The sequence below is a fragment of the Rhamphochromis sp. 'chilingali' genome (assembly GCF_963969265.1).
Source record: "Rhamphochromis sp. 'chilingali' genome assembly, chromosome: 3".
Lineage (NCBI taxonomy): Eukaryota > Metazoa > Chordata > Actinopteri > Cichliformes > Cichlidae > Rhamphochromis > Rhamphochromis sp. 'chilingali'.
This window is the reverse complement of record NC_137931.1, coordinates 13,984,849-14,118,515: the sequence shown is the minus strand read 5'-3', so window position 1 is coordinate 14,118,515 and position 133,667 is coordinate 13,984,849. Positions and strand designations below refer to the sequence as shown.

At 41.7% G+C, this 133,667-nt stretch overlaps 2 protein-coding genes and 1 long non-coding RNA gene across 5 annotated transcripts; 2 read left to right on the top strand and 1 right to left on the bottom strand.

Annotated features, from left to right (window-relative positions):
- Nucleotides 1-29,477: 29,477 nt before the first annotated feature.
- Nucleotides 29,478-38,392, top strand: lig4 (ligase IV, DNA, ATP-dependent). Of its 2 annotated transcripts, none has more exons than XM_080876843.1 (3): nt 29,478-29,582; nt 31,382-33,452; nt 34,550-38,392. In XM_080876843.1, exons 2-3 carry the CDS (start codon nt 31,390-31,392, stop codon nt 35,217-35,219), a joined length of 2,733 nt encoding a protein of 910 aa, XP_080732969.1. In that variant the 5' UTR covers nt 29,478-29,582; nt 31,382-31,389; the 3' UTR covers nt 35,220-38,392. The 2 variants fall into 2 exon arrangements, with proteins under 2 accessions (XP_080732969.1, XP_080732970.1); XM_080876844.1 differs by lacking the exon at nt 29,478-29,582 and adding an exon at nt 29,763-29,850.
- Nucleotides 38,393-47,298: 8,906 nt separating this feature from the next.
- LOC308394562 (NALCN channel auxiliary factor 1-like) lies at nt 47,299-97,461 on the top strand. Its single transcript, XM_080878936.1, has 3 exons — nt 47,299-48,494; nt 92,291-92,462; nt 96,778-97,461. Exons 1-3 carry the CDS (start codon nt 47,808-47,810, stop codon nt 97,074-97,076), a joined length of 1,158 nt encoding a protein of 385 aa, XP_080735062.1. The 5' UTR covers nt 47,299-47,807; the 3' UTR covers nt 97,077-97,461.
- Nucleotides 97,462-106,617: 9,156 nt separating this feature from the next.
- LOC308393835 lies at nt 106,618-124,998 on the bottom strand. 2 transcript variants are annotated; one of them, XR_013971035.1, is made up of 4 exons: nt 124,818-124,998; nt 123,115-123,190; nt 106,815-106,981; nt 106,618-106,736 (listed from the first exon to the last, which is right to left on the bottom strand). It is a non-coding gene; the product is annotated as an uncharacterized lncRNA (long non-coding RNA). The 2 variants fall into 2 exon arrangements; XR_013971036.1 differs by lacking the exon at nt 124,818-124,998 and adding an exon at nt 123,314-123,393.
- Nucleotides 124,999-133,667: the final 8,669 nt, after the last annotated feature.

The window sequence follows — 133,667 nt, the reverse complement described above, 5'->3', positions numbered from 1 at the left end:
GAAAGGCCAAAATGGAGAGTAAAAATAACTATGTAGGTATGGACAATGCCAAAGAATGTTTTTTGCTGCTATTTTACACAGTGCATTATTTATCTAAGTTAAGTTCAAATGTGCAAAACTATGTTAAATATATCTGCAAATATGTGTCATTAAAGTGACCGAATTCATATAATAACTATGCTTTTATTAGATATTTTATTTTAAGGGAAAAGGAAGGAAGGTTTATAGATCCTAAGAAACATCTTTAACAGCTCTAAATGAAAGCGTAACTTTAAATGAAGAAATTAATGAGATAAAAGAAGAAGAAAGAAACACTGGGGATATCATCGTATATTTGGCACTTTGTCAAACAGCTCCCTGACTGTGTGTGAAGAGAGGAGGATATCCTTTCTCTGTCCTGTGGAGAGTGAAGAGCTGGAGTCTCCAGCCAGAACTTTCTCTCTGTGTTTTTATTTCAGGCTGAGGCAGAAGCAGGAAGCTCATACTGAGCCAATGACTTCCTGCCAAGCCAACTGGATCCAGAAAAGACTGTGTAGTCAGAGCTGGAAGGTCAGGAGATTCAACACGAGAGTGGTGTCAATTTGCATTCTTGCTCTCCACATGATAAGAAATAATTTCCTGAAATGTCTATTCTTTCAAACTTGAATCCATTTATTTTTAAAGATTTCGTTCAAAAGAAATTGCCCCAGTGGAGTTGCTACACTAAAATATATTAGCAATAGTGTATTTGTATAGCTTTCCTGTAGCCACAACAATACATTTAGTGGGTGTGCTGAGGGTGATCTCATTAGTCCACCACTGAAAATGCCTTTCATTAAAACTGATTACATCTGGACTACACTGATATTCCAATAAGAATCTAGTTTCAGACAGGCACCTTAGGTCTCACAGTGTAATTAAAATGCATCTGTGACCCTTTAATAATCAATCAGCATTGCTTTCTAAGTCTCCCATGTAGACACAAAAATGAGCACACACACAAGCAGCCACTGAGGACTCACCTCTAGCTGGTGTGTATTAATTAGCAGTATGACACTGTCATCGGGGGCTCTGCACTGCTGCCAGAAAGAAACCAGCCTTACATAAGACCCCTCTAGCAAGCCACCAGCAGGAACACAGTGTTCCTCACCCCTCTCCACACTGACTGTCTGAAACTGAATTTTTATTTTTTTTTAAATCAGCATCATTCCTTTCCCTTTTCTTTAAAAATCTTTCTATGGGCATTTCTGATCCAAAGGCAAACCACAGGAGAAGGAAAGAAAAGCAGCAGGTTTTTGCTCTGCAGCGCTTCTGTCATTGTGCTCCTCAACAAAGGGGACTAAACAGTTTCCTAAACAGAGTGGATTTCTCAAGCCTGTGCTACAACAGCTAAGGCTTCCTAAATACAGTTTACAGGATGCTGCTCTCAAAAAGTGTGTGTGTGTGTGTGTGTGTGTGTGTGTGTGTGTGTGTGTGTGTGTGTGTGTGTGTGTGTGTGTGTGTGTGTGTGTGTGTGACACACACACCGTGTTTTCATATCTTTGTAGGGACATCTAATTGACATAAGGCTTTCCCTAGCCGCGTATCCCTAACCATCAAAAATGAATGTGTAATACCAACTCTTAATCTAAACCTAACCTGACACTAAAACCACATTTTGAGTCTGACCTATAAGGTTGTTGGTCCCCACAAAGATATGTAAACACACACACACACGCACACGCACACGCACACACGGACAAGCAGCAAAGAATTCAGCCTGGCTGTTGAAGCTGAACATCATTTTTCTCTTTGATTTAGTAGCCTGGCAACCTCAACTGTGTGTAGATATCTTTGAAGATGGTAGAAGAGGAAGAAGCTACTTTCAGCTGCCCCCTTTTTCACAAAGGGTTGCCCCAGTGGCTAGCTCCACATGTTCAATTTTGCAGATTCTTTTGAATATGGCAAAAATTCTGACTTCAACAGACATGGCTGACATTACTTTCCAAAAGGAGTCATGTAGAGACAGCAGCATGTTAGCTGAATTAGCAACAGAAAGTACTGTACAAACATGTACATGTGACATGATCCTTTGTGATGTATTGTATTTATAGACAAGCTACTGATTATCAGTTTTGGGATCTTTGACTGTAGAATATTGCAACAAAAATGATAATTAATTTTCAGCCTACAAATAGTACTATAAGTTTAAGGGGCATGTATGTCCACCTCCATCTGGGATCTACAGGAAACTGGAAGGAAAGCATGAGTGAAATAAAACTCATATCTGAGGCCTGACTAGTAAGTGCCTTGATGTGCAGAATGCAGCCAAATAGGACGTAATCATATCAGGTAGTACTTTCAAAGGCATTTCTGCTTAATTACAGTATAGACCTGCTGCACTGTAAATCAAAACGGCCTCTGTGACATACACTGTAGATTACAAACATGTGAGAGGGTCTTAGTGAGCCAGTAGCTGCTCCTTTGAAACCCTCCTCCACCCTGTGCTCCACTGGGCCTCCCTGCCAGCTTGCTGCCGTGCTTTGCCATGGCTCTTGAGGGGATTGGGAGTCGTTGGCCCCATTATTTCTCCCTGAATCAGCCTAAGGAGGGTTTCAGCCGGGCTCACTGAGCTCCACCGCACAGCAGCAGCAGGGTGGAGCTGTGACCCACTTACAGTGGCCAGCCCTGGCTCTTCGTAGAGGAGGCAATAAAGGCACATAGTACTGCAGATACGCATGAAAACATAACATACTGACATATATTTTAGAAATACCACACGAAAAAAACAACTCTTTTTGCATTAAAACACACAAGAAATGTTTTGAAAATTAAAAACATGTAGAAAGCTTGTTGAAGATTAAAAAAAAAAGTCCATATTGTTTATTTTATTATTTTGAAGCCAGTGAATACTGTTTATTAGTGCTAATCATATAAACAGTAGATGACTCATTGAAAAATGCCACCACCACAAACAGGGAAGAAAAGGGGCACTTTATCCATAAAGCCCAAACATTTTTTTGCACCTGGCACTAAATGTTTTTACATAACTGTCTAAAACGAATTTTAATATGCTGACTCACTTTTTGGACAAGCCTCAAGTGGCCATTAGAGAAGCTGCAATTTTTTTTCATGCTTCTGTGTTAGCTTAATTTTTAGTCCTGGTCTTTTAATGTTTCACTCTGCCCAAAACAATTTCTTCTTGCTCTCATTTTTGACTGAGTGCAAACTGGACACTGGGGTGGCCATCTCTATCAGGTCTTTAAGTCTGATGTCATTAGCTGTTTCTAGGTCCAAACTCTGCTTCAGGTCCCAAAATCAAACAAACACTGTGGCATCACTGAGAGTTACAAACTGTCTAAATTCTTTCATCTTTAATAAAATGATCAGTGTTCTGCTCTACCAGGTGTAACAATTAAGTTTAACATCCAGGCATCCATGAAAACAGCATTTATGAAGTTTAACGGAGTTAGAAGTTAGCAGGAAGTTAGCTCACTAGTTTCCATCTAAACTTTGGTTGTAAGCTTCAGACTGAAAGATTTCTGAAAAATTAAATTAAATTAAATTAAACGTACAGCTCTGCTATCACTTCCAACATAAATGAAGACAGAAAACTAGACAGTAGTGACGTTTGTAGGGTTACTGAAGTTGGGCTATCTTAGGGTGACCATATTTTGATTTCCAAAAAGGAGGACACTTAGCTCAGTCTTGAAGAACTTGCTTAAAGAAACATATTTAACATATTTAAATGATGCCTTCTCTGTGTGTTTAATTAATTGTGAAATAAAATATGTCATATAGGCTTTTACAAGTCAACAAGTGCAAAAAAATAACTTAAAAACCTCTGGAATTAAATAATGGTACAGAAATAATGCCTCATCTGCATAAAAAAAAAATACCAGTACTGGGTCGGTATGAGGGCTGGACTGGAACAAAAAATTGACCAGGGAATTTTGACTAGAGACCGGCCCACCAGGTATTATAGGAAAAGCCATAAAGCCTTTGAATGAAAACAAACGCTGTGGTGACAGTGATGTACAGTCTTGTTGGTATATGTATGATTTCTGTACATTTTACATCAGATAAAAACTTTGGTTGTAAGCTTCAGATAATTAATTAATAACAGCCAGACATTTTAAATGAGAATAAGGAAGTATTTATTTTTGCCCCCCTTTCCCTGTTAATGCCCTACCTGGCCCCTCTGGCAAAACTTTGCTAGACCCGCCCCTGCACAGTTACCAGCTGTCAGCTACTTAGAAAAGGATCCTGGTGTTATTTGTCTCTCAGAAACAGTTTATAACTTCCCTTCAACTCATTCATGTCACCTAAAAGGTAAACCTGTTTCTCCATCACCTGTTCAGCTCTGATGATTCAGTAAGGACATCTCCTGGTTTCATCTTCAAGTTTCTCTCTCACCAGATATCCAAACCGACATCATATCACTATCAGTAACATCATAGCATCCGCCCAGCTGTATATAAACTCCGTCATGCTAGCTAGTACGCAGTACGAGTTATTGTAACTGACTGTAAAATGTCAGCACAACGAAAATAAACTCCACCTAAACTTGGGTTATATCTGACCCAGATAGACTGCAGGTCATAACTTCTTACCTGAAGTTCAGTTCACCTGACACTCATCCACCTGCTGGCCTCTGTGGAAGCGCCGCCACAGACACCACCAAATAACTGAGTTATTGTTACACACCGGCCAGCATCTGGCCAATCCACCACCTTTCATTGTTTATAGCATTACAAAACAACAACAACAAAACCATTGGCCGTAAAAACGAAAAATCACCGTCGGCCCACTGGGCAGATGCCCGGTATGCCCGATGGCCAATCCAGCTATGGTTGGTACAAGGGAAATTTCTTTTGCAGTTTGTCTGAAAAGATGCACTTGCGCTTTGGGATCTTTTAAACATCATTAGGCGCGTTGCTGCACGCTGTCTCTCCCGTCTGTGAGCGCAGAACAAGCGCTCACAAAGCAGCAGTTCGGGGATGACTTCACACACATGGGTCCTCTGTCGGAATATAGGAAAACCCAGACATTTTTATCAATCTCGAAAATCCCCCCAGACAGAACGTGAAAAGTGGACATGTCCGGGGAAAAGAGGACGGTTGGTCACCCTAGGCTATTTGGTATATAATGATGTGCTGCATGGTGGCTAGCGAAACAGCTATGTTAGCATAATATAAACAGTGAAGCTAATCAAGGTCAATCATTAATATAGTGCTGCATGGGCTGGGCTGTAGTTACATCGTAAGGTTTTAAAAACTGAGCTTTAAAATGAACAGTGGTAATAAAAACCAAGAGAGTTCCACAGTGGTCACTGACTTTTTTAGGGCCATGTTCAGATTAAATAGAACAATAGAACTATCATGTTTTGGCAAAAAGCCGACCCGAGGAGCAGACTCAAAGAACAGTTGGAAAGTTTACTGTGTTTATTGTCAGAGGGCAACTAATTTTCTAATAGTGGGGTTGGAGGGGGACAGCATATAATCAGTAGATGATTCATTGAAACATTGGACAGCACTACCTGTTCACAGTAGGGCAGGTTTCCTGTTTAAAGGGTTTTTTTCCTTCTCACTGTCGCCAAATGCTTGCTCATAGGAGGTCGTCTGGTTGTTAGGGGTTTCTCTGTATTATTGTAGGGCCTCTACCTTAGAATATAAAGCACCTTAAGGTGATGGTTGTGATTTGGCGCTGTATAAATAAAACTAAATACTGTTTGCAGGATGAAACATGATAATTTGAGACAATGTTACTTGCGTTGTCAAGGAATGGAGACTCGGTGGGAGTATATAAACAGCTGGCAGTAATTCAAGAACTGGAAAAGGTGACAAGTGGAGAGTGGGCAGGCAGATAAGCAGAAAAGTCCTGACATGTTGCAGAGAGTGGGTAACAGAGTAGGTGAGTTAGTTAGTTTTCAACAGGAGCATCAAGCTGACAACTAGGAGAGGTGAGGAGAGGCTGGATTAATGCAGGCAAACAAAGATAAGCAATGGGTAAGAGAGGGAGCTGAAGGTTCACCATAATGGCAATGATGCTCTGGCAGAGAAACATTCCAACACCAAACACTTGATTACCTGATGCACAGCAGGTGTAAGAAAGCAGCAACGGAGAAACTCCTGAGACTAAAACCAAGAAGGGTTAGAGAAACAGGAAAATAAGGATTTTGAGCCCAGCCAGCCGCACCATGACAACAGCTTTCACCATTATTGTTTATCCAACACAAAGCACAATAAAGAGGAGTGGCTGTTGGGAATAAATCATATTGGACATATGTGGACATCATCCACTGAACAAACTGAGATCTTCGTTTGGTAATCGCACAGAAAGAAAAGCTGGAGAAGCAAAAACTTGATGCAGTAGGTATTAAATTGTTAAAGGCTGATTCACGGAAAAAAGTGGTGAGAGGTCATGTGATCAGGTCATCTGAGTCTGTTTTTAGCTAGTCTTGTGATCTCAATGGGAGGTCAGCAGGTCAGTTGGCTTTATTTATCTCTTAATAGTTAATTCCCAGGTAGGAAACTCTGGATTCTGTGCTTAGTCATTTATGTCTAAAACCTTTGGATTTCTCTTAGAATTTATAAGAGTAAGACATCTCTGTCTTACTCTTATAAATAGGAGCACATGTCTGTGAAGAAGCCTGTGCATACATGTGTTTGTGTGTGTGCGTGTGGGTGGAGGGAGGGAGGGATGGTCCACAGCTCTGTGTTTCTTGCTCCACGGCATTCAGAATCCACGTGTTTGAACAGCATGTGGAGTCCAGGTCCTGCCCACTGCTCACAAACACTCCCACTGGTGTTTGCCATGCTGGCAGCAGAGTGGAAGACTCCAGCCTGCTTGTCCACATGCTGTCTTATCAGCCGACACACTCTCACAGCTTGTAAACATGTTTTGCAGAGGGAATTCTCAGGGAAAACAGTTGTAAAAAAGCCAAACATAACTAGGCTTATATATTTTTATATCTCTGGTGACCTTCAGTGGCTGACATGCTGAATGGGAGCGATATGTCTGCAGCATTACGATGTTATTAATTTTGGATTCAGCTAAAACAGAATACGTTGTGGTTGACCTTGCTAGCCTCCAGGCTGGTTTTCTTCCCCTCTTGTCTTCCAACACATAACCTGTACCCAGTTACCTCATGCTTGAAACTTGTTTAAGGCTGGAATGTTAGTCTCACAGAAGCAAAACGGATGTGTATGAAGTGTTAGTCCCGTTTGGGAAAAGGGAATTCAGATGACAAGGAAGTGAAGACAAATTTCTGGCAAGCTGAAAGATTTGCTGATAAAGCCTCGATCAGCTAACATGCAACCCAGAAGATCAACATCCAACATCATTCTGCTGTGAATACGAGCTATAAAATATTAAAAAGTGACAAGGTTACACTCCTCATTTCAGTTTGAATGAATGTTTCCTAATTCTATCTGTTAGAGAAAGTCGAAGAAATAATTTTTTAAATGTATTTAAAGCAATGAGACTTCAAGACATGTTAATCACCCTTTTTCCTCCATATCATCATGTATTGTTACATGTATGTCATTGACCTCTATAGTTAAACTATAAGGAATATGCAAACATAATGAAAGCTGAGTTATGAAATCCTCTTTTTTTCTATAAGAGAATTAAAAAACATCTTAACTGAGGAAGATCTTGTGTACTAGTATTTTATTATAGACTTCAGGAGTGTCAACAGTGTCTGGCTGGTGAGTGTAGGGCTGAGAAAGCACAGCCAATGCAGTCCCATAATTTTACATAAATGTATTTTGCAAAGGGCAGCACAGTGGTTAGAACTGTTGCCTCACTGAGTTCAACTGGACAATCAGGCCGTGTTTCTCTGAGTGGAATTTGAACGTTCTCTCCGTGTTTGCGTGAGTTCTCTGTCGAGGTCCAGTGCGTACCCTGCCTCTTGCCCTAAGAGAGGATAGGCTCCAGACCAACCCTGAAAAGGATAAGCGGAAGAGAATGGATGGATGGTATTTTGCTGTATAAAAACAAACAACGAGTCCCATATTTATCTTCTAGTTATTTATATAAGCAACATCCATTATTTTGACTGTTCTGAGTGTGGTTAAGTTCATCATTTTGCCAACAGCATGAACAGACATAATAATATTATTATAAGAAAATTAGAAATAGTCATATTTCTAACTTGTGAACATTAGCCAATGTTAACTATGATTGGATCACAGCAGCACCTACATCAGTGGAAATGTTGCAGACAAACAGTAAGTTTAGAAAAGTTAGAAATTTTGGTTTTTATTCTTTTTACTGAACATTTTTTGGAGGTTTTTTTTTGGAGTTCAAGAGGAGGGCAACTGCAGATGTGCTAGGCAAGTTCTCAGTTAAATACATATAAGTCTCTTCAGTCAAAAAAAATCTTCTGCCCAAAACACCAATTATTGTGCTAACAGCATTTAACAGAAAGTAACAAGCATCTTTACAATTCTGTAGCAGCACTGTTAGCACCGCACATGTACTGAAGCTGAAATTGAATGGCAACACACATTCCCATTATGTTGTATAAATATCTCTAAGTCAGTTTTCTGTTTGCCTGTTTATATATGTATTAAATATACATTTTATACTTCTGGAATTTTAAACCTCAGATCTTAAAAAAAGAAAAAAAAAGCCCATTGGAAAGAATTTACCTGAAATTTGACCTCAGTCAAGTTCACGTCTTTGCAAGTTCTTCATATGGGAAAAACAAGCCTGGAAAAGCTTGGAATTCTCTGACTGACGCACACGGGCCTGCACTGTCCACTTCCTGCTGTGACAAAACAAATTTCCCACGTGTGGGACTAATAAAGGTTATCTTATCTTATCTTATGAGTCACTGCAGGCCTTAGGCTGAACAGGTGAACACGTATTTATCTTGCAAATTCTTGCTAATAGGTAACATGCAAATAACAAAAGTTTCATCTTTACTCAAGCTGTTTAAAAATAGTTAGATGGCTTTTTGTTTTGGAGATCTTTAGTTACAGTCTGTACTTTCTCAGTTTTTCCAGCTGTTGCATCATGATTCAGTGTGATTGGAGACAAAATGAACACGTTTGATATATTCTTTTCAATTTTTAAATAATTAAACAAAAGCACAAATGTTATTATTCATAATGAATATATTTATATATATAAGTAATTACACTTCTCATTATAGCATTTTAAACTCTCAGTGGGACCTTGAACCTTCTTTGCTTTTTGGATACTGAATGTGTGTGTGTGTGTGTGTGTGTGTGTGTGTGTGTGTGTGTGTGTGTGTGTGTGTGTGTGTGTGTGTGTTGCAGTGACTATTTACATCAGCCTTAGTGTGAAGTTCAGTACTTCCACTCTCATTTCAGGTATTATCTTCAACCATTATTCATTCATTTCACTCCTGTTTTAATCAGTTTAAGAGATCAACACCATCTGATCAGGGTTAGATAACAGTTATGTTTTCTATTAATGCTCCATTTCAAGACTTCCAGAGTGGCAATGTTGTTACCAGTGACAACATTTAATATGTTTTCAGGTTCCTTTTTGGAATTTTGTAATGTTTCTGACTGTGCCAATTTAAGTGTATACAGCAACAGTAGGGGATCTTTGAAACTGTGCGCAAGAACACCAACATGCAAGCGTAGTAATGCTAGGATGTAGATGCTTAGCCATGAACCATATAGCCTGTAAAACATAGACAAAGGCACCACAGTGTTACTCATTAGTCATGTCTCAGTTTGAAGCCTCAAGCTGAACACTTTTGCCATAGTCATTTTAATTCATATATTTTGAAACCAGACTAAGTGAAGGCAGAAAACAGCATAAGCTCATTGGCTTGAGCAAGTGAACATAGAATGGTTTAGCCTCCTATTTTGCAATTAGCAAGATGGTACAATACATACCTGGATCATCAAGTTACAGACCCCTGCATACAGATGTTTGGTGTGCCCATCATTTATTTTGATTATCTTTTTTTGAGCAGATATAGAGAAATGTGTACATGGAATCGCAAGTTGGAAACAGAGAGCACTGTACCTTACTGAAGAAAATGAAAACTAACAATCACAATACAGCATCACTAAAAGCTCTAAAGTGCCTTATATATTATTGAAAGATTAAGCAGCAAGTGCTTTTTCATGTTTCATATAATGATAATACTGTCAGTGAGTGAAATGAGCCATGTGGAAATAATAAAGGAGGATCCAATCGCAGGCAGTGGTGAAGGTGGTTTATTGAACACAAAAATAAGAATAGACAAACGGCAAACGGAGAACTAAACTATACTGGGACAACTAAACTACTGAGCCTGAACAAGAACACGAACCTGAACACGAAGGAAGACGGAAGATGGTACATGACAGTGACAGCAGGGCGAACACACGAAAGGAACATGGTAGATACACAGACGGACCAGCAACTACAAAGACAGAAGACACGACTTAAATACACACAGAGAAACACAGGGAGATTACACACAGGTGGGGGACACAGCCGGGAGTAATTAACGAGACGAGACAAGAGGTAAAACTGAACACACTCACATGAGACGCAGACCTTCACAATAAAACAGGAACAAGAAATCATCACACAAAGACGCAGACTCAACACTGAGAGACAGACAGAAAATGACACATGGAACTAGACCTATACTAAGCAGACACGACCGAAGAACAAATCCTTAAACAAGAACAAACAGACACAAAGAATTCTAATAACAATAATAATAATAGCACCCGAAAACACAACAATCATTCAAAAATAAACCAAAACATCAGAACTCAAACTACTGGGTCGAACCGACCCAGAACCGTGACAAATACAGTCCAGCTGCAGTTTCAGGTCATATATTCACTGCAACAGTGAGCTGCCGCTAGAGCTAACCTCTGGATTAGATAGCATGTCATCTTACTGGCTGTTAACAATTTTAAAGTTAGCCACAATGTTTTCATTCTTATATATTATTGAAAAATAAAGCAGCAAGTGCTTTTTCATGTTTCATATAATGATAATATAGTCCAGCTAAAGTTTCAGGTTATAAATTCCCTGCAATAGTGAGCTGCTGCTGCAGCTAACCTCTGGATTAGCATGCCATCTTAGTGAATGTCAACAATTTTAAAGTTAGCATCAATGTTTTCATCCTGAATTGGTTGGAAAAAAGTATTTGCGCTATTAAAGTCAAGGCCAAAAAATGTCAACGTGGTGGCATGACAATTCAAATCTGATCACACACGAAAGTCATCAGAAGTCATCTTCAGTACAATGAATAAATATATGTCCAAAATACAATTGCACTCTATCGGAGATGATTTGAGATCCATGTATTTGAGTCTAGGCTGACAGAAGTCACTGTAGCATCCCTAGAGTAATGTCACTAGCTAAGCTAAAAAGGTCAAAGACTACATTTGTTTTATCCCATTTAATCCTTTATTTATCATGAAAGCAAGCTTCTTCTTCCTTCTTCCTTCACTGTAATTATGCAATTGTCTTTAAAGTCACGGAACACAACATAGAGTAAAAGCACAGCTTCCATGCACAGTTTACTTAATCCACTCATGTCAGGAAACACAGCGTGTGCATGACATGAGTGGATTTTTAAGTGTGGAGTTCTCTGCCGCTATCAGAAACCATAACACACAAGGCAAGATTAGGAGAAATGGTGACTTTGGTGCACACATACAGTCGGGCACATAAATCCTGTCGGCTTATCCACGTTTTCCATCTGTGTTTCCGACCTTTACTGGCCCAAGGGCAAACAACTTTAAAGACCCATGCTGCTGTACGCAGAGCATCATAAAGAGTTTTCTCTATCACTATTACTGAAGATGCCTAATCTGTTGGTCTTTTTTATCGCTGCTTAATCCTTTAGCTATGGCGTCTTTGCAGAATGTTTCACTACCAAGCTACAGTGTTCAAGTGGGAAGTCATTTGGTGGCATATGTTTTCATGCACATGAGGTAAATGCTCAGGAATTTGAACACACCTAAGGAGCTTTATAATGTGGAGAATGCCGTAGAGGTTTGTCCATGTGTGATACTGTTCTTTCTTTATTGCTAATGCACTCTGCATCTTTGTCCCGTTTCTTTAGCCTCGTATGTTTCTGTAATGGAGGACAATGCAATTCAAGTTAGTTTGTTGTCTTTACTACATATAGCTACTTTTACATGAAGCCCACTTCTTGTGGATTGAATAGTTGATTACTTTCTGGGTGCAGTTTTTTGTTCTGAACACACTCTTCATCTTGGCATCAATGTGTTGATACATTTCTTGTCTTCCCAAAAATGCATTTTTAAATTTTTTTAAATATAATTGTAAACAACAGTCTACAATAACTACTGGACTGCAATGATTGCGAACTTTTAGGAAGTTGATCAAAGAAAGATAAGCAGGAGACAAATGCACACAAACATTAGAATCATCATAATCACTTTCCATGTAAAATTTGACCTGAAATTTTCAATCAAAAAATGTGTGCATGTAACCCATCCACTGAGACGCTGTTGCTAATGAGCATTAGCTTAAGCCTATAATGCAGAGCATGGCAGTTTAACATTGAGGGCAGCCTTAGCACACAACCAATCTGACTCGCTGGATTTGGGATGATACTGTTGGTGACCTAAAATCGGCAAACACGCATGTACAACACAACACAGGTCTCGCTGTTTACCTCAAGCATTACTTGGACCATTTTCTTTGGTTTTTAGCTGCACCTATTTACATTAGAAAATAATAAAAGACATTAAATGTAAGCAAATAAATCTTGGAAATAGTAAAGTGACCTTCCTGACAGATTGCACTTGTGTGTGGTTGTGCGCCATTTGACTCAAACTGATAACATGAGGGTAAGGGGGTTTACACATTTATCCAACAACTTTGGTTGGTGGACTGAATTTATTATGTGGTATTTAACAAAGGACGTTCAGCTGTTCAGCTTCTGTCTTTTATTGAAGTGGATCGTTCTCTTTACAATGCAGTCTAAGGCTCATGACAAAAAGTGAAGACTGTTTAATTGCTACCTTAATGGTTTTAGTTACCTATCAAAAAAGGTTCTATACATTAAACTTAAATGACAGCACCGAGTTGTCCATGGTAATCCTGCAGTGCTTAAAGTTCTTGAACTCGTGCCCGATGAATGTTGCCAGAAATTTACGAAGCCAAGAAGGTCAGAAAGTCAGATTTATGTTGAATTTGTTCATTTGTCGAGCTGTCAGTTTAATTCCTGGATTTCTCCAAACAGCTTGAAAAATAACTGTATAGTGAGCATTGAAAATTACCCATCAAGCCTGTGAGTTTCCTAAGGTGAGAGTAAAATATCTGATAGTCTGAGGAGTCAGGTACATCTGGTAAGGATCAGAGTAGAGGCTATTGCCAAAAAGTGTCCATGAGCTAATTAAATTTCAGTGCTACTATACCACTGGGATACTTTATTTTGTGCTCATATGCACAGATAAACACCAATCACACAATGTTTATTTAAGCATTGTATAAATGGTCATAAAAGCTCTACACGCAGACATATATACAGCTAACACTGGGACAATAAACGTACATCACAGAACAACCATTTATAAATGAATTTATATATTTAGAAGATTGGACTTGAATGTTTTGGTCAGTGATGCAAATTCAGTTGTCAATTCCAATGCAAATGCAGTTTGATCCTGTTACAAATCATGTTAAAACCTCCCTCCCTGCAAATACTTTCCTCTAATTCCATCTCCGTGAATCTATTAGCAAGGCTCGTGCATGTGAATCCAGGGTCATGCCTGCCTCTTAGCCTTGTGCATTAAAGTCGTCCACACGTAAGCATAATGTGTACATGTTGGGAAAGACTGTGTCCTCTCTGATGAGCTGGAAGAGGTGGCCAGGGTCAGGGAAGTCTGGGATTCTCTGCTCAGAGTGCTGCAGTCACTACCCAAACCTGGAGAAGATTAGATAACCTAAAGTGAAGACACACAGCAAAGAGCCTCATGTGAAAAGTGTCCCTGGGCAAGATGCTGAACCCTGATGCATTCACTGATATTTCAGTGATAGACTAAAAGTGCTGAAGTATGAATGTGTGTGTAGGTGAAGTGTAAAATGTGCTTTCTACTCAAGAAAAGTAGAAGCACAGTTTATAAACTTCAGTCTACCTGCATGTTTTCAGTCATTATGCTAAGCTAACTGCTCTCCGGGTTCCAGTTTTATAAATAAAGAGACATGTGAGCGGTGTCAGCCCTTTCATGTGACTTTTGGCTAACAAGTTAGTTTAGGATCATCACCAATCGTGACTTAGACCTCACAGCGTTAGTTCAATTGTGATCTCACTTTTCTTGCACGTAGACTCTGTTAAATTCGAAGCCAAGATTTACTAACTATGAATTTCTTCTATAGCAACTCTCTTTCTATCTATTCCCAATGTAACAAGTTGCCGTACGTTTCCTAGCTTGAGTGTGTCAGTGTAAATAAAGGCTTTTTCTGTATGTCCAAACATTCTTCCAAGCACTCCTCGACCTCTGCTGGAGACTGTCACTGCACTACAGTGGCAATTAAGTGACTACGCAAATGGATGCTTACAGTTCCTGTTGATTACTGAGCTTTCTAAGCCATACAGATTTTAATGACAGCTTGGGTTTGTGAGCATGTGGGTCACTGAGGCTGGGATGTGCTTCAGGCTCCAGCGTCTGGCTCCACAGTTGAGCTGGTACCTCACTGTTTTTGACCTTAGTCCTGGTGCTTGTTTACCTGCTGAGTGGAATGCGGAGTTATGTAAGGCTTAATCTATCAGAAAGTACACTTTCCCCTGTTACCTGGCTCACAGGGCAGCACACACAGACACTGACCCACACACAAACAAACAGCTTTAATGATATGGCCTTTCTGGTGTCACGCACAGCATATCTAAACAGTGATCAAATAAAGAAACCCTGTGTACACACTGCTAAGCTTTCCAACACACACACATACTGCACACACTGGTGCTGAGGCCTTACACTCTGTCTGCGCACAGTGTCCTGACGCGTGCGCTTTTATGACCAATAACCGGGCTTTTAAGGTCACACAACAAAGATAAAGGCCCACTTAGCTTACGCATTCTGAACACACACATACACACACACACACAGCACACACAGTGGAAACACATGCACCTCGGGCAGTTGTTGACCAGTTCCAGTGTGTGTGTTGCCATTATACTCTGACCAATCTATGGAAATTTCCTCTCATGTTTGCTGAAAACACTCCACTGACGTGTTTGTTATATGTTAGGGAGCTATTGATGAGCACAGCAAGTCGATATTTCTTTCCAAAGGCTCTTGGATGCCCCCACCCCCCTGCAAAGAATTTAGTATTGGGTCAGATTGAACAGAAAACCCTTTTAAATGTCACTTTTAGAATCAATGCACTGTACTTCATGAGGTTTACAGATGAAAATAAATGCATAAATAGCGCAGAACCCATGTATATGTATATATATAGGACTCTGTTCTTCTGGATGAAGATCTCGGTTGTTGTCCTGGGATCTGCTGGAGCCACCTGCCTAGCTTGGGGTTCACAGCACCAAGTGCTTTATACAGCCTGCACCTGGGGTCTTACCTGGTGTGATAGACCCCAGCCTCTATGGAGCTTGTACTTAGAGCTTGTTCCTGTGCTGTCATAACTAGTGTCTCTGTGCTGTCTTTCAGTCCAGCTTTGTCCAGCTGTTAGGATTCAGCCACTTCTTCTCTCTGCCGGTGGTACACACCCTGCAGAGGCCTGTCCTTCTATGATGGTTCTTCTTCTTGCTCCTCTTCTTTCTTGGGTTTCTGTTGCCTGAAGTATTCACTAAGCACATGGTCAGTTGTGTCCAAGTCTTCAAACTGGAGACTCATTCTTGCATATCTGCCACTGTGAAGATTACTGGCCCCTGTTCAGAGAGGTTACTGTGGTCTGCTCTTAGCTTTACTAGCCACTGAGCATTGCTGTTATGTGTTGCGTCCTTTTCCCAGATGCTCTCCCAGTCTTAGTGGGGCTTCACCGTGATGCTATCTTTCAGGTCAGCTCTTGCACTCAACGCTCCTTCTGTTGGACTTGGGGCTTGGTGCCTAATCTCAGGTGGGGGTGATGATATCTACCCCCTGACCTGACATCCAGGCTTCCTTTTGCCTTAGCATTTGTGTTGTACCTCATTTGTGATAACAGTTACTTCTTCCAAATGTTGGAACATTGTGCTACTAGTTGTTTCACTATTAATGTCCATACAGTAGCTACAAACATGAACATACATAAAACCTGAAATATGAGTTCTCTATATACAGATATGTTTATATGTGTAAGAGAACTCTGTGGTGAAAGTGCTTCCCATATTCCCCATATGATCTTTCTACACATGGCTGTCTGCCACAATTTGAAACAATCCCATTACTCTGAATGGGTTAGTGCCTATAGAAAGCCTAGTCAGTGACACGACAACACCCAACCGAGGTAACATCGGGGGCATGTTTGCCTGCATGGCAGCCAAGTAAATCATCTGTCAAACATCCCAGCCACACGGCTAAAGCTTACAGAGACAGGGCCGAGTAAGACGGAGACACACATTCAGAGGGGCTTAATGGAGGTCGGCAGCACGCAAAGAAGCTGCACACGCAACCTGCTGACCTGCACACGCAACCTGCTGATCAAATCCAGTAAACAACTCTATGCCCCATCGCTCTGACATCACCAGCAGGTGCGAAACAGTTGAAGCCAGCTTGTAGAAACAACATAAAGTAGGGTGGAGGTGGGGTGGAATCTGTGATAAGCTTCAACAAGGAGTTCAACGAACATCATAAACGTGACAATTTTTGTATTAATGTAAGATGGTTGTAAACAGAGCATGACCTTTTATTTCCTGTCATAATGCTTACTAAATAAGACACGCCTGCAGGTGTGAGTGGGGCTGTAAGCGGGCTATTGTGCTTCCAGTTATGTTATTTTCTACCTAAACATGGACCTGACTCTTAAAAGGCTTTTCACACTGTTGCAATGCTCTGAAGCTGAAGATAGTCATAGGTCAAAACTTTATGAATTTTTACAAAACAACTTAATGACTAAATAATTATTTTACACATGACAATAGGGTGAATAGGACTGACTTTTGTCACATCAAAATTGTTATTTTTCATGACCTCACATATAAGTTTGCATTCATAAAATACTTAAATGCCTGAAATATTTAAAATAAAACACCATTAAGGAAACAAATGCAGAAATGGAACGGAAAGCACTCCCCCCTCTTACCTAATTATGGAAACTTCTGGCTCTCCATAAGGAATTTTGAGTATAAGCCATAATCTTGTAGCCATCCAAAGCAGATTTAGTGGGAGGTGTGACATTGTGAAATGATGATCTGTGCTCCCGTAGAAACACAAGTCTGCATGATAGCAACCTTGTTTTAACAAAAGAGCGTTCGATTCACTTTGTCATGAAAAAGAGCTACAGCAGAGTTGAAACAGCGATGTCACTGACTGGTGGAGGTCACTGTTACCATGGAAATGTCCAAACCCGTGAACAGCAGTTTGCTTAGTGAATCAGGAAGTCAGAATTTACGCACTGTGCTGTGATCGATAACTGGGTTGTTTTTTTACAACACATGCAACACAAACTATGAAAATATTTTCAGAACTATACATTAAGAGAAAGAAAAATGATTTAACTCAAGAATGCTGGACCCTGTTCACCTCCAAATCTGGGATTTGCTGCATTGTTGGAGTATTTCCCTCATTGTAATAAATAAATATAAATAAATAAATATATATATATATATACTTCCAGATACAGACGGACAAAATGGTGGTGGCTAACCAACCGGACATAGTGGTGGTAGACAAACAGAAGAAGACGGCCGTAGTGATCGATGTAGCGGTTCCGAATGACAGCAATATCAGGAAGAAGGAACACGAGAAGCTGGAGAAATACCAAGGGCTCAGAGAAGAGCTCGAGAGGATGTGGAGGGTGAAGGTAACGGTGGTCCCCGTGGTAATCGGAGCACTAGGTGCGGTGACTCCCAAGCTAGGCGAGTGGCTCCAGCAGATCCCGGGAACAACATCGGAGATCTCTGTCCAGAAGAGCGCAGTCCTGGGAACAGCTAAGATACTGCGCAGGACCCTCAAGCTCCCAGGCCTCTGGTAGAGGACCCGAGCTTGAAGGATAAACCGCCCGCAGGGGCGTGCTGGGTGTTTTTTATATATATGTATATATATATATATATATATATATATATATATATATATATATATACAGTCTTTGCGTTTTTTTTCCCATTTTCCTTTACATGTTTGAATCAAATCAATCTTTGCACAGTCAAAAATATCCTAATGGGTTGTTCTTTATCAGTTTCAGTGGAAAAAAGGAATGAGAAATCATTTCAGGAAGTGGACTTACTGTGTTTCAAAATGCTACATTAACAGCATGCTTAGGCAGATGCTGTTAAGGTAAGAAGTTAAGTAAGTTTCAATTAATATGGAGGAGAAACAACAATGGGTTTTTATAGATAAGTCTACAAAGCATTAGTAATTGATAGAAATCACTTCATTAAACACAAACTAAAAATCATTTAGCAGGTAATGTCGCATAGGATCTGTGAATCTGACTTGCTCTTAATGGGCTGTTTGAGGGTTTGCTCACATGTTAATATGATTAAAGTCTTTAACTCTATAATATTGCTTGACTTTAACAGTATCACAGACCTGGACATGCATAGTCTGGCATTTTCAAAATACAAATGAGTGTAAACATTGAGACAGTGCTGCTCTGGGCCACCCAGACAGGCAAATGTTTGTTTACAAATGACCAGATTGTAGTCGCTCCAATTGCTCATTGGATTACAGCCACTGCCAAGTGTCCCAGACTGGTATCACACACGCAGGGCCAGAGTGCCGGCCTGAGGAAAACAAAAACATGTCAATAACACAGAGCGACGTATATGCAATTTATATATAATTATTATATAAATTAATCCTGAGCTGATCGTAACATTTCACAGGAGCGTAAATATCTAGGTTCATGTTTTTATGATGGAACTGTAGTTTAAACACAATAAATTGTTATAAAAGTAAACAACACAGCAGTGAAGTAGCCAACAGTATGTTAGTAAGTTCAAAGTGTACAGCCTACTGTCTTGGAACAACCCCTTGCGTTCGCATCAGAGCTTTTCCCCCTCACCAAACAAGATGCCTTGTCCCTCAGAAATGTCATTAATTTGAATGTTACGTAAGGACTTGTTTGTGCAGAGCTTCGTACTTTAGAGAAGGACCAGTGATAGTATAAGGTTACATAAGATGTATTAAAGGGTAATGTCTTGACTTCTTTGTGGTGGCTGATACTGTGCGTATTATCAGCGAGTGAAGGTTAGCGCGTCATGTTTAGGCTGAAGGTCAGGATGGGAGCAGCTCTTCCTGACGACAAAGCTCTTTAAGTGACTGAGTTCATAGAAAACATTCAGATAGTAAGACTGCAGCAGATAACAATTACAGCAGCGTCAGTGAGATCAACAACATCACCTTATGGGAGGAGAAGCCTGGCATTATAAATGACAACAGTGCAAATGTATGTTGCAGAGAGCCTTGGTTGAGAATACAGGGAACTCCGTACAGTGTTGCTTTTACATTAGAAATGGACAGAATAACAATGCAAATACTAGAGGTGGGACCCACCAGACACCCCATGATACAACATTGTCACAACACTTCACTAGCAATACAATATCATTGTGATTTTTACATTCTTCTGATATTCTTGGTTTTGCAGGAAGATATATCACAATCTATAACATTTCGAATATGTCCTCAAAGTTCAACTTTGTCAGTATCTGTTTTATACAATAAGATAAAGTTATCTCACTGTAGTTGTTCATTTTGCTGCAAAATGAGATTATTAACCTGCCATAAATATTACCATAAGAAATAGTGTGTCTGCAGTTGAATGGGGTCATGCTGAAAAGTACATGCAATCTGTTACTGATAATGCAGCAATTAACTATGATAAATCACTGAAAATCAAACATTTGTTCCTCTCTACATAGACAGAAACACTTAACTATCAGATTTCTGCTAAGCAACGTTCATGTTCTATAGGAAAATAACCAGAATACAACCAGCTGGCAGCCAGCTGAGTTGAGTCCCCTCGTGAAAGAAATGTGGTGAAGTGCATACATTTTTGGAGTTTTAACTGTGTTTTTGTTAGTTTTACAACTTTTCCTATTGACAAAGACTTCCTTCATGGTCATTTACTGAAATAGTAAAAAAATAAATGCAAGGTTGTAAACAGTGAGGGCCCAGGCTGAAAACAAATAGGATACAAACATAACATACACAAACATAATAGGCCCCAGAATCGAGCCCTGAGGCACATTCAAGTGATGCTTTTGGGCTGAAAGGTATCACTTGAATGTGATACCTTTCACAGATACCTTGTTAGATTCAAGTGAGCTAACAAAAGCTCACTTGAATCTAAAAGAAGCCTAAAAGGTTTAAAACAGTACTTTTTCCAGAGTCGGCAGTTAAAAACACATCTTTGAGCACCTTCAATACTCAGTTCTACGGAAGTCTCTGAAACTAGACTGATATACAGCGCGGTACAAAAAAATGGTTTGGGCTTTTATAATTAGTTTCCCCTTTATGACAACCTCTGAGAACCATAATATGGTTTGCTCTGTGGAATAAACTTTACAGGAAGTTTGTACTTTTGTTTTCAAGAAAATTTTTTATTTCCATTCATTCAAAGTTGATGTGTTTTGTGTGCTTTTGCAGCATTTTCTTTTGGGGGTGGGATTTGTTGGTATTTTTTTAAGTTGCAATGCGTTTGACCTTTCAGGGCCACTGTACTATAGACACACCACTTCTCGCTTGAAGACTAGTTCCATAGTTCCACACCACTAGCTGGAAAACAAAAACTTAACATAATATTTTGAAAGTTAGCAAAGCAGAATCTCCCTGTCCTCGTCTTTCCTGACACTGTTGCTCTGAATGCGATCGTACCTCGAAGCACTGATGAGTCAATATCAGCTTTGGCGTGGGCGTGCGGTTATGTTTTTCTCATTTTGTTTATAAACACTAGAGACTGCAAATTTCCGGTAGAACAGACAGAGGAGAGAAGCTATCTAATTTCGATCCTGATGTGTGAAATCTGGAATTTTATTAATAAATTCGGATAATGTATTTGGCGGCACCAAAAGCAGCAGCACAATGAGAAAGCACTAGTCTGAATGGGCTTAAGTTTAAGGCATAAAAGGCATCAGTGAGAGTTTGGCATTAACCCGTCACCTCCCTTTAATGTACTCACACAAGTCTACTGTGCTGATAGTGGACCTGACGAGTGTTGTTGAATGACTTCTATGACTTAATTAGCTCCTAAAAACAAGTCTCACAGTCTCACATTCTAATAATCTAACCCTGGCTACCAGGGGTGCATCTGCCTTGTTTTATGGCTGAACTAGCTGTTGTCTCTTGGTTTGTGCTGCTGTGTTGACCCCTTGAACCCTATGCTATTATGCTACATGACATAATCACAGGTTACAGGTTAGCCTGCTGTCCAGTCAGGGATTTCACAGGAATGGCATTTCATAACAACTGAGAGAGGGAGAGGGGAGGTGCTGTTATGACACAGCATGTTATGAAGGGGAGTAAACAGGGAAGACAGACAGATATCAAAGAGTTCCAGAATCACAGTGATGTCTAATGTATCCTAATATCTCTTGGTTCTGTCTGGCTCGCCTTGCCAGCTGAAAAAAAAGAGAGAAAAAAGGCCTCGCACAAAATTCTGTGCTCTGCAATTTTGACAAACAGGATCGCACTGTCCTCATCTCTCCTGACATTTATGTAAGATTATGTGGTGAGGAGTTCATTTGTGTCTCGAGGCGGCGGCACAACATCAAACGTGGCTTTGGCAAGCGTGGATTATTTTTTGCTCACTCTGTATAGACAGCCACTGCTGGGAACACAAATTAGGCACTTGTACGTGTTGGTACATACTGTACGGAAAAACACGTACGCTTGTAAGCCCTGTGATGTATATCAGACCGAGCCCTTGGGCTGCTGCTTACAGCGGGTGCACTAGACGCGGGGGTTTCAAGAACATGCTTCATTTAACGGTGCAAACAACAGTGTAAACAACAGTGAATTTGAGGAATTTCAGGTGATGCAGCAGCACCAAAAACATGAAGTAAGCACAGATAATGGACTAGAACGTGACTTTTGGATATCTATTCCTGCCGTATATAAAATATAACAGCACAGAAATTCGTAAGAATTTTGAGGTAAGACTAAAGAGTAACAATCTATCAGCCTTTGGAAACCTACCCACTTTATCTTATTTTCACTTTTATCTTTGAAACTGAGCTTGTGCAACCACATTACTGTGGCTGTAATAGAAAAAAAAAGAGCAGTCAGGTAAAGGCATTGTGGTTAAGCTGCAATGAAGTCACATGCTTAAATGTAATTAATTACAGGAGAATGTTTGTGGAATGTTTCCCCTGAGCACTCGAGATGGATCAACAGTAAGGTTTGACAATGTAGGTTTAAAAGACACCTATTATGCTCATTTCCTGGACTCTACTATAGTAGCTTTGCCTGATTCGCAATTCAAAATAAGCCTAGTTTATGTTATATTGGGTATTTTGACTGCTTTTACACTGGCTATGTTTAGTACACTATCAGTACCAGGATAGTATGCTGAAAACTACCAAAAAGTGTGTGGAACTTATACTTGTACACTTGTTACCCTCAGGGGTTGGCATCTAGTGGAAGAAGGGAAGGAACCATCAGGACGAGAATACTCTTCAGATCTATAACGAGCATTTCTGTTTAATATGTTCGGTCAGGACCACTACAGCCAAAAAGGAGACTGTTATATCCATAGGCAATATAAATACTAGTCTAAGTCAGATACAGCACAAAGATGCTGGGGTTGAAATTGGTTCCAAAGTGGCTTGCAGATGTAGGTCAAAGCAGCTTAAATAGCATGGCCTGTATGATATTTGCTAATTGAATATATAGAAGGCTTCCATGCCAGAGGTAAGGGATTTTAAGCTCAAGCTCTAAGCAAAGAATCAGGATTTAACAGCAGTTTAGTCGTGAGGTTCTTTTGACTCCTTTTGTATCTTATAAGTTTCAATATGTGGACTCAGAGAGTCCAGTTCACAACAGGTGCTTTATTGTACAGACAACAGTAGAATGAAATTAGAGCAGGGACAGGTTAAATCAGCCAACATATTTGCCAAACAGATGCACACAAGCATATCAGCTGATGTCAGCTGGCATTTAGATGTGCTGATCTGACAGGTTAAGCGGCCACGCTTGAATTTATGGTCTTCTAAGATGGATTTCAGGTGTTGCGTTCCACCGTGCTTGAGTGTGGAAGATTTTTGCATCGTGTGCTCCGAGTTCAGAGATTTAAATGTTAGTTTAAAGAAAAGCCACAGCTAGCAGGAGAATCAATTCCAAATGCTGCAAACACATCGCTTCCTTGAATTGAACAGCTTGTACTGGATTTTCATACTACACAAACAAGTACATGGTGTACACAGAGTGAGTGTTACCAACAGGGATATTGGAATTTAAGCACAGCATTTACTCTAAACTCTAATGACTTCACTCTGACATCATTAGGGTTAGTTTCCCAGCCCATAAAAAGCTCCCTCCGGGCTGACAGAAAATGTTATACAACTGCTTTCACGGCTGAGCAGCACTCCTCTTGACTAGTTAGCAGATTGTCACATGTAAAATTAGCAGCTCTTTTAAAACTGCCTCTCTGTTTCTTGCCATTTCTGTCTCCATCCTTTACCTGGATCCCCTCCACCCCTTCATACCTGAGCAGAGTGTAAAAAAAGTGGGTGAAGCTTTTTGGCAAACCCATTTCTCAGTGTGTCAGCCCCCTGCCTCCCCCTTGCATGGGCCAGGAAGTGTTTACCACTGTCTCTGAAGCCACACTCCTCCAACAGCTCACTCTGAAAGTGGAAGCACCATTTAATCACAAACAGCGTGATTTCTCTGCAGCCCCCCTCTCTCTCCTCCTCTTGTGCCTCCATGCCAGGATACCGAGTCCCACCAGCACGCTATAAACACAAGCCCCCCTCCTCGTTTTTCTCACCCCCTCTCTCTCTCTTCAGTGCGAGCTGACGCATGCCACGGAAGCAGTGACGTCAGTTGTTTACTGTCTTGTAGGTCGCCTCTCGTTGCAGTGCAGCAGCACATCCAGCAGGGCTTATGTAACCCCCTTGCCTGCTTCATGTCAGCATGACGGACGCTTTACTGCAGAGTGTGTGTGCTGCGGGAGGGTCGGTGGGGGTCTCATGCTGCAGCCTGCACGATACATCATCCCCACGCACATAAGCTCAGGTGCATGCACATACTGTATGCAGACATACAGTAAACACACACACACACACACTTTTCCCTCCATTGCCTGCATTGTGTACGGATTGAAAACACAGAGGTTTCACTCCTGGAGCACATAATAACTCCAAGAGGACCCCCTCTACACACACACACACACACACACACACACACACACACACACACACACACACACACACACACACACACACACACACACGCCACAGTCCTCCATTGCTGCTGCAGCATCAGCAGAGAGGTAAACAACTCTGGCTCACAGCTGCCTGCCTTTTCGAGAGTGGACACACTTCGCCCCCTGCTGGCAACAGGAAGCAATGACCAAAACCAAATTTGGGTTGCTGAGGAAGTGAAAGTGGAGCCGGGGTCTTTTTTATTTATCAGGTCAAAATTAAGTCCTCCTGCTAGACAGGTGGTCCACTCCTACTGAGCTGATGTCAGTGCTTAAATTAGAGGAAACACCAGACAAATAACAGATTAAGCTGCATTTTCTCTGCACTCATTTGAGTGTTTCATAACATGCAAGATTTGGACTGTGCTTGAAATGTTTTGTTTGGCATTTTTCCTTAAAGTGGTTTGTGGCCCAATTTGTATTTTATTGTTTTCATGGTCTTTTTAAATGTATCATGTATAGCTTATAATAGATAAACTTGCCGAACCTTCTTGAACAGGACGTCTACTGATCTTTAAAAAAGTTAAACATAATGTTATCGCCAGAGAGTTCATGTAAAAAGTGAGACACCTCTGATGTCCACAGTTTGTTTTTGTCCTGTCTCCCTCCCCTCACCACCAGTTGGTCTCAGAAGAAGGTCGTCCCTCCCTGAGCCTGGCTCTGCTGGAGGTTCCTTCCTGTTAAAAGGTAGTTTTTCCTTCCCACTGTCACCAAGCGCGCTTGCTTGCAGAGGATAGTTGTAGGGGATTGTTGGGATTTTCTCTGAATCATTGCAGAGTCTTTACATATAAAACAGATATTTACAATATAGGCGACTGTTGTTGTCATTTGGCACTATATAAATAAAGCAGAATTGAATTCATCTTTCCCAATAGATCAGATATTCTGTCTTTTTAAAAAAATGCTGCTGTCATCTCTGGTAATGATCACAGTGACAGCTCACTTGTGATATTCCTGAATGCTTTTATCGTTGGTGACCTTTTGCTTCATGGCAATTTATTTAAGCTGATCTAATAAATACTTTATAACAGCTGTAAACAGCTTCAATGTCACTGTTTAAGTGTTAATGGAGCATGTGTCTCACGTCTATGAATACGTTTTCTCTATTAAGATTCATAGTATGACAGAATCTCACCTATACATTATCAGTACTTGTCATTTTTCTTTGTGCTGATTTGTGCTCTTTAAAGTAAAGCTTGGGAGACACACACACACACACACACACACACACACACACACACACACACACACACACACACACACACACACACACACACACACACACACAGATCAGAAGTTAGAGTCATTGACTGAACAGCACCTCTGAAGCTGGAGGAGAGCTGCCATTCTAATAACAGATCAAACTGCACAAAAAGCCTTCAGCCGCTCCATCCAATAGGGACGCCCAACAGACTCAGATCCCAGGTTTCGGAGAAATGAGCATCTGTGTTTATTTTCAAAGAATGTGCCCTGCCTGGACGGGCGTGGAATGTGACCTGTGTTTTTTTGGATTCCACATCAGCACATGCCTCAAATAGTTTTGATTTGAAGCCAGATGCCACTGGAACGATTTCGCGTTACTTTAAAAGAAACAGGCGTGTACTTGGAAACACACCAGCTACCAGCTAATGAAGTGTCAAAACAAGTTTGTAATGGAAACAAAGCCGATGGCTAAAAAGCAGTCGAGCTGTCCCTTTGCATCCCTCACACATGGACATGGCAGAACTGTCAAATGTTGAATTTGTAAATCATATTATATGCACTGAAGCTGGAGTATGCAACATACTGGATGGAAAATCTTTAATAGTAATCTTTAATGGTTTCAGCACATTGTAGTTCAAGTGGTTAAGAGGGGACGCTGATTCCTGCACCTTCACTGGGTTTTATGTTAGTTCATTTTTCAAAATCATGATCAGGTCTGTGACATACAAAGAACAGAGAAGAGAATACACGAATCTCGTATATACAGGGGTTACGGTGGGCTGGAATGATCCAGAACAGGGCTGTACCTTTCATTTATGAGTAATTAAATCTAGCAGGCTGTTTAATAATCATAACATCTGGTCATTTTTTATGTGCTGGATCCCAGCATCCCTTCAGACTGGTGCCATGGAAATACAGACTCACATACACCTTCTTGTTTCTCTCTTGTGTTCACGTGAGCAGATGTCAATAAAGCTGCAGTGGCACAATTTCATCATCTAGCTGATGCTCTTTATTAATAATCAGTGGTCGCTAATATCATGTCAAATGCAACTTTTCAGAGAGTTGATTTCTAATCTGACTGACTATATTTTTGTATGTCCCGGGGACAATGGGTAAATTAAACAAAATGTTTACGTGTGACAGAATTTACAGATGGAGAAAGATGTGAGAAAGGCAGGAAAATCAGAGCACTCAAGTTTAGGCTTTTTAATCAGACAGTGAATCTGTGTATGATAACCAGGGAGGTTATGACAATTCATTAAAACTTCCCTTGCATCCATCAAGGTCCTCAAGGTCAATTTAATGATTTCTTAGTTGAAAATTGACAAAAGGTCTTACAAGTTTGGTGTGTATAGTTGACATATAGAAACTACCACATAACGATTTTAAATATCACATCACATTTGATCAATGACCTCATTTTTACAGCTGTAAAAATCCTTTGAAGTAAAAACAACAACAACAACAACAACAAGGAAAACAAAATGAATATATAGAAAATACAATTGGAGGTGGAGGTTTGTATTCTCAGAGTGCTTCTTGTTATATTATACTGTGAAATGTCATTTACAGCTAAATGAATCATAATAAATAAAACTGGGTTTGGAGTATTGTAATAAAGTTCACAGTGCTGGAGGGCAACTACCTGGTGCAGGGCAAATTGTGGTATTCGGGGATTGGTTATGGGTTAGGTTGAATTTAAGATCATGAAGCTCTTTAGTATCATCTTTTCTTGCTTTACACTGGATAGGGGTTGTGAAGCAGCCATTCTGGCTAATGTTATATCTTCTTATTTACTGCAGAATGCTGTTGGGAAAATCCACAAAGAGCAGTAAATCTCAGAGCAGCAGCAGAAGTGCAGGTCACCTGATCACAGCGTGTACACAAAGAAAACTAATCTTAGTTTACTAAGTTTACAGCTCAAATTGTTCTGCGAGTCGTTTCCACATGCATGCTGCACCGCTACATGGTTCTCCCGGTGTTCTTAGAGCCAGCCCAGTCATAATTTAACCCCTATATTCTGTATGTGTTAGGAGGTGCTTAGAATAAAGAGGAGGCAAGGCTTTCAGTTTTTGCAGAATTCTGCAGAACACGGCCTCAACACGGCAGATTACTGATCAACAACTTGTTGTTGTTGTTAATACCTGGCAAAGTTTTGCAGTAGGGCTAAAAGTGCTTCCTTGTTCTGATATTGTTTGCTCTACAACCATCAAAGTACAATGAATCACACTTCTCCCACTTACATGTGCTGCACGTGACACCTGACATGCCAGGTAAAGATAAGACCATACAGATTCCGCACAGTGGAAAAAGACAATAACACCATTTATCTTGGAAAGCTTCCAGGGGCTTTTATTTATTTTCTATTTATATAGCTGGGACTCTGGAAAGTACTGCACTCTCTGAGTAAACACTGGTAAATCCCAAATACTGTAAACTGAAACTTGAGAACACTGCACGTAGTTACAATCTATGAAATTATCAGAAAACATAAACATTCCTCCTTCCGGTGGACTCTGGTCAGTGATTACACAAACTCTTTAGTGAGGAGAATGGCCTCATGGTTACCAGTAAGTATGAATGCATAATTACCTTTTACTTTTGCTTCGGACTCAGCTGCCCCAAGATCAGAGTAGTAAACAACCTCCACCTGTACCTCCATCAGCACTGCAGCGTTTCATTTCTGCCCTCTGCTGGTGGATACAGGAAAAAGAAAATGATATCGAGGGAAATTTAAAGGAGAAGATGTTTATGTCAAATAAAAATAAGAACATGTCCACAGTTTGATAATCACATTAACTAAGATAGCAACAAATGTTATAAGCAGTCCTGTAGTTATGAAAAAAGCATTCCTAATACTGAAACATGTGTTTAAGGTTTAAACCAACCTCTTGATCAAATGAGTCACACAAAGATCCTTTAATTTATTTTAATCTTTAATTGCAATGGAGGAAGGGTTATCCTGTGTGGTATATATGGTGCATTCACTGGATTTAACCAAAACCTGCTGTTCAAATATAGAAAAATGATTTTGGCTTTATTTTATTTTATTTTTACAATACAACATCATATGCTACTATATCCTTTGTCTCTTTTGCCAAATTTGTTGAGCATTAAAAGAAAGGACAAAAACCATATTTTTTGCTTGTGTTTTTAAAGCAGACGTTAATCTGCAATCACAAACAAGAAACAAATCACCGCTGAGCCCAATATAAAAAAATAAAACTGAACTGAGGAAGAGTTATCGGTGAAGAAAAACCACAAACCAGGTCAAATAATAATAATAATAATAATAATAATAATAATAATAATAATAATAATAATAAAACAAATAAATACATACATACATTAGATAACAAAGCACAATAAAGAATCAAAACAAAGATAAAGAGTAGAAATGATTACCAATCCAAATAAAAGCCAGGAGGACTACCCCTTCTGTTCTGACCTCTGTTTTTCACGCGTTGTTAGATTCGTCACGTATGCACAAACACAGCTTTTCACCCAATAACTTACCCCATGAATACAGTGTCTGAACAGCAGTGACTTTAAATACAGGACGGAGACACTTTTCGACAAAAGCCGGTTTGATGAATGAATACGTCTTATTAATGACATGGCGTTTCACGTTTTCAGAAATAATTCACGTCTCTCAGTTGCTTGCACTACCAAGAGAACAAACCTTTGATGCGCTTCCTGTCCTGTTTGAATGCTAAACCTGTGGGTTTTTAGCAAATTTGTAATTATTTTTCATAATTCTTTCAAAGAAAGGAAACATTGTCTCTAGGAACCAAGTTTCCATTTCGGTTTCTATGGGAAGGGTTTCCTTGAAGCTCCCCACCTAAAGTTTGAGGAAGCGTAAACATGTATTTGTGGTGAGAAAAATCAGTCTTTTACTGCCGTTTTTGAGGATATAAGCAAACACGGTAAATCTTTAACCTTTTATTTTTCACTATTTTTGCTAATATGTGTCATTACTCTCTCAAACGGAACCGGCATTACTTTAGCAGAGTGTTTGATGCGCTTAGTTCACGTTTAGCTTTTTGTCAACGGAATATTTCACTCAGATAATTAAAACACAAAATGACTCGTATCTGTTTTAGCTTTTGTCACTAAGGGTCTTGAACTCATTGTGAGCAGACATGCCCCGACGAACACAAATGTGAAACGACAACAGTACTTTTATTTTGAAACGTAAGCGGAATTGCTTCTTTTTTCAAACACTTTAAAAGGCTTTTCTTTATTGTACCAGACATCAAGTTCTCAGTATATATAGCTATTATTAACTAAATACTTACAAGGTAGGTAGGTAAAGACAGTTTTCCGGTTCTGTAGGAGTGTCTGCTGCTTAACGAGTTTATAGTCAGTGTGAGACATGTCAGAGCATGTTTGATCTGTGTGGAACAATAATCAGCGATTGTGCAGCTGTAAACTTACAGTAGCAGTTAAGTCATTTTAAAATTTATTTTTACCCACAAGTATTTAGCAGTGGTTTAAGTTGATTGCTTATTTCTGAATTAAGTTTTATTTTGTAGTTGAGCTAAAAAAAAAAAAAAAAAAAAACTACAAAAAACAAGTTGTTAAAAACAAGTTGTTAAAAACAAGTTGTTCTATTGAAAGTGAGAGAGAACAAATTGTTATTATTATTAGCAGTAATATTATTATCATTATTATTACAAATGTGTTGCTTTTATTTCAGCAATGTATTGCGTTTTTATAGTCATGCTTTATTCCAACTTATACCTTGGCTTTATATATTTGCTGATTTCAAGTACCAGTTAATACCGCTATCACATTAACATACTATTTCTCACTGTGATGAGAAGATGTGCAATCATTTTTTTATCACATGGTAGCAAGTGCATTTAGGCATGCACGCATGGTCAAGGTGACCTGCTGGAATTGAAACCAAGCATGGTAGGGTTAGAATTTGGTGAGGCCATGAATTCATCCTGCCTTGTACCAGTGGTTCAAGCTGGTGCTGATGGTGTAATAATGTAGGGGATATTTTCATGGCCCACTTTAGGCCCCATTGTTTAAACTCCACAGCTTATCTGAGTGTTATCACTGACCATGTCCATCCCTTAATGACCACAATGTATCAATCTTCTGAATGCTGAATGCATCATCTCCAACTACTCAAATTGCCTTCATAGTCATCAGTCCCATCATGGATGTGCAGCCAAGAATTCTGTGATGCTATCAAGTCTAAACATGTTATCATAGCAAGTGCAAAAGATCTTTTAACTTTTGATCTTTTACTTTAATGACGAGTGGTGTAGTAAACATGGAATACCACAGGATGAAATGGAACAGTTTGGCTCATTATCACTGACATTCAGTGTTTTTTTTTGTTTTTTGTTTTTTTTGTGTGTGTGTGTGTGTGTGTGTGTGTGTTGGACTTGTCAACATCTAGTCTAGATACTGGATTGTTGCGCTCCTGAGCATGTCAAGTCTTGGCTTCATCTTGTTTTGTCTGAATGTCTAAAAATATATATTCAGCTTCACACAAAATGGGGAAAGCATTAAGTCCTCACATGTGGTACCAGATTTAATTCCCTCTTTTAAAGTTGTATTATTAAAAGAATCTGTTTCTTTTTGTTGTTGTTGTTGAATAACTAATTTCTCAAATGACTCATTTAATTTGTTAAATGCTGGTAAATAGAGGAATTCAAGGAAGGGCTAAACTGAGCAGACTTTTTCTTTCTTTTAACTGGTCTTACAGATTTCACCATGGACAGCACTTCCAAAACTGATGCTTCCAGTCAGTTATCTGTTGCTTCTCAGGTTCCTTTCCTTCACTTGTGTACCACATTAGAAAAAATTCAAAAGTCCAAACTCCGTCCAGAGAAATCCAAGATCCTTGGGTACTTCGTTGAGAAATGGCGGGAATTTCATTCTGCCCTCCACAAAGACAACTCCAAAACTACAGACTCTTTCTATCCTGCCATGCGCCTCATAGTCCCGCCTTTTGAACGAGAGCGAGTGGCATATGGCATCAAAGAGAGCATGCTGGCTAAACTCTACATTGATGTATTAGGCCTCCCAAAGAATGGCCCTGAGGCTAATAAGCTGTTGAATTACCGTGCACCGACCATGTCCCAAGGAGAAGCTGGAGACTTTGCTGGCATGGCGTATTTTGTGCTGAAGAAACGATGCACCAGCCAAGGAAATCTCAGTATTAAAGAGGTCAACGACTTCCTGGATTCAGTAGCCACCAGCAATGCCACCAAGCAGAAAGATCTTGTCAAAAAGAGTCTGCTGCACCTCATCACCCAGAGCTCAGCTCTTGAGCAAAAGTGGCTCATTAGAATGATTCTGAAGGACATGAAGCTCGGGATCAGCAAAGAAACCGTTCTCCAAGTTTTCCACCCAGATGCTGCTGAGCTCTACAACGTCAACACAGACTTGAACAAGGTGTGCCAGCAGTTACACAATCCAGCCGTGTCCTTAAGTGAAGTCTCTATTGGACTTTTTTCTGCTTTCAAACCTATGCTGGCAGCTGTGGCTAACATCCGCAACGTGGAGAAACAGATGGGAAACAGCACTTTTTACATTGAGACAAAGCTGGATGGAGAGCGCATTCAGCTGCACAAAGATGGGGATGTGTACAAGTACTTCAGCCGAAATGCTTTTGAGTACACGCAGCAGTTTGGAGGATCCCCGTTGGAAGGATCACTGACGCCTTATATCCACAATGTTTTTAAAAGCAATGTGGTGAACTGCATTCTTGATGGTGAGATGATGGCATACAACCCGGCAGCAGACACCTTCATGCAGAAAGGGAGCAAATTTGACATCAAGAGGCTGATGGATGACTCAGAGTTGCAGACATGCTTCTGTGTGTTTGACGTGCTTTTAATAAATGATCAGAAGTTAGGCAAAGAAACTCTCAAGAAGCGACATGAGATTCTTCAGACAGTTTTCACTCCAGCCAAGGGAAGGCTGCATCTGGTGCCAAAGGCTGAAGCCAGAACCATGCAGGAGGTGGTGAATGCTCTTAACGATGCTATTGACAGCAGAGAAGAGGGGATCATGGTGAAGGATCCTTTATCCATCTACAAACCTGACAAGCGAGGGGAAGGCTGGCTGAAGATAAAACCAGAATATGTGGATGGCTTGATGGATGAGCTTGACCTGCTGATTGTTGGTGGCTACTGGGGAAAAGGGAGAAGGGGTGGCATGATGTCCCATTTCTTATGTGCTGTGGCCGAAGCTCCAGAGCCTGGCGAGAAACCTTCAGTTTTCCATACCCTTTGCCGCATTGGCTCCGGCTACACCATGAAAGAATTGTATGACCTTGGTTTAAAGCTCACCAAACACTGGAAGGTCTACCGGAAAAACAACCCACCAGCATCCATCCTGTGTGGAACAGAGAAACCGGAAGTCTACATTGAACCCTGCAACTCCGTTATCATCCAGGTTAAAGCGGCTGAGATAGTCGGAAGCGACATGTATAAAACCAACTGTACTCTGCGCTTCCCCAGGATTGAGAAGATTCGAGATGACAAAGAATGGTACCAGTGCATGACACTGGCAGAGCTGGATCAGTTCCGCAGCAAGGCGTCTGGGAAACTTGCCTCTCGGCACCTTCACATTGACAACGATGAACCGCAAAAGAAGAAGCGCAAGCTCCCAGTCAAACCCAAGAAAGTGATCGGCGTCATTGACCAATTTAAGCCCCAGGACCTTTCCGGGGTGACCAAGGAAACAGATATGTTTGAGGACGTGGAGTTCTGCATCCTGAATGGCACCGAAGATCATCCCAAGTCTGAACTGGAAAAGGGTGTGGCCAGGTAACAGAAGTTATTTTTTTCTAGTAAAGTTAATGTTAGTTTGGTATTTTAGTTAAAGAAAAAAATATGACTGAATTAGAAATTTTGGGCAGACAACATTTTTTTTACGTATTTAGTATTTTAATGAAATTTTTATGATTAAGTCAATTCTATCTTAAAGTAAAGCGCTGATATCGTGGCTGAGTTCTCACTTTAATAAAGTTGTTAATAAATACATTTTATAATGTGTCTACAGGATGAAGACACATTGTAAGAAAATGTAAATGGATAAACTTTTAATAAATGTAAACATGTGACAGCCCTGGCAGAGATACAGCTTTACTGCTTTAGCTAACAGTAGGGACTTTAATGGTGTGTTAGCCAAGCCCTGTGAAGAAACAGGGAACATCTGTTTCAACTTTTGTTATTATGATCACTTTTTCTGTGTTTATGTTTGAGTAAACAACATCTGGATAAGTAGAACTGTGGCGGTGCAAGTGGCACTGGCATTCAGGAGGCACTTCCTCGCTTTCTTAAATGAATTGTAATTCCAAAAGGTTCTCAACCAGTTAGATGACTCCAATTCGACTATCTTGGACTATAGCTGGAAACAATATCATTTGTTCTGCTCTACAGCCATGGTAAGCTATAGCATAGCAGCACTAGCTTTCCATGTGTTTTAAGTTTGGTTAGAGAGGCAACAACAGGACAAGGACTTTCATTATCCACTGGATTCCAAGAGTTGGAGTCTATCCAGCTGTTGGAGGAAAGTCTCAAATGTTCTCTTTATATAGCGCTATATCACAACAATAATCACCTCAAGGCACTTTAACCCTTTCACGCATAGGGGTCACTCTTTTTTTCATGCCTAAAGATGAATAAAAATACTCAAGAAAAAAATCCTGATTGAGGTTGTCATAATTCATGCATGAAAGGATTCATTTGGAAGCCAAAGACCCTAAAATACAGAGAATAGTGAGAACCCCGACGACCCCTTGTGAGCAAGCGATTGGTAAAACTGGTAAGGAAAAACTCCTTTTTAACAGGAAGAAACTTCAGGTGGTGGTTATGACTGAGTGTCTAATAATTAATAATTTTTTATGTAATTCCCACTTTAGGTGTGGAGGTTTTGTAGTTCAGAACCCTGGACGGGACACCTACTGCGTGGTTGCCGGTGTGGAGAACATGCGCGTGAAGAACCTGATTTCATCCAACCAGCATGACATAGTTTGGGCCACCTGGCTGCTGGAGTGCCTGGACCAGAAGGAGGTGGTTCCATGGCAACCCCGCCACATGATCCACATGTCGCCTTCCACCAGGGAGCACTTTGCCAAGGAGTACGACAACTATGGTGACAGCTACTTTGTTGACACAGACGAGCAGCAGCTGCGGGAAGTGTTCAACAGGATCAGCAGCGCAGACGCAGCAAACGAGGTGAATGTCACGCAGGTGGAGGGACGCTACGGCTGGGATGACCTTCCAACCAGCATGTTCAGACCGTTCACAGCATATATGGACAGATTTGCTGACATAGGAGACCCTAAAAGTGCCATACCTGCCACCTGCCTGGACACCAGGGCATTGGAGTTTCGTTACCATGGAGGAAAAGTGGTGGAAGAGCTGGAGGAAGGCGTTTCACATGTTATTATTGCAGAGGCAACAAGACTTCTGGATTTGAGAACTCTGAGGCGCTGCTTTAGGAGGAAGTTTAAGATAGTAAAAGAGACATGGGTGACTGATTCAATCAAAGCAGGGCATGTGATGAATGACACTGAATATCTGGCTTGAAGAGGCTCTAGTACATTTAAATGGACACTCAGCATTTTTAATTTGTTCCTAATACGATTAGGAATAAACTCTTTAATAAAATCTACAGCATGAAAACTCCAACGACACTAATTCTCAGGGTTTTCAGTTTCTGTGAGTTTTGTCTTTTGTGTTCTTAACGAGACAGCTTATTATTAATTTTAAATGAATAGGCTGCTGACTGGTTTTTCAATTTCCAAACTCAGAATCATTATGAAGGGTTCAGATGCTTTTTGGGAGAATGGGGATGGGGGTCGGTCCTTCCTTCTTTCAGATTTTTAGCCAAGCAGTTATTAAAACTGTTTCTGCAGCAGAAAGGAGACTTGCCAATTAACCAGAAATGGAAGGTTTAATTCTGACAGTAATTTCGGTGAATGATCCACATTAGAGAGCAGCAGCAAGGGAATGCTCTGCCATAATAATCTGTCCATTGTGAAGGGGCGCTCCAGTGGTTTCATGTTTCACTTTAGCTAAGCTGACGGACTTGTGAGAGAGAGATTAAGAAAATAATGGTTCAAATTGAACCTGGAAAAACTGACTCGTGTTTCCCATGATTCCACAGTGTATTTGATTTGATCGACCTTAGCCTCTAAATATCCATTTTCTCCAAACCCATTGGGAAAACATCAAATCTGAGGTTGTTTAGCCAGTTACGTTTGGAGCTTTCCCTCCAGAGCCTAAGAAGACACTCAACATGATCATAGACTGTAAATGAAAGATGTGCATGGCCACTGCGATTTTTACTCATTGGTATCTAAAGTTCACAGCAAGCCACATTATTTTCCAGATAATAATATTGCTCCAAAAGGAACCAGCAGCAGGATTCTTTCAGTTACATACATGAATGAAGTTTTTGGCGATAGCTATATGTGTCACGTCTTACCCATATGGCTGGTGAGTTACTGAAACATTTACCTCCTGTTCAGTTGTCATAGAGGGAAAGAGTATCCATAGAGACCCAAACACTTTGTGCACCAGGCTGAAAGCATGATTTTTAATAATGTAGAGTTATAAATTTTAGATTTGAAGTTTATGGCGAGTTACCAAGAGGCAACATCCAGGGTTTAAAGATTAAGCTGGAGTGAAAATGCCGAAAACTACAGTTCCTCTAATGGCCATTTGATGCTGGCTCCAAAAGTCCACACTGACGCCCATGTTAAAATGCCCAACTTTACAGAATTACCACATCCTAGTAGAAAAATTTTATATAAATTTAATATAATCAATTCATTTGGATACTTGAATTAGAGGTGTCCAGATACAAGCCATCTGCTACCGTCTCACTTTCATTAATTGGACTTGTGTTTGCGTGTTACTGTCTGTGCCCTTTGTAATAGAAAGATGTGACAGGTAATACAACCTGCTCTGTGGTGCAAACTATCAAAGTTTGTGCTTCGGTTTTATTAGCCTGCTACTTGTGTGTTTGTGAATACAGCCTGCTACCATTAGCTAAAAACGTCTTCCTTTTGTCCAAGTACAGTAACTTCTGGCTCCACAAAAGTGATAGCCAGATGCTAATGTTGAGGCATCACAGCAGCTATATTCATCTTTGGGATTGATTTGCTTTTGGAACAAGTGCCACGTGGCTTTAGAGGAACTGTAGTTTTTGGCACTTTCACATGGCCTTCAATTTTCACCCTGGAGGTCGTTGCGTGTTCATGACAAGTGAAGACAATTTCACGTGGTGTCCTTTAATGTAAGAAAAATGTCTTGAACTGTTCCTGTTTTTTGTGCTCTTGTGTCATTATGTATGAAGTACGACTCTAATAAATAATCCTGAAGGGGTTTGAAATACAATTTGTTAATAATTTTCTTAAAGACAACATCTGTGTGAAGCGATGGCCTTTGCCTCAGCTCTTCAACAAGGGACCACACGGGGGGTACGTTAAAATTGGCTCAGCTCAAGGCCCTCCAACAAAGATGTGGCCATGTTTTCCTGCCTTCAAAAATGTCACTGATGAGTCTTGGGAGTCTTTGATATGTTCTAACCTTCATTAGCATCATCTCTAAGGTGCAGGCAGCTGCCTGTGGCGCCCTGGGCTTTGTTATGTGTAAATGCCGCATGAATACATTTTTAAAGTATAAGTGATGAGACACCTCTTCCTAATCATATACTGTGAATAATGGCCTGTTGTTAACACGTTGTTAGATTCCCTGTAGAGTTGTTGCATAGTTTTGCGATTAAAATTCTATGCTTAAGATATTGATAAAGATTAAGGCATGTTTTTCAGCAGTCTTCTGCCAAATTTGTCAAAATAAGAGATAAAAACTGTCTTCATTAGTAGTTAAAAAAATATTATGTACTTCAATGTGCACTCTGTAACCCAACGCCCACTCTGCACTATTTCCAGGTGATGCTGAGTGAGCGTTTGAGTGACAGGCTTTAATTAGAGGTACTCAACCAGCTCTTTTTCCTTGTGCAGTTTTGTGAGTACAAAGTGCTGCCGTTGGTCCCCTAAAAGGACTCACAGGAGCAGATTATCAGTCCCGACGATCTGGAGATGCAAACATCTGCTGTAAATCCAGCATTGCTGAAATATGATGTCCCTAATGGGATAAATGCTCTCATTAGGCTGGCTGCAGCTTTTGGAGAGCTGCTACCAGCAGCAGCACCCAGGACAGAAGCAGAAGACAAATGGTTTGGAAGCAACTCCTGGACCACCAGTACTGCACGCACTCAGGGGAAGTTAATGAGCTAGTAATAAGACCAAACAGAGGTTCACGGCGAGTCTGCAATTAGTACGGCCTGCCCTCAGTGAAAGTAACAGCCAAACACGGCAGTAAATCAAGCTCGGGTTGGTGCTTCCTAAGGATGGCATTTGACTGCTAGTAGGTAAATTAGGAGACACGCCTTGTGTCTGGACAAAGCATCCAGTGTAAAAGTCTGCCCAATCAAATGTGCACTGTGGTGAATCCTTGTGAATAAGGGAGCAGCCAAAATAGGTTTGGGTAAATACAAACTATAGAGCACAGAGTAATGTGTGGTTTGATTAAGAAGAAAAAAAATGTAGACACATGCGTATGATGTCATAGAAAGCAGATCCCTAATATGGTCAGGTCAAGCACACATACAGCTACAGCTGTGAGCACAGACGGTTTGCTGTTCTGACCAGGGCTGGACTGGGACAAAAAATCGGCCCGGGCATTTTGACTAGAGACCAGCCCACCAGGAAAATTATAGGAAAAGCCATAAAGCCTTTGAATGAAAACAGACGCTGTTGTGACAGTCATGTACACTGTCTTGTTGGTATATGTATGACTTCTATACATTTTATGTCAGATAAAAACTTTGGTTGTAAGATTCAGATAATTATTTAATAAAAGCGAGACATTTTAAATGAGAATAAGAAAGAAAAGTATTTCTTTGTGCCCCCCTTTCCCTGTTAATGCCCTACATGGCCCCCTGACAGAACTTTGCTAGACCCACCCCTGCACAGTTACCAGCTGTCAGCTACACCGAAAAGGATCCTGGTGTTATTTCTCAGAAACAGTTCATAACTTCCCTTAAACTCATTCAAACCACCTATAAAGGTAAACCTGTTTCTCCATCACCTGTTCAGCTCTGATGATTCAGTAAGGGCATCTCCTGGTTTCATCTTCATGTTTCCCTCTCATCACATATCCAAACTGATACCATGACCAGCAGCTTTTACAGCTGTGGCTCCAGCAAACATCAGCTGATACTAGAAATTAATATCAAATAAATTCTAACAACAGCTGATCAAGCTTAAACGTGCTGCTGTTGTTTAGCGCGACATCCGCTGGTTTCCTCTTTCTGGCGCAAAGTGGGCGATAAACAAACAAGAGAGAAAAGCCGATCAGCTGATCATTGATCAGTTTCACGATTGAAGTAGAAACAGGAGAGGGAGGGGGAGAGAATGAGAGAAGAAGAAACAGCTGACAGCGTAAAGACGCAGAATAAATCCAGCTTTGTGTCTTTTTCCATTCTAGCTGAAGTCCGGGACAAACTGTGCTCCTTTTCGGCTCAATACGAAACCCGTAATATTTTCCCTGAATACGGGACGATTCCATTTTTTAAGGGACGGTTGGCAACTCTACTAACTAACCTTATGAATGAAATAAAGTTCACTATCAGTAACATCATTGCACCCACCCAGCAGCTCTATGTAAGCTCTGTCATGCTAGCTAGTACACAGTACGAGTTATTGTAACTGACTGTAAAAAGTCAGCACAACGAAAATAAACTACACCTAAAGTTGGTTTATATCTGACCCAGATAGACTGCAGGTCATAACTTCTTACCTGAAGTTCAGTTCACCTGACACTCGCACCGGCAGCCGCCTTGGATCTCTCCTCCTCCTGCCTCCCCTTTCCCTCATCCACCTGCTGGACTCTGTTGAAGCTCTGCCATAGCCACCACCAAACAATTGAGTTATTTTTACACATCTGCCAGCATCTGGCACCTTTCAGCACCTTTCATTGTTTATACCGTTACTACAAAAAAAATCAAAAATCATTGGCCCATAAAAACGAAAAATCAGCATTTGCCAGGGGGGCCGATGGCCAGTCCAGCTATAGTTCTGACCTGCTTTTTGCAAGAATTGGCCAATCAGAAGAAAGTTGGCAAGGGATTGAAATGCATTGAGGACTTATATATAGATGACAAATTTGTGTCTTTCCTTCAACTTCAACAAAAGTTTCAGTTACCTCAATCACATTTTTTTCGTTATCTTCAAATAAGGAATTTTGTTCAACGAAACTTTTTAGACTTTCCACTGAAGCCACTAAGTCATACTTACTTTGATATAATTCGGAAAGCAGACTTTAAACATCTGATATCTCAGTTTGTCAAGTGCTTTATAATCCCAGTTGATTCTGATCGAATTAAGAGTACATGGGCTGAAGACCTCGGTGTTCCTCTGTCTGAGGACCAATGGTCAAACTGTTTGTCCAATATTCAGAAAGGCTCAATAAATGCCAGATATAAATTAATCCAGTTTAAAGTCATTCACAGATTACATTTTTCTAAACTTAAACTTAACCGGATCTATAATTCTGTATCCTCCTTATGTGATAGATGTAATATCGGTGAAGGTTCCCTTGCACATCTACAGGGAGTGCAGAATTATTAGGCAAATGAGTATTTTGTCCACATCATCCTCTTCATGCGTGTTGTCTTACTCCAAGCTGTATAGGCTCGAAAGCCTACTACCAATTAAGGCAAGGCAAGGCAAGGCAAATTTATTTGTATAGCACAATTCAACAACAAGGTGATTCAAAGTGCTTTACAGAGACATTAGAAACAAAAACAAAAAAAAGCATGATTTAAAATTGATTAAAACAAGCAAACTAACTAACTAACTAAACACACACATTCACATTCACACCTGTTCGTGCGATCTGAACCCTTATCGTAAGGGGAGCTACCAGTCCTTCTGTGGACGAGCTACTTTCTATTTTAAATTCCCTGAATTTAAAATACTCTCTAGACCCAGTCTAGACCCAGCTGGGGAGCTACCCAGAGCTCTAAACCCACTTAACTAACTAACTAACAAACAAACAAACAAACAAACAAACAAACAAACAAACAAACAAACAAACAAACAAACAAACAAACAAACAAAACAGTATATAAAATAAAAACAGATAAAATCAGTAGTTAATGTAAGTTTTGAAATTTAAGCTTAAAAGTGTGGATTTGGTGCTTTATTCAAATGCAGCTGAGAACAGGTGAGTCTTCAACCTGGATTTAAATAAACTGAGTGTTTCAGCTGATCTGAGGCTTTCTGGGAGTTTGTTCCAGATATAAGGAGCATAAAAGCTGAATGCAGCTTCTCCGTGTCTGGTTCTGACTCTGGGAACTGATAAAAGACCGGATCCAGATGACCTGAGGGATCTGGAAGGTTCATACTGGGTCAATTAAGCATATTAGGTGATGTGCATCTCTGTAATGAGAAGGGGTGTGGTCTAATGACATCAACACCCTATATCAGGTGTGCATAATTATTAGGCAACGTCCTTTCCTTTGGCAAAATGGGTCAAAAGAAGGACTTGCCAGGCTCAGAAAAGTCAAAAATAGTGAGATATCTTGCAGAGGGATGCAGCAGTCTCAAAATTGCAAAGCTTCTGAAGCGTGATCATCGAACAATCAAGCGTTTCATTCAAAATAGTCAACAGGGTCGCAAGAAGCGTGTGGAAAAACCAAGGCGCAAAATAACTGCCCATGAACTGAGAAAAGTCAAGCGTGCAGCTGCCAAGATGCCACTTGCCACCAGTTTGGCCATATTTCAGAGCTGCAACATCACTGGAGTGCCCAAAAGCACAAGGTGTGCAATACTCAGAGACATGGCCAAGGTAAGAAAGGCTGAAACACGACCACCACTGAACAAGACACACAAGCTGAAACGTCAAGACTGGGCCAAGAAATATCTCAAGACTGGTTTTTCTAAGGTTTTATGGACTGATGAAATGAGAGTGAGTCTTGATGGGCCAGATGGATGGGCCCGTGGCTGGATTGGTAAAGGGCAGAGAGCTCCAGTCCGACTCAGACGCCAGCAAGGTGGAGGTGGAGTACTGGTTTGGGCTGGTATCATCAAAGGTGAGCTTGTGGGGCCTTTTCGGGTTGAGGATGGAGTCAAGCTCAACTCCCAGTCCTACTGCCAGTTTCTGGAAGACACCTTCTTCAAGCAGTGGTACAGGAAGAAGTCTGCATCCTTCAAGAAAAACATGATTTTCATGCAGGACATTGCTCCATCACACGCGTCCAAGTACTCCACAGCGTGGCTGGCAGGAAAGGGTATAAAAGAAGAAGAACTAATGACATGGCCACCTTGTTCACCTGATCTGAACCCCATTGAGAACCTGTGGTCCATCATCAAATGTGAGATTTACAGGAGGGAAAACAGTACACCTCTCTGAACAGTGTCTGGGAGGCTGTGGTTGCTGCTGCACGCAATGTTGATGGTGAACAGATCAAAACACTGACAGAATCCATGGATGGCAGGCTTTTGAGTGTCCTTGCAAAGAAAGGTGGCTATATTGGTCGCTGATTTGTTTTTGTTTTGTTTTTGAATGTCAGAAATGTATATTTGTGAATGTGGAGATGTTATATTGGTTTCACTGGTAAAAATAAATAATTGAAATGGGTATATATTTGTTTTTTGTTAAGTTGCCTAATAATTATGCACAGTAATAGTCACCTGCACACACAGATATCCCCCTAAAATAGCTAAAACTAAAAACAAACTAAAAACTACTTCCAAGAACATTCAGCTTTTATATTAATGAGTTTTTTGGGTTCATTGAGAACATGGTTGTTGTTCAATAATAAAATTATTCCTCAAAAATACAACTTGCCTAATAATTCTGCACTCCCTGTATTTTGGCATTGCCCTGTCTTGAAAACTTTTTGGAGCCAAATTTTTACGTGGTTTTCAAACCAATTTAGGAAAAAGGTACCACTTGATGGTACACTGGCTATGGATCATTTGCATCAATCGAATCTTTTTCCTTTTCACAAAAACAGATAGTTAAAACGGGTATGCTGGTGGCAAAGAAACTTATTCTTTTACAGTGGCGGTCTTCTTCGGCCCCGTGTTTTTTTTTTTTTTTTTTTTTTTTTTTTTAAATGACATCAGAAACAGCAGTATGCGACATTACGTGATGGCAGAGCTTCAGTTCATCCTTTGTCATTTTTTTTTTTTTTTTTTTTAATAAATAGGACAGGGGGAATGAATGAGAGAGAGAGGGGGAGAGAAAGAAAGAAAACCAAAGGGGAGAAGAGACGGTGAGAAGGGGGGGGAAGAGAGAGAAAAAAAAAAAAACTCCTGGGTCACCTGTATGGAGAAAAAAAAACAAACAAACAAACAAACAAAAACAAACAGAGGAGACAGCAAACAACAAAGAGCAACATAATAATAGAGAAAACAAAGCACCATCACAATAAACTAGCTAGTCATAGATATCAGTATTTACTAAGTAATAAACGATATTGTGCAGCACGCAAGATAGACAGCGCACAGTGTGCTTTGAGGCAGCAGCCAAGAAAGCTTTAGTCCGCGTCTGTGAATACCCCGTGTTTTAAAAGGTGGCTTAATGAGATGGTGTCTGTGGCCAGGGGGGAACAGATAAGATTTGATAGAAAGGGGAACCTGGCGAGTTTTTGTACAATTTGGCAGCCATTTCTAGAATTCTTAAAAATTAACTGATCATAATTCATGCCTCACACCCCGCATGAATTTTCTTATTTTATTTTATTTTACTCTTTATTTAGTTAATATTGCTATAATTCTTTTCTTCCTCTTTTTTCTTCTTTTTTTCCATGCTTATAAGTTCACAACTGCTAAATGTAGTAATTGTCCTCAGTTGAATCTGTATAAGCATGATGTGTTTAATTTAAAAGCAAAAAATAAAATAATTTAAAAAAAAAGAAGAAAGTTGGCTTACAGGAGAGTAGCTACAAGACAATAGATGAACCAGGGGCGGAGCAGGGGGGTGGCTTAAGGGGCTTAAGCCCGGGTTGTTTTGTCAGAAGCCCGGGGTATTTTGGAGTGTAATTTTTTCATAGTTAGATGCCTGGCTGACAACTGTATAAAACAAAAAGTACACACAATATTCGAAGCACATAGTGCACACTGTGGGAATTTACGACTGTGCGTGAATCCCCCCCTGATATTGGTATGATCCAAGCTCAGGCACTAAGCGACTGAGCGAGGGGGCGGGGCAGCTGCTGCCCGTGAGTGCGCTGTTGGAGAGACGGAGCCAGCCATACTAAGGAGAGCTTAAGTTTGACAAGGTACCAAAGCAAATCATTCATACCATACAAATAATGTAAATATGACGGTGCATCACGAAAGATTGATATGCGACTGATCACTTGACCAATATTATTTTACTTGCTCTTCAAGTGAATCAACAAATGGCGAAATGAAAATCCGAACAAATGCTATTTTTTTTAGAGAGTCTTAGCTTACGTGTGTTTATTTCATATTTTCAGTTCTTACCCTCCCCGACTAAATCGGTTTCAGTTATGTACTGAAACATAAGAATGGACATTCGAGGCTTCTTTCAAAGAAAAAAACTCAGGTAAATGTTATTTTATATATTATGCTTTGTATGTTGTTCAGTATATTTCTATGCAAAACAAGAGGGATTTCAGTACACAGCAGGATATTCACATTTGTAACCAGATATTTACATACACTTTAGGGAGAAAACATAAAACATTTTTACTGTACAAGATCAATTTAGAGTAAACTTTTGTTTTAGATAAATATTGAAATATATTTTGAATTAGTTAAATGTCAGAATAAAGAGAGACAGAGCTGTTTATTTTTTATCACTTTCATCAAATTTAGGAGTACATGTACACTAAGTTTATTGTTAATTAATAAGAAAACTCCAGACGATTCCATTCTGAGCTGAAGAAGCTTCTGATAGGTTAGTAGAGTCCATGTGAGTAAACTGGTGGCACAGCTGTGGATGCATATAAGGCAAAACACAGAGCCTGTTTCTTTGACATGGGAAAATCAAGAGATATCAACCAAAACACCAGGAAAAGAACTGTGGAGCTCCATAAATGTGGCTCAGTTTGAATACAATTTGGTGCCATTTGCAATTAAGAAATACAGACAGTTTCTCTCTTTACTCTCAAAGTTAACAAATATGTTTTTTATATTTATCAATCTAAAAAAATAAACATTTAGTCTGATTTGATCTTACAATTAAAAAAGTGTTTGTGTTTTGATCTGAAGAGTACATAAATATGTGGTTTCAACTGTATATTTGATGATTGTCAGCACAAACAGGGAGAGAGAGGAACAGAGAGGGAGAGAGAGGAACAAAGAGGGAGAGAGAGGAACAGAGAGGGAGGGAGAGAGAGGGAGATGGAGAATGAGGACAGAACAGAGATGAACAAGAGCAGGTGAGACACACATGTTAGTCAAATGGTTGTTTACCAAAAGTATAACTGTATCATAGGTACTCATGTATCTAGTACCTAGTGTTTCTTTTTAGGTTTGCTATTTTTCAAATTCTATATTTATTATGTTTTGCAGGCTTGTTTGCACAACAAGGCTAAATAATTATATAAACTTTTCTCAATCTAAATATTGTACTTTGGTAGAATTAAAAAAATAAGTGTAGTGCAGGTCTATGATGATTTTTAGTGCTACTATCATCTAGTTCTGATTCTGGTTCTGTCTTGGTTAAGTCCTCAGTAGTCCTGGTTTTGAACTGTTGTAGTCCTGTTTTAATTCCGGATCAGTTCTGGGTCTGGTTGAATTGGGGTTTAGTCCTCATGTCTTGATACAGCCCTGACCTTGTTCTGCCTCGCTGCTTAATTAAAAAACTAGTTTAAGGTGTCTTGCACATGTGATAAATATTTTTCCCTATATGAAGTCATTCTTTTTTGAACAAAAGTCAAAAAAGAGCCTATTAATCTTTCAGTCATTTCTACCCCCCCCCCCCCCCCCCCCCAAAAAAAAAAAAAAAAAAAAAAAATCCCACATGCATACTACCCTTTAGGGCTAAGCCCCGGGTGTTTCAAATGTCTGGCTCCGCCTCTGAGATGAACCACTTGCTTTGATGCTTAATAATGCAAAGCTACTCTAGTGACGTAGAGCATAAACATACTGAGAACAAAGGCACCAATAAGTCATCGATAAGTTAGAGGTTTAGACAAAAAAGATCAGTTATTAATGTATTCTGAATTAAAAGCTACAACCAAGTTCAGTTAGCTTTTTTCATTATTTGTTTACTGTGTGTTTTAGTAGGCTTTAGAGTTTTTTGTTGGCGGTTTAGCCTTAAGACACATGTCAGCGGGTTCTTGTCAGAGGATAAAAACCACGTGACCAACCTGTCTGAAACGTCCAGTCCAATAAGAAATAAAATAGTTTTCAGAAAAGCTTCTGAACGACTTATAATTGATACAGAACACTCACACATAAAATGCTAAGTCCCTATACTTATATTTATTTAGTTACATTCCTATGAATTTTATGCCCAGCAATATTCTTTTCTTTAAAGAGTTTCATTTCAGAGCTTTAATTCTGAAGTCACACTTCGAATATTTCTGGTGAAATTTTGGCACGGTCTGTTTGACTTGATGCGCCCTTGCACAGAGAGATGCGGCGACTGTGGTGCGCGCGCATAACGTCAGAGCTGAAGATGTTTGGTCAAATCGCGTTAATTAAGTAGCACCATACCGGATGTTAATCGAAATTACCGACAAAATAAAACACATGCTAGGTTTCAACGTTTAAATGTGATATTCTGTATTTGTAATGTACTACTACTAATAATGATAATAATAATAATATGATTGTGCCTTGGTTTGTTAAATAACTTTTCAAATTATTGTGTTATTTTTTTGACTTTCATTATTTTGCTTGAAACATTCTTTTCCTGCTTCATTTCATTTAAATAAAGAGGTTGGGTATTGGTAGTTTAAGATTTTCTGAATAATAATAATGGAATATTTTACAATTCCACCATTCATTCACTCTCACACACTGGTGTAGGCAAGCTACAGTTGTAGCCACAGCTGCCCTGGGGCAGCCAGACTGACAGAAGCGAGGCTGCCATATCGCGCCATATCGGCCCCTCACCAGTAGGCGGCAGGTGAAGTGTCTTGCCCAAGGACACAACGACCGAAACTGTCCGAGCCGGGGCTCGAACCGGCAACCTTGCGATTACAAGACGAACTGCCAACTCTTGAGCCACGATCGCCCACGATCGAATGTGTGGTTGAAGGCTTCCAGAATAAATTTAAAGTGGATCCAAGGCAGAAGACTTTATTTTTTAAATTAATTTTACTTCTTTATTTCTTGTTTTCATTCATTAATTAATTTATTGTTTGGGTTTTTTTTTAGTTGTGTTGATTTATAAACATTTTTTTAAAAAAATCAGTAGCCTTAAAAATAAAACAAAAAACCCTCATTTTGGAAGCATCGCGTGTCATGAATGTCTAAAAAGCGGGAAAGCTGTTAAAACGAATCACTAGGAACGACTAAAACGAGCCTTTATTTTGAGCGGCGTGACCGGAAATGCCGCCCGTTATCGTCGCCGCCTTTATCCAGCTTCCAGCAAACACACAGCATCTCTTAGCGAACATGGCGGCAACTTGACAACGGCAGCGAGCTGAGGATGGTGAGGGCTTGAAAAAGAAAAAAAAAAGAGGTCTGTCACAGGCTGTAGGCCCATCCGCCGACACAAAGGCATACAGCTTCGCCATGTTGGAAGAGGATAGCGCCTTTGTCCCTGCACGACCGAGGCCGGGGGAAACGTAAACGCGTCGGGAAGTGTTTCTAAAAACGGAGTCGAGGCTACGCAGAGGAGCGGAGCGGCGCGGCGCGGAGGAGAGCTCGGGGCGGGCGGGCGGGAGGACAGCGGCTTCACCGGTCAGCCATGGAGGATGCGGCCCGTGGTCGCCAGCGTTTGATTTCCCAACCGACCCACGCTCCTTTTAATGGGAATTACCGCTGATAGCAAAGGCAAGCCGGGACAACCCACCGCCCGACACTTGAGGGGAGGAAAACGCGAAGCGGACCCGACGTCAATGACTGTTGCGGCAGAGGAGCCCCCACGGTGGAGTCGGCCGGTTCCCAAAATATGACCAGGGGTGCTGGGACGTGTTGGCAGCAAGAAGATGACGACGGCTTCCAAATCTGGCTAGAGCCCCCCCGCGACAACCAAAAGCCATTCACCGACTCAGAGAGGGCGCAGAGATGGCGACTGTCCTTGGCATCCCTCTTGTTCTTAACCATCCTCCTCTCTGATCACCTGTGGTTCTGCGCCGAGGCCACGCTGGCCCGGACCCGGGACAAGTTCGCATCCACCCACCCTTTGTCACCTCAGACATACTCAGCACACAGCAGCCTCAGAGGAAACCCAGATGATATTTTTATAGGAAACTCTACCAAACATTTGTGGCGGCTCGAAACTTGCCACCGGGATAGTTTATCTAACGACTGCTTTACTTTCTTGGATGCCGACGAGTTGTGCAGGGGCCTTTCCGACAGAGAGGGGACGCGGGCTGTAAATATGAGCAATTTGTACCTTTCCTTTTGTAACTCCTACTCCCTGCTGGATTTGTTGTACGGCTCGACGAGTCCGGACAATTTGAACTGCAGCCTCGACGCGCTCGGCGACGGCGACGCGAACCGCTGCAGTCTGTGCGTCCAGGCGTACCAGCGCTACGACCAGCACGCCCAGGAGAAATACGAGGACTTTGAGCTCCTCACTCAAAAATACGAGCCGGGGGCATATTCGGTGAGGACGTGCATGGAGCAGTGCAAGGTAGGCTGCAAACAAACAAATAAAACCTGCAAGAAAAGAGAGGAAACAAACAAACAAACAAACAAAAGGGATGGGGTGGGAGGGTGTTGGGGAGAGGGGGGTGATGTGGTGGTGGCCATCTGTTGATTTGGGCCCGGATAGATGCCAGTTTGTGGTCCTCCTCCTCCTCCTCCTCCTCTTGTCACCATGGAGACGGGTGACAGATTCAAGGAGACTCCCGGCTCCGGGCCTCATGTTCATTCATCTCCTCATCGTGTTTAGGCCCCATGCTAATGTGCAGATGGAGGCCGTGTGTGCGCGCCCCATCCCCACAGTCCTCCCTTTTACAAGCTTGTGCACTTCATAATACCGGAGAACGCATATGGTTAAGTAAGACCACTGGATAATTTAATGCAGTGGTCCAATTTACCCACCCCTCCAAAAACAATGTGTCTGCTCTTTAAATGTACAGGTGCCCTTGTAGCTCACCTGGTTGAGCAGGTGGCTCAGTCCGCTGCTGATCATTGTCTTCTGGTCTCCCTTATTGGCTCCCCCCCCAGGAAATGCACATTTAATTAGTCCTGCGTTTTCTAACAGCCCAGGTTGTCTTTGTCTGTTCTGTTAATCAGTTGAAATCAAAATCGCGTAAGTCTTTGGAACTACACAGCAGTATTTTACTACTTGAAGTCTAGAAGTGCTTTAAATTTCCAGATGCTGCCAGCATGTTTAGCAGCTCATTTGACCAAAAAATTGGAGTAATTATGTACCAGCCATCAAGCAGGGCCAGATCAGACCCTTCCTCGGCCCTTTTTTGGCCACTGTGCCGCATGGTTGACACTCCAATTTTATGGCCTTCTAACAGTTTAATGATCAGGAATGAGGCAGGCACCTTATGCAAACAACTCTAGGATCCCCGTGTGTGTGTTTGTGTGTTGCTGCAGTCTGCCAGGTGTTCACCACCACTGCCCCACTCCATATCAAGAGTGTTTCATTACAGTCAAGAGGTGGTTTCCCTGCCTAATGTGCCGGAAGTCTCCTTCCCGCTGCTGTTTGCTTATCTCCATATCCGCACACACACACACACACACAAGCAAACGGCCTCGCGTTGGCTGTACTGTTTGATCGTTTAACATCTCCTGACAGAGCACGGCGAGGTTAATGTGGGCTGTAATGGGTGCCCGGTTAAGAGCTGCCTCTGACAGTCAGTCGGTTCAGCACCATGGAGCTGTCCACAGTGCTGAATGGCGCTCCCAGCTCCATTCACAGAAGCCCTGGCCAATCCCAGATGGCCTCCATTCACCCAACCAGCGGCAGAGACACAAGCACAGGCGTCAAGTGAAAAATCTAACCAGGCCATCTGCCTGCTTATACAGACCCAATGTGTGGCATGCACAGGAGCGGGGCCTAGTTTGGAAAAAGTAGCTAGGATCTAGGGGAAGGAAATGTGAAAAGGCAAACCAAATCCCTTTTGTGTGCATTTGCAGTCAGCAAACTATGATTCACTTTCTTCTTTATGTCTCTGTTCTATTGAATGTCTTAATGCTGGTAAATACAGCAGCCTTTTTTAGGTACGATAATGCATATTGTTGCATATAAACACTCTGATTCTTTGAGTGCAGAAAGGCGTTGGAGGAAGCTGCTCTTGAATTTATCTCCTGCACAACAGTGGATCAGGATTTATTTTCTTTCTTGACAGTTTTGCTGTCAGTGTTTAAAGCCAGGCTCCATATTCAGTCTGCTGTTACATGTCTCTTTATATTTCGAGTATTTGTGGGATCTTGATACATATTTGGATTAGCTACAAAAATACATACAAAAAATGGATCTGATAGATTTTTTTTGCTGAGCAAGACACTTAAAGACACATTGGATAAAAGATAGAAGTAGCACAGAGACCGATTCCAAGTCTCAAAGCCTGTATCAGAGGCTAGTTTATGACAATATAAGAACAAACTGAATGGATTTATTGTTCTGCTTAGTATTTTTAGCTGGACAAAATTTATGCATTTGTAGTGCACGTGAGGATCAACAAAAGCTACACACAATTGTTTGACAACAAACATCTCGAGGTTAACCACACTGGAATGTGATCCAAGAAAAAAAAAAAGTCAGGTTTCATCATCTGCAGTTAAAACTCTTACAATACTTACAATAAGGGGAACAATGGCAAACGTGCCTAAAAAAACATTAGTACGAAGCTGTTCATTAAAATATATTTGAGCAGTTTGTATAAATAGATGTACAAATGTACAATAAATGCAAACTCATATACAGAATAACATTCTGACCCTGTGCAGTCAACCGAGTCTATACGAGTGAGCAAAATGCACAATGTTTAAATTGAATGGCATCAAATTTAATCCGTGAAAGGGGCATCCATAAAATGGAAATCCCAGTAGGCGGTTATTATAATAGGCTACAGGAAGCAGCTCAACATTCATTCTTCAATTCTTCAATTTCTAGTGTATGAATCCAAAATGCTCTTCTTTTTAACAGTAATCTGTCTGCATTCCCACCACTTTTAGGAGTAATTGTAACCACTATTTCTATTTCTGTATGTATGTTAGGTAAATGTACCAGGGTACACTGAAAATTTTACAATGTGTGAAAATTTAACCATTCACACATGGGTAATAACTTAGTTATGTAAAATTATACTGTTCTTGACTCTTAACAGCCAGTGGAGTGACTTTTCTACAAAGGATTCAGGTCGAACTTCCAAAGGATGCAAAACTTATGCTCATTACTAAGTGCCCTGCTGCACTGCCTCTTTGTTGATGCCAGCATCAACAGTGAGCGTTACTAGCTAATAGTAGCGTAGAAAGAGTCCACTAACCTGAGTGACAAATGGCTGACTCGCAGCGCCAACAATTGGCTTCAATGTGCTACTGACAGTATCAGTTGCTAAGTTGGGTATCAAGTCTGTGTTAGCAGTCAAGCTAATGTTAGCTACAGGGATGTGCAGAACTAGTTGACTAAGCGACTAATGGTTGCTGTTGTCAGTAGTCGGGACCAGACGTACTAGTCGTTAAATCTAATTGTTAACATTTGAATTGATGCCCAGTCCTAAATGTTATGCAGCCAGCTGCCACCAGATAGAGCACTTAATTTAAGAAACACCATGAATGGATCTTTTTGTCAACAGTATTAGAGATCACAGATACAAGCGGTGAAAATGAGCTTTTTCCGAAGGGTGGATGGGCTCTCCCACAGCGATAGGGTGAGGAGTTCAGTCAATCGGGAGATGCTCAGAGTAGAGCAGAGTAGTCCTCCACATTGAAAGGAGCCAGCTGAGGCTGTTGCCTCCTGACTTTTTGTTTTTTTCAAAAGATATTTCAGTAATACACGAGCATCTTTTGTAGTAATATCTTTTCATATCATATTTAACATCAGCTTATTTTATGTGTTTTTCTTCTTCCCTGTCTGTTTGGAGTATTATGTACAACACTCATAATGGGCCAGTCGCATAGCTCATTATTGAAGAAGTCATATATTAATGGATTCAAATGCCTTTGTTTAAACAGTTTTTGGCATTAAATTATTTTCAAATTGAACGTTATATCTGAATGTTTCTTAGTGTAAGACTAGTCGTTTAGCCTAATTGATTTTTTCAAGTAAAAGATTAGTTGCCAGGATTATCCCTAGTGATCTAATATTAGCTAAAAGAAAGCCAGCTTTATCTACCAAAACCGGTTTGACCTAACCGGCTAAACCCGGCTAAACCAACAGCAACATCAGCAGTGTGTTTCATTCATATAGAATTTTTTTTCTCTCCCGGCTCAGAACCGACTCAGTGCTGTTGTTTTTCAGACTAATGTTAGCTAAAGCTAGTGTGCTTGCTCACATGCAAAAATACTGTCTTGAGTGGACAAAGCTAGCTGTTTTATCCAAACACCCAGGGCTGATCTGGCATCTTGGCTGTCCATTTTCACATTACTTTATGAGTTTAATGTTACTAACCAACCATCACCAGATTTGTGCAGTGTAGATAAGTTACAGCAGACTCACTGTATGTCACTAGCAAAATCATATCTGAGTATAAAGGTTAGTTGACTAGTCTGCCATATTTGCTTCATCAGCCAGGCTGTGGGTGTCATTGATAATACGAGTGTTAAGGAGGTTGTTAGGTCCACGAGTTGGACTAAATGATATCTGGAGAAAATAAGAATGTAGAGTCACAGTGTAAAGGAAAATAAACAGCTGATCTTGCACACTTATGGCAGGAAACTTCAATATTCCAATATTGAAGTTTCCTGCCATAAGTGTGAGACGGCTGTGCGTTTTACTCCAGCCGCCATGTCTGACATTCTTTCTTCTCCCCTGCTGAACTGAAGCCCTGCTCATGATTTCATGTTTTAGCCACTGCCAGTCTTCAGGCCCATTCTTCACACTCACCTCTTGGCATTTGAAGGGAAAACAGTCATTTAGTCAAGCTGCTAATTTCTTTAACAATGACCCTTCTCAGTCACCTTCTAGATTATAGGGTTGCCCGAGTCCTCCGTATGGTACAGAAAGAGCAGCATGACTCAAAGGATAATATCGAGCTCTTGTTGAGTTAATGGCTACCTGCCTCGGAGAAACCTAGCGGTTCAACTTGTGTGCCCGCTCAGATGGAAAAGTGTGAAAACATTAAACAAACAGAGGCCTGAATCACTGTCTGGTGCACGGTTAACAGTGCAGACAGGTACAGCAGGCGTTTGCTGCAGGACAGTCTCTGACATTTCGAGCGAGGATATTTGAGAGTCGCGTTTGTTGTGCAGGAGTGTCTCCAGTGGTCCGCAGGTGGTGCTTTGATTCCTCTCGCCTGAGGTGAAACATCACACAGCAGACACGGCCAGTGTGCTGTTCCTCACAATGGGATCCTCCATCATCGGACTCTGTGAAAACCCACCATTCATCCTGACAGCAGGGCGGGCTTAGAACATACAAACCGGGGCAGATGCACTGAGCAGCGGTATTTTCCAGCTTTTGTTTTTTTCTTTTTTTTTTCATCCCGAGCGTGAACCAACATGTCAGACTCAGTCAGAGTTTTACAGGAAACAGCGAAGCTCTCCAGAAAGCATTTGACTGGAAAATGACTGTTAGCTAACAAAGGCAAGGGGTCACAGTAATTAGGGTGTTCCCTACTCTGGAAGCAGGTGCACGAAACTCACGGTTTGCTATGAGCCTTGTTTTTAAAGTGGTGTTCAGTAAGTTTTGTAAAAGCTGGGAAAATGAGAAGACCGGTTGTCTGTCTCTATGTTAGCCCTGTGAGACTGGCGACCTGTCCAGGGTGTACCCTGTCTCCTTCCCTCCCAGTGCTGGGACACGCTCCAGCCTCCTCGCAACTCGATTCTGGACAGTATTTAAAAGAAATCATGCTATGTTCAGTGAGAGTTGAAACTAGAGATTGACTCTGTGAACTCGTCAGAAAAATCTTTACTGAGGTCACAGTTTGAGGGAGCCAGAGACTCATTGTAACCATAGATCTCTATAAAACCAGACTTCTTATTGAAACCAGAGGAATTCTCAAGAAAGTTCATTTGTGTGGCATATTTTAAATTACCTCAATTGACCAAAGTGCTGTAAAAGCTATTCAGAATGTACACTGTAAAAAAAAAAAAAAAAAAAAAAAAAAAAAAAAAATATATATATATATATATATATATATATATATTAGGGGTGGGGGAAAAATCGATACTGTGTAGTATCGTGATATTTTGTTTGCTAATAATGTATCGATACAGGGACAGCAGAAATCGATATTTTGTTACAAAAAAGTTTTTGTGGACTGGAACATGCTCCGACTTCAGAGCATGTTGATCCTTTTTCTGAGCAAGAACCCTGACATTCCTTCACTGTCCAAATGTGTTTAACTTTTTTTTTTGCAGCAATAAACATGACAGTTTACTTATCCATCCATCCATCCATCCATTCGCTACCGCTTATCCTTTTCAGGGTCGCGGGGGGCGCTGGAGCCAATCCCAGCTGTCATAGGGCGAGAGGCGGGGTACACCCTGGACAGGTCGCCAGTCTGTCGCAGGGCTCACAGTTTACTTATTTTAAGACATATTTTATTTTAATTAAGTTTAAAACTTTTTTATTTAATGTAAAATTATATTTTGTTTTAATTTACTTTCAAATTCTTCAGTTGCTGAATGGGCTGCATGGTTTTCATAAATTGCATAGTTCAGAATAGCTATAATTGTACCAGATGGTTGCATTCAGTTAAGTTGGACTAGACTGTAATACAAACCGTTCAGTTTGTCAACAATAAAACTGACTGAAATGAGAGAAAGACTGAGTGTGAGACTTTGATATTAGATAAAATGAATATTGATAAAGTTTACCTTTATGTACAGAATCTGAATATTGCAAAATATTTTTAAAAAATTGCAATAACATCGTATCGTGCGTTAAGTATTGTGATAATATCGTATCGTGGGATGTATGGTGATTCCCACCTCTAATATATATATATATATATATATATATTAGATGGGTTTTTAAAAGTGTTTTAAAACGATTAAGAGACTTGGCAGCTCTTATGTGAAAAGATAAGTTGTTCCAAAGATTAGGAGCCACCACCGAAAAGGCTCTCTCGCCTCTGCTTTCAAGCCTGCATCTAGAAAGAGCACAGACCTCGGTGCTACTGCAGGATTGTATGCCTTCAAAAGTTCTGTTAAGTGAGGGAGCGCCAAACTACTGAGATCCTTAAAAACAAGCAATAAAAATTTAAACTGGATCCTGAAATGTACTGGAAGCCAGAGGAAGGAGGCCAGTATAGGTGAGCTGCTGCTTGGAGGTGATAATGACTGGATTATTCTCTCAAAATCATGTGGCACGACGTAGGTAAAGGTAACCTCACTGAGGAGCCTGAACTTGATATAGACTTCTGCAGGAAATCAACGTCTTTCTCAGGAAGTGCACGAGAGGTTATTTGGAAGTTTACAGCTTTACAGCTAAAAGGAGTTTCCCGTTATGTCACAATTACAGTACAGTTTACAGTTAAAGCATAATTCATGCATTAGTTGAAAGAAGCTGAGCTTAACAAGAGAGCTAATCTGTTTATCACACTGTCAAAAATCACAACAAGGTTCCTTGCAACCGGATGACAGCAATCGGCTAAGGGTGTTTCCTCCAAGTTTGTGTTTTGCATTTGTTCAGATTGAGGAATTTCATCTTCAGCCGTCATTCTTACTTTTGATCTTTTAAAAAGATTGCAGGTTAGCAACACTTCTGTATTGGCATTGCTTTAGAGGCTCAGAAGCTCCAAATATCTTTCATGGATTAGAGATATTTCGGGTTCTGGCTTCACCAGTTATGGCCAATTACGTTGTTTGTTTAATCAAATACGGCTGGACCATATCATACTGTTCACGGTAATAATGTTGGGCAATGATAAGAAAATGAAATAACGTGATAGAATATGGGTAAAACGCTCATGCGCAGTGCCTTTGTTTTCATACGCACATGGCGGAAAAAGCATGGCGGCGACGGAGAATGAGAAGGACGGAAGCGGATCGTTGAATGAAACAGATGAACCAGAATTGGTTTGTCAAAATGCTGCAACTACAGTGGTGTGGAACTGGTTTGGCTTTCTTCCGTCAGATACACAACAAAGCACTATTTTTGGTAGAGCATGCTAGCGAGCCGTCGTTATTACCGTGTTTTTCGGAAAATGCGGCACAGTTAAAATCAGTCCTTTGATTTTCTGAAAAATCGACCGTGCCCCTTATAATCCCGAGTGCCTTATTTATGTAATTCTGGTTGTGTTTACTGACCCCGAATCAATTTTATGTGGTAAAAAAATCTGTCAAAAATGTTTTAGTACGACTTTGCTAAGCTACAAAGCCGCACTGCTTGATGGATTGTCGGAGCATTACTGCTACCATAGTCGGGAGCCTCGCGGAGTGATACGTACTGTGCTTCAACATAATATTACCGTATTGTGTGTGTATAACCTCTTTTTAAGTTTTGTGTATATTATACATGGTTAGGATATGCTCAGGATATGATGGCCCATTTCCCCTGGAAATGTCTTTTGGTTAAATTATCAGCAAGGAATTTGCATTTGCACTGTTAAATTTGTATATAGCTTTAATTTACATAAACCAGCTGCTTGTTTAAGTGAAAATACATTGATGGGATTTTTTTGCACTAATAAAGTTGTGAAGTTGTAAAGTATTTTGTCTTGCATCAATTATATCGTCAGTTATATTGTTATCGCAAATTTGCAAATATATATCGTGATAAATATTTTTGGCCATATTGCGCTGCCCTATAATCATATTTGAATTCTCCTTACAATGTCCTAACAAGCATCATGTTGGATTCAGTAAGACTGCAAACTTGTGTCTGAGCCCATAAACATTTCACTGTAAACATCTATACAACTTTTTGTAATAAGAATGCTGGTTTTAGGCATTTAAGTTTCTTGAAGACGTTTCATCTGAGAAGCTTCCTCAGTTCTAAGAGCAACTGGTAGAGAGTCCCCGATTTTGATCATCTTCCTAATCACACGAGCCAGGTTGTGAAAACAGGTGTAGGTCACAATCAGCCAAGGTTTCGGGTGAACCCATTGTGAAACCTAGCCCCACCCTATCATGTGAGGTCAAATGGCCCAGGATGTGAGTGGGTGTTAAGGTGTCTTGGAAGGGATCTCAAAACTGGATTATAGATGGCAGACAGTTGGTGTCGCAAGCCACCTCCTCTGTTCAAAGATAGTCGTTCACAGTGGAAATAGATGGCTTTTTTAGGCACTTTCACAATGGCTTCACTTTTCAGGCCTTGATCCAGAGGCTAAAGTTGGCTCGAACGTTAAAGATGTGCAAATTACTGTTGAATGCGTTCATTTTAATGAGCCTAGCCTTATTTCCAGTTGCATGGAGTTACTTGCTCAGTAATAAGAAAATAATACCCACAGCATGGTTACACACTTTTTCCCCCTTCTCATCTCTGCGATGCCTTCATGGGGCAGATGTAAATAAAGCTGGAGTTGTGGTATTCCGCATGTAGCCTGGAATATAGAAGAGGAGCAAGCATTAATGGATTAGTGTTTTCTTAAGTGGCAGGTCATTTCAAATGTAACATTTCAAACAGCTCAACAAATAAATCACCAAACACACAAACTCTTTCTGCGCAGTGTGTCTGCTCAAAACGTTAATGTGCTCCACTCTAAGAGATAAAGATGCAAGAAAGCCAGGACAGGAGAGGAAGAGGAGATTATTTTCAAAGCTTATGGAGTCACAGCAAGTGAAGTTTGATAAACTGGAAAATGAAAGCTTACAAGCGACGTATTATTTCACTTTGGAGATTTTCAATTCAGATGTGTTGTGGAATTATTATACAAACTCATACTAAGCTGGAGTTTTATAAAGCTTGCATGGATATAGTGTACCGTGCAGTTTTGTGCAGGTTAGTTTGCAGTACTGTGGAGAAGTTTACTGCAGTGACTGGTACAGAGCTGGCTGTGGTTCTCAGGTCAATGCTAGGCTACATCAAGGGTAGCGGACACTAACTTATATTTAAGGTGGTGATGTTAATTAGATTCACCCAGTTTTTATAGAGCTTATTAATTGAAAAATCAGCAATGCGATTCTTGTTGAATGCAGCTGGCTGAATGCACAAAGAGCAGTGAATATTGCAGTATTATAACAGGTCAACTGATCACAGCCCAGACAAAGAAAAATCTACTGGAGATCACAAAACAAATTACCGTATTTCCCGGACTACAAAGCGCACCTGAATATTAGCCGCACAAGCTAAAATCAGGGGGAAATCCTGTTTTGTACATACATTAGCCGCACCTGACTAAAAGCCGCAGGTGTTTCAATGTTAACTTATCATATGTAAGAGAATATGCACAAAGGGAATTGTCAGGAAAGAGATGGCTGTTTGGAGACACACCCCTTTTATTAATATTTTGAAAAACAAGTTATGGGTACATATTTGCACAGCTTTTTAGGTATATGTAAAAGTAGCGGTAATTACAAGTATGAAACATGTACTGTGCTTCATAAATGAGTAACAAATGTAGTACATAACAATAACCTACAGCACACCAGAAAAATAGATTCGGACTACCTTTTAGGCTCAGGTGCAGTGACACGGCTTTAACAAGAAGAAAAGTCAGTCATTCACCACCATCTTTCTCTTCTTCCTGCGCACTGAAACCACCAAAGTCCTCTTCTCCAGTGTCGGAGACGAACAGGCTCAGGATCGCTTCGTCATCCACTCTCAGCTTCTTTCCTTCGTTGTCACTTTCAAAACCAAACAAATCCTCGTTGTCAGTGTCAGAGTCGAACACCCTCTGAAGGGCCGTGGTGTCCTCTCCATCATGCAGCAGTCCAGCCCTTCGAAATCCGTTGGTGATCCTGGATGTTTTCACACTTTTCCACGCTGTCAGATTCCACCGGTGGAGTTGAGCATGACTTGCTTTTCGCAAGTTTATTGCCGCTCGTCATCCACGACTCCCGCTGAACGTGTAGCGCTACTTGTACGGCACTATGTTGCCTGGCAGATGGACATGTGACCAACATACCACTCTTGAACCCCGATACTGTGTGTCTGATCACATGCCCTTCCGCCAGGCAACGTAGTGCCGTACAACAGCGGAACAAACAAAACAAATCGTCTTACGATATGACAAAAATCATGGATAATCCATAGAAAAGCCGCACCTGACTAAAAGCCGCAGGGTTCAAAGCTTGTGCAAAAAGTAGCGGCTTATAGCCCGACAATTACGGTATTATGCGACTTACTTACTTAGAATTACTACTAAGTAATTCTTTGCCCCACCTGATGTAGGGTTCCCCCACCTTCCTATTTGTTGGTAGTCAATGATTTCACTAAAACCACAAAGGGCTACATCTACATCTTTTATACACAGTGTTCAAGTCTGGATTTGGCACTGTTTGAATTTGGTGATATGTGATGGGTTATTTTGTCACTGTAAGTACAGTCTGGTTTGCCTTAGACGTGTTTAGAAGTTGTTTTTCACCTTTATAGCCACACAGGGGACGTTAAACTGGGACTTTAAACAGTAAATGTTGGCATTTTTGCTTAAAATATACTAACATAATGATAGGATGCATGGTTTGATTCAGAATCCTGATGTTTTGCTGTTTGTAATGAAAGGTAATCCAACTGAGCAAAATAGGAAGCATCCCAGTGGGGCTGCACACCTCTCGGAAGGGCTCTGTTATCTTCATTTCCAGCTTTTATACATGTTTTTAATCTTCAATTCTGCGATTTCCCACCAGAAATGATGAGCCTGCATCTAAGTGCATAGTTTAAGCCAGAAACTTAAGTAAAAGGATGCGTTATATTCACCCAAATAATGCTCCATTAAGAATTCTTTAATACAATTAAATACTGCTTTTCAGGTAGTTTTAATGTATTACGTTGAACAGTGCTGGAAGTGAAAGCAATTATGAACCATAATGATATATCCACCGGGCAGCATGGTAGTAGCACGGTGGTTAGCACTGTTGCCTCACAGCAAGAAGGTCCTGAGTTCAATTCATAATAACAATAATAATGTAATTGGATAATCCAAATTGCCACTAGGTGTGAATGTGAGTGTGAATGGTTGTCGGTCCTTGTGTGTTAGCCCTGCGACAGACTGGCGACCTGTCCAGGGTGTACCCTGCCTCTCGCCCTATGACAGCTGGGATAGGCTCCAGCGCCCCCCGCGACCCTGAAAAGGATAATCGGAAGCGAATGGATGGATGGATGAATAATAATGTATACTTTATTAATCCCATAGGGGATTAGTCCTAGGTCTTTCTGTGTGGACTTTGCACGTTCTCCCCGTCATTGCGTGAGTTTTCTCTAGGTACTTTGATTTCCTCCCACAGACTAAAGGCAAGCAGGAAGTGAGGTTAGGTTAACTGGTCATTTGGAACTGCCCAGAGGTGTGAATCTGAATGCGAATGGCTGTCTGTCTCTGTGTTAGCGCTGTGACAGACTGGTGACGTGTACCCTGCCTCTCACCCTAAGACAGCTGGAATAGGTTCCAGCCACCCCATGACCCTGAAAAGGAGAAGAGGAAGAGCTTCAGGGAACAAACTGATGGCTGGACTTTCTCCTTGATTTTCCGGTAGAGTGCAGAATAAATAGTTCCATTCCATTAGTTAAACTAAGTCCTCCAAGTCCTGAAGTAGCAAAGCAACCACCATGTTAGACTGTTAGTCTGATGTTCTTTTTATGAAATGCTGTGTTAACTTTTTACCAGATGCAACAGGACTCAAACCTTCCAAAAAGTTCAGCTTTTGTCTCATCAGTTTATGGAATATTTTCCCCAAACGTCTAAAATGTGAGACGAGCCTTTGCGTTGCTTTTTGGTCAGCAGAGGTTTTCACTTTGCAGTCCTTTAGATGTTGTCCTGGGTTCTTTTGTGACCTTGTAGATGAGTCGTCGCAGAGTCCTTGGAGTAATTGGAGATCGGTCACTCCTGAAAAAGTTTGCCAATAATCCAAGTTTTTTCCATTTCTGGATTTGTGGCTCCATCTGTGGTTTGCTCGAGTCCCAAAGCCTTAGAAGTGGCTTTGTAACCCTTTTAAGACTGATAGATGTCACACACTTTGTTCCTCAGCTTCTTCAGATTGTGGTGTGATGTGTTACTTTTTGAGGCCTTTCTAAATGTTAACAGATGTTTTTACCTGAAAACCATAAAGTCATGCACTTCACACATCTGCAATGGAAAAGTTTTTATCTTTTATTATTGAGCCTTATCAGCTCACAACAATAACTCAGTCAGCTGGCTAGTTACACACACTCAGTAGTCTGTTTGTGTTTTTTATTATTACTGTAATCACAATCATCCAAAAAGATGCAAAAATGTGTAAGTGATAAATGAAATAAAAATTTCTTGAGGAGGCCCTCAATAAAAAAGCCCTTAGGCTAATCTCATCTTAATTTGGACCTTCAAAATTTCTTCTGTTCTTGACACAACGACATAAAAATATCTGCTGTTTTTTACTGAATCGCTGGGAAATATGCTTCAGGAAGAATAATGAATTAACGGCACAGGTGTCTGCACCGTTGTTCCTCCTGGGTAATTTTACTCATTTGTGGATTTGAAAGCAGAACTCTCGGCACCTGCATGGAAAGTAATCACAGAGTCTGTGGAAGTAAAAAACTTTTCCTGCTTGTATTAGGGTTTCTGTTATTTCTCTGTTGCTGCTGGTTATTTGGCTGCTTTTTGTACTACACCTCATCATTTCGGAACACAATCCCTGACCAGTCCTTCCACAAATTCATCTCCTCCGCCCCTCCCTTCAGGTCCGATTGAAAGTCTAATCTTAGCCGGTGTTGTGTGCAAATGGAAAGGAGGACAGCATCCACAGCATCCTCCCTCTTTACATCCTTGTCAACCGCACACATCTGCATTGATCTCAGGGACGGGTGGCAGTGATATCAAGAGGTTGATCCCTATTGATTTGAGCCTAGCGCTGCATGTTCACACGTCCTTCATTTGATAGTGGGCAGCTCCTCTGACCAAAATAGGGCAGCTGCTGAGCTCAGTGAAGACATCACGTTATTATCTGAACCTGTCTGATTGTGCCATTCGATCTGGGAACAAACGTGTGTTTCAGAGGAGGGCATGTACAGTTTATAAAGAGACCGGTGTTAGAGTATCAGCCACCTCATCTGTTATCTCTCAACCTGCAACATGGACAGCTATGCAATTGTGCAGCAAATGATGTGTAACAACAAGGATATCAGCTCTCAGATGGGGGGGCCTTGAAACTAAACCTAAACACAGATGGAGCTCAGTGAAGTAATGTGTTTTCCTGTTAGGGTTTGGAAAAGGCTTATGCACTACATTTTGAAGAAGAAATCAGCAAAATCTCATCACAGTTGAATATACATTAAAACCAGTGTGATACTTTTACTTTACTATATGTTGGATGGACTTCTCCTTTCACACAGTCATCTGATTTTAAGATGAGATTGTCCTGTAAAGACTGTCCCACCTATCTTAGCTGTTGTTTTTCATAATTACCTTGCTCAATTGAGAATGATCCATATTGCATGTAATTTATCATATTATTTCTCTTGATTGCAGGCATGGTTGTAAAAGTATCTGGTCAGCTGTGTCCCTGTGTTAGCCCTTAGACAGCAAAACAAGACCAATTTCTCTGCAGGCCGATAATATTAGCTGATCTTAGCTATTTGCCAGTTTATTGGTATCTGCATTTACACCAGTGAATACATGAAAATTAAAGAAGTGACAGGATAAACACCCTTCAACTATGTTATGAGTATTGACTTTACATAGTTTGTCCACCAGAGGCACTCCTTTTAGCAACATATATGTTTGGACAAACACAACCAGCTGATCCAGGCCGAGCGTAAATGAGTATATAAATAATTACATTTATATGCAGGAAAATCTTTTTACTTTTTGTGCATCTGAAAGAAAAACAAATGTTAGCCAATATATTGACATATCTAATTTTTAATCACAAAATTTGGATTAAAAATCCTATATCGATCAGGATCTAATACAGTGTAACAGATGGATGTAGATTCCTGTTCTGAAAGTGAAGCCATCGTGGGAGTCTTTAAAGACAGCATACTTTTTAATGGTGAACAAGGGCGATCCAAATATTCCCTTCCCTAGTGCTCAGTCGCTAGTTTCAGGTCATGTTGAATAAAACTTGATTTGTTTTCTAAATCCTCAGAGTCAGAATGGAGGGTTATTAATGTTATGCTGAATAGCCAACAACTTGACTCTGAGCTTCGCAGTCAGATCCTCTCAGTTGTCCTGTCCGGTTTCAAAATAAGAAGATGGTGACAGCAAAGCAAAAATGTTGACTGACTACTGCCTCTGCTTTAGTTGGATAACTGGTGGACAAATGAACACATGGACTAAGAATGCTGATATTTGGAAAGGATATTCTGATCCCAATCCAGAAATCTCAATATGGGTGATAACGGATTGCTAGCACTAGCACTAGCATTGTATAGTGAAGGCAAAGTAGAGGATCGTTGTATGTTTGCAGCAGAATCTGACTTAACCGCTAAATCTGGTCATGTGAGTCGGCATGAATGAAAGGCTCCGTCGGTGCCTCTACCATTGACGTCTCTTGCTCTGCCTCACTCACGTGTTGTTGAGTGGCATTTGTGCATCTGTGTGAAAGCACAGACAAGACAAACTAGCTTGCCTAAACGACAGCAGCGTGCAAAGTTAAGACTCTCACACTGAGCTGAAGCGAAACTGGGGCAAATAAAGTAGGTAGAAACTGTAAAAGCAAGTTTAAATTATTTGCTTTGTTCCCGTTGGCATTTATTATTTAGAGTAACTAACATTTCAGTGGAATTTGATGTATTTATTTGCTGCATTGTACTGTGCAAAGTGGAGCCTTTCTTGAACAAATGACCCCTGGAACTGGCAAAAAAGATGCATTGCTATCTTTCCGAGGATGGCTGGGACACCAAGACATCTGTGGGAAAAAAGGAACTATTCTTTACTGTGCTTATTATTTTCTCTTCTAATGAATTACTCATTTAGTCTTCAATAAATGTGATAAAATGTCTGATGCAGTTTCTCAGTAATTGAGGCTTGGGCTGGGCCATATTATACCCTTCACGGTAATACCGGTATAATGTTAGGCAACGATAAAAAAAGAAAATATCGCGATAGAATATGGGTAAAACGCGCATGCGCAGTGCCTTTGTTTACATACGCACGTGTTCCGAAAAAGCATGGCGGCAACGGAGAATGAGAAGGGGGAAAGCGGATCGTTGAGTGCAATGGCTGAACCAGAATAGGTTTGTAAAAATGATGCAACTTCAGTGATGTGGAACTGGTTTGGTGTTTGTCCGTCAGATACCCACCAAAGGACATTTTTTTGTAGAACATGCAAGCGGCCGTCGTTATTACCATATTTGTCTGACTAAGGTGCTCGTAAATCTGGGAGTAATCTGGGTCCCAAACTCCGTCCACTTCAGGTCCCAAAGTCAAACGAACACTGTGGCACATTGAGAGTTCAAAGCTGTCTAAATTATTTCACCTTTAATAAAATGATCAGAACTGCTGCTTTACCAGGTGTAACAATTAAGTTTAACATCCAAGCATCCATGAAAACAGAATTTATTACATTTAACGGAGTTAGAAGTTAGCGGAAGTTAGCTCGCTAGTTTCGCTAGCTACCTAAGCATGATATCCAGTTGTTCAGTCTGACGTCACTAGCCGTGTCTGGACCTAAACTCCACTGCAGGTCCATATATCAAACGATCACTATGGCATTACTGAGAGTTGAAAAACTGTCTAAAGTCTTTCATCTTTAATAAAATGATCAGCGTTCTGCTCTACCAGGTGTAACAATTGAGTTTAACATCCAGGCATCCATGAAAACGGAATTTATGACATTTAACGGAGTTAGAGGTTAGCAGGGAGTTAGCTCGCTAGCTTCTATCTAAATACAATATAGCATGTCCTGACTGCGGGGTTTTGGAAACAAATTAAAACGTATAGCTCTGTTATCACTTCCAACATAAATGAACACAGAAAACTAAAAAGCAGTGACGTTTGTCGGGTTACTGAAGTTGGGCTAGCTGGTATATAATGATGTGCTACGTGACCGCTAGCGACACAGCTATGTTAGCATAATATAAACAAGCTAACTTTTTTCCCACTGGATAAAAGTTAATGTGAGTGTTCTCGGTGGTCAGGAACAAATGTAATCGCATGGCAGGATGCTGTAAAAGGACCAAACTTCAGCCAGGAGAACAACTGAGATAATCCATCCATAATACGAGGTTAGTCATTCATATACTGCTGCATGGGCTGGGCTGTAGTTACATCCTAAGGTTTTAAAAACTGAGCTTAAATAAATGATTAGCGGTAATAAAAGCCGAGGGAGGTCAACAGTGATCGCTGACTGTTTTAGGAGCTTTTTGAGATTAAATAGAAGAAAATACATAACATTAAACATGTTAACAACACAAATGCCATATTAAACGCAGACTACTTTAGGCCCGGAAGTAGGATTCGTCGCGTCATCACTGAACAATCGGATAGCATGTTCTGACTGAGAGATTTCTGAAAAAATTAAAATGTACAGCTCTGCTATCACTTCCAACATAAATGAAGACAGGAAACTAAACAGCAGGTACGTTTGTAGGGTTACTGAAGTTGGGCTAGCTGGTATATAATGATGTGCTACGTGATCGCTAGCGACACAGCTATGTTAGCATAGTAAAAACAGTGAAGCTGCAGGATGAACGCAAACACTTTTCCACTCGATAAACGTAAGGGTTTCTGATGGTTAGAGACAAATGCAATCGCATGGCAGGATGCTGTAAACGGACCAAACTTCAGTCTGAGATAATCCAGCCACAATACGAGGTTAGTCATTAATATACTGCAACAACATGGGAATAGAGCAGCTGTGATAGAATACAGCATTAAGGAATCAATGGTACAGAAGTGGAGGAAGCAAGAAGTATGAGTTGAATAAAGTTTGATTTATCTGACTGCTTTGTTTCGCTTAATGTGCCTTATAATCCCGTGCACCTTGTGGTCCGAAAAATACGTATTTGACTTTTTTATTTGGCACACTGCAGTTAAATGTTGCAAAGCACCTCTTTTTAACTTCAGTGGATATTGTACATGGTTATGCTCAGGATATATCCACCCATTTCTACTGGAAATTTCAGTAAGAAATTTGCATTTGCACTGTTAATTTTTTATATAGCTTTAATGCACATAAAAAACAGCTGCTTGTTTAAGTGAAAATAAATGGATGGGTTTTTTTGCGCTAGTAAAGTTGTGGAGTTGTATTTTGTCTCCCATTAATTATATTGTCAGTTATATTGTTATCGCAAATTTTCAAATATATATCGTGATAAATATTTTTGGCCATATCGCCCTGCTCTAATTGAGGCTGTCTCTTGAATTGTCTTATTTTGTACAAAATAAGATTTTACAGAAATATGGGGAAAAGGGGGCAAACTCCAGCCAGACACTGCATCACCTGTCACCTAATTTTCTGTGAAAAATCGTTATCCTTTCATCAGGTAAGGGCCAGTATCACTGTGCAGATCCCTTACTGTGTTGGCTTTATTTTGAAATCAGCTTACAGATGGATTCTTTGTGTAGCGGTGACTCTGTGCGTATACATCAAACCAGCAGTGATTATGACGGCTCTCGGAGTGGAAGTGGCTCACATACGGGTGCTGCTGCAGCTCTGACTCGCTCTCTCGCTCAGCCCACAGTACCTCCTACTTGACAGCAAGACATAGATACAGACTCTCTCATCCACAGATCTCTCCCTTATGTTGCAGTGTTAATGTGCTTTAACTCATCTGCATGAATATCCTGTGATCACACATGCTTTTTTTCCCCTTTGTTAGCCTTTATTTATTATTCATATTAGCCAACACGGTGCGTGTGAGTCTGTTACAGTCTCACTGAGCCTCCTGTGCATTGACGAATGATAGACTGTTGCAGTGCATTGCATTGTTCGCCTGTCTAGGTTGCAGTAAAGCCACGGATGGAAGCGCTCACGAGTGATTTCTGCCATTGTGCCTTCCTGTGGTGGTTGTGAATGCTGACCTTGGAGAGGTTTTGTCCCTTCAAGATGCCTGGCCCACTCCACGACGCCCCCTTTTATGAATGGGCTGATCCCTGAGCAGAATGCTAATGAGCCAGGGAGAGGAGAGAGGGGAGGCCAGCTGCTGCAGTGCACGGCAGCGCTTCCATATTGTTTTTGAGTGTCCAGGGAGCAGATCTGATGAGATCACAGGAGATAGCGGCAGGGCTGGGAAAGAGGAGAAACTGCACTGGGCTAAACAGGGCTCACGTGGATTACCCACTCAATAGGCCTTATTCAACCTCTGTGGCATTTCAATTAGATATGACACATGGAGTCATTTCTCTGACATAACCTAATGTTGTCAAATCAAGGGCAAAGGCTTAAAGTAATCATAGCTCGATCATGTTTGATTACGGGAGTGGAAATTTAAATATTTCAGTGCTTTGGTTTGGAGCACTATAAATTTACTATAACACCAGTTCTCGTTACACCGGCTCTAGCCCCAGTTTGGACCCCTGGCATTTAAAAGGGTCGTTGAACAACACCTGGGTTCTAATAAACCTAAAGGGTGTTGTAAATATTTACTGTTGTTCTGAAGGCATCGCCCATGTCGCTTACAGATCCCTGTTACTTTTTTAAATGTATTTAAATTTTTTGTAATTTTGGCTGTAAAATTACAAAATAATTCTGATCTTTCAGGAACAATTAGAATTTTCTCTCAAAAGAGTTGAGGAGTTACAGTAATCTGAGACACACATGGTAAAATCTAGGCAGAGCTGATTTTTCTGTTTATCTGTTCAGATAAACATACCTTGTGAATGCTTTGTGGTACCATGATACACCGAATATCCCTGTAAACCTCGCCTTGTCTTTTTTCCCGAAACATTTAATTTTTGACTCTAGCACAAACAGTACTGGAGTTAATGCCAGTTAAAGAGTGCTTGTAAAATGAGCCGCCCGCCCATGGTCAGTAGCTTAAAAATAAAAAAGGGTTAACAGTCTTTTGTCAGTCTCATTGATGCTCATTTTACATTGTGGGCCTCATGCAGCCCACTTTGATCTTAAGTGGGCTGAACCAAAGAAAGACCCCTTTCTGTCGGTGTGAAGATGTTTAACTACGCATTTAATCCCATTTAATATAAAAAGAAGTGCAATTTCAGCAGTACATATCAGTAAATGCTGCTGTAGTAAGTGCAAAAAATCTGTCATAAGTAAATAAATACCTGTATTAAACTACAGATAAAGTTCTGGTAGTTCACTGCCCAGAAAATGTTCTTTATCTCTAAAAAGCAGAAATTTCTAAATCAGAAACAGGAACTTTCCTGTGATTCCATTGTTTTTGTTTATCTGTTACTTAATTGTTTTGGTGTAGAATGAATGGTAATGGTGGAGGTCTTTATCAGTAGGAAACACTGTAAAACTTGTGAAAATATAGTTAACTCATTCACTGCCATTGACGTCTATAGCCGTCAATGGCAGTGAATGAGTCAATGGGTTTAACTCATTCACTGCCAATGGCTGGCAGTGAATGAGTTAAAAGTCCAAAATCTATGTCCGCTATATTTTCCATACAAGGCCCCGGAGGTCTGATTCTGGCCCCGGGGCCTCGTATTTGACATCCCTGGTCTATCTTAGTGCAAAGATAGCAAAAGGTAAAAAGTTTCTTATGCTGCTTGTGTTTTCTGTTTTGACTGTGGGCAGGTCGCCATCTTTGTTTCGACTTTCAGAGAGAGACTCAACATGATGCATAATAATCTGAAAGTCCTGCTGTGAGCGGTTGGGGGTTGAGGGGAAAGAGAATATGAGGTTTTTGGAATGATAGTTTGAAAAAAACAAAACACATCTAACCTTTTATTTATTTAATTAAATGTAAATATAAATGTAAATATTCAAGGAAGGAACCACAGCAGCCACAGTGCACTAAATGAACACTGCATGCTAGCCTATTAGCTTCAGTTAGCTTATTTATAATGTAATCAAATGACAGACTGAAGAGACTGGAGTGCACCTACCCACAGAGGCAGCTTCATTTTAAATTGGGCCAACGTCCCCTTTAGAGTCATCTTCCCATGCACCTCTGGATTGATTTCAGTGCTGCTCCTGTTGAAATCCCATTTTGCCTGTTTCCACTTGCACCTCTGTGGCGAGTGTTGGATTTCTCCCAGTGTGTCAAAACATCAAAAGGGATGGAATTTTGTTTTTGTGGCTGCAAAACCCATTTAAAGTTCAACATGTGCTGGGTCACAGCGGCACAATGGTCACTAAGATGCCTTGGCACTTGGATGATCTGTGCAAGAGAAATTCACAGTGCACAACCTCATAAATGTGGAAAACATCTGCCTGGTCGCTCTCCTGATCTGATGAGCAATCTTCGGACTTGGAAAGTGTGAACTCTTTGAATGCATCCATTTGCTCTCTGGGTGGTTTCCAGAAATCCACCAGTCAGGTCAGTTTAACAAAAAGGCTGATATTTTCTCTGCTCAGCTTTAACATCCATGTTACATTTGCAGATCACACCTACAAACCATTCAAAGTCCCAAGCACCAAGTTGTCTGAACATCCTAGCGATGCTAGTCTGTTTTTAGATGATATGTTGGTGGTTGATGCCCTGATACACAAACTGGTGGGTTCTTTTTGCAAAGTTTAGACTTGATATTTTTTGGTTGTCTGTTTTAACAAGATGCAACGAGCAACTTTTCTGATATGGTGTTAGTGAATTTTGAGCCAACCGTGCAAAGCTTTAAGTTAGAAGTTAAGGTTACTTTAAGGGTATTGGAATATGTGGGGGGGTTGTAACAGGTGCTTAGTCTCTTCCTCCCACTGCAAAAAAAAAAAGACTAAAGCTTGGAAAGCTATTAATGTAATGGTTTTCTCCTGTATTCTAATAAATAAGAATGATTTCAGATCAGCACTTATTGGCCAACAATTGACCAGATGACCTGGAGCCCTAGTTGTTTGGTTATAGTCAAGTCTGGATCAGATGGACACTTTGGAGTTATTCAATGTGAAAATGATCTGCTACTTCCAGTTTAAAGATTAAAAAAAAAAGTGTATGCCCCAAAGAAAAGACAGATGCGTGTTATAGTGACACATCAAAAATCCTCCCTGGAGATGGATTGCATTTACTTGCCAAGCTGTTCTCCTGATTAAGCAATAATGGAACAACCAAAATTTAATTATAGTAAAAACATTCATTAGTTTGGCTAAGTAATTATGAGAAAATGAAGACATTTCAAGCAGGATGTTCTTTTCCTGTGAAACACCTAAGGGTCAGGCAAATGCCTCCATTCATTTAAGCGCATGGCATCAATTAGTCTAACAGAGCTATTGTCTGCATAGGTATTTAAATGGATTATTTTTACAGGGGCTGATATAAGCCTGAATGCATATCCCAGTCCCTTTGTGCTATATTACATTATGGTATTTAACTAATCTGGAAAATGCCTGTTTGGTGCAGGGTGGTGGGGGTGGTGGTGCCCTTGTTTATGAAGCACTCAGCGGTGTTTTCTGTGGTGGTGTCATATATGAAGACTGATGACAAGCGATCCTGAGTGCTGCCTTCAGATGATCACATCTTAAGTTCCCCACCACTTGGCACTAATGGAATTATCTGCCTTTCCCTTTAGTCAGGTACTGCTCTCTTTAGCTGCCACCCCCCCCCCCCCCCCTTCTTTTTTTAAAGCCAGGTGTGCATGTATATACAGTACAGTGAACTGGGTAAAAGGCTTTGTTAAGCTCTGTGTGGCCCATTAGGATGATTGAGGATCATGTCTGTCCCGGTAAATGAATTGTCAGTCTCTGGACATGAGTTTTGTTTATTAGAGCATAGTGTGACAGTGAGCAACAGTTTCTCTTTTTCTTTTTTACAGTAAGGTGATTTACAGTATCACAGAGTACACTGCCAGCCTGTGAGTTATAGGATTGCATAATGGTTTTTGTGTTTTTAAAAATGCAGCCCTGTAGGATACAGTGAAACCTAATTTACTTAGCTTTACTGTCTGCAGTGACGGCACATGCCATGTTCGGAAGAACCAGCAGCTTTTCATTCAGGATTTGCTGCAGTGGTGATTTCATCAGCTTCCCTCGCTGCTCTGAAATGAACTATATTATGCACAGTACAAAAGGTGGCAGAAAAGCCAAGGAGAGGCGGGGAAAACACAAAACAGGAAGTGACAGAGGGGGAAAAAACGCTTTGGCAGAAATTGGTGGATGTGGGCGTGAGCAACTGGCCATAGAGTCCTTTTTATCATGTATACTTTTTCAAGTCTACTTGGAGTTTGCTGCAAAGGGTGCATGGGTAGTTGGTGCACCGTGGCATAGTGTGTCCGTGGACGAGTCAGTGAATTTGCAAAAAAAGGTGGGAGACGCGAGCACGTCCGCTTGGAGCCTTTGATGACGAAATTTAGGTCGCTCAGACTTAAGCGGACCTTTGCATACTTGCGCGTGTGGAAAGCATAACATGAACCCAGCTACATTCAGACTGACAGCTCAAAGAGTTTAGTGAAGAATCCTGGACACTTCTCACCCTTAATGGACAGTTCGACGGATGTGCAGGTCGCAACTTCGCATTAACAAAGTACCATCCTTCGCTAAAAGCACGCCCACATACGATAAGTATGTTTTAACCTAAATTGGACCATAATTAACAACATGAACATGAGAAATCTCGACCTTATTAGGGATATATTTAATAAGGTTAGTGAGAAACAAGGTCATTGCTTTTTATACAGTTCAACCTCTTTTAGCAGCCAGAACAGATGCCATCTGCTGGCCACTCTGAAGGATGCAACAGACTTTTTGCATTGGCTTCACTTTTTACACGTGGAGGTGTGAATATAAGTGTGAATTGTTGTCTGTCTCTGTGTGTTAGCCTTGCAGTAAACTGAGATTTAATCAACCTGAGATCTCTCATCAATGTGTTCTTTTTGAACTGATGCTTTACCTGTTAGGGCTAATATTTAGATATGGCACCTGGACTTTGTGTTACACATTTAACAGTGTGGTGCATTTAAGGAGGTTTTTTTAATCATTACCGGTGAACATGTTAGAACTGTTCTTTTACAGTGAAGCCTGTCTAATGTCAAGGAATACCAGTTTAAGGATATGTCAAAACAAGCACAAAACATGTGAAATTACAATTAATCTATTCAGTCAATATAACATGTACTGGTTGAGGGATGGGAGCTTTGTTGTGAGACTTTAGTGGGACTCAAACAAATCTTTGTAAGTATCTGAAATAGCATTTCATATTTCACTGTATAATAGTACTGTCTGCAAACTAATCTGTTAAACTGGTCTCTTAGTAAAAGCAGTATCTCCTTGACATCAGTGGTTTTCACAGAAAGTATTTTCTGTGGTCTGGTTAAGATAAGGTGCGACTGATATCTTGTCCTTGGGTGTTGCACCCAGTGATTGAAAGAAAAGGCTATCTATGGTATCCCATCCACAGTTACAAGTCCACTTAAAACAAAACCGTCTGTAATCAAACATCCTCCATCCATTTTACCCTACAAAAAAAGCCCTGATGATTCTAATATGAGATAAATCTCCTGTAAATGTGTAATGACACCATTTTGAAACTACCCCAAGTGACTTTTCCTGTGTTATAATTCATAATGATGCACAGCCAGTATGGTAATTGCCAAAAAAAATCCTGCAATAAACCAATATAGACAGGTAATATAGGCCAACCAGTGTCTTCTCTGACTACATCTATCATTCAGGTAAATGTAATTTGCTATAAAAATTCAGTATAGTTGTTAAGAAGTACAAATTCCATTGATAATTCTGTTAATCTGTGTTTCTGTGCGCTAATAGTTAATCTGTCGGAGAGAAATAGAGAATTATTCGTTATGGATGGTTAATAACAGCTTTAACATTCAATTTCTGGTTAGAAATACTACATTTTGACTTGAAGTTCACTATAATGTCAAAAAGTTAAAAATGTCTGCAAATTCCACTGTTAAAACTCTAATTCTGAGATTTTGGTCCAATGATAGCATCACAGAGTTACAGCAGATTTGTGCATGATACAAATCTAATGTTCCACCACATCCCAAAGGTTCTCAGTAGCACTGAAATGTGGTGACCGTGCATCCCATTTGGTAACAGTGAACTCACTGCATTGTTAAAGAAGAAGTACTTTAAGATAAGCTGAGCTTTGCGACATGGTGCATTATCCTGGGAGCAGCCGTCAAAAGATGAGTACACAGGTCACGAAGGGATGGACACGGTCAGCAACAATAGTGTTGCTGTTATCATTAAATGATAGGGCCCAAAGTGAACATCTCCACACACACACACACACACACACACACACACACACACACACACACACACACACACACACACACACACACACACACACACTAATAGTATGGAATCGAATTTCCCAGAGGAACCCACCCGAGGGATTAATAAAGTTCTATCTTATCTTATCTTATCTTATCTAGTATGATTTCATACTATATACTATGGTGTAATACCCCCTTGAATCATTGATGCAAGGAAGAATGGATAGATCCATGTGGCAGAAATTACCAATCATCAGACTAGGCAGGTTTTCCAAGCTCCTGTGTTTTTTTTTTGGTTTTTTTTGTTTGTTTGTTTGTTTTTTTGAGAACTGGGACGTTTTTCTTTGTTTGACCAGAACAGATCTCTGTAAACCTTAAACAAGGCTTTGATGCAAAATCCCAGCAAATCAGAAATACCACAGATCAGAAATACTCAGACCAGCCCATCTGGCACCGCACCAGTACCTGGCTACATTCAGCGTTACTTTACATCACCTTTCTTCATGAATCTGGTGCTTGGTTTGAACTTCAGCAGATGGTCTTGAATAGGGTTTTCAATACTCAGGTACTAATCAATACTAATAATTGCTATCAGATTAGAAAGTCATTTGCAGTAGCACTGATACAAACAGTACTGTTTGTGCCTCTTCCAACTCATGCACAACTTCATACAGCACCACTGCAGAGAGTCTTGCACACAGCCCTTCCCATCACTACAGACTAAAGTAGTTGACACTCACGTCACTGAATTTTGGTTCAATAACACTGAAACATTAAACTGTTATAAATAAAGTTTATAATACATTAATGTTAACTGCTTAACTCTTAGCAATTACGTGATAGCTGCAAACTCTTCCTCAGGGGGTCATAAGCTAGTGTAGTGTGGTCCCAAACATGCGTAATTAGGAGGGTTTTATCAGGAAGGGCATGGCATCCGTCATAAAATCTTGCCAAATCGACCATGAGGATCCATCTGCTGTGGAAATAGAGAAGTTGAAAATACTTTTATTGGATAGCCACACTGGCTGTCTGTTAAGTTATCATTAAGGTAGCGGCTAGTGGCTATGGCTAATAGTAAGAGAAGTAGGATTGTCTTTAATTACTTTGTGGCAAATTTCCAATCCAGGGATGGAATGAGAAAGATCGACCGATCGATTAAGAGAAATGGAACAACTTTGAAAGCAGTTAAATGATTATATTTAATGTAAGAAAGCGTGTCGTTTGAATTTTTGTGTTCATTTAACACTAAAGATATTTTAGTCAGTGGTGTTAAATTATTTTTTTCAGTTGGGTTGTTGATTTTTAGCTCGAGTTTAAAAGCATAAGCACTAATGAATGTATTTTTTTGCGAACTGTTCAGGAAGCAGTGTCATTAATTGTTTGTTTAAACTCATGTCTCAAGGGCCAAAATGTGTTGTTTTCACATAAAAATTATTCATGCTTTTCTTTTTCTTTTCACAGATCTATGCTATATACACCTACAAATACAGGTCTCATATAAATCCCTTCATGACCTTGTGCTGCCTACTCACTAGCCTTAGTGCAAAGCAGAAAATATTTTATTTATATTTTATTCGTTGAAAGATGAACATGTGCTGCTGTAATTATTAACGGTAAAAATAACATCTGCCCTCAGATACACACCAAGATTATGAATTAATGGGTATTCTTTACTGAGTAAAGACCTGTGGCATAAGCAGTGTGAATGTAAATCATGTGAGTACAGGGATTTTATTCCGGTAAATCACAAACAGTTGAAGCTGCAGTTTGTAGCCTCCGTTGACTTTCTCACTTCATTAAGTCCAGTAAAAACACAGAGCAATCCCACAGTCTCTACCTGTTTTTCATTAGTATTCAAGGCACAGAATAACAGCCTACAGTAATAACCCACTAATAATCCTCATTGTCAGTTTTTATTTTTACTTTTTTGGGAGCACTTGGTGTCACCAGAGACCATAAATATACATGGGAAGTATTAAAACTCAGCCAGTCCTGCTGTCAGTCACCAGAATCTGATTTTCCCTCATTGTCTTGAGCAATGAGCTGGTGATGCAGGATGATGTCACTAAATCTCAGCTAATTATGATATTTGTTTTCTAGTATTTTTCATCCTTTTCATGTATTGAAACTTCCTGAAAATGTATCCCAATAGCCACTGTGTTATTTTAAAATGAACCCCAATACTTCCCCCTTAGACCGTCATTATCAAAGGGAAATAGCTATAGCTGGATATGTTCCAGATCAAAAGTTTAAGAGCACTTGAAAAATGGCAACAAATCATATTTTGCATGATTGGATCTTAACAAGGTTCCAAGTAGAACTTTAACATGCAACAAGAAGAAATGGGAGTGAGACAAAACATTTTTTTGTTTCTCAGTATTGAGTAGCTCCACTGTTATTGTTGATCACTTCAAAAATTCGTTGCTTGATATTTCCATGAGGTGAGTGGGAACAGCCGGCCGCATGAAGGACATCTACTGTCTAGAACTGTTGTCCATTTTTGTAAACTTCCCTTGCCATCCATCCCAAAGGGTCCTCAGTTGGATTTAGATCAGGGGAATACGCAGGATGGTCCAAAAGTGTGATGTTATTCTCCTGGAAGAAGTCCTTTGTCCTGCGGGCATTGTGTACTGCAGTGCTGTTCTGTTGAAAAACCCAGTCGTTACCACACAGATGAGGGCCCTCAGTCATGAGGGACGCTGTCAGCAACATCTGGACACAGCCAGTGGCCGTTTGACGCCCCTGCACCTCCTGAAGCTCCATCGTTCCACTGAAGGAAAAAGCACCCCAGACCATTATGGCGCCCCCTCCACTGTGGCGTGTAGAAAACATCTCAGGTGGAATCTGCTTGTTATGCCAGTAACGTTGGAAACCATCAGGACCATCAAGGTTACGTTTTTTTTCTCATCTGAGAATAAAATTTTCTTCCACCTTTCAATATCCCATGTTCAAAGTCCAAGTGGTCAGTTCTGTGGCGCTCAAGCAGACGAGGCCTTTGAAGACATTTTTTGTTTTTGAAGCCCTTCGGTCTCAGATGCCGTCTGATGGTTACAGGGCTGCGGTCGGCACCAGTAACAGCCTTCATTTGGGTCGAGGATCGTCCAGTGTCTCGACAGACAGCCAATTGGATCCTCCAGCTCAGTGCTGGTGACATTTCTTGGGTCTTCCACTCGACTTTTTTTTTCCATAACACTCAGGATCATTTAAGAAATTCCAAATGATTGTTTTTCTGCGTCCCACCTCAGCAGTGATGGCGTGCTGCGAGAAACCCTGCTTATGCAGCTCAACAACCCGATCACATTCAGGGAACATTGTTTTGACTTTGCCATCACAAGGTCAGTGTGACTACCTGACAGAAAATTACAATGAATCCACATTTTTGCACAGACCTGGCCTTTTAAAGGCATGAGGTCCTAAACTTTTGATCAGCTGTAAAACAGCCTGTATCAGTTTAAGTGCTGTTTTCAATAAATTGCATGCTCCAAAAAATGTTTTGTCTCACTCCCATTTCTTCTTGTTGCATGTCGAAGCTCTACGTGGAACCTTGTTAAGATCCAACCATGCAAAATATGATTTTTTGCCATTTTTCGCCTTTTAAACTTTTGTTCTGGACTGTACAAAGCACTTTTTTTTTTTTTACCCCTTTGGGATCCCCCCCCCCCCCAAAAAAAAAAAAAAAATTTCTTTAAGAAAACTGCACCATTGTTAACCACCTAAATAGCTACCTGCCTGTCTACGTGTAAACATGTTTACCTGTTGGGGCTGGGTTTGTGTCTCCTCCCACAAACCAGGAATCTTTCACATGTAGGGTGAAATATGTTAACTGCTACATCATGCTCATTAATGAATATTAGAAAGGCACTAAAGACAAACAAATAGCACTGCAACATAAAACCAACTCGGGCTTCCTCCTTGATGTTGAAACAAGTTGCATCCATTTAAATTTGCATACAAAAAACCTAAAGCAATACATTTGATCATATTTCTAATTTTTCAATATTATTTTTCATTTAGCTGTAATCCTAACCATATCATTAGCAAGGGAGTTTCAAACGTTATTTTTCAAAGTATTGCAGGACTTTGCAAACTGCTCCAGTTTGAGCATCCTTGTCTGGCGATAGATCAGTGCAGATCATGCACCTCTATCTAAGAGAGCTGCTCCGTTTAGCACGAATAGAGAGAATGTCAAGCCATTATCAGAGGCACCTGGTACACCCACAGTCCCAATGCCGTTCCCATGTGACCTCCCCTCCAAATCCTCCCCTCATGTAAACTGCTAAGTGGCCACCTGAGTTGAGAGCCACTTTGGTGCGTTTCGAGGAGCTGCACACTGCTGTGAAGACCCTCTCCCACCTCTTCAGCAGTGTTCAGCTCTGTTAGAACAATAGATGTTAAATGGGAAATCGCGCTCCTCAGCTTTGTCTCATTTCTAATAGATGCTCTTTCGCACTCGACTGCTACTGTAATATGTCCCAGAGATATTAACAAATTTCTTTCGTAGTTAGCTCTCAAGGCTGCAGAGATGGCAGGAGGAGGGGGTGTATGAACGCAGGAGCTTGTGTCAGGCTCCTGGTGTGGGCGGAACGGGAGGCCTCTTGGACATTTAACTTCCATTTAGCTGTTATATACACTAATAAACACACATACAGTGCATACCTTTAGTGACATTTCTGTGTGTGCTATACCAGAGGTCTGTAAGCACTCATTTTTAACTTTATAACATCTTATTTTTTGATCAGCAGGTGGATTCTTTCATTTTTCCTCATAAATTCTATGCCTACAACACTTTGCATCAGTTATCTGATTTCTAGTTACTTAAGAGACGTGTATGTCTTCACTTTTCTCTGAGGTCTCTGGGAGATTAGAACAGTAACACAGTTAACACACACTTAACTTTATAATGCATTCATAACAATGTCTTCTACTCTTAAGGGGCTTGAAAATAACCAGAAGATCTTGTCTCTGTAATAATCCTGTAATAATACTGCGAGGATGCTGCTCTACTAGCATTAGCTTTTAGTGCAACACATCACCATGTCTACATACTACATCGAAGAGCTCTTAGCATGGCTTTTGGTATTCATGTTCTAGTTACAAAGTTTTTTTAAATTATTAAATGTCTTAGAAGAGGAAAGGACAATAGCATGATAACAGCAAAAAGCTGTCTATCTGATAAACTAATCACATTATATTATGTAACTATAGTGTGTGTGTGTGTGTGTGTGTGTAATAGACAAGCATTTATATAGTTACAGGTTGTTGTGTTTTTTAATACAAAAATACATGTCTTTTGGCTAATAGCAGGGAGTTAAAAGTTAATGTTAGCCTAGTAAGCTTTTTGTTTTTAAAGTTAACTTTATTTGCGGCTTGCTAGCTTGGTTAACGAGGTGTGTCCATAATTCACTGTGATATTAAATGGCGTCTTAACGTTCAGTAGCGAAAAACAGGAAAAATTAGCTCTGGAGACTCAAGATATACCAGTGGGTTGGTTGTTGACTGGAGTAAGTTGGTACATTTACCTGTTATTAAAGTTTACCTATGTAGAAATGTAATTACATATCAACAATACAACACTTAATGTTTGTGCTGTTAGTTGAAATTCTTAGAAAGTTAGACAAAATTAAAATTGGTGATCTTAAAAACTGGATTTAATAAATTGGAAATGCAAAGTAAATTGGAATTGTTGCATCTCAATATAATGCAAAGGGCAGCAAACGACACTAACTGATCATCAACATCAACAACTTTGTGAACATGCTAGCGTTTAGTCTAAATCTGTACTCTGTCTTAATCGAGCCATAAAAAGTGGGCAGAGTGACGACAGACTGTGGGAAATTTATTATATGATGAATCTTTATTTTGTTTTCTTTTTCTTTCTTTGTTTTCTTTTTTCTTGCGAAAAGTAAAAGGTACATATTTGCACTGTTTCTTATTTTTCTTAGATTTTAGGGGTTTACTAGGCAGAGGTTAGAATCTTCTTACAGACATGTGATAGGTAATAAAAACAGAAATGAACCAACTTTACACCTTTTCTTAAAAAAAATCTATTTTTGTTGCTTTGTTGTAGAAAAAAGAAAGTACAAGGGTCAAAAATACGGTAAGCAATTTACCCCTAAAGGAGTAATACTTTTTTTTTCCTGACTGTGTTCAGATTACAGTTTTAACATCTATATGCTGATTGCTCTCCTCTCGCACACTGGCCCTTCCTTCTCATTCCCTCTCTGTCATTATTCCCAACACTCGGATGTGATGATCACTGTTTACACTTTCTACCTTGAAAAGCGATCATCTGTGATGACGTCAGTCACCTTGAATTTATTTTCTGCAGACCTCAAAAACTCAGTGTGTAGAAATGGATGGAATCCAGAGATTAATGTTGCCAACTTGTATTAGGTGTCTGGATATTTAATGATCTGTCTGTCCCTTTTTTCTTTCCAGTATTCCCACCTTTGAACCTTGTCTTTTTCTAGAGTCCTGTCATGTTAGTACTTACCTGGACTCCAGTTCTTTCATCCTCATGTTAGCGTACACATAAACAACCAGGTGTTTTAGATGTCATGTTTCATTGCTGATAAGAGTGATGTAGCCAAGCTCAGTTTTGTGGTTCCTGTGTGTCACAGCGACAAGGTCCCTACTCAGCATTTATCCCACTGTGTTTATCATGGAGCACCATCTCGGGGGTTGGATGGTTCAGTCGATATGTCCCAGGCTTATGTCAAGCCACCTGCAGTCAGCAGGGTCTGCATCGATGAAGAAAGCAGAGCCACACTGACCTATTCAGCAGCCTCGCTGTTCTCTGATCCAGCTGAAAATGATTTCTTTAAAACTTGGGAGAGGAGAGCTGCAGAGCTGGCTCCAAGCCAAGAGGGATTCTTCGACCAGAGCACGGCTTAATCTACTCACCGTGAAAACCAAACCTGGGAAACAACCTCATGCCTAAAGAAATTAGGTTTGTTTTTCGCAGCAGATAGCATTTTTACATGGGCTGAATGCCAATTGTTAGACCTGCCTGCTTTGTAAATGGAGCCAGGCTGAAAACAAATCCCGCCATGCACATTCATGATCATGTTTTCTCAGAAATGATGAACAAAACACGGTTCAGGGAAATGATGCTATGTTTGCATCTACGTCCTGATAAGTGGATCCAATCTTGCAGCATTGGGTGCAAAGCAGGAGCAGATAGCGTTGAGTCGGATTGTAAAAATCTTCCCGTTCGTGTCAGTCAAGCCTAATGGGTCAGACGTCTCATAAAGCTGTGTCCTCTAGAGAGGCTTTCCAGCTAAAAGGGTCAAGATTTCTAGAAGCCTGTCAATATGATTGATCTTTAAAGCAGGCCCGTGTTTAATGTTTTCACCTTTAAACATTGTTCTTTTGGGCTTGTTTACTTCTGAGAAACTGGAAAACCGACAATTTGTCAGCATTTACACTCGGTTTCAGTTCAGAGGTTTATCAGAGCTGCTTTACTGACAAATGTTGACATTTCAAAAATAATAAAATAGATTAAAATCTCATTTTTCGTAGATTTTTTAAAATGTTTTATTTGTTGAACAGTTTGAAATGATTGTATAAAAATAGACAGTACTGAGCAAATGTTGTGAGCCAACCTTCATTTCCTTATATTTTACTTTCAAGGAGCCAGCCTTTCTTATTCTTACACTTTTTCAGTGGACTTGAGCATTAAGTCTCCAGCCTTTCTGAAGGTCTTTCCAAGCTTTTCACTCATTTTCAATCTAGTTCTTGTACCTGCTCATTGTTGTTTTGGGGGGTTTTTTTGTCTTTGTTAAGCCACTTAACACTGACCTATGAATAATTCCTGTGTGAAAAAGGCCCCTAACTAGACGGATGAACCAGTGTTGTCCCTTCACATAACAGACAATTGTAAATTATATCTTTAGGGACTTTGTTATGGGCAGCCTGTAACAGAAACACAGAATTTGTTTCCGTTTCTTTGGTTCAATCCACCAAAAATGTCAATGGTAACATAGTTTGACAGGCATAAAATAGTATTTTTGCAACACCGAGGTGATTGCCAAAGAGTTATTAGCTGAAAATTTGGCATATCTTGACATAATTCAGCAAAGACCTGACACAGGGTCTAAGAAATATATGTGACCTAGACCCGTCTGAAATACTAGTAATAACTTTTTTTTGTATAGCACTTTTTAAAACACACAGTAGTAAAGTTTCTCACAGTTATAGAAGCCACACATTAAATACAGACACAATCAACATACTGCTTGGGTCCAGCTGATCACAGGCTGAGAAGGCTTTATAAAAACGAGATCACCTCTGGTTTTAAAATAAGGATGTAGGAATGTTAAGAGACCTGATGATCGGAGAGGCTAGCTGCTGTTACAAGTTATTAGTATTTCTGCTATCCGGTTGTTCAGTGATGACGCGACGAATCCTACTTCCGGGTCTAAAGTAGTCTGCGTTTAATATGGCTTTTGTGTTGTTAACATGTTTAATGTTATGTATTTTCTTCTATTTGATCTCAAAAAGCTCCTAAAACAGTCAGTGATCACTGTTGACCTCCCTCGGCTTTTATTACCGCTAATCATTTATTTAAGCTCAGTTTTTAAAACCTTACGATGTAACTACAGCCCAGCCCATGCAGCAGTATATGAATGACTAACCTCGTATTGTGGATGGATTATCTCAGTTGTTCTCCTGGCTGAAGTTTGGTCCTTTTACAGCATCCTGCCATGCGATTACATTTGTTCCTGACCACCGAGAACACTCACATTAACTTTTATCGAGTGGAAAAAAAGTTAGCTTGTTTATATTATGCTAACATAGCTGTGTCGCTAGCGGTCACGTAGCACATCATTATATACCAGCTAGCCCAACTTCAGTAACCCTACAAACGTCACTGCTGTTTAGTTTTCTGTCTTCATTTATGCTGGAAGTGATAGCAGAGCTGTACATTTTAATTTGTTTCCAAAACCCCACAGTCAGGACATGCTATATTGTATTTAGATAGAAGCTAGCGAGCTAACTCCCTGCTAACTTCTAACTCCGTTAAATGTCATAAATTCCGTTTTCATGGATGCCTGGATGTTAAACTCAATTGTTACACCTGGTAGAGCAGAACGCTGATCATTTTATTAAAGATGAAAGACTTTAGACAGTTTTTCAACTCTCAGTAATGCCATAGTGATCGTTTGATATATGGACCTGCAGCGGAGTTCAGACCCAGACACGGCTAGTGACGTCAGACTGAACAACCGGATATAAGCAGAGCCATGTATCTATGTAAGTTAATAGAATTTTAATTCTGAATTTTGCTCAAAGGTAATGAAGGGAAGCAAGAATCGGGGAGATATGCGGATGTCTGCTAGTTCTTATTGGCAGCCTAGATGCTCCAACTGCCTTCTGGACCAGTTGAAGTCAGGCTAAAGAAGACTGAAAGACACACGTTGAATAGTTACAATAATCAACACAGTCCTAACAGTGATGACGTCCTCTGAAAGTCTCATTAGGAAATTAGGAAATTAAGGTTCTTTAATATATCTGTGAATTGCTGTGTATTTATTTTTATGCTTTTATTCTTTTTTAAGTCCTTACTTGCTGTCATCTTGGTGTGATGGTGTCTTGGGCTTAATGTCTCCTCTATGACATTGACTGCTAGCATATTGTTATTGAAAAGTAATGGAGGTATAGTATTTAGTCTTTATGTGGTTAAAAAAATTTTTTTTCTTTGTTCACTTGATTTTTCCCAAGTGAGCGCTTGTCGGTAGAGGCTGACACGGTCAAGGTAGGAACAAGGGTCGCACTGAAATTGCAAACCATCTAATTTGGTGAGAGCGCCCTGCCTCAGTGTCACACACAGAAGCTCTGCCTGGATGTGTTACATCACCAGAGGATGGGATGCAATAAGTGCACACGTCAATGCAGGAAAACAGGCAACCGTGTGTTTGCCTGTCCTGCTGGATTATCCAAGTGTTGCATCATTGACCCAAGGCGACCGCTGAGATTTAAGCTTTGAATGATCAAAGTCCTATCAACAAAATTTTGCCAGTATTGATGGTGTCTTTTTTATGTCCTGCTCTGTGTGGTTTATACAATTCTTTTTCCTGAATGAAACAGGTCATATTCGCTTGTTGATTTCCACTTCAAATGTGAGCTCTTCAGTATCGTGAATCTAGCCCTATTTTGCACACTGGGTACAGTACGGTACTTAAAAAAAGCCTTGTCAAACCGCGAAACACAGCAGAAAATAGCACAGGTAGTGTAAGAGCCCCTTCCTGTTCTAACGCAGCCATGATTTGTGTGAGTGGTAATGATCTGTGTCATTCAGCTTCTAACTGGGATCTCACTCTGCTGCTGACTCATATGCTTTTTATAGCCGTCTCTGTCATTCCACTTTATAGCCGCCGCGTGTGTGTGTGCGCGCGCGCGTGTGTGTGTATGTGTGACAACACCGTCCTGCTGGGAAAGAAACAGAGTGTTGATACTTCACAGCATGTTGAGTTAAAGTTTTTTACATACCCGGGAGCTTTAAGCCAATATGAGTACAGTTAACGTGGCACTTCATTTATGAGCCAGAACTTGGGGATACACTCGTTGTGGCTCAAGACATCATTTCATGGCCTGTGTTTAGTAGTATATTAAGGCTAATAAAAAAATATGCACACTTAATGAGTAATGTTTGGAGCTTCCTACTCAAAAGCAGCCATTTTACTGTTTTATGAGCCCCATTTTAGAAAACACACTCATTCACTTCAACAAGAGTTGAAAAGATAAAAAAAATTAACACATAATATCTTCACATATATACACATAGTAGTATAGCATAAAAACCTGAGACAGGAGAAGGGGCTAGCTTGACTCTTAACAAGAACTAAAGGGTATGGGATAAAACATGATATAAGACATCCGGTATTTGGTCAGTTCTTTAGTAAATTGGTAAATAAGTTATTAGTTATTAAGAATGAATTAGAGTAGTTGAAAAACAGCAGTGCATATGGGAGCTGCTGTAACAGGCTGCTGCTCAGGAACAAAATAAATAGATTATTTACTCTTTTCAAATGTAACATAATTGACTATTCAAACATGAAGCTACATTAGCTTATCATAAAATCTAAAAAGCAGCTCTCTTGCTTTTTTGTTCTTTTTTTTGGAAAGAAGAAAATTAACAGTTTAAGTCAATTCTGTAACATAAATAGTAATTTAGCTTAGTTTAGCATCACAGCTGGAACTGAAGCGGGCTAGCTTGGCTTCTTTTAACAAAATTAAAACAATATTCTTCATCTTTCTAAGATAAATGTGAAGTTAGATAATGTTAGCATATGAAACAGAAAAAGGGGGGAATCTAGCTTTAATTTTTCTGAATTTAACAATATTAACACAATTTATTTCATGTCTCTAAATTAAATATGAAGCTAGATTAGCTTAGCATTAGCATAAAAGCTAGGACACAGGGAGGGGACGCTAAATGTTAGCTACCTTTCATGTTTGAACTATTACCAGTACCTGGAATTTTTTGACACTTTCTTCACGTTAATAGTATTGTATAATAATACATAATAAACAAATTATAAATAATAAAAAAATACATCAATAATTCTTGAATGAATTTTTTTTATTTTGCACACCATAATAGCTGTGTTGGTTACTGTCTGACAATGTCTGTGATGTCAACACCACTGTCACAGTGTCTGCGTACTTCATTATTAAATAATAATGTTAGATTATTATTGGTTATGGTTATGTTACATAATATGTTTGTTTGCAACAAGTTTCTCTGACAACAACTTATCCCACGGCCTAATTAAAATTACTAATTAAGGATAAAGAAATTAACAATAGCAATGGATAGACATGACAACAATTTAGTTCCCTAATAGTCAGATTTTTTTTCATTATAAAGAAGCAGAATTTAGTGTCTTCTATATTTCACAAAGAATACGTACAGCCATTTATTTCTTTAGATCATCATAATGTAGCCCCACATTTTTTTCCTCTTGTTGGTCTGCACTTGAAAGTAGAAAATAAAGGCACAGTGGGGTTTTTTACGAGTGCTAGTTTGATGTTGAACGTGTTTATATATTGTTGATTTTTGTGCTATGCTACCAAATGAGTACCGAGCAAACAATTACATGTGTCTGCAATTCAGCAGCTCCTCTTGTCTACAGACAAGCTCTCCCACAGTCCTCTCTGTGTTAGATGACAGGCATGCGAATGGGAATGGTGGGGGAAGCCCTGCAGCCCGGGAAAGCAGAATGGAGGATGAGCTGCTTTGCATGTCAGATTTACAGGAGCTGTCAACCTGAGAGCCGCTTCTTGTGAACAGCTCTTGGTTTTGGTGGAATGACCAAAAACTGACCCTTTTTTACAATACAGAAGTCACCAGGAGTGTGTGATATCCATTTGAGCTGAGGAGTGGATCCCCTTTTAGCCAAGCAGAGAGAAGTTATTTGTAGGGTCTTTTTATTACATCGTAAATGTGACTTTTTTCCTTTCTGGCTGCTAACTTTTGCAGCATGTAGCACCAGAATAGCTCCGTTAATCTTTATCTTTCAATATACAGCACAGTTGTAACGCTACCTGCTGGCTGCAAAACCAGTGACACCCCCCCCTCCCCACATGCATTCCCTGCAGAGACACAGTTGCTCCGCTGTTTGATTTGAGAGTGTTTTTTGCTATCCAATTGATTGATGCTACATGACAGCACACAGGCAGAAAACCTCCCCTGAAGGCATCAGATGCACTTTTTTCCAACCTGCCAGTTATTTCATGTGGCAAACAAAAGCATTAGAACTAAAATCATTAAAATCAAATTGAATTTACAATTAAAATACACATTATATTCTCCCTTGGCTTTGAATTCCATTCAATTCAATTTGATTTTATTTATATAGTGCCAAATCGCAGCAATAGTTACATCAAGGCACTTTATATTGTAAGGTGAAGACTTTACTATAAGGCTGAGAAAACAGTGAAAACACCAACTATCAGATGACCCCTATGAGCAAGTGCTTTGGCAACAGTGGGAAGGAAGAACTCCCTTTTAAGGAAGAAACCTACGGTAGAACCAAGCTCGGGCCATTAGGCTTGTGTTTGTTAGTTGCGATTGTAGATGCCAGTTGTTTGTAATTATTCAGTAGTAAATGCATCCCTGCATTACGACAGTTAGCTCGTCGGCTATTAAATGCCTTTAACACATCTACAGTCTTGATGGTTGTGAGGTCAGGACTCCACAATGAAGTTCTGTCATTGTTAGGTTGTAAAAGCTGGTTAGTCAGTAACAGACAGGAACACTTCTTCATCATCCTGCTGTCCATTGTCTGTGTTTTCTATTCCCTGCATTACAGTTTTTCAAGTTTCACTACAACTTCGAGAGCAGTTGGCAAGTGGCTGCAGACATGCCAGCTTTTCAGTGACTGATGGTTGCCAGATGGTCGATGGCTGCTCTCTAGACCCGTGTGACCCCTAACAATAGTTGATCCGTACTTTGCAATTAGGAGCCTTTACCCAGAAATAGTAGATAAAATAGTACTTATGCATTGAGTCTCATTTACCCAATCACACAGATTCATGTAATGCTTTTATCTGTACCTAGGCACTTTGATCTAGCATTCATGCTCTCAATAACACTCTTATTGATACATCTGGAACAGTTCGGGGTTCAGTATCCTTCCCAAGGACACTTCGATACATAGACTGTAAGGACGTTTTCCCAAATATAGTTTGTTTCCTCTGGTCCGAATAAGTTGATGAATTTGTAGCTTTTTCCTGTGGTTTGGTTTGTTTTAGCACAGAGAAAAATCCAAGTCAAGTCCAAGTGAACCAAAATGTGTTGAGAATTTATGTTCATTTCACAGCTAGTGCTTACCCATACTGACCCTTGCACTTTTATGATAACTTGCCGCATCCCAGAATACAAAGCATATGTGGTTACGAGACCTCTTTTTTTTTTTTTTTTTTTAGCTCACACTTGTAAGGTAGACCTCGTAGTAAGTTTGGATCAAGGTCGGATCACATTCACACCATAAACAAACCGCTCTGGAGTTGAAATCAACGAAAACAACTGCGCCAAGACTCTTTGGAGGAGGTGGTCGCGGTGTGGTTCTTTTGGTCCACATTTCAGCGATTACTGTATTCACACCTGCACAAACAAACCGCACCGAGCTTGATTGCAATGGACTAAACACCACAGGTATGAAAAGACCTTAAAAAAAACCTAAAATCCTATTTTTAGACTGCCCGTTCTACCACCTAAGTCAACCTTAAAGAAAGAAAGAAAAGCTAACTAGCTTTTCCCAAGTGAATGTGCACCATGAAAATGGACAGGTGGCCTTACTTTTTTAAACAGCAAAAGACCAAACCCACAGTAGTCAGTGCTATAGAAGTTAAGTGTCTTGTGTAATAGTTAACAAGTTGTGAAGTATAAAAACAATTAATGCACTGCATACTGTAAACAACCATTGGTTGTTCTAGCATTAAACCTCAACCTGTCTCATATAATAGTCATCACTGCTGACACTTATCTGGCAGAACATTAGCACTTAAATGGGATTTTTATTCTTATTTATTCTTCAGCTTTAAATAATTGGCTTGGGAGAAAATTACTTAAATTTCTAGAGTTAATACCCAAAACACAGCGACTAACCGACACGTGATGTGTTGTCAGGTGTGGCATCTAAACAGGACTGAAGCTCTTTGTGCAAATAGATGGGCTTTTGCTGAAATCAGCTGCAGGGAGTAAAGCCCTGGTGGAAGCAGTTGCCAGCTTGGTGTCTTTCCTGTCTGTGTCTCTGGGCTTCAGTAAATTGTACGAAGCAGACTAAGCTGCATGGCGACAGAGGCTTTTTGAGTGCCAGGTTCCCATTCACACTGATCACACATTAGACTGATCAAATCAGACTCCAGGCCTGCTTCCTGACTAACTCAATTTGCTCTTGTACGTTTCCCTTTTCACGCTGAGCATACGCACGCACACATTTACACACACACGCAGACACACATAGACCTGCTTGCACGCTTAAACATGTGCACACAAACAGACAAACCGACAGAGAGTGGGGCAGTACCCATTGAGCTCTAATGAAAAGCAGAAAAAGCCGTTACCTTGGCAACTGCCAGCATACATCTTCAGGAGGACCCAGATTTCCTGTCTCACTGCGATTGTATTGTTTTGGCTCTCTTTTGATAGCCGCGGTATCCCTAGACGGATTATCTCACGGCGGTGAGAATTTATATAAAATGATCGCAAATTAAACAGCAGCATATGCGCAGACAAGAAGCCGGCACAGTGAAAATCCTCGGTCACGGATTTTACACGTCACACTCCAACAAACTCTTGAAAGATAAACCCCCATTCATTGATCTGTCTGATTTTTATCTTGGCCCTGAGCTTGTTTTTTCCTCTGTACGTTGAGCTGTTGAGCCACTTCACCGTAACAACGCTTTTACCAAAAACAGAGAATCATGGGAATTACACTGTTGGTGTGGTCTATCTAAATTACCCTCCAAAAAACAAAGAGGTGTAGTCACTATAGTCCACAGCAGTTTGTTGTTGTTTTTTGCAAGTGTGAGCTTGGATTTAAACAGAGACAGATTTTCCCTCTAAATCCCAAACAGCATTGACTTTTTCCCCTCTCCTTTTGCTTTGATGGATGAGTGTATTTCCTGGAAATAAGCCCAACAGTACAGTATGTTGCAGATGCATGTAGAGTGAACATGAAGTCATACGTGTCTGGAATATATTAGATTTTACAAAGCACATTGTTCTCATCATTATGATTCCCATCATCCTAATCAGATTATTATAATTAATATAATTGCCTGTGCACTGTTTGTTATCTTTGTATATTGGCATAAATAGGAAATGAGACGCACATGTGGGAGGCCAGTGCTAGAGGTGAAGATTTACCTGGGTACAATTTAAACAAACATCTAAAACCACGAGGAGTCGAACCACAATGACAGCCCCGCCTCCAAAGCATGGATGTCTCTGTGTGGTTAAATAACACGGAGGGATAATTAACTGTGCCTGCACCGTTTTGTCTTTCCCTTTGGATTTTTTTGTTAGTTTTGTTTGTTTCATTTCGGAGGTTTATGACTATCATTACACATACAAAATTTTTGATTTTATTCACATCTATTATTTAAAGGCCCCATCACTTTTGTTTACTTTTGAACAGTTTTGTATTTATTTAGTTTGCCTAAATTGTTAAAGTTGTTTACTTAGTTTTTCACTTAAATATTTAAAATCAGATTCATTTTCATGATTAAATTGAGTTTAAGTAAGTTAAATTTTTGAAAAAAGAAGACAAAAAGCTAAAGTTTGCTACTTTGTTATTTATTAAAGTCTGAAGGTGGATGCTTCTGGAAACTGGCCAATCATAATAGAGGAGGGGGAAGGCCTTAAAGAGACAGGCACAGGCTTACATTATCACACGTATCAAGGGATCAATTCTAGATTAAAAATCATTTCGTAAATTCAAAAGATGATGGCGCAAAAATCAGTATATAACACTGCCATATTATTGGATTGTATTGATACTGGTGAGCATCTACACGGTAACTGACAGTTTTAAGGTTAACAATAAAGAATAGTTTTAGTGCTAAAAATATAAAACCAAATTTAAAAAAATGATTACAATAGAAATAAAAGAAGAAGGCAGTGATTTGCAAATCTTATTAACTGACAAAATGTACAATTTGAAGAAAAATATATGATGCCAGAAACACACTTCAGAGAAGTTGGGGCAGACCCATGTTTAACACTGTGTAGTATCACCTCTTCTTTTAACAGCAGTAAAGCTGCTGCAGCAGTCCTGAGTCTTCTTTGTCATGGTTTTTGTCTCATGATGCTCCAAATGTTTTCAACAGGTAAATGGCCTGAAATGCATGAAGCCCAGTTCACCACCTGGACTCTTACAAAAGCTACAAAAGCCATGCTTTTGTAATAGATACAGTATGTAGTTTGACATGGTCTCCCTTGAAAAAGATTTAATTTGGATGGGACCATATGTTCCTCTAAAACGTGTATATACCATTCAATTCCATGAGCACTAATGCCCCCCCATGCATTCAGCGACACAGGTTTTTTAAGTGTGTGCCAATGACAAGCCGGATGGTCAACATCCAGTTTGTCTGGCCACAGGGTAGTTTTTTTGCTTTGCATTAATCCATTTTAAATGAGCGTTGGCTCAGAGAAGATGGATTGTATTCACATATTGCATAATAGAGTTTTATTTTGTTTGCCTACAAAGCGGGGTTTTCAGCATGCACAAGCATGTTCCCGTGCAGTCCTCCAAAAACGCAACATCGTCTAGCTAGAATGGGCATAGGTCGAATGCTGATTGGTTGAGAAGTGGGTTGGAACGGGGAAGAGAGCGACAGTTTACCAGGAAAGGGAGAAGTGTGAAGCAACATTAAAGATTAAAAAAAAAAAAAAAAGCATATCACAGGCTCCACCACGCCCAAGATGGGCTTTTATTTTCATTTTCCCAACTTTAAAAGGCTTCATACTAATGTGGAACATTGGTGGTGTTCCCCTTAAAACTCAGATTGCGTTATTGCAGCATTCATTAGTAAGTGCAAAACTTGGCTCATGGCAAGATTTTAGCATTGTACTATTTGGTAATTACATGACTGTTGGTAATGGTTTGTTTTGTCTTTGATTCATCACTTGAAAATTGCTGTTGTACCTCTATTGCTTAAATGTGTCAGGCAGCCTAATGACTCTTTTAGTGGCTTTCATCACTTAATAGCAGCACATTTCCGCTGTTATTTAACTGACACAGCTTTTCATTGCATGTCTTTGTGGCTTCCATGAGACAATAATTGAAAAATTGTGTTGCCAACTCCAGGTAGAGCAAAGAAAGCTGGCTCATAGGAAGCATGTAACATTGTAAGCAGTCCAAGGAAACAAAAGCATCCGGTGTGTGTCCCATCATGCCAACTCTTTTTTTTGAGGCATAGGTTTATTCAGCTTAAAGGTTCCCAGCTAGCTACAAAGGTAGATGGGATGGGGGAAAGTGCCTGTCCACCTTTAAAGACTGTGTTAGAGGGCACTTATCGAACTTACAGTGATCTTTGGTCCCACCGGGTTGGCGCAGTAGGCGGTGGGGTCCTAAACAAATCTGATTTCAGTCTCTGCTTGATATCGTCTGTGCTCTTTCCCCTCTCCTGTGTTAATCCCAATAAAACACACAAAGAAATGGCTAAGAATGAGAATGAATCCAGACTGTGGTATGCCCTCGGTTCATTTAGTTTTGCTAAGCTTTCCAAGCTCGAGGCTTTGGCTATTACATGTCACCATCTGTCTCCTTATGCACATAAGTCTGTGCGTTTTGTATTACATCCTGCCTCACAGTGAACTAAAGCAAATTTAACTTGGAAGAAGACGCAGGATGAAATGTGGTGAGTTTATTTTGTGCCATTTGGTTTTGATTGCACTGGCATGCAGCAAGCAGCCAAACACACCACAGCAGATTAAAAACACCCCTTTGCTTTGAAATAAAGTCTCGTACGTTTTTGTCATGACTGTTTTTTTTCTGTTAAACGATTTTCCATTTGGCTGTTTCAAACACGCAAAAAGTCCCTCAGAAGGGGGCAGATGTTAACCAAACCCTGTCCCTAATCCTAGATGAGTCACTGATGACATCGTGGATATTAAGATATTTAGTGCCTTTAATGGCTTTATTGGAAAAAAAGTCCTGCCTGCCAATGATTACTCTGTATTTGGCGTAGCTTTGATTAGCTAATCTTTGAACAGTAACCTCTAATATCCCAGTGGCTGTTAGATTGATGTGTGAAGTGTTGCTGTTCTATTTTGGTGGAAAAAACATGTGACGCTTAGTGGACCTCTAGATATTTATTTGTTATTGTGAAGAAAGCTATTTGAACCAAGGGGAGGGCCAATACCCAGCAGAGACAAATGCAGTAACTTCCTCCAATCCTCTTGTGGACCATGAACCTGCATCTATTTATGTAATTTTCTTGCCTAATTCTTCTTCCTCCTCCTCCTTCTCCTCCTCAGGCGGCCTATAAGCCCTGGCTGTGTGCTCAGTATTTCCCCACCACCCAGCAGTCCTGCCAGAAGAAGGTGCCGTGCCACCAGTACTGCCTGGAGGTCCAGCAGAGCTGTCCGTTCATCCTGCCCGATAACGACGACCTGATCCACGGTGGCAGCCCCAGCTTCATCTGCACAGGTTAATACCCACTTCCTGCCTAGTGCCACTTCGTGTATCCTGGAGATGAGTGCAGATTGTGTGTTTGCATGCGTGGGTGTTCATGGGGCCTTGTATCCTCTTCACAGAAAAACCTTCTAATTTAATTTATGCTAGTGAATAGCTGGTGAGTAGCATTTTGCAAAAGGACAGACAGTAATAAATCATCCAGTGTGTGTTTCTCTGTATTGACTGAATGGTGTCTCACCAGGAAAACAGTGAAGTGGTTCTAAAGGCTTTCTGATGACATCTAGTGGTGTTTTTGAGCACTGCAGTCCTCATGCAAGGACGTTTTAACAACACATTTAGTCCTTCTCTCAGTATCTGCTGCAGATTTGTTTTATTCTGTAATAAAGGTCAGCTTCACGGGTTACCTGGATGAGACTGACAACATAAAACATTTCAACACCTAAAGGCTTAGAGGTTTGTGCATGCTTATAATGGATGGAAGTCATGATTTTATTTTTAGTCACCTCAAATTTTGATTTTCAACTTTCGCTGTGTGATGATTCTATGAAAGTATACTGGGGTTAAACAGCTGAAAACAATTCCTGCAGTGCTAAATGAGACTGTTGGGTCAACTACAACCAGATTCCAAAGTAGTTGGAATGCTGCGTGAAACTAATTAAAAACAGAAAGCCGTTATTTGCTTTTAAAGCCTGTATTGAACTGAAAATTATACAAAACACATCTTATCAAATTATAGCAAAAAGTTTTCAAAACATTGTGACAGAGGCATGTTTCCCTTTTGACAGCAAATTTTAATTAAGTGTCGTCAAAATTTAGGCATTGAAATTATTTTAGTTTTAGTTGACTAAATATCATTAGATGGTAAATGGTAAATGGCCTGTATTTATATAGCGCTTTACTAGTCCCTAAGGACCCCAAAGCGCTTTACATATCCAGTCATCCACCCATTCACACACTGGTGATGGCAAGCTACAGTGTAGCCACAGCCACCCTGGGGCGCACTGACAGAGGCGAGGCTGCCGAACACTGGCGCCACCGGGCCCTCTGACCACCACCAGTAGGCAACGGGTGAAGTGTCTTGCCCAAGGACACAACGACAGAGACTGTCCAAGCCGGGGCTCGAACCGGCAACCTTCCGATTACAAGGCGAACTCCCAACTCTTGAGCCACGATCGATAGACTACATCCAAAGTTGATGAAGCTGAGTAAAATAGAAAGTCTGAAAGTTAAAGTGTTAAAGCGTCTGCTCTTCTCTTCCTCCCAAGCGCTGACATTTGTCTCGTTTTCTACCTGCTCCTGGGGGGAGATCAGATGTGCGTATTTGACCTGCACAAGAGTATCCAGAGTATTTTAATCTTGCTTTTATTAGTTGATGAAGGTGTCGATGCATTTCATCGTGTGTTAGTTTTTATTCAATTATCGTCTTGTTTCTGTTATAAAAAAAAAGGTTACTGAGGAAAACTGTGATGTGAATTATTTTTGGTTTTTACAAAGCTTTTCCTGCCCTTTTGGTGTCCCTTTCCAACAATTTTTAAAAAATACCATTTGGGCATTAGCACTCTCACCTCTGAGCAGGAACGTTTGACGTCCTGTTTGACCGTGTTCCCTCCTGTGAGTCTCCGTGGATTTCCAAAGTTCAAAGACATGCATGTTAGGTTAATGTGAGTGAATTAAAGAATTCCTGATGGTTATAATAAGTTAGTTTGCCATAAATTTAAAAATATGCCATCAAAAATATTAATGGCTGCTGTAAGCAAACTGTGAGCCACAGTGAAATACTTTGTGAAGAGAAAGGGGCAGGTGCATGCAGGTGTTCTAGAATCAACAGGAAGTTAGTCATGCTAGTTTAGCGCCTGATTTGTGTCGGTAACAGTCAGCAGTTTCAGCAACACGGCTGTCTGCGGCGCTCAGCTTTTGGAGCCAATTAAGTGACTTCCAATCCTCTTTGCCTGCCCTTCCATGTTTTGCTTTAAAAAACTGCTTTAACATCTCAGCTAAATGTAAACACCCAGCGGTGATACTCACATTTTTAGTGTGGCTTGCACTATTCAAACATATCATTATCCTAGAACTCCTTCGTAGCTACAATCTAGATATTATTAAATTTCTAAGCCATCTTCAGTGTTGAACTAATCCAGCGCTACACTATATTGCCAAAAGTACTCACTTGTCTGCCATCAAACGCATATGAACTTGAGTGACATCCCAGTTTAATATGATGTCACCCAGCTTCAACTATTCTGGGAAGGTTTTCTATAAAGTTTAGGAGTGTTTATAAGAATTTTTGACCATTTTCCCAGAAGCATATTTGTGAGGTCAGATACTGATGTTGACCTGGCTCAGTTTCCACTCTGTTTCATTCCAAATGTGTCCTGTCGGGTTGAGGTCAGGATTCTGTGCAGGCCAGTCAAGTTCTTCTACACGAAACTGACTCATTCATGTCTTTGTGGACCTTGCTCTGTCTACGGGTGTGCAGTCATATCCTATCACGGTACCACGCTAGAATTTACTGAGCTCCTGAGAGCGACCCATTCATTTATGTATGTTTGTAGAAGCAGTCTGCATGGCTAGGTGCTTGATTTTATACATCTATGGCCATGGAAGGGATCGGAACACCTGATTTAAATGATTTGGATGGGTGAGTGAATCGGCAATTTAGTGTAGTCGTCCATAAACTTATTGGTGCATTGCAACCAGGAGCTGCTAAAATCAAATTGGCAGTGCTCTTTGCAACAACAAATAGGGCTCACATTATGGCATAAATCTATGTGAATCCACCATAATCCAGTCTGCATCTTTCAATGCACCATGGGAGCAGATCCAAAAAGATAATCCCCCAGTTCAAAGTGACAAAAAGCTACTTGTGGTACACTTTAAATATTTTACCTACACTACCAGCATGGCAACAAAAGCAGCATGACCTCTTACATTAGTGGAATATCGACGTAGGAAGGGTCGATACCTCAGGTTGGAAGGGTTGCAGGTGGAAATGAGTCGTACCAATGTAAGATTCAACAGCAAACTCAAACCTTTTGTTCTTTCTTTCTTTTTTTTTATAAACATGCTGGCAAGTTAAGACTTCCAGAACCATCAACTGATGCAGCAATGCGCTCCCTCTGTGCCGTGGTGAGCTCTAATTGGAGTTCATTTGAGGGTCACCGTGTCTGGTTGTGATTAGAGCCACACGCTGAGGTCTAGTGCGTTTGATCCGTTTACCGAGGCAGCAGATGAGCAACAAGGTGGCTGGTGTTAGACAGATCATTGTCATTTGTGCTCCATGTGAGCTGTTTATTGCACGGTTATTTTTTTCAACTTTTTAAAATTATTATTATTAAGCAACTTCACAGAAAGCCACCATAGAGATGTATCAGATTTAGCTAAAAAGGCTAAATGGAAAACAGTCTCTCTTTACTCTTTTTGTCTCTTTGTATTAGATAATTACTGTTAGCGTTTGACACATACTGATAACATTACCTACAGCCCCTAAAAATAACCAAAACATGCTGAGGACTCTCTTTGCATCCTTGAGCAATCAATAAAAATTTCAGTTCATGTCCTTCTCAGCTAAAAAACCTTTTTTTCGCATCTTGTTGTTACGTTGGTTTTTCTTCATGGATCCAGTATTGATGGGTGAAGCTGAACTGTCTGATATCACTGGCTGCAGTTGGAAAATCGCAGATATTAATGGATTAGTGAGGTATGCTGACCCTAATGCACAAATTTGACCCCCTTTTACATTGGCTGGTTCATTATAACTTGGGCTGAGCACATTACTTTTATTGCAGGAGCCCTACAATAAGCCGCAAATGCGTAAATATGTTTTGCACAGTTGGAATAACAGCAAACAAAATTGTTCATTTTGTCAGCTCATTTATCACCAAGAAAAATCAATCAGCGTAATTCATTTGTCTTTGATTTGGAAAGAAACGAACTCCTTCACCAGGCTACAAGACGGCGTGAGACCGGTTAGCTTAAATGTTTAAAAGTCACATTAATGATGTTAAAATGTGTTAGTGTCACATCTTGAAGCAATTATGGTGTCACGACTTTAGTTTCTTGTGTTTCAAAGTTTGCAAAGCACTGAATGCACTTTTACATTTAATGGCATATTTATGTATTTATGAGCCATTTCTTATTTTTGGTTTGGTTCCTTCTGGCCTTCCATATGAGCGTGTGAACAGCTGATTGTGAAGCAAAACAGTGGAATACAGAACACAGTTGGTATATCTGCTGTGAGAACACCAAACTACCAGTGACCCCCTGTTATAAATACAAGTGCACAGCAGGGGAACCTCAGCTTTTTCATCCAGTGTCTTCTCTTTCTCAGGTCTCTTGGGAAACCATCCATCAGACAGTGAGGCGGAGTGCTGCGACGTCCGATGGGACTCCAAAATGGACAACCCTTCAGGGGGCACGCTAAAAAGAACTGCTTCTTCCTGCCAGCCCGTGGGGGCTTCGGTCACTTCCGCCGCCACCCCGAGACTGTGCAGCGGGCGACTGAAGATCTGCCTACTGGCCCTTGTCCTCCTACACACTGTCATTATCATTTCAGCCTCCCATAATTCTTCGTTGGTGGGCGTGGCTGCCATTTTCTCGCCAGAGGAAAGTGCTTCTAATGAGGAGTGAACCTTGGGGTTTAATCAGGGCTGGAGCTTGCGTAGAGCGATTGTTGACAGGGAGGAAGACGAAGGCTTGTCATGGCTGCCAGGGACACAGCTGGTGAGATGTGCTGGAAATGCCTCCACAAGCCTGCTGCCGATGAACCGCCAACCACAGGAAGTGGGAAGGTTTTAATTGGAGCGGAGGGTGCTGGAATTGGACATCAACCGGAGAGAGATGTTTGAGAACCACCACCCCTAAAAGAACTGACCTCTTGCCACTTGAAACCTGCTCATTGTTTCTATTCCATCCAAATGTTTTCTAGCATATTGTCGTCCCCCCCCCCCCCCCCCCTCCTCTCCCTTCTCTCCACCCTCCTCCGTCTGTTTTCGATGTGTGTGTACGGATAGCATGTCAGAGGAAAAAATGGACATCGATGAGGTGTGCACTCTCATTCGTTACTTTTAGATTTTTGCTGCACTTTCTTTCAGGTGCCAGAATGTTTTTGACATATCAGCTGTTTCCCACTTCTTGCTCTCCATCACCTTAGACGGATCTTCTTTACTACCTTGTATGTGATGTTGCTCGAGGGCCGGCTGGGACCAGCTCCATCTATCACTTGTGGATCTTGTTTCCCAGAAAACAAAATGTATGTGATTCTGTATTCTGATATTCAGCTTGTGTTTCTGTCAGACCGGACCTTTCCTCAACCCCTTATGACAGTACATGCCTACATATTTTAGGACCTTAAGTGCTCTGAGACTGGCTCACTTTCTCCTCTAGCTTGTTGGGTTGTTAAGCAAGTTAGGAGAGGTGGAGTGGTTACAAAAAAAAAGAAAAGGTGGTGACAACTCAGCTCACAATTGCATGGTGTTGCAGGAACAGTAAGCTCAGATTAGTCACCGTGTAGCGCTCCTGGGCGGGGGGAAATGGTGTTTTCTGGTTTCTAAAGTGTTCAGTTTACCTCATACAGTGGTGTTGGTGTTGCAGACAGGCAGCACGGCGAGTACTTAGACTTGCAGGGACAACCCAGGGACACTAGAGGACAGTTGCATGAAGCCAAAACACCAGGGGCCTCATTTATCAGCCAAGCGTAAGCTATCAAATTATCAGTTACACTTGTCAAGACCTTAGTGCTAACCTTAATGAGGGACTACATAACAACATGACTGCACTTAAGCTTAGCCTATGGACATTATAAACTGTGACATCACCACAGCCCTGTATCCATTTACTGATGCTCAAGGCACGCCAGACTCACTGTAATATTCTCCTGAGCGGCAGATGTTGCCTCTCAGGGAAAAATAAAGAAATCATATCAGTGCTGGTGGGATTAAAAGAAATCCAAACTGGAATCAAAAGGATTGCAGACTTTGTTTTATAGAAAGTCTCGCCGTTTCCAGCTGTAGTAGTCTCCGTCTTTGTAATCTCGGAATCACAGCACTATTCCACTGATATATCATGGAAGCGACCCGCTCGTACAGCAGGTTACAAAAATCAAGAAGTACACGACAATCTGAAACACCAAAGTGTAGCGCACGCCGGCAGTTTTGATGTCACTTTTACTGCACACAGTTGTTTGTGAGGCCAACAGCAGGCTCTATTCTAATAGGCATCAAGCTTTTCTCCAGGATGTTTGGGTTACTTGTCATTAATTATGACCCCAAAAAAGTTCAGTTTTATCTTAGTACCTCCTAAAAAGTCATTTAAAAAATAGAAACAGAAATTTCACTGTCAGAATTGTTATGTAGCATTATTTCTGCCATTGCACTTACAGTTACAATTATGACGGGTAGCTACAGTAATATTATACGTGCATTGTGGACACAACTACTACGGTGGTCCCGAGTGGTCAAATGCAAATCAACTTTTGAGAGAACACCAGGAAATAGAGAGACACTGCAGAGGAACACAAAATACAACTAAAGTACAAAAATAACACTTTAAAAAAGAGATACACTTCAAAGATGTTGAGGGTTCATCAGTGTTGTGAGGAAGAAAAAGATGCAGATGAAGCGTTTTAATAGTGAGTCATATAATGCTGTAGCTACATTTTTGCTGTTTAATGTTAGCTTGTCACTTCCGCCACTGTTCCGTGAAGTTATCGTCTCTTTTTTCTATTTACATTGTTTTTTTAATTTAACTTCATTGGTTTTTGTGAGATTTTGCAGCTGCTGTGTTCTTTTTTTGAGAGAACATGAAAAAAATTCAAATGATAAGTTTTTAAAATTTATTAAATAGTTGAAGGTTCAAGTTACACATGGCGCCATAGGCATCCCTCTTTCCTGTATTTGGTCTGGTGTCCGGCTCATGCTTCATCTCTGCTCCAATCACAGGTCTTCTTCCTGTAAAGGAAAACTCCTTCCTATCTCCCTGTTGCTATGCAGTCTAGTAACTTTCCACGGCAGCCTCTCAATGACTTCACATGCATGTGGGTCCTGCGCCACACCCTACACAAAGCACAAATGTGTAATTTAAAGATAAAAAGTAAATTCCTGACACATAATTTTTCTGTTATGCTGTTTTCTTAAGTTGCAGGGCCACCGTACAATACCAACGTTTACTTGTGAAATATTGGTGTAAACAGTTCATGGTTATTGCGACACCCATTGTGGGGAAAAAGATTACCGTTTTTATAACAAGTCTAAGCTAAAATCAAGGAGAATGGCACTGATGTTACTAGCTAGCTGGAAAACAGAAAATTAAAATGACAAGCAAAGTGTACAAAAGTTCAACAGTGCCAAATGCCCCTAAATGTTCACAAAAATCTTCAGTCAATTGGTTCTAAAATCTTTTTTCTCCACATTCACATGCTCCTCGGATGGTCCGAGTAATTTAGATCTGACATCATTCTTCAGACTTCAATGTGCAAGAAAGATGTTGAAAAAATGGAAGCGCTGAAAGCATTTAAACACATTGCATTATTGATCATTGTCAGTATTAACCAACAACAATATGGCGAGTGAGCAAATGTCTCCTTTCTGATTTTCAAGTTAGTTGTCTATTAAATTACTACAGAAAACACTAACGTGCCTACAACTCTGTGCTGCAGGCCCCATTCCATGCATCCCACAGAACGTCATTTTTAGTTCTGATAAATGAGGCCCCGAGATCTTTGAGTGCCTCTGCTGCATAAATCTAATGAGGCAAAAGTGCAATATAGGAGGGAAAAAACAAACAGCTGGGGTTAGTGTCCTACTTTGTGACATCTTCACTACTGATGGCTCAGCTTGTCAGTATCACAGAGTTGGTGCATGTGACTAGCCAGCCACCCAATCTATCAAACCGTTGACTCTTACATCACCCTTAGACAAGCTGATCAACCGCTATCTTTCACAGACTAGCAAAGGGCTGTGTTACTGTCAGCGTGTGAGGAGTGTGAGGAGTTTTCAAGGGCTGATCCGTGTGATTTTCTTTCTTTTTTCCTTTTTTTTTTTTTTTGCATGGCTGCTGCTAGTAAAGTGCACATTTACATGAGGATGGATCATGCAGGGATTAAGATTAGTTTGAACTCGCCTATTAGGCAGCAGAAATAGGGATTTGAACCACCCGTGAGCAAATACTGACAAAAAACGTATACTAAGTACACCAAATCTAAATGAAGACATTCTTGTTTTGCTGATGGTGAACTTTGTTTCCAGATTGGCTTTTTCCTCATTTACAGCCTCACATTATTTACCACCCATCGATTTGCTCTTCGCTCACGTCAGAGCGAAACGATAAAGTCCAAAAGTAAGTCAGGTTTTTAAGATGTCCATAGTTTTTCCCCTACGTCTACCACCGCCACAACCATTCCACATTGGCTCTATTTTTTATTTTTATTTTTTGAGATTTGTTTTGATTTCCTTGACAAACTCTGTTGACAAGAACTTACATTCCCTTGAAGACAGCAGTGGATGTAATAGACCCACACTTTGTGCTCCCTCCTTCCTTCAATCTCTAGCTGTTCATGATATGAGTCCTGTGGATCTATGCAGATGAACCCCACCCCGAATCAACATACCACTTTCCAGCACCGCCCCCACGCCAATCCATCCACCGGCACCCTGTCCTTTATGTTGTAAATATGTCCTGAGGATGTGGAATCCCAAATATCTTCCCTAACCTCTCCCTACTTCCCCCACTGTTGGAATCTCACTGTGTTTTCTGTTTGGCTCCTTGGTTTTTGTCTGTTTTTTGAGACCTTTGCTGCATTTTTCTGTTGTCTAAAGCTGTGGTGTGAGTTGAGGAGATGAAAGAGGTCTTAAAGGAAAATATACAAAAAATGAAGCTTGGATTGAGAAAGGGTTCAAATATAGAGGAAAAAAATCTGATAAAGTTGTCATATTGTCATACTAGAGATGCTTTAGTTTGCTAATTTACTTTCTTTTTTTTCTACAAAAGACTTGGATGAAATTATTTATAAAATGCGTCCCACGAGTCATGACCTTTTTTGGACGTAAAACAAATACATTTATTAACATTTTGTTCAAAAGAAAATAAATATAAATTATGTTAAACATTACTGCTGTTTGTGCTTTTTTCCCCAGTGTCTGTATCATTGATTATTGAAGAGCTGCAAAGCATTTAGTAATGAGAGGAACCAAGAGGAGTGGGTTAAGCAAAAACTGGAGTATGGGAGATGTTTGGTAGGACAGTGAAGCAATGCTTTGTACAAACTTTATACGGTGGGGATGAAGTGCTGCATCCGACGAGGGAGGCAGCTTGCCTATCAGTGGAGCAGAGGACACTGAGGTAGTTAAAAAAAAACACTATTTGATGCCCAAAGCCCTCTACATTGATGGATTTGTCCTGAGTCCCTCAAGGTTCTGGATGTTGTGTGGTGGTCCCAGCTGACGTACCTCTGCAACATCAAACCAAGGTTGGGTACAGTGGCTCTGGAATGTAAATTGGGGCCGTGGTTCCCCCTTTTAACGTCCACTAGGCCTCTAACAAACTAGAAGTTGTTACCTAATAGATTCTTTATTGATCCCAAGAGGGAAATTATAGAGTCACAATACTACCTTTATTACCAATAAGTAAACAACAGAGGTAAAGTAAAGTGCCACAGGCTCAGAGTGAGGACTGTGAGACAGTGCAAAGAGTTTACAGAGTTTCCGTTAGTGTGGCATGGTGATTAGCACTGTTGCCTCATAGGTCCTGAGTTCAATTCCACCACCTGGCTGGGCCCTTCTGCGTGGAGTTTGGATTCTTTCCAGGTACTCTGGTTTCCGCCCACTAACTGCACAGTCTAAAGACATGACTGGCAACCTGACCAGGTTGTTCCCTGACTATCGCCCTATCATAGCTGGGATAGGCTCTAGTGTTCTTTATGGCACCAAGGTTGGATCAGTCCGAGAGAGAAGGAGCTCTGTTGCCTCAGTAGTGTGGACTGGAGCAGGGTTAGATGGCTTGTGATGGAGAGCAGTTTGTTCAGTTTGACTTCCTGCCTCTTGATGACTCCAACGCCTCCAAATTCTGGCCAATGATGGTTCCAGCCTTGTGAATCAGTTAGTTGATCCTGCAGGCATCTCTGGCACTGATGCTGCCTCTCCCAGTAGACGACAGCAACTTGGATGCACTCGCTATCGCAGACTGTTAGAAAATCTCCAACTTCTTGCTGCATGCATTAAAGGATCTGAACTTTCTCAAAAAGCTCATGACTGTTGGTCCTCCAGTCCAGGCTGTCATTCAGGTGATCCTGTAGCTGTCCACTGTTTCCACCTCCTCACCCTCGATTTTAATGGGCCTTATAGTTTATAGGTTTTCTGTTGAATATTTTCATTTTGATATGTCAAAAATAAATAACACATCTGCTAGTTGTGAAGTTCAGAAGAGGGACTGGATGGTGACTGACAACAAGGGAAATCGCACTCCTCATTTTAGCTGGGCAAGTACTGGAGAGGAGATCTGCCCTTTAATCTCAGATTCAGGAGAAACCATGCAAGATGTTTTTCCCCTTGGTAAGGGAACACTGGACCAGCTTATCATCCTCTTGAAGATACCAAAGGTACCCATGCCCTCTGGGTATGGGTGTAACGGCTACATTTAGCCACATATTGCAACATCACTGATATCAGCGCTCGCTGGATAGGCCAAGTATAAATTGTTGATAACGGGACTCTGCCCATTATGGTGTAGCACTTACGTGGAGTTATATACAGTACCAGTGGATAATTACCAAGGTAATGAGTAATTTGGGCTAGTATCAGAAGATTAAGAACGACTCTTATGGTGTGTTCACACCAAACGCAATAGACGCGACCAGAGCGTCAGGTTTACATGTACAGTCAATGGAGAAGCACGATGATGCGCAATTGAGGGTCCCGCGAAAATTCAGAAGCAGATTTGCGTCACGAAAACGCGTCAAAGTAGCGCGTCTGGCGCGTTTATTTATTTATTTTAGGACAGTGCATGTTAATGAACATAAATGTAAAATAAATTACATGAATGTAAACATGCCAGATTATAGCCAAGGGCTAATTTCCATCCGTTGTCCGTAAAACATTAAAAAAAATAGACATAATAATTCATAAAAAAAAATTCATAATTCATTTATAATAAAAACTCCATCACCAAACTCACACCATTCTATTCCCAAATAAAACATTAAAACTATACAACTTATACATGATCACACACTTGATTTGTCCATAACCAGTTTTTAACCTGTGCCTTAAACAAGTTGTCGAGCATTCTCTAATGGATTGAGGACGACTATTCCACAGATGGCCACCCTGGACAGAAAGGACGTTCTGCCCAAATGCTGTCCGTCTGTGGGGTATAAACAAGTCTCCTCGGGTTGTAGCTCGAGTGGTCCTGTCTGAGCTTTCTTTATGCCTAATGAACTGCTTTAGTGGTGGTGGAGCAAGGGAGTGTAAGATTTTATATATTAAACACACTCTTTTAAGTTTCACTAAGTTATTGAAGTTCAGTAATTTATGTTTTTTTAGTATTTAGTATTTATTTATTTTATTGTCATTGTCAAGAACAATGAAATTGCGTTTGGGGCTTCCATACTGTCACGGTCTGGAGGGCAGACCGTGGGGGATGTAGGAGAAAGGACCCAAAACGCAGACTTAATGGAATGAACAGTGGGTTTATTTACAGTGAGGTAATTGTACACCACACATTAAATCTCCAAAAGTGCTCCCTCGACTCCCGTGACGTGTCTTCTCCCAAGTGCTGGTATCCCGTGCTCTCTGCCCCTGTGCCTTCACACACCCCGTGTGTCTTGCAGTCCTGTGTTCCGCTGTCCTCCTGGGGAAAAACACAGACACAGCCGTTATGGCACCAACTCCGGCAGGCATACACTTTAACAACACTAGAAACACTGACATGGAGTCTAACTCAACGATCCTGCGCCGGAGGAAGCTCCATCGCTCTGTTAAGTAGCTCCCCCGACGATCCTGATCAGAAGCAGGTGTGTGGTAAGCTAGGCGTGACCAGCAGCTGGCAGGGCCACACCCATCAGGCCTGCGGGTGGCTGTCCTTCATCCTCCAGCCTCACACACACACACACACACACACACACACACCAGCATGGAACACAAGAGCACAGTGCAGCAAACATACATCCAATACACTAATAACAATAAAGGTCCACACTGTTCACGAACCCCGAGTCCCCGGCACCGGGTCCGTGACAGTACCCCCCCTCAAAACAAAACCACAGAACAACCAACCCAGGGCGGGTGGCGGGGGGTCCAGGACGGAGGGCCCCAAAACCACTCCGCTAAACAGCCACCGACCTGTAGGACGGCAAAACAAGCGGGACCCGCTGCGGGTTAGGCAGTGGCGGCAAAAAAGTTCAGGTGGCCTACCTCTAACCCCTTGATGGAAACGCAGGAGCTCCGGCGGGCGGCCATGGGTCCGGCAGCCGCGGTGGAACGGTTCTGGTGGCCTGCCACGGGTCCGGTGGCGGCGGCGTTGCTCCTCCGGCGGCCTGCCACGGGTCCGGTGGCGGCGGCGTTGTAGCTCCCGCCTCAGCACAACCCATGATTCTCGATGTACCGGCCGGGCTGCAGGACGTGGCGGCCGGGCTGCAGGACGTGGCGGCCGGGCTGCAGGACGTGGCGGCCCCTCCGGCACGCCGACCTCCAGCTCTGGCTCAGCGGATCCCTCCGGACCTCCGAGCTCCTCCGGTGGCAGCGCGGGCTCACCAGGCTCGCTGAGCTCCTCTGCTGGCAACGCCGGTCCCTCCGGCTCGTTGAGGTCCGCCAGCAGCGGTGCGGGCTTCTCAGTGGGTGGCTCGCTGAGCTGCTCCAGCTCACAGTGCTCCTCCGGCATTAGCTCGCTGGGCTCCCCCGGCTCACTGTGCTCCTCCGGCTCGCCGAGCTCCTCCGGCTCGCTGAGCTCTACAGCTGGCGACGCGGGCTCCCCTCGCTCGCTGAGCTCCTTCGGCATGCTGAGCTCCTCCAGCATAAGCTCGCTGAGCTCCTCCGGCTCACAGTGCTCCTCCGGCATTAGCTCGCTGAGCTCCTCCGGCACGCTGAGCTCCTCCGGCACGCTGAGCTCCTGCTCGGGCATGCTGAGCTCCTGCTCGGGCATGCTGAGCTCCTGCTCGGGCATGCTGAGCTCCTCCCGCTCGCTGAGCCCCTGCTCGGGCATGCTGAGCTCCCGCTCGCCGAGCCGCTGCTCCCGCTCTCTGGGCTCCGGCTCGCAGGGCTGCACGGCTGGCTGTGTGGGCACCTCCCGCTCCCTGAGCCCCTGCTCCGCTTCGCTGAGCAGCTCCTCCCGCTCTCCGGGCTCCTGCTCCGGCTCGCAGGGCTCAACAGCTGGCCGTGCGGGCACCTCTGGCTGCGCTTCAGCCACAGATGGATGATCCGGAGGCGAAGATGGTGATGCGGTGTCCGCAGGTGGGGATGGTGAAGGTAGAGCCGGTGAAGAAGATGGCCGAGGGGTGACTGCATGCGGATGGGATGATGACGGCGCTACAACCGCAGATGGTGAAGCCGCCAGTGGCGTGGAGACTGCTGAATGAGGCCACGCTAGTTGTACTGTTGGCCGGCTTGCAGCAGCGTCAGCGGTGTCACCATCCACTGAAAACAAAAAAGCAGATGGGGTGAGAAATGAAAAAGTGTCCTTATTACTCACCACAGCCGGTTCTTGAGATGTCCGGGAGGGCGGCTGCGGTGAGGAACGCCGGCGGCGCGAACGCCGTTTCCGGGTAGACGTCGGGGCCGGCGTATCAGGCTGAAGAACCTCAGGCTGGCCGAGTGGGGGGGCAGCCTGGATCGGAGAGTGGAGGTGAAGGGTGTTGAGCAGGAAATCCGCCACAATCGGAAAAAGATTGTCCAACACCCAGGGAAAACAAGTCAGTGTTTCCTGCAACCGCTTCTCCACAGCACAACGTAAACCCTCCGCGTGCGCTTCCAGCCACAGTTCACATAGACGATTTACTTTGTCTGTCACCTCCCTCCTGAACCTCTCCGAAAAGTCCGCTGGGTCCATCTGGCAGGATCGTTCTGTCACGGTCTGGAGGGCAGACCGTGGGGGATGTAGGAGAAAGGACCCAAAACGCAGACTTAATGGAATGAACAGTGGGTTTATTTACAGTGAGGTAATTGTACACCGCACATTAAATCTCCAAAAGTGCTCCCTCGACTCCCGTGACGTGTCTTCTCCCAAGTGCTGGTATCCCGTGCTCTCTGCCCCTGTGCCTTCACACACCCCGTGTGTCTTGCAGTCCTGTGTTCCGCTGTCCTCCTGGGGAAAAACACAGACACAGCCGTTATGGCACCAACTCTGGCAGGCATACACTTTAACAACACTAGAAACACTGACATGGAGTCTAACTCAACGATCCTGCGCCGGAGGAAGCTCCATCGCTCTGTTAAGTAGCTCCCCCGACGATCCTGATCAGAAGCAGGTGTGTGGTAAGCTAGGCGTGACCAGCAGCTGGCAGGGCCACACCCATCAGGCCTGCGGGTGGCTGTCCTTCATCCTCCAGCCTCTCTCACACACACACACACACACACACACACACACACACACACACACACACACACACACACACACACACACACACACACACACACACACCAGCATGGAACACAAGAGCACAGTGCAGCAAACATACATCCAATACACTAATAACAATAAAGGTCCACACTGTTCACGAACCCCGAGTCCCCGGCACCGGGTCCGTGACACATACAACCCAAAAAAAAGAAGAAAATAATAAATACCCCTTAAAACCCAAGTGTACATATTTAACCCAGTGTGACTCCAATGCAATAAGACAATCCTTAGCAATAATGTTCGTAGAAATTCAGACAAAGACCTGAGAAACATGACAAAATACAACAATGCAACCCATTCAATATTATTGTACTGTGAGATATGATATCAGATATGATAGTTATCTATTTAAGAAAGAGGGGGGGGGGGGGCAGGAGGGGGAAGAGAATAAAGATATGATGCACCAATGCAGACCAGTTCATTGCTATTAAGAAGTTGGATATGGTTATTGTCCGTGAGAGGGGGGCAGAGAGTTCAGGAGCCTCACAGCCACCACTGTCATGTTAACACATGACAGTGGTGGTGGGAAGTCTGTTTTTAGTCAAGTACTTTTAAACTTCTTTTATAAATGTTTTCAATAGTGTTGTTGGACAAGCAAGTGACCAGGACGTCAAACAATAGTCCATATGAGAGATGATCATTGAGTAAAAATAAGTTTTTGCAACATTCATATTTAAATTATTACATATATGATTAAAATTTCGATTATTACATTTAAGTACCTGGGACACTTTATTTGTGTGACTCTTAAAGGATAATGTGGGGTCTAGAATGACCTCAAGATATTTAAATTCTGGAGCTAATTCAAGCTCTACTCCATCCAGGAATATGTTTGATTGCTTCAAGTTTAAGGGGCATTTTGAAAAATACATGCAGACAGTTTTTGAGGTGTTCAACATTAGGCATGAGTCCTCCAGCCATTAATGCTAAAGCAGCTGTAAGATCTTTTGCCACCTGCTGAACACTATTTGCTTGCGTATATATAACTGCATCATCCACATACATTTGAGCAAATATATTTGGACAGGTAAGTTATTGATAAAAAAAAATTTTTTATCAAGTTACTGATAAAAAAAAAATGCACCACACCAACTTAGTGTGGTACATTTTGTGTATTTGCACGTATCGCGTCTACAGTCTCTCTGTAAATAGTTATATTTTATATATTTGTGTTTAATGTTTTAACAGAACCAATGGATAATAACCAAGGTAATGAGTAATTTGGGCTAGTATCAGAAGACTAAGAACGACTCTTAGAGCTCTGGTACATGAACGGCAGAGGAACCAGACAAACACAGTTGTGTGGCTTAAAAGTACTTTAAAAAATTCTTTTAAAAGGCTTAACATCACTAAACAACACAGAATTACACAGAACTTCAAGCAAAAAATGTTGACCCAAAGTAGCAAAAGAAAAAAAAAAGAAAAAAAAAAAGAATAAAATAAAATTGTGCACAAGTAAAGAATTAGTCTTGGTCCAAATGGTACCGGTGGGGCCAATGACAAACGGGTGTATTGCAATAGAGTCCATCCAATGAGGAGTGTGTGTGTGATTGTCTGTCCTACCGCACTACTTGTACAGTAGATGATTGGAGTCCATCAATGTGCGAATGAATGTGCGTGTGTATGTATATCGTCTCCTAGGATCTTGGGTTGGCTCGCCGTCCAGTGAACACTGGAACACTTTGGGTTCTAGAATCGCTGACCTGGTCTTTGGATTCGTCCCATATAAAAACCTGACCTATCAGCTCTCCCATTAGAACTATACACCTATAAACGTAACCCTTTGTTGTATGACTCGCTCAGAATCTGGGTGCAATGTAGGAAAAGGTTGGGGTTACACTTAATGTCAATTAAAGCACCTATCTGCTCAAATCATATGTTCCCATCCTCCATGATGGACTCTGCCTTTAAAATATGGGAAAGTAATGGCCTTAGAAATATCAAAGACCTTTTTGTAGATGGGATTTTTGCCTCATTCACGCAGCTCCTGAAGCAGTTTAATGTTCCTCTGCAACATTTTTTCCGCTATTTACAAATTCGTCACTTTGTAAAGAGTCGATTTCCTTCATTTCCGGAACTACCTGAGGAAACTTCTTTGGATAAAATTATTAATATAAATGTTCATAAGAGAGGGGCGATTAAAGAAATCTATGCTATACTATTAGATCTTCAATCTCCTTCTCTCTTCATCCTTAAAGCACAGTGGGAGAAAGACCTTGGGATGACTATAACAGATGAGCTCTGGCAATCTTTTCTCCAGAGGGTACACTCTTCTTCGATATGTGCCAGGCATGGGCTCCTTCAATTCAAGGTCCTACACCGATTACATATCTCCAAGGAAAAGTTAGCCAAGTTCTATCCAGGAGCTGACCCTCTGTGTAACAGATGTAAAGCAGAAACAGGTTCGCTCCTTCATACCTTTTGGACATGCCCCAATCTTCATACCTATTGGGTGTCTATATTTAACACTCTGTCAGAGATGTATAACGTTAAATATGATCCTTCTGCTCTAACGGCTATCTTTGGGGTGATACCTCAAGACATCACTTTGCCAAAATGCTAATCGAATTCTATTGCCTTTGCTTCACTTATCGCAAGGCGCCTTATACTTTTAAGATGGAAGCAGGAAGCTCCTCCCACACATGAACAGTGGCTTGCGGAGCTCATGAGGTTTTTACATTTAGAAAAGATGAGATATACACTGGCAGGTTCAACCACCAAATTTCTTAAGGCATGGCAGCCATTCCTGATGTACATGGAAACATTTAAAATGACCACCTTATCATGACCAGATACCATATCTCTATATCGCTATCATAGCTAACTGTACACTGAATGTCCCTTATACATTTTATTTTTCTATTTGTTTGTTGTTGTTTGTTTGTTGTTTGTTGTTTTGTAGGGGTTTCTTTGGTTTGTTTGTTTGTTTTTTCCTTCTCTATTTCTGTTATCTTTTGGGGTATTGTAAATACTGAACAGCAAACTACTGTATGTTCAATGTTTTGTTGTTAACATGCTGCTGTGACTGAAAATAAAATTTATAAAAAAAACAAAAACAAAACAAAAAACCTGACCTATAAACAATGGTCAAATATATGTCACGAACAATTTAAGAATAACTCCCACAAATTAAACTAAAGTAGTGTCAAATTGCAGTGACTACTATTCAGATCAGCTATTGTAGCCCAGCTAGAAAAAAAAAAGAAAAGAAAAAAGAGCAGTGGAAAGTAGTTTTTTTTTCGTGTATGATGTAAACAATTTAGTAATTTCTTTTTCTTTTTTTGTTTAAAGGAAGATGTGGACAAATAAGATTATCTGTTGTTGTTTAACTTGGCCAATCAGCAATGAGTTCCCAGTGACCCTTGCTGTTGACCTTGATCACATGATTTCCTGTGTTGCCATTTCGTTCCTGTTCATACAATGCCATGTGCCAGAGAAACTAATGTTCCCGAAGTTGAATCGCTAGGAGTCAAGCAAGTCTGCTGCAGTTTTTGGTCGTTCAGAGTTTCACCCTGTCATCGGTCAGGTTCGACACACGGACCCGGTCTGAAGCAAGCTCTCATTGAGGAGCGGCGATTCCGGTTCCGGTTAACTGGATGGCGAGCCAACCCAAAAGTGAACAGGATTTGCTGAGGTTTTATTAAAGCCAAAGTTTCGTTCCCATTGAAGCTTCAGATACCTGCAGGACTACGAACTTTCTTCCTCCATCGGAGTGTGGTAGGACAAACGTTAAACAAACTGAATGGGCCCCAACGATCCATCAGTTACCAGACATTATTCACTCATACATTTGACTCAGAGAAAGCTGTATGCGCGCACTTTTATTTAGTTTGTTATTTTGGGGGAAATATTTTGTATTTTATTTTATTGCTTTCATTACATTTGTTGCAACTGCTGTGTGTCAAATATAACAAATTTGTGAACAGTCTATTGTGGTGTGGTCTCTCCTTATTGGTCTTTATACCTTGGGCTCCTGCCGATTCTAGATCTTCTGATACTGGCTAATGGGAGTTCAGTCATTCTTAATAATAATTCGTAAGTTGGGTTACACTATCACCAATTCATTCATCATCATTAGTTCAGTCATGTTGTACAACATTAAAATAGCAGGGTTCAAAGTATCAAGGTTCAAAATTTCTCTGTATCAAGGTTCAATACTTGTTTGTAACCTGTGTGACCAAGTGGTCGGCGGGGTTATGAAAGAAATAATAAAATGACAATGCCACCTGGGGGAATTCTAGCCCCCAGGAAATATGAACTTTGGAAATGAAATGTAATTAAGAAGAACGTTTGCACAGGTTCAGGGATGCACACTGAGGCCGGCTCAATGTATTAACACCATTTTATTTATTAAAAAAAATAAAAACAAAACAACAAAGCGCACTAAATGTAAGGATGTACTTAGAGTAGAACTGAACTGTCACCGGCCTATGGCTCTTCACCCTTTTCAAAGACGAAGCAGTCATTTAGATAAAATATTAGATATTGTTTACCTGTAAATGCACAGAGAGAATTTAGAAATGTAATTATTGTCAAGAGTGAACAAGCACTGATAGTGTAATCTACAGCTGTGGCCAAACGTTTAGAGAATGAGAAGTGTTGTTTGCTTATTTACAAAGTTTGCTGTTTCAGTGATAGTTGTATATCATATCATATCACTTCAAACAGAGGTGATCCAGTAATGCTGCACTAATGAATTAGACTAACTATTCACTTTAGCTAAAGTTATTAAGTTAGCTAAAGAGTTGGGATGCTGTGTAAGCAGTGTTGGGAAGGTTACTTTTAAAATGTATTCCATTACAGATTACAGAATACATGCCCCAAAATGTATTCTGTAACGTATTCCGTTACGTTACTCGATGAGATTAACGTATTGTGAATACTTTGGATTACTTAATATATTATCATGCTGCTTACAACTACGTGAATGTACTATTGCTGTGATTTATTACTGTTACTGAAGGTCCGCGTCTCCGAACTGTAGTAAAGGGACCTCTGGCTAATACGGCGGGGTCCGTGTCGGCTCGTAGCCGAAAAATAGCTTTACTTTGTTGTCTGGGTCAACTTTGCTTGCGAGAGACAGAGAGAGGCGTTGAAAGGCTACTCCAACGGAACTTATTGTTTCGAAGGAAAACATGAACACAGCATACAGTCAAGTCTTAATAGCGTACTTACACCTGGGCTCGTCAGGCACTCTTCTTGGCTGCAGTGGTTATTATTATATTTACATGCTCCCAGCTCCCGTTTCTGCTCGATGACAGCTCCGACTTTTCCTTTTTCTCCCTCGCTCACAGACACATAACGGGTATGGCAGTCCATTCTCCCTGCAGCACGGACTACACTGCCTATGATGCTACATTCTTTAGAGCTATACCTGTAGCATTCTGCCTATTAGCCTAGCACAACAACAACAAAAAGGCCTCTCTCACCCAGGAAACACGCAGAGAGAGAGCGTCCTGATGTAAATAAGTCACTGGAGTTGATATTTTACACCATGTAACCATGGCAACCGTAACGCTGCCGCCTGGAACAACAGAACGTAGCTGTCAAACAAAACCAAACAGTCCTGACCCGCCACAATATGAAACAGGGAAACAGTGTAATCCATTTATTTCAACAAAGTAACTGTATTCTAAATACCACCTTTTTAAACGGTAACTGTAACAGAATACAGTTACTCATATTTTGTATTTTAAATACGTAACGGCGGTACATGTATTCCGTTACTCCCCAACACTGTGTGTAAGACATAAATAAAGCTAAAATACAAAGGTTTGGACACCGTTTTGCATGTTTCCCTACTGTATGGGTCTCTGCAAGCATACAGAGGGGGTACTCTGAGAGGGTCCAAGATGACAACTTTGGAATTCTACTAGAAACAGTCGATCATATTTGTTTGTCAAAGCTGAATTCAGGGCAAACTACGCTAAATTAGCGTTTTGAGCTAACAGCTACAATAAGCATAAAAGTTACCTTACGGCTATCATTTGTTAACATGACGCTTGTCCTTATACATGTAATACATTTATTACCAACCTGAGAGTTTATCCGCTGGTCATTCGATATGACGAATGACTTCTTAAGTCTTAATTCAGCTCAAGACGCTGTAGATTCCCATCAGTAACACTTTCGGTCCGCTAGTAAAACGTAATTCTATTAATCTGCGCTTGAACCAGAACAGGATGTAAGTTCCAAAAAACTGAATTTTGGAACTGAAATTGAATTCTAGAACTGAAACTGAATGGTGAGAAGTGAAACTGAAATTATTCGAGAGCTGAATTTTTAAAGGATAAAATGCAGTTTCAAAGCAAATCAATTCATTTTCAAAATATAAATTCAATTTCAATTTAGTGATGATCATTTTCAAATCAAATCAAATCACTTGTACTTGCAGGTACATTGGTACAGCACATGTGAGTGAAATTCTTGTGTGCGAGCTTCACAAGCAACAGAGTTGTGCAAAATACAATAATGTAAACGAGCAAAATACAAGAATGGCTACATCTGAAACTAATGAATATATGTACAATATATAATAGTATATGCATTTCTGGATGTGTATACTAAATATTTTTCTACGTGTGTGTGTGTGTGTGTGTGTGTGTGTGTGTGTACACATATTTTACAAATTAAATAGAGTAAACAATAAATAAAATATATAAAAATATACAGAGTTGAGACATGTGCAAAACAGTGGCATTACTGTACAGTATGGAGTGCATAATGTTAAAGTTCCAGTAGTGAAGCTGAGGTGTCTATGACGTGTTCAGCAGTCTGATGGCCTGGTGGAAGAAGCTGTCTCTCAGTCTGCTGGTACGGGACCGGATGCTGCAGAACCTCCTTCCTGATGGGAGTAGTCTGAACAGTTTATGGCTGGGGTGACTGGAGTCCTTGATGATCCTCCCCGCTTTCCTCAGGCACCGCTTCCTGTAGATGTCTTGGAGGGAGGGAAGCTCACCTCCAATTATCCGTTCAGAGCACCGCACTACTCGCTGGAGAGCTTTGCAGTTGTAGGCGGTGCTGTTGCCATACCAGGTGGTGATGCATCCAGTGAGGATGCTCTCAATGGCACAGTGATAGAAGGTCCTGAGGATGCGTGGGCTCATGCCGAATCTTTTCAGTCTCCTGAGAAAGAAGAGGCGCTGCTGCGCCTTCTTCACTGTTTTGTTTGTGTGTACTGACCACGTAAGATCCTCAGCCAGATGTACACCAAGGAACCGGAAGCTGCTCACTCTCTCCACAGCAGCGCCGTTGATGGTGATGGGGGTGTGTACTTCTCTGCACCTCCGGAAGTCCACTATCAACTCCTTTGTCTTTGTGACGTTGAGGGTGAGATGGTTGTCTTGACACCAGTGGGTCAGGGCGCTGACCTCCTCCCTGTAGGCCGTCTCATCACCATTGGTGATAAGACCCACCACTGTAGTGTCGTCCGCAAACTTCACAATGATGTTGGAGTTGTTAGTGGCTGTGCAGTCGTAGGTGTAGAGTGAGTATAGGAGAGGGCTCAGTACACACCCCTGTGGAGCACCAGTGTTCAGTGTGATGGGGGATGAGGTGATGCTGCCCAGTATGACAACTTGGCGTCTGTCAGACAGGAAGTTAAGGATCCAGCTGCAGAGGGAGCTGCTCAGTCCTAGATCCTGCAGTTTCCTGTCCAGCTTCGAGGGAACGATGGTATTGAATGCTGAGCTGTAATCTACAAACAGCATTCTCACATACGTGTCTCTCTTCTCCAGGTGTGACAGGGCAGTATGTAGTGTCAGGGCTATGGCATCATCAGTGGACCTGTTGTGGCGGTATGCGAACTGTAGAGGGTCCAGTGAGTCGGGTAGTGCAGAGCAGATGAAGTCCCTGACCAGCTTCTCGAAGCATTTGCTTATGATGGGGGTCAGGGCTACAGGTCGCCAGTCGTTCAATGAGGAGATGGTGGAGGATTTGGGTACAGGGACGATGGTGGCCATTTTGAAGCAGGCTGGGACTACAGACAGAGAGAGGGAAAGGTTGAAGATATGCGTGAACACTCCAGCCAGCTGAGCCGCGCATGACTTGAGGACGCGGCCGGGAATCCCGTCCGGACCAGTAGCTTTGCGTGCGTTCACCTTCCTGAAGCACTTCCGCACATCCTCCTCAGACACAGTGTGCGCACTGACGTCATCCGCGGTGCGCACACTGTCCGGTCTCATGGTGTTCGCTGTGTCGAATCTAGCGTAGAATACGTTTAGATCCTCACACAGAGAGGCCGTGGTCTGCGGTGTGCTGGTTTTCCCTCTAAAGTCTGTGATCGTGTTTAGTCCCTGCCACATACTCCGAGGGTTGTCAAACTGTTGCTCCACCCTGTCCCTGTACTCACGTTTGGCTGCTTTGATCGTCTTCCGGAGTTGGTAATGTGCGTGTTTGTAGTCCGATGTGTTCGCGGAGGCAAAGGCGGTGCTCCGTGCGGCCAGTGCCGCGCGAACATCTCCGTTAATCCAGGGTTTTTGATTTGGGAAGGATTTAACTGTTCTGGATGGGACGACATCTTCCACGCATTTCCTGATAAATCCGCAGACTGAGTCTGTGTACTCATCAATGTCCCTAGCAGCCACGTGAAACATTTCCCAGTCCGCGTGATCAAAACAGGCGCAGACTCTGATTGGTCCGTCCAACAGTGCACCGCCCTCCGGGTTGGAGCTTCCCGTTTCAGCTTCTGCCTGTAGGCGGGCAGGAGCAGGATGGAGCGGTGATCTGATTGGCCGAATGGGGCGCGGGGGAGGGCTTTGTACGCATCCCGGAAAGAGGTGTAGCAGTGGTCGAGTAGCCCATCCGGCTACATCTACCCCCCCTTTTTTGCATTGGCGCCCCAACAATGACTCAAGAAACCTAACACCATGGCCTGAATATGGCAAGCTGAGCATTGGCGACCGGTACAGACTCAACAGGACGTGGCAAGTGATGTACATTCGAGTGCTGACCAGCTGTCGAATGTGCTGTTCTCCGCAAGTGTGGCCCACTCACCTCAGACTGTTCAACAGAGCCTGAGGAAGAACCTGGGGGAGCAGAGGTCAAGGGTGCTACAATCACACTGGGAGTAGACCTGAGCTCCACCGATGGAACTCTAGAGGCATCAGAAAGTGACACCACAGGTGCTACAGGGTGTACCTCAGGGACAAGGAGCCACAACTCGTCGTCACTCAGAGAGGTCTGCTCTGAGTCAGCAGGCACAGGTGGGGGTGGAACCTGTGGACCAGGTGTAGGAGGCCCTAGGCTGACCTGTGCCTTCAACATGTCGCGATGGACATGTCGAACCTTCTCCAAGTCTCCCACGGGGGCAATGGTATAAACAGCCCTGTTCTCTTGGGGTGCCCTCAACACCTGATAGACCACAGAGCTCCAAAGGTCCTGGATCTTGTGCCGGCCACGGGCGCTGTGATCTTGAAGATACACCAGCTGACCGACCTTTAAAGGAACAGGGTGGACTCTCTGGTCATGCCGCTCCTTGCGACGGTCAGCGGCAACCGTGCCCGAGCTCCCTCAAAAGCCACCATTAACCTGGCTTGGTGCTGTACCCAGTCCTGTACCTCTCCAGGCACTGGGTCCTGAACGCAGCCTAGAAGGAAATCAATAGGCAGCCTAGGATCCCTGCCAAACATCAGGAAAGACGGCGACTCTCCAGTGCCCTGATGCGGCGTGCTATTATTTATTTATTTATTTATTTATTTAGGACAGTGCATGTTAATGAACATAAATGTAAAAAAAAAAAAAATTACATGAATGTAAACATGCCAGATTATAGCCAAAGGATAATTTCCATCTGTTGTCCTTAAACATAAAAAATAGACATAATAATTCATCATTCATTCATAATAAAAACTCCATCACCAGACTTACACATACACACCATTCTGTTCCCAAATAAAACATTAAAACTATACAACTCATACATGATCACACACTTTATTTGTCCATAACCAGTAGCAATTATAGCAAAAGAGCACATGCGGTAAGCATGCAGCCCAGTTACGTTTCCAAGATGATGGCAGAGTCCGGAGGAGGTTATGGAGGGTTCGGTTAAACCATTCGCACTGCCCATTACCCGCTAGGTGGTAAGGGGTTGTACGGGACTTGGCTACCTGATACAACTCGCATAGCTGTTGCATCACCAAACTCTCAAAGTTTCTACCCTGGTCAGAGTGGAGGCGGCTAGGAATGCCAAACTTAAAAAAAAAAAAAAAAAAAAAACACTCTGTTAACAGGGCCTGGGCCACAGTAGAGGCCCGCTGGTCCTGGGTAGGGACTGCAACAGTGTATTTGCTAAAAACGTCAGTCATAACCAAGACGTTTTCAACTCCACTACGGGAAGGTTCCAACACCGTGAAGTCTATGGCCAGGATTTCATTTGGCCTTTGCGACCTGACAGCGTTCACAACGCTGAACCCATTGCTTGATGTCAGAGGACATCCCGGGCCAATAGCAACGCTGCCTGACCAGTTCAGTGGTACGCTCAATACCTTTGTGCCCATGGTCCTGGTGCAGCTGCCTCAAGGTCTCAGGCTTCAGAGCCTCTGGAAGAACAAGTTGGAGGGCTTCCTCACCTCCACCTGGACGCAAAATATGGCGATAAAGGATGCCATCCTTCTCCACCAGACGATCCCACTGATGCAGCAGAACCATGACTGGTTTGGGGACCTGACTCCTTTCCTCCGAAGAGGGCGGGGTGTGCCTCCTCCAGTATACCAAGAAATCCTTGAGGAGGGGTCAGCCTCCTGCAAAGCACGAATATCCCCCAGGGAGTGAGATGGAAAGGCCCCAATCTCCAACTGAGTAACAGAGGGCAAAACGGCTGGACGCTGAGCCTGCTGAAGTGATGTTGGGACACGAGTCCCAGGCAACACATCCTCGGCCAAGCTGGAGCTCGTCTCATACTGTCGAGAGAGAGCATCAGCATTCCTATTACTGCGGCCTGAGCGATACTTAATCTCAAAATCGAATGCCGCCAGCTGGCAGGCCCACCTCTGCTCGGTGGCACCCAGCTTAGCTGAAGAGAGGTAAGTGAGTGGATTGTTATCGGTGTAAACCACACACTTCTGCCCCAGCAGGTACTCCCGGAACTTCTTGGCCATGGCCCACTTGAGCGCAAGAAACTCCAGCTTCATGGAGCTGTAATCGTCCATGTTGCGCTCATGTGGCTGAAGACCTCGACTAGCATAAGCCACTGGCCTAACAGCACCTTCTACATCTTGGGAGAGAACTGCACCCAAACCACTGTGGCTGGCGTCAATCTCCAAGATAAATGGGCGCGTAAAGTCAGCATATGCTAGCACAGGTGCAGACACAAGCTTTGCTTTCAGGGCCTCAAAGCTCTCCTCACACTGAGGGGTCCAAATAGCACTCAAACTCTGTCCCGAGCCCTTCTTTGTCTTGGTGCCAGCCAATTTAGCCACCACTTGATGCAGGGGAGCCGCCAACGTGGCAAAGCCCTCCACAAAGCGCCGGTAATAGCTGGTGAAACCCAAAAAGGATCGCAACTCTGACATGGAACAAGGACACTGCCACTTGGCTACTGCGTCAACCTTGGCTGGATCGGTAGAGACACCCTCACAGGAGATTACATGGCCCAAGTAGTTAACCTTCTGCTGGAAAAAGGCACACTTTTCTAACTTAGCCTTGAGCCCCTCTTGCTGCAGCCTTGCCATCACCATCTCTAGCCGTTGCAGGTGCTGAGAGACAGACGAGGAGAACACAATGCCATCTAGGTACAGCAGTAGCGACTGGCACTGCTGATCCCCGAACATCCTCTGCATTAGGCGCTGGAAGGTACCAGGAGCATTGCACAGCCCGAACGGCATACGATTCCACTCGAACAGGCCAAACGGCATGCAAAAAGCGGTCTTGGACTTATCCTGCTCAGAAACTGGCACCTGGTTGTACCTGCTGGCCAGGTCGATGGTAGAAAACCAGCGTGCGCCAGCAAGGGCATCCAGACTTTCTTCGATGCGAGGTAAGGGGAAGGCGTCCTTCCTTGTTTTGCTATTCAGCAAACGATAGTCAACGCACAGACTGAGGCTTCCATCCTTCTTGCGGACCAACACGATGGGAGAGGCATAAGGACTGCTACTCTCCCTAATTACCTGGGCCTCCAGTAGCTGGTTGATATGGGCCCTGACAGCCTCATAATCAGGAGGAATTTGCCTGTACCTCTGCCGGACAGGTGCGTCATCGAGCAGCGGTATGTCATGCAAAATGTGGTTTGTGCAGCCCAAGTCTCCCTCATAAGTGGAGAAAACAGAGCGGTACTTCTGCAAAAGTAACCGTACCTCATGTTGCTCTGACTCAGCGAGAGCAGACAGGTCAATAGTGTCCACCATCTCTTGAGCAGGGCTGCTGGTTGTATGGGAGGAAACTGTAACGGGAAAAGAGTGTTCCTCGCTAACACCAGCAGGGAGGCTAACAACAATAGCTTTGCTTATCACTCCCAAACGGGTCCGCGGGTGGAGAACAGCTTCAGCTGTCCCCACATTGGTGACTGGGATGTAGGCAACGCCCTTATCCACCTGGACCAAACATGGAGAGGCCAGCAACCCACTGGCAACCCGGACTCAGAAGGCTCAAAAAGCACAGCCTGACCTGACAACTGCTGAAAAAAGGTGGTAGCCACCAGCTGCATGACGCCACCAGGTATCCGCACAGCCCGCGAGCCCTGTACCTTAACGGTACCGACAGGGTCCTCTGGGGCTTGGGCTGCAGACTGGTGACACTGATGTAAGGCCTCCAAAACTGGTCTCGGTGCCTGTGACACAGAAGGAGAATTAAACAAGGAGTCACCGAAAGCCCCAAACAGCTCTTGATAACAGCGACGGATTACATTCATTCCTAAAATACCAGGAACAGAGGGTGTGGCACCAGGAGGGTCCTTCACTATAAGGATCCCACAAGAGGGCATTTCCTTGCCACATAGGAGTACACTGAGTTCGGGCTGCCAATGTAAGGGATGGCAAGCCCATTGGCAGCCCGAAGCTGTAACCAATGGCATGACTGAAGGCGTTCTTGTCCCCAAGGGGCAAAATGTGCCAAAAAGAAACTTTCTGTGATGGTGGAAATCATGGACCCAGTATCCACCAAACAAGGGACAGTTACCCCACTAATCAGCACATCTATCTTTGGACACGATAAAATTAGCCTGCCAATCCTATCTTTCTGTGAGCCAGTGAACTACCCACCTGAACTGTGACTCTGCAGCTCAGAGGGCTTTAGTTTTCCGACTGGGTAGCAGGAAGATTATTGCCAACTGCGGCATAAGGAGGGCCTGAATCAGAACCTGCTCTGGGGCGGCGTGAAGCCCGCTCCCCAGTGCACTCCCTAGCAAAGTGTCCTGGCTGCTGACACCAGCGACAAATCACCGAGCCAGCCCGTGAAGGCCGAACACTTCTTCGGGGGTTCTGTAAAGAAACCACTGTCTCAGTGAGCTGATTTAACTGCTCTTGTTGGCGCTTAAGGAGTTCCTTTAGCTCACGCCACTCGGACTCGGGTGTACCAACAGGAGCAAACCTAGGGCTAGTGTGCACTCCACACTGGAAACCATATGCCGATGGGTGAGAATAGCCACGGTCGCGAACACCGCCTGAAAACCCTTCTCTTTCCCATCTAATTGCTTCCCCGCGCACCTCTAACAAGGTGGCAGTAGGCACACGGCGAACGTATTGTTTAAGCCAGGGGTGCCCAATCCCGGTCCTCAAGAGCTACTGTCCTGCAGCTTTTAGATGCATCCTTGTTCCCACACACCCGAATCAAATGAATGGCTTGTTATCAGGCCTTTGCCAAACATGATGGCATGCTGAAGAGGTAATCAAACCATTTGATTCAGCTGTGTTGGAGTAGGGATGCATCTAAAAGCTGCAGGATAGTAGCTCTTGAGGACTGGGATTGGGCAGCCCTGGTTTAAGCTCTCTGCGGAGAGCACTGTCAACAACATGTTCTACAAACTGGTCTCGGAGCAACACCTCTGCGTTATGCATGCCATCAGGTGCACTTTGTTTTACTTGCTCCATCAGAGCCATTAGCGCTAAGGAAAACTCCTGCAAAGTCTCTCCCTCCCGCTGTCTCCTCGAAAAGAAAGCCTGCTGCAGAGTGACATAGGACTGCGCATTACCATACAGTTCCTTTAAAATAGTCAACACCCGAACAGGATCCCCTCGCTCTAAATTAGGGCGAAATTTGATCTCCTCCCTTGCTTCTCCCTCCAAATGGTCAAAAATAAAGAAAGCTTGATCAGCAACAGACAGGTGCCGGGCACGCATGCACGCTTGAACCTCTTCGACCCATTCAGCTATATTGATGCCCGTTCTGCCATTGAACATGGGACATTTACGGTCCCTAGGCACCACCATCAAACGCTCTGTAACGGCGGCCTGGCTACCAACATTTGGTATGCAACCAGCAGTGTTGGGAAGGTTACTTTTAAAATGTATTCCAATACAGAATACATGCCCCAAAATGTATTCTGTAACGTATTCCGTTACGTTACTCAATGACAGTAACGTATTCTGAATACTTTGGATTACTTACTATATTATCATGCTTTTTACAACAACGTGAATGTACTATTGCTGTGATTTATTACTATTACTGAAGGTCCGCGACTCCGAACTGTAGTAAAGGGACCTCTGACTAATACGGCGGGGTCCCTGTCGGCTCGTAGCCGAAAAATAGCTTTACTTTGTTGTGTGGGTCAACTTTTCTTGCGAGAGACAGAGAGAGGCGTTGAAAGACTGCTCCAACGGAACTTATTGTTTTCGGAGGAAAACACGAACACTGTGTACAGTCGAGTCTTAATAGCTTACTTACAACTGGGCTCGTCAGGCTCTCTTCTTGGCTGAAGTGGTTATTATTATATTTACATGCTTCCAGCTCCCGTTTTTCCTCGATGACAACTCGTACCTTATTCCATTCCCCTTTTTCTCCCTCCTCGCGCTCACAGACCCATAACATGTATGGCAGTCCATTCTCCCTGCAACACGGACTACACTGCCCACGATGCTACATTCTTTAGAGCTATGCTTGTAGCATTCTGCCTGTTAGCTTAGCACAACAACAACAACAACGAAAAGGCGCTCTCTCACCCAGGAAGCACACAGTCGCAGAGAGAGAGAGCTTCGCCCTGTAACCATGGCAACCGTAATGCTGCCGCCTGGAACAACAGAACGTAGCTGTCAAACAAAACCCAAACAGTCCTGACCCGCGACAAAATGAAACAGGAAAGTACCGCAGTGTAATCCATTTATTTCGACAAAGTAACTGTATTCTGAATACCACCTTTTTAAACTGTAACTGTAACGGAATACAGTTACTCATATTTTGTATTTTAAATACGTAACAGCGGTACATGTATTCCGTTACTCCCCAACACTGGCAACCAGCTGGTGCGAAGGAGGCCGACGCGGCACCACCACCAGACTCGAGAACAGCGCCCCCATCCCGGCGCAATTGCTCATTATCTGCCTTTAACTGCGCTACCAAGTCTCCAAGTTGCTGCAATTCTTCCTCCATAATAAATTTTGACCAAAAAAAAAAAAAAAAAAAAACAGCAAGGTGCTAAAATCCTATTACTCTTCCTCCTACCTGGATACTGCTGTCTTGTCTATAATCACACTCTAAAACAAATAGAGCCTTCAAACAGGTGAACTGTGATCTTTGCAAAAAATAAAACAATTTAAAACATCTACCTCAAATGTGCATCCTGTCGACCAACGCCAAGTATGTGACCAAGTGGTCGGCGGGGTTATGAAAGAAAGAATAAAATGACAACGCCACCTGGGGGAATTCTAGCCCCCGGGAAATATGAACTTTAGAAATGAAATGTAATTAAAAAGAACGTTTGCACAGGTTCAGGGATGCACACTGAGGCCGGCTCAATGTATTAACACCATTTTATTTATTAAAAAAATAAAAACAAAACAACAAAGACTGTCTAAAATAGTGTCCTAAATTACAACAAAATAAACATACAACTGGGATTTACCAGCAGCGGTGGACCAAAAGAAAACCACACACAAAAAAAACCCAAAAAAAACAACTATAGTCTCTTTACCTGGTGCTGTACAACAAAAGTGTGGAAAACGACCCGCCACCTAAGGTCCCACGGCCGCTGGTAGATCCTCAGTTCACTGAAATAAAAGCACAAGATATACACATTAAAAAGGATAAAAACATGGGACATAAAAAGGCTCTCTATATACTAAAAAATGAAATTAAAAGAAAAACGGAGACCTGCAATAAAACACACCCACATATACACCACAGAGCACAGATTGGAAATACTCATGCTCTGCGAGCCAGCCCACAGCTGGTGCTGGTTCCGATTGTCCGTAGCCCTACTCTGTCTCGCGCAGCTCTCCACAACTGGGAGAGGGAAAGGGAGAGGCGGTACCAGCTTTTGTAACACCAGCCCAATATGCAGCTGAAGATCGCCCCGACCAGCCGCGAAAGCTGGAGTAAAACGATAGTCCAAAAAGGGGCTTAACGTGAGACCCGAAGCCTCCAGGGGCGAGGAGAGGCCAGCAGCAGGAACAAAACTGGACGGCCAACAGATCGGAACACAAGATAAAACAGGGCAAGACAAGACAGCAGCTAGGCAGGCGTCTCGACTCTTTGCTTAAAATCAGGCGGTTGGTCCCTGAGAAGGTGCAGCAGCAATCAAACCCTACAAACAAAAAAAGGCAAAGATAACCTTAATCGTCTCTAATTTACAAATACTAGCAGCTATAATATAAGCGGCTTACCCCAAGACTGAAGGCGCTGTACTGTACGGTGGACGCAACTCGCGTCTCTCCACCACAGCTGGAGTAAAGAAAAGAGAAACAGCCGCGCTGTAGCGGGCCGCAGAATTATGACTACTAGTTATCGACTTTTGAGAGAAATCAGAGGTCGAAAGGAGGCCTACCTGTAGCAGTCACACAGTGCGATTGTATCGGTAAATTAACCAATAGGCCAGCATTTATTGCCGTATCGCACCAGAAGCTCGGGAGGAATGATCCAACAAAAAAACCGGCTTCCCTTTATACAGGTAAACACCACCCTGTAATCAATATGCAGGTGGGTTCCTAATTAACCCAATCACACGATACAAGGAGCGAGTGCAGCAGAAAGAGAGTGAGGGTGGTAGGGCGAGCGAGAAAGAGAGAAAAAGAAGGGCGAGTAGCCCATCCGGCTACACCTGCAGTAACATTAAAGATTATCTACAAGGCTTCAAACATTCAGGAATTATAGTCACCATATAATTCACTTTTCATGGTAACATGATTACATCCATCAGATATAAACTCACTGCATATATATAAAATCACAAATAAATAAGTATATTACCCCTTTTAAGAGATGGAGCAATACACAAATGCTTATCAGAACTGAACAAAGTGCACATAATTTCAATAACATGTAAACACAAGGACTCAGTCCATGAATAGGAGTATTAAAATAGATGTGCTTAATCCCGCTTGTACCATAGGCCTACAAGTACAAGTGGGAATACACTAAAAATTACCTCCAAGTATTCAATACTGAGCATTGTAATATAACTGAGTGACATCAAAAAATTAAGCAGGAAGCAGCATGAAGTCTGCTTACAATATCTCTCATAAACTTATTTTCAGCTGCTTTAACCATTTACAGCTTTTCACATGTTAATGACTTGGTTAACGATATAACTAGCACAACAACAGTGCGTTTCAGAGACACCCAACAACTGTAACCCACTCGATACATCACGTGTCTAATTAGCCACGTTTAGCTTACCGCTGTCGAGTGGATGCTCAGCGTTTCCGGCTTCGCTCTGTCCTCTATGACAACAAGTGCAAAACCATACTTTGTGAACAATATCAGTTTAAAGTTGTTGTCCTTTTTTTTTCTTTTTTTTAAAAAATAACTTGTGAGAGATTAATTTAACAAGAGATTAATAACAAAGTTTTAGCCCGGCTGTTCTGTTCGGCTGTAGAACCAAGAGACTGAAAACTTGGGAGCTGGTACTAAGGAGGGACAAGAGCTACCTAGAGCTTCACCGATTGGCTGACACGCGAGGAGTGGAGCTCATCAATCCTCGGAGAAACTTAACCCTTGTTTAACCAGAACAAATATATAAATCCGTGTCCCTTTTTTTGTTTAAGTAAATATATTAATTTCACTTTCATTATACAAGGACAGTAAGAACAGAAACAATGAACATTAAATGTTTTACTTTTTCTTCTTTTTTGTTTGAGATGATTTTAGGAACTGGGTTACAATGGGTTTTCTGCTTTTCTCTGAAAAGTGTAAAAAAGTGTAACCAGATCATGTCAACTACTTTTACTAAAACTCTTACCCCGAATGAAATAAAAAGTTTTTGTCCTGCCTAGCATGGTGGTATTATGTCAGCCTTGCTAACCTTCCATGTTTAGTTACAGCAGCCTCTAGTTGATGGAGTCAGAAACAGAAGGTTTGACACCCAATCATAACTAACTGAGTGGAAGTAGCTTACAGGTTAATTGTAGTAGCACCTGGACATGTTGAGCATGTAATATTTGTCACAAACTGGCTCAAAGTAGTTGACAAGTAGGGAGTTTGTGACCAAGGGTTATACAATAAAACTAATTGAGATTCAGTAATTTCCTGTATTATTTTGTGTTGTATAAAAATTGAAAAATGGTGCTTTATTGATAATATGGTTGCAGGGATAACTGGGACAGTTTCTCAGACTGACCAGTAGAGGGGAGTACAGCTTCACATTTGGGAGTTTCACGCCACAGTGAACGCAATCTTGAACCTACTATATGCCTCGTCACACCTCAGCCTGAGCATCAGTCACGTTTCACTTCCACTTGTTCTGATGAAATTTTCTATTCTTCAGTCTACCTTTGCGCACGGGGGCATTTTCTCCCCCTCAGTGTAACATCAAGTGTAAAATTCCAATTTTTCCACTAGTGTCAGAAACAGGTTTCTCACTTGTGGGTTTTATTAAATTTAATGAAGCCATTATTCTCAAAACAGGCAAAATATCTGAGATAAAGTTAAATTATGTCATGATATTGGCAGGCTTTACAGCCCACTGAGAAAAGAAACAATGAAGAACTTAAATGAACTCTCTCAGCTCTCTGTGTTTGGGTCAAACAGACATTTTAAAGAGGGAAAAATCCAATGGAAGAGTACACAGTCTCACTGGTAATTCAACACCAGTCCAAGAGTCACTTTGAGAAAGCACTGGGAGAATCACATTGTATTATGCATGTATTACCCTGTATTAGCCACAAGGGGGAACCATAGCACCAAGTTAAATGAGCAGCTGTCAGTGAACTGCCTAGCAGAGTTTAGCCATTGTCAAGCATTGTAATGTGTGAGATTGGAAAAATACTGTAACAGAATAATGAAATATGTGTTAAATATTATGAAATAGGTGAAAAACTAGAATCCAAAAGAATCCAAGTGATGCATCACAGAATTTGAAGATGTAAGATAAAGCATCCCACATAAAAAAGCAAACACACGGAATAGTGTGTCTACATCAAGTATCTACTGTACATACTGTACATAACGACATGACATAAAAGCTGCTACTTCATCTTTACTGTAGCTCACTTCCTTATTCAAACAGATGATTCCAGCAGCAGGTCTGACTGTTATTGAAGTTTCAGGCCAGTTTTGTTCCTTAGCCTTTTCATGTGTTCTCCCACAGCAATGCTCTCTTAACTCCCACTCATTTTTTCCCTCTGAACCACATGTCAACTGACATTTCCCCTTCTCATGGGGTCAGATCTACTGCCCAGGTAGGAAGACATTCATATAGAAGCTGGGAAAAGAGGATAGACTTCTTGTGCTCTGAGCTCCTGTTGAATCTAATCAAGAAATTTGTGTACTTGTTTCTTCAATGTATAAAATGCATAATTGATGCAATTCAAAGTAGGTTGCTAAAGTCATAAATACTACAGCTGCTGTGGACTTAGCCGCCATGAGATTATCCATTGGCCTTCTTCCTCCTAGCGTTTTTCCCGCTCGGTTGCAGGGTCCGCTTTTCTGCAAAGTCGTCTCCACTTGGGTCGGTCAAGGGCGTCGGTCAGATCGGCTTCGATCTTCTTCACGTCGTCCTTGATTCGGTCCATCCATCTCCGCTTTGGTCTGCCTCTAGGTCGACGTCCTTGGGGGCTGAGCCGCAATGCTGTTCTCACCACTGAGTTCTCATCGCTCCGTACCACATGTCCGTACCACCGCAGCCTCGCTTCTTGCATCTTATCTGTGATTGGCGCGATTCCCATCCTCTTTCTAACGTCGGTGTTCATGACGTGGTCCCATCGTGTCAGGCCTAGGCACCATCGCAGCATCCGCATTTCCATCGTGTGAAGGGCTTGTTCGTGCTTTGCGGTGGCTGGCCAGCACTCGGATCCATAGAGGGCGACGGGGCGCACTACACTCTTGTAGATCTTTGACTTGAGGCGATTGGGCATTCTTCGGTCACACAGGACGCCGGTGACTTGGCGCCATTTCATCCACGCTGCGTTGATCCTGGCTCGTACATCTAGTAGGATATCGCCGTCATTGCTGATCATCGATCCGAGGTATTTGAAATGAGGTACTTTCGCCAGATCTTCTCCATCGACGCTGATCGTGCCGTCGGTCTGGGGGCCAGCCTCTAAGTATTCGGTCTTGTTGGTGTTTAGATTATCCATTGGCCTGTGATGAGCATTTTCACCATCGCCATCTTTAGTGTTTTGAAACCAGATGAGATAGGTCAAGAAAGGATCTCGCTTCCTCTGATCCGCACGCTCAGTGGCTAATGAATTTTCACAAGTCATTAGCCAACAAGCATACCCTGAATAATCCTCGTCTGTGGCAGTTAGAATGACCAAATCTGGTAAATGGGCTTCAAGTAATGCAGTATGACCTGAATCGAGTGACTGACCCCAACACTTGCTTGCCAAGCAAGTGTTTCTATTAAAGTCAGGGATTTTGCATAATAAAGTTAAAAATTAATTTAAATCCATCTGTTACATCTCAGCTAACGTTGGCTGCACAGAGAAATTCTTCTGGTTTGCCTGCTGTTCAGAGCCTAATCTGCAAAAAGCTATGTGCAGACAAAAAAGTGAACTGTTCATGCACGAACTCTGGACAGTATTACAGGTTAGAAGAGTGTATGACTCTACAATAATAGAAAGAAAATCCCAACAATCAGATATCCCCCTATAAAAAAAGCACTTAATGATGAAAACTCCCTTTTAACACAACGAAGCCTCTGGCCAAAACAGATTCAGGGAGGAAAGCTTAGTGCACCTGGTATTCCCAGGCTATCTCTCATCCAAGGACTAACCAGGCACAACCCTACTTAGCTTTCAAGATAGGACAAAGTCTGGCATGTTTATGGTGGTATGGCACGAGACCTCAGGAGGAAGTCTCTCCAAATGTATGACAAGCACCCTTTGATCAACAACATTGGTCATTTTAGTTTAATTTAATGCTATTAGAGACATCATAAAAGAGAGAGAGCTGAGTTTAAATCAAAGGGGGATTCTATGTTTTGTTCTATGTTTTGCTTGACTGATAAGTCTTTTAACTATACTGCATAAATAACATGAATGTTCTGATTATATAACATATTTAATCTCTTAAGCCAGTATCCAGCTAGATTTTTCTAACTACAGTTTATTAGCTCAGGAGTTTATTTACAGATCCTTTAGCTAACTGTTGCAGACCATTGTAAATATTCTTACTATCATTCTAACTGTTAAGATTCAAGAATTGAGAAAGGGTACAAGAGGTGATCGAAAAATAACCACACTGGTCCGGCCGGGTGAAGTCAAACGAAGATTTTAATTCACACGTGGGAAGATTCACTGGAAACAGCAATTGATCTTCGACTTACTAAAGCACAAACAATTATTTTATAACATCAGGGTTTGTTTACTGACGCCCCTTCATGCGTCACCGATACATTTTATACATAGATCAGATCAACATCATCATGACTTTTCACCCAGAAAATCATCTTCTATTTTCATGGCTTGTACTTTCCGTTCTTGTCTTAAAATGAATTGTTCCTCTTTCTTGTCTAGACCTAACTAATCTCTCCTCTAAATAAATCTTAACTAATGTGTGTGTACGTGTTGACCTCACATGCTCTTTGTGTCACCTCTTCACCTCCTACTGTCTGTGTCTCGTCCTCAAATGCTCTTTCTCAATTCACCTGTTGCACTTCTGACCTTTCACTAGACCAGAAGCTCACTGAGACTATGTGTATGTCTTCTACTAAATAAATGTTTTAACCAAGAACCTCTACTAAAACCTTAATATAAAATGACCTGATATAAGTGTTTTGTAAGCATGTATTGCAATTCCTTCTATGTTCTAGTTTTCCCTCAGCATGTATCACCTAGACACTCTCACTAGATGAAGCTCAAAACCATTAATGAACCTGAACATCAACTCAAATAAGCACAGATATGCAATATGTATAAAATAATTATAACTGCACCTGAAATACAAAGTTAACATCATCATAAACATCTTAAGGCCATCTTAAAGCTATCTGTTACATTGTTAAAACAATGATTATACTGCAGATTATATTATGCTGGTAAAACACTTTTCTATTCATCCCCACAATCCCCCTTTCGACCTCTGGCACACCAGAGGTCGATACATAGGTTGTTGTTCACTCCTCAGTCCACTCGACTACTTCCAGATCCATCATCGGCATCATGGACATAGGGGCCACCGCCCCAGGGTCCACTGCCTTTACAATCACTTTCTCTACCAACCTTCGGGCACAAGGAATGAGACAACAACCACAGGTCACCAAAATACCCACCAATACAGATAAAGACAACATAATTGACAGAACAAGCCCCTTCCACTTTCCGAACACTGAGGTCATCCAGCTCTCCAGCGGGTTGTCAATTCCCGAGTGGTCATGCATGGTCCTAGAGAGACTCTTTAGCCCCTCCAAGGCTCGCGTCACCGAGCCATCTGGAGCAGTGTTATTCGGGATAAAAGTACAACACTGATCCCCGAACATCGCACAAACCCCCCCTTTTTCCGCCAATAACATATCAAGGGCCATTCTATTTTGGACTCCCATTAATGAGGTCGGACCCATCTGCTCCGCTAACCCTTCCATCCCGTCTCTGGTAAGGTTAGAGAGCCTCAGCAAATTATAGTGAACATAATTGATTCTGTCTACATTTTTGTTCGGGGTCACTGGAAAAAGAGCAGAAATTATTGGAAGATTCTCAAAACCCGCAGCTATTTGGTCTATGAGTTTATATTCATTCGGAACTCCTCTGGGGACCCCTATTGAGTCAATCCAGGTTGGCGAGTTCAGCCTAGGGTCATAAGCGTGTGTTCCCTCAATCCCGCTTTTGGACAGGATATGTCTCTTCCGCCTAGCTGCCAATGTGCGTGTGTTGTGCTGTGGAATGTTTTTTACCTGATTTCCAATTAGCATAAGAGGTGCTCCTAGTCTCACCATCGCGCACGTCCCCACACTTCCCAGAGGAACACGAGCCAAAAGAGTCTTGTGCCCACAATAATAATAAAGTCCACTTCTAGCCCAAGTCCCAATTAAAGTGTTGGGATCACTTACATTGTTTGTGGTTCTTCCCGTCTGGGTAACAGCGCACCAACTTGGGTCTATTTCCCCCACGTTATATATTACTTTATCTGTGGAGAACTTAAAACACGTATAATTACCTTTTTTCGGCAAAAATGGTCCTACCTTTGTCCGCTTATCAACTGGAGGAAACAAACTGGATAACACAGTACAGTCTCCAGTACTCACCGCTCCTCTAGTCATTCGTAACATGCAATCATAACCCCACTTGTCCTCCGGATGGAGTGGAGCGGGCTCTGTGAACAATCGTGGTCTAGCAGAGGCACATGCAACACAATTGGATACCTCTTGTTCCCTAGCATTTAGAGCCATCCAGTCCAGCCAGAGATTACTGTCACTGAACCCAGTGGCGCGCTCAATTAAATCCTGAGGCTTTAGTCTAGTGTAGTCCACCGCCAGGACTCGTCTATCCTTTAGTTCCTGTTCCTCTGGTACCACATATGACGACCCATTTCCTTTTTGTGACAGATGGGTGCATTAGTGGCCGTTCTGAACCCGGCTCTCTTCCACTGAGCCAGTTCCACATGAGCTGCTCCAAACGCATATGCTGAGTCAGTGTAGATGTTCACTCTCATGTTTTTAGCCAGCCTCAGGGCTCGAGTTAGGGCTATCACTTCAGCTCTCTGGGCCGACTGTTGTCCCTCAATTTTTCCTGCTTCTTTCACCTGAAACTCAGTTCCTACTCTACAGACTACTGCATAGCCCGCTTTCAATCCTTCTTCATCTCTGTGGCAGCATCCATCTGTGATCCTCAGCTCCAAGTATGGGCTCTGCCTTTAGGTCTTCCCTGATTTTTCCTTCAACCTGGGCTTTCTTAATACAGTCATGTGGTTCTCCTGACCCCATTAGGTCTGCCATATTTATTCCTTCATGTGTGAATATCAAATTTGGCGCCTCTAAAATTTTGCTCAACCTTTGTTGCGTCAGTGGAGTCATTGTGAATACCTGTGAGTTCACATAGGCCACTACACTGTGTGTGGTAAGCACTTTCAGTGGGTGTTCCCTCACTATGTGTGCTGTTTTCTGAATTATCTTTGCTACTCCTGCTGCGTGTTGTGTGCATGTGGGATGCCTTGCTTCTGTTGAATTTAATCTTATGCTAACATACATAAGTACATCCCTACCTCCCCCTTTTTTCTGAAACAACACACCATTCACAACTCCCTTTGTTTCTGAAACATCAAGATAAAATGCCTCATCATAGTTAGGTGTGGCCAGATCTGTGGCTCTTGACAAATCCTGTTTTAGCGAAATGAACGCTGTCTCTGTGTCCGGCGTCCAAGGCAATTCAGCCTTCAGATTTCGAACACCAACTTTCTTGATCAGGTCCCTTAAAGGGGCAGTTTTACCCGCATAGTTCGGAATGAACTGCCTGCTGTAACCTGTCAAGCCAAGAAAGGAAAGCAACTCCTTCACAGTTCTTGGTTTTGGATGTGTCAGAATTTGGTCTCTGTGTGTGTTCATTAACCCCACTGATCTGTGTGCGATCACCCGGCCCAGGAATGTTACCTCTGGCCGGACCAACTGCAGTTTTTCTTTACTCACTTTGAAGCCACACTCCGCCAATCTGTTCAACACCCCGAGCGATGCTGCCGTACAGGCCGCTGCTGACGGGGCTGCAATAAGAAGATCATCAACATACTGTATTAATGTACAGCCCTCTGGCAGTTGACATGGGGACAATGCCTCTTTTAACACCTGATTGAAAATACCTGGTGAGAGTGCAAAGCCTTGTGGTAGGCGTGTGTACCTAAATTTCCGGCCTCTGTATGTGAATGAGAAAATGTCTCTGAGTGACTCGTGCAGTGGGAGACAAAAGAATGCATTCGCTAGGTCAATACATGTGAACCACTTTTGGTCCCCAGTAATTTCGGTCAGAGCTGTGTAGGGATTTGGTACAGGCACAGTGTCAGTCCTCAGTATGGCATTTATTGCTCTCAAATCATGTGCCATACGGTACTTCCCTGTCCCATGTTTTTCCACTGGCAAAATAGGTGTGTTCCAAAATGACCATGAGGGCTCAAGCACTCCTGCCTTCCACAGTCCTTCAATGGTTTCAGCTATACCTTCTTCTGCTTCAGTTTTGTGCTTATATTGTGGTCTGTTAATTGGTGTGTCAGACTTCAGCTGGAACAGGACAGGCGAACAGTTAGCTAGACCTACATCTGTGGGCCCTGCGGACCACAAAGTATCAGGCAATTTTGAGAGCTCAGCTACTGCATCAGGATGATCCATTCTTTCCCTGCCATGTATTCTGGAGATTTCTTTATGTTCTAAGATCACTGCATCGTTGGACAAACAAGTTATGCGATATATTTTACATTTTGGTGCATACCAGACATTTGGAATTTGGGTGGTTTGCCAGCATGCGTTGTCCAGCGCCCGCTTGACCATTGGTCCCAGATCTCTTGGCCCATGACCCTCGTGGACCGCCAATGTAATGTGAGGGGCTGAATCCTCTCCCACATTGTACCAAGGCAGTTGTTCATCAGTAAATTTCACAGCCGCGGCCACACCTTCTGGTCCAACATAAATGTTATGTGTTCGCACATTCCACGTCTGTCCCTCAAGATCAGACTGGAACTGTTCCCGATAGATATCGTTATCTTCCCTATCATAAAAGAGTGTAACGTGGAAAGGATCTCGCGGAGGGGAATAGACGGCCAGACTCATTATCCAGGGTTTCCACAGCTGATAATGTCTCAGAATGCCTTCTTCCACTAGCCTCCCCCAGTAGATTTCGGCTGTGGGTTGTTCAGAGTTCTGGACTAGATATTGAGTCTTTGAAGGTGATCCCAGACACGGGAATTCTTTTCCTCCAGGCAGAGTAACAATCAGTCCATCTGGTGAGCACATGATTGTGGCTCCCAGTTTCACAAGCAGGTCCCTGCCCATGAGATTTGCAGGCACCTGTGAGGACACCACATATTGGTGTTTCAAAGTCTGTTTTCCCAGCTGTGTCAATGCTGGATCTGTCAATGGCAGTGTCATTGGAATCCCGGAAAAGCCTACCACAT

Coding starts and splice junctions, on each gene's coding strand:
- lig4 (XM_080876843.1), top strand. CDS start 31,390: ATGGACAGCACTTCCAAAACTGATGCTTCCAGTCAGTTATCTGTTGCT. Junction 33,453..34,549: donor CTGGAAAAGGGTGTGGCCAG/GTAACAGAAGTT, acceptor TTCCCACTTTAG/GTGTGGAGGTTTTGTAGTTC.
- LOC308394562 (XM_080878936.1), top strand. CDS start 47,808: ATGACCAGGGGTGCTGGGACGTGTTGGCAGCAAGAAGATGACGACGGC. Junction 48,495..92,290: donor CGTGCATGGAGCAGTGCAAG/GTAGGCTGCAAA, acceptor TCTCCTCCTCAG/GCGGCCTATAAGCCCTGGCT. Junction 92,463..96,777: donor CCCCAGCTTCATCTGCACAG/GTTAATACCCAC, acceptor TCTCTTTCTCAG/GTCTCTTGGGAAACCATCCA.